The sequence below is a fragment of the Dermacentor andersoni genome, chromosome 3 (genome assembly GCF_023375885.2).
Source record: "Dermacentor andersoni chromosome 3, qqDerAnde1_hic_scaffold, whole genome shotgun sequence".
Taxonomy (NCBI): Eukaryota; Metazoa; Arthropoda; class Arachnida; order Ixodida; family Ixodidae; genus Dermacentor; species Dermacentor andersoni.
Window position 1 is genome coordinate 134,750,960 of NC_092816.1, and position 121,896 is coordinate 134,872,855.

The 121,896-nt window shown below is 46.2% G+C and overlaps 1 protein-coding gene across 2 annotated transcripts; it reads right to left on the reverse strand.

Moving 5' to 3' along the window:
* Nucleotides 1-56,021: 56,021 nt before the first annotated feature.
* On the reverse strand, nucleotides 56,022-120,227 carry LOC126525200 (uncharacterized). Of its 2 annotated transcripts, XR_011893083.1 has the most exons (7): nucleotides 106,695-106,905; nucleotides 106,402-106,517; nucleotides 93,853-93,945; nucleotides 91,479-91,661; nucleotides 84,288-84,382; nucleotides 72,713-72,769; nucleotides 56,022-56,362 (listed from the first exon to the last, which is right to left on the reverse strand). XR_011893083.1 is itself a non-coding variant. In XM_072286770.1 (6 exons), exons 1-6 carry the CDS (start codon nucleotides 120,219-120,221, stop codon nucleotides 56,255-56,257), a joined length of 600 nt encoding a protein of 199 aa, XP_072142871.1. In that variant the 5' UTR covers nucleotides 120,222-120,227; the 3' UTR covers nucleotides 56,022-56,254. The 2 variants fall into 2 exon arrangements, 1 of the variants encoding a protein (XP_072142871.1); XM_072286770.1 differs by lacking the exons at nucleotides 106,402-106,517; nucleotides 106,695-106,905 and adding an exon at nucleotides 120,158-120,227.
* Between the last annotated feature and the right edge of the window lie 1,669 nt (nucleotides 120,228-121,896).

Consider the following 121,896-nt stretch of genomic DNA (forward strand, 5'->3'; position numbering starts at 1 on the left):
TACACGCACAGGAAAATCGAAATACCTAAGAAATTACTTTTCAAAAGGTCAATAATTAAGTTCCTAATTGATTACTTTGGGGTATATATTGTAATTTACGAATTGCAGCGATTTAGTTTCCAAGGCGTACCCACTTGAAGTGCTTTCGCATAATGAAACTATGAAGACATGCGACATGAGGCTGGCCGCAAAAATGCACTATTTCCACGTACTTAGCAAAAGGGTCTTGCATGCTTTGAAGCACAAAAGTAACTTGTACGCCGGTGCATTTCGACCCACATTATGGCAAATAATATGTGGAAATCGGTATCGTTCTGGATATTTGTTTCAACTGGATACTTCTTCCAATGTCACCTGCTACAATTCATAAATTGCAATATGTGCAGTAAATTAATTAATTATGAAGTTAGGGACTATTGGCTAATCAGTTGAATATGTGTTTCGATTTCTCGTTCTAGTAATGTGCAGCTTTTCGAGTAATTCAGCTCAAAGACAAGAATAATGCAGTCTGTCAGAGCCTATGTTTAAAAATTTGGAAATATTTAAACATGATCACCCCATGTAGTTGTTAGCATCACGATAATTTTCCTTGGGAGCTTCGGGCGTAATTTTAGTGCTTTAGCATTCTTAGGATACTTCGCGCACATTGTGGGAGCGAATAGCTAAGTTTCTATTTATGTGTGTTTCTATCTACTTGTGTTTTCATCAGACCGTTTTCCCGCCTACCTGAGTTACTTGGACGGACAGGTAGTCAGATTGCGAAAATTGGCGGAAGTACATTAAGAACGATTGTCGCAATTGAAGGCGATATGACTGAGGCTACACAAATGGAAGACTTACTTCTCCACTTAGGAAGATTCATCACAATGTACAGAAATGATCTTGCTATCATTTTGAGTTCCTGTTATGGCTACAGAACGGCAAAATGAAATTATGCAAGTTGGCCAAGTTTCTCAACAGCCCATCATAATTCGTGTCTTAGAGACTGCGTTAAAGGTGAGCATAATGAATTTTCTCGTAGATATATCAGATGTTTGCCCAGTGGGGATATTTTAGGCACCACACGCAACTCAAAAAAGGAAGTTGAAAATTGATGAAAATTGTTCACATTTTCCCACAGTATTTCTTGACTTTAATTATGACTACTGTTGGAAACACTTTCTGTACATATATTGGTTGAAATTCACCCAGAGCAAGGTTTTAATAATATTGGAACTTCCTGCAGGCGCTTACTTGAGAGAACTCTCAGCAAAAATCACTTGTGTAAAATATACTGAAAAAGTACAGTGCCACGAAACGCAATTGTGAGATCACTTTGAATGGTTTCTTCCTTTGGTGTTCACTTACTAAGGCTAAACATGTGGGAAAAAATTCCCGCTTAAGTTCCGACAATGAAACGATTTGAGAGAGTTAGCGGTAATGGATGACCAACCAGCCGCAGGAAAGAACCCGTACTTACATGTGATAATCCGAGGAATTAAATGACAATTGCCATCGCCTCTTACAACCAATACCGTCACGTTTCTGCTGCACATGCACTAGCGTTTGTTGTAGACAGGTTCGCGTTTTTTTATATAATCAAGTCGCTTCAGAATAAATTTTACTTTAAAGTCAGCGCTTCTGTTGTAATACTTCCCGTCATCCTCCTCTTGCTAGCGCTGCTGCTTGTCAAATACGAACTTCCATCAATTATTCAAGTCATCCTACTATTACAAATACCGGAACTGTGGCTAGCACATCTGGACACATAAAAGGGCCTTCCGTAAAGGTTCCACAGCCGTACGTAAGTGCAAAGGAGAAACGGCATTGGTGCATAGGTTAGGCCAGGAACTGCACATTCGTGTATTAAAACGCATAGACCACGTTATTATCATCAGAAGAAAATACTTACTCTTAACTTTGGCTTGATGGAGAATATTCGAACCAAGAAAGCGACGTACTTATCTATCCTCTGCGGCTCCGAGAGAATATTGTACATTATTTGTGGCGCTGCATTGGATCCTCGTTGAGCACCATTAGTCAGCTGCTTGTATAATTAATTGTATGCTTGCATGACTTCTGCAAAGAAGATTTCTGCAAACTAAATACATCAAACTTATTTCTTGCCTCTCGCAGCTCCATCAACTTTATGTCATGTATTAATATAATAATTGGAACGAAAATTATTATAATTACATTGCTGTCATTTCTTAAAGGTGCTAGAACTTTCCTTGAGATGACGTATCGATATCGTCACTAGAATATGAAAGACATCATCGGGCTTGAAAGTTTTTGCTGGGTAGGGAACTACCTGAAACATTCAAGATGTCAACTTCGTCTTGCATCAAGGGGTATGAGGTCGCAATTTCTCGCCTAGTTTCTGGTAAACTGTGCAAAACGTAATAAATAGACAGGAATAAATCCACCTTAAATCAAGCGTCTTGCGCCATAAGCCTATTGTCCTGCATTTGAGGCTCACCGTCACATCACGTTATTACCTGATCGACATCAATTAGACGTACTCAGCAATGAGTGGATATTAAGAGTCAATATTAAAAACGGATATTAACTGATATATCGAGGAGGACGACTTATCTAAATGCAGCTATTCTTATGATGGATATGCTGGTTTACGGAAGGCCGTTCAAGTGCCTTGGTGCTCCAAAAAGAATGTATCCTGCCAACTGTTAGTTCCTCCTGCTAGGATAGATTTGCGCACGGTTTGCCCTACGAGCGACGGTCAGAAAAGGGTACAAAATTCATCCACTTCGCCATGCACAAATGACGCTAAGGCAACCTTTGTTCCCTCTTCAAGACGGCGCATAGAAAGCTCCTGAGGTACATAGTAAAAAAACGCGACTAGATTATCCTAGATTACAAGACAGCACCATAGTCACGTATTGGGCGCAACAGTGCCCCCCGCTAAGCCGATGGGGTGGGGATCCACCGTACACGAAAAGTAAGTTGCGGAGAGAATGTGTCAGGCAAAAAACACGTAACTGGTCTTTGGAGCACCAGCTGCCGTGAGTAATAACTTAGTGGTCAAGAGCTTGGGGGGAGAGGGCGTCCCGGGGCCATCGCGGTTAAGCGAATCTCAGCGCGTGCTGGTGACGTATGTTTGCACATGTGACTCGACCCCGAGTTGGAGAAGAATTGTTCGCGCTTGAAAGTAGCCCCAGCATACAAACCATGTCCCACATGTTGCTGCTAGAGTGACAGGTTCCGGCGATCAAGCCCAGCAAGTGACTGCGTTCACACGGGAGCTACAGAAGGTGGTGCGGGAAGGCGCCACGATCCCTACAGCGCACGTTAGCATGCAAATTGTACTTTATCACCAGTGACCTGAAATATGTGTTCGGTGGGCGTCACGTAAATTACATTGTCATATTCAACGATTTAAAGCAGCACAATGCATGAGCTACGTTCGAGGCCGCAGTGGAGGGCTTTAGAATAAGTTTTAGAGCGCAGCTATTTGGCGCCCGTTCCTGCGGCGAGCGTTGGCGTAACCGACCGAGCGAGCACAGCGAAAGATGAGAGCGAACACGGCGCGTAGCGGGAGGTGAAAGAAGCATCGAAAGTGAACAGGCGCGAGGAGAAAAGCGGAGACGATTGTGCAGCGGACCCATGAGGCGGAAAGCGCAGGATGGTATGGTGAGAGGGTGAGGAGGAAAGCGGAGTGCCATCGGGGAGCAGGCATGCGGCCAGCGCGGGAGCAAAGCGCTGGAGTAGGCGTCGGACCCTACTGCGCACGCAGTACTTCGCCTGCGACGCAGCCGCCGATGGAGAATGCGCTCCGCGCTCACCACGCGTTCCGGTGTTCACGCTTTCCGAACAATGAGCGACGCCTGCAGCTGCTGCCAACCGGCTGCCCGGCTCAGCGCCGCCGCCGAGAGCCCCTGTGATTCAGAATAAAATTATTTGCCACAATATATCGCGAATTGAATGCTACTCAACAACAGCACTCAAAATTCGCGTCAGGGAGTATCGTAATCGTCGGGGATTTTTTTTTTTCTCCGGCGGTTCCTGAACGGGCGCCGAGAAGACGGTACGCAGGTGTTCTGGTAATATGCGCGTATCCGAACACACCAAAAATGATTAGAATATGCAATAAAGAAATAAGTTGACATCTTCCCTCCTCCCCGCTCCCTCTGCGTTGAATGGGAGGTAGATCGAACCCAAGCTCAAAAAATGTGCGAACAAGCTAAGCCTTCATGTTAAAATTAAGGGGCTTCAGTTCGCTAGCATTGCCCATGGTAGCAAACAAACATCAATAGAATGTACCACGGTCTGAGGTGGTGTTTATTTTCTCCGAAATATTTTGCAACGCTAATCAGAGAAGCGTTGTAGTGAAAAAACCGCCCCATACTCCAAGCGCGAGTACGTGGTTGGCTAGGTTAAACTGTATGTGGGTGTGGGCTGAGCAAGTATGTTGAGACGCGATGCTCTTTAGGCGGAAAAATAGTTCAGCTTGAACAAGCCAGGAAATGGTGTAGGGAGATCAGAAAACTGGAAGAGGCACGATGGGAATGCAGACGGAGTAGATGCGGTAGATGCGGGCGTTTCATCGGATGACTTTACCTTTTGTACCTTCGACGGGCAAAGCTTCGTCTTGTTTGGTAAACTTAACGAACACGCCATGGACGCAGATGTTGATTGCATTTGCTATTTCTTCTTTGTCGATGATTGTATTATCGCCACATAGAATAATAATGTAAGCAGAATATGAACCGATATTAGCTTACAGTGCCGCTTGTTTGTTGAGGACATTGCGTACACCACTGAAAAGAAGTAACACATCGTTTGCGTAAGGGGAAGATAGCTACGCTGACGATTTGCAATTAATGCTGCAATAGCGTTGTGATTCCCGTTTAGGTGCACCTCACGAGGGGTATCAACTTCAGGAACAGTATCGGTGGATGCGCAGTATGTATAGCAATTCTGCTGACAATAGTTTTGTTAAATTACAGTGAAAAGGTTGTGCCGCCAGATTTACCGCGTTCAATTAACTTCTTTCTGGACGTGCTTGTGAACCTACAGAAATCGTCGCCCACAGTCATGCACGTAGTCTTTAGCTTACCTTTCCTAGAGAGGATTATTTCTGTGGTTCTAAAGCTGAAGGCATAACGATAATAGGGAGTGTATATTTTTGTACAAACGAACCCAGCCTATGCACTCTGTCAATGATATTGTCAGTAATATTCATATTTAGATAATGCTACTTAAGTTCTTTACCAAATCTTTACAACGTGCAGCACTGTCAGCTATGCCACAAATAATAAATTGTCCCCTAGATATCGATCTTGTAACTTATCAAGCCTTCATCATAGTGCGTCGCATTGGCATTGAACATATTCATCACCAAGGCGGCTAAGTTCAGCTGCGGCCGATGAATTTTCTACGAATTCGGTATAGTATTTCAAGGATACCAATGTCTGTGTGATATCCATGACTTCAGCCTGAGCACCTGTTAGTTTCCCTTTAACTGTCCAAAAGACTGCATTACTTCCTTGTGATGCTTGTCAAATTTTCGACGTGCGTTGTGTGGAACGCTGCTTTTCTGTCTCTGCTAATTTCAAGCTACTTTGTGGGAGACGCCGCTCCCTTCACTACGGCGATGGATGTGGAGTCACCTGGAGGAGTGCCGGGTCGTTCCACGTCAACAGCGGCCCCTCCGAGAAAGCGGTCTAGTCGCCCGAGTGACACCGACAGCGAGGACACTGTGATCTACTCAACGACCAGAGATGAAACCTCGGATGACAGTGACTTCGTGCCCGTAGCAAAGCGCAAAGCAAAGAGAAGACTCGTCGGGACATCTCCTTCCACAAGTAAGACAACTGTGGTCCCGAGGCGAAAGTCATCGGACCACAGAATTTTATTCGTGCCTGTGGCTCCTAGCGACAATCTAAAGCGGCTCAACCGCCAAGCTACATCTCCATCGCTCGAGGCACTTGTTCCGGGTCAGATCAAAGATATAAGGATCAACGCCCGAAAGAACATTCTCGCTATATATGTCACAAACCGCAGCGCACTAGACGTTCTGAGTAACATTAAGGTGCTGGATAGGATCAACGTACGCTGCTACAAACAAGACGATCGTGATTCTACGGCCGGTGTGGTGTATGACGTCGACAATTCCATTAGCGATGCTGACCTGCATATACTAATTAAGCCAGCGACAGAGGGAATTGCCATATTGCAAGCCCGTCGCCTGGGGAGTTCGCACTGTGTGAAGCTAACATTTAAAGGAGACAGCCTACCGTCACATGTCAAGGTCGGGCACTTCAGACACGTAGTACGGCCTTTTGTTCCAAGGCCGCTTCAGTGCCGGAAGTGTCAAAAGATAGGGCACGTTAGTGCTGTTTGCACAAATGGTGCCGTGTGCTCACGATGCTCTGGGTCGCACAGCTCTGATGCATGTCGTGCAGAAGACCAAAAGTGCGCCAATTGTCAAGGCTCTCATGATGCATCTTCAAAGATTTGCCCACGTGTGAAAAATGAGCTTAAAGTCTTGAGGCAAATGGTCAGAGATGGTTCGTCACACAGGGAGGCTGCCGCTAAAGTGCGACGTCGGCGTTCACATCGCCAGAGGTCTAGGAAACCCACTGCTATTGCTAAGGATGCACCGCGTCCACTGACAGTCCACAAACTTCCACAGAAAACTAGCAATACTAGCAACGAGGTTCCTAAACAGAAAGTCCCGAATAACATTGCCTCATACGAGGAGTGGCCGCCGTTGCCAAGGCTAGACGAACCAGCGGAGCAGCAAGATGTAGCGCGCTCGCCGAATTATCCTTCAGCTTCTGGCAGCAGCGCAGAAGACGACAAACAAGTCGTCACCATGATACGGGTCCTCGTGAACACGCTACGAGTACTACTGACTGCCATACACAGTCCGGCGGCTCGAGGTGCACTTGAAATACTGAATGCTCTGAATCCGGTACTGTCCGGTCTTGAGAAGCACCATGGCTGCTCCTCAGCACTACTTCCTTAAAGAAGTCAAGGAAGCGTTCCTCTTCGAGTGGAATGCCAGAGGCCTTAAATCCCGTATTTCGGACTTTCGTCCGTTTGTTTTCAAGCACAAATTTCCAATCATTGTAATTTGTGAGCCAAACATTGAGAGCGCCTTCCGCCTATCAGGATATGAAGCTTTCATGTCTGCCACCTGTACCGACCGCAGCAAAGTCATCGTCTACGTCAGATGCGATTTCACTTATCTTTTACACCCAGTGGCACCTGATGACGACAATCAGTACGTATGTTTGACTATAAAATGCAAGAACGTTTCACTCACGCTGGTAGGTGCCTACATTTCACCTTCGAGTCGATTTGACAACGCAAGACTAAGTACAATTATAGCAGCGACACCTGGACCATGGATTCTTACCGGCGATTTCAATGCGCATCACCCGCTATGGGGAAGCTTGAAGATGGATTGTCGAGGAAGACGTGTACTATCCTTCGCGTCGGACCATGAACTCTGCTGCCTAAATGATGGCAGTCCCACTTTTCTGCGGGGATTGACATACAGTAGCTGCCTGGACTTGACTTTTCTTTCAAGATGCCTCAGTGCCAGTGTGAAATGGTTTCCGAACAACGAAACACATGGTAGTGACCACGTTCCAACGCACGTTAAAATCGATGGCATACGCAAGTCACACTCTACCACATTTTTTCAACGCATCGACTGGCCTAAATACAAGTTACTCATGGAGAACAATTGCCAAAATATCCAACAATGTCCGCCTGGCAACATCGAGGAGCTCATTAACGACGCTGCTCGAGAAGCCACAAGAGTTTTTAGGCCTAATCCTAAATTTTCTGAATTCGAAGCAGAATTGGAGCGGCTTCGAGCAATTCGCCGTCGCGCGGAACGGAGGGACCGGCGCACCAAGTCCATCTACGACCTAAGAAAGGCGAGACGCATACAGAAGAAGATTCAACGTCGGATCAACTCCCTGCAGTCTTTAAGATGGAAGACTTTTTGTGATTGCCTTGATCCACATAAACCCCTATCACATATATGGAGAACGATGCGTGGTCTTCGAACATCACCACAACAACGCCACCCTTTCAAATGCCTGGCTCTCAGTCAAGGTCGCCGAGAGATCGACGTAGCGGAGGATTTCTGTTTAAGGGTGGCGGGTCTATCATCCTCGTTTCCCGTACATGACCCACTTGACGTTCCGATCTCGCGGGATTCTCGTATGGACAATCTATTTTCCATCGAAGAGTTACAAGCGGCGTTGGCAGCGTGTAGACGTTCCTCATCACCTGGGCCTGACGGGGTGACCTACGCAGCCCTTGGCAACCTCGGTCAAACAGCCCGGCATGCTCTTCTAGAGGTGTACAACAATTCATGGCGGGAAGGAGTGGTTCCAGCTGCATGGAAGTCCAGCCGCCTCGTGCCTCTGCTCAAACCAGGTAAATCACTCCTAGATGTGGCGTCTTACCGTCCCATTGCTCTGGCCAGTTGTCTAGGAAAAGTGATGGAGAGGATGGTGCTGACACGACTAGAGTGGTATCTAGAACACTACAAGATATACCCTGACGCTATGGCAGGCTTCCGACGCGGACGCTCTTCAGTAGACAACGTCATAGATCTTGTCTCGTCTGTTCAACACGAAAAAAGCCTAAGGAGACTGTCAGCGGCGATGTTCCTGGACGTTAAAGGCGCTTATGACAACGTAACACATCGAGCCATCCTGGACGCCTTGGGCGATGTCGGCCTAGGGGGACTTGTGTTTCGATGGATATTCAGCTACTTGACAGACAGGTCATTCTTTGTGCAAACAAAGGATGGTGCATCATCACAACACAACACCTACCGCGGAGTACCACAAGGCGGAGTCTTGAGTCCCACTCTATTTAACCTCGTGCTCATCGACCTGGTTCACACCGTTCCACAATCCGTCCATGTGTCGATCTATGCAGACGATATATGCATTTGGTCATCAGGAGTGACGCGTCCGCAGGTGCGCGCCAGACTGCAAAAAGCGGCCACACTAACATCCAGCTATCTTCGAGCACGAGGTTTGGAGGTGTCCTCCCAGAAGTGCTCTATGGTCGCTTTCACGCGCAAAGCAATGAGACAATACGTTGTTAGAATTAATGGACAGCCAATTGCCTACGAGAAGACGCACCGTTTTCTAGGAGTAATAATAGATCGAAACCTCTCCTGGAGTCCTCACGTCTCTTACCTAAAAAGGAAACTAGTGATGATAACAGGCGTGCTCAGATTTCTTGCAGGAAAGTCATGGGGTGCGTCTGTGAGTGCAATGCTCCAACTCTATAATGCACTGTTCTTGGGTCTCCTACGCTACAGCTTACCTGTACTAGGTGGGACCGGTAAGACCAACCTCCGAGCCCTCCAATCTGTACAAGCTCAAGCTCTGAGAATTTGTCTTGGCCTTCCGAGGTGTGCATCAACGGCAGCAACAATAGCCATCGCGCATGACCACCCTATCAATACGTATATTCATGTCGACTCCTTACGGGTGCACATCAGGCACTTTGCCCGACTTCCATCGCATCATCTCGCCTCCCTTCCTGCCGCTCGACCTCGTTCAGCGTTTAGCAGAATTATTGCCGCCAACCACGGAAGTTTACCGTCAAACTTCACACATGCAGCACGGCCATCTCTACCGCTGTGGTGCCTGCATCCACTCCAGGCCCTTCTTGTTATTCCCGGCATCGAAAAGAAAACGGAAATGTCATCTATCGCCCTCAAACAAACCGTGCTTTCATTCTTACATGAAAAACAACGAACGCACTCACGTTTACACGGACGGTTCTGTCTCCTTTAATAGTTCAGCTGGAGCAGTGGTACTTCCCGCTCAATCTGTCACTATCAAATTCAAGACGTCTCACGTTACATCATCGACGGCTGCAGAACTCGCAGCTATCCGTGCTGCTCTGGAGTTTATAGGTCCCAATTCACCACATTCATGGTCCATCTTTTGTGATTCAAAGGCAGCTCTCCAGTGTCTGCTGTCCCCTTTCAACCACGGACCAAATGTACAATTAGTCGCAGACATCCCACTACTCCACCATTACGCAATCGACAAGGGACACAACATCATCTACCAGTGGATACCGGGTCACTGCGGAATTGCGGGGAATGACAGTGCGGATGACGCTGCCCGGTCGGCCCATGATGGTGCCCAGATTGTACCCATAACCGCTGTCAAGAACAGATGCAGCCAGAAGTCTTCGCTCCCTCGCACGCGAGCTTACGCTAACTCTGTGGAACACCAGCGAATTCACGAACACACGTCTTCACAGATTGGATCCAAGTTTGCAACTCCGTCTTCCACCAGGGTTGCCACGAGCGGAAGCAACACTTCTGTGCCGCCTATGGCTCGGCGTGGCATTCACGAACTCATATTCCTTCCGTATTCGAATGGCCGACAGCCCTGCTTGCGACACCTGCGGCTGCGAAGAGACGATCGCGCACCTCCTCTGTGACTGTCCACGTTACAATGTGCAAAGAAAAGTGCTCGTGACCGTGCTCGAAAAACTGGACAATCGCCCCTTCACAGAAGAGAAAGTTCTAGGACACTGGTCCAGACGGGTTTCGGCACTCAAGGCCTTAAGGGCCTTGCTCAAGTTCTTAAGGACATGTGAATTGTGCGAACGACTTTGACTATTGTTGCGCGTAACATCGCGTTACTGTGTGCATTTATCTTGTTTTTTTTTCTTCTCTCTTCCTTCTCCTTTTATTCCCTTTACCCCTTTCCCCAGCACAGGGTAGCCAGCCGGTATTTACACTGGCTAACCTCCCTGTCTTTCCTTCCCTTTTGTCTCTCTCTTGTCAAATTTTCCTTAAAAGCCTGTTCTGGCCTCAAGCAGTTTCTTATGCGATTTGCTAGCGCCAGGGTAAGGCGGACTTCTATATGAACGCTTAGGAGGAGGAGTTTAACAACAAATATGCCTCCGCTAGGGCGTCTGCGTGGGCAGGCGTTTGGGGTGTTGTGACACCCCATACCCGAGCACACGAGGGTTGGACCCTCCCCTGTGTAGCCGTGCGATCTCAGCCGTTTCAGAGAAAAGGGGGAGTCGGGGAGTTGAGCCGATGCCGCGGGACCTTTAAGCCCACCCCCACTCCTCCGGCGGAGGCAACATAGGTCTTTGGCCTCTGTTTCACATAGCCGGTACCTCCTGAGTGACACATCTGGAGGAATTCTGCAGTCGCCTTTTGCTGTTCTCCTCTCAGATCTTCATCTTTATCTCTAGCCTTTTGATCTTACCTGCCTTCTATTCACTCCGTCCCACTTCGGTATTCTGGGCAGGAAGGGTTAACGTGGTGTAATTATACAACCTAGCGTATTTTATATTGGACTATAGCGGCGATGCATGGCTTGCGTATGCAGGTATTCTCCCGACATTTAGCGTCTCCTTGTTGCTCTCAGTAGTGGGTGGCCACCATCACCGCCGAATTTTCCAACTTAGTACGGCAAATGGTTTTCCCAACTAGCTGATCGCTTCCTGAAGAGGGACACACCGATGAACCGTTCAATTTTTTATGCAACCGAAAGAGTCCTTTCCCAAGTACTACGTTGTTCACAGCCAGCACGAAACTGAGACAGTCCGAATGATCTCACCCTTTCTTGTAGCCAAATCTCTCACTGAAGAAATAGGCCCTGGTTATAAAATAACGAAGTGGGGAAGCGGCGATCTCCTTCTCGGATTTCACGACAAGCCACGATGTTACAAGCTCTCGAAACTTGTAGCGTTTGGGGACATTCCCGTTTCAGTAGATCTTCACAGGTCGATTAACACAGTGCGTGGTGTGATCTCGGCAGGTGAACTTCTTGAACTTAGCAAAAGTGAACTACTAGAAGGATGGCAAGAACATAACGTTGTCAAGGTGCAAAAGCTCAAAATAAGGCAAGATGACAAAGAAATACCAACTACGTATAAAATAATTACTTTTTGAACAAGCATTCTTCCTGAATCAATCAAAACGGGCTATAGTAAGCTTTGTGTTAGACCGTACAACCAAAACCTGCGTCAATGTTTCAAGTGTCAGAGTTTTGGGCATGGGTCGTAAACCTGCAGAGGGCGTGTTACTTGTGCTAAGTGTAGCTAGATTGAACAGTGTTCTGACGTTTGCACTTCGGCAACCCACCTTGCAAACCGTGAAGGCTACGACCCTGCCATCCAAGTGCCAAGTGCCATCCGCCAATCCTTGCACCACGCTGCTATATTTGATAATGCGTCATTAGGTTGATATATTTTTCATTATTTTCATCGCGTTAGCATTTTAAGGATATATTTTCAAAAGTTTGCAATGGCAGAACACACTTTACCAGCGATAAATTTTCAGCATGAACGAATACTAAGTTCCCTCCAGTTCACCATCCTGATTAGCCTAATTCTTAAGTTACCTCGCGCACTTTCCATGGGCTATCTATCTATCTATCTATCTATCTATCTATCTATCTATCTATCTATCTATCTATCTATCTATCTATCTATCTATCTATCTATCTATCTATCTATCTATCTATCTATCTATCTATCTATCTATCTATCTGTCTATCTGTCTATCTATCTATCTATCTATCTATCCATCTATCTATCTATCTATCTATGCCTACTTCGGTCACGCCATGGTTGTCATCTCGGAGGCTAGGCGTCGATTTCTCAGCTATGCCATTAGCTGGAGGAGCGCATTCATAAGCAAGTGCGAGACAGGTACCCGTTTCCCGCATGGAGCGTTTCTTAGCGTTTCTTAGCGTGCATGCTTTGGATGCTTTATTGCGCACACACAGGTGCGTATTAACGCATCCAAAGCGTGGCCATAATGACGAATTAAAAGACATGAATATTTCAAAAAAGCTCTATTTTTTTCATAAAAACTGGGCCAATTCAAGCGGCACATAGCCAGCTCTGAAATCTCAAAGAGAGGCAAGGTTGTCTGCTGAAACATCGGAGAAGAGGGAGGCCACATTAGCACGGTATAGAGCAAAACTTACCAAGCGCAGAAGCATGCCAAGATCGAAGCTACTGCAACCGCCGCCGTCGTGCAGCAACACGAACAACAACAAGGAGAAGGAGACGAAGCGGTGGATACAAGCAACGACACCCGCAACGAAAGTTTGACGAACCGCACTTTTCGGCTGGCGGCAAGCTCCACTACAACGCCTAGATTTCACCGCGACTTCCCGAACAACCCGTTCGGCAGTGTGTGTGACGTGTGTGAAAGACTGCAGCCTAACTTTAATGAAACACTGTGTCCAAAGTCTTTGCGATGCTAATCCAAACCGACCTTTCGTTCGTGACAGCTAGGTTTTGAAGAGCTAAAGCTAAGCCATTTTTGTCATTCTGCAGCGGTACAATCACAATTTCACATATCTAACCAAAGTTGGCGTCATACATGTTCATTCCAGAGCGGCGCAGGCCTACTGGTGCATGCCCAGTGATATAGAGTGGCATCGAAGATTTTCATTGGAGACCTGGCACAGACCTGGCACAGACCTGGCGCAGACCTGGCCCAGACCTGGCACAGTCCTGACACAGACCGAGTGACACACTCGATACTCCAAATCGGCGTCAAAAAGTTTCTTCGAACAGCGGCACGTGCCCCGTCCCCAATTTACAGTGACCCGTGTCGGTTTAAAAGTTCGTTGAAGAGCGGCATATTTGTGCACATTGCCATCTGTGCGATGACCAAAGTTGGTCCGAGGGTTGGTTTGAAACCCTGTTCTATTAGCACACCAGGTCCCTGCTTTATCAACTCGACCATGGGCTACCCAGTTTCTAGGTAGGCGGGAAAATGGTTAGGTACAAACAGACAGGCACAGCCCTTTAATTGTGCACGAATTACCGAAACAATGATAACGCATCGAAAGGCCAAATAATTTTTTGACCAAAAAAGAAATCAGAGGTATTGGAAAAAAGCAAAGACAAAGGTGCTGAACAACCTCTGTGCCCTATACAGACGTAACAGGGCGGTTGTAAAAAGAAAGTCACTAGTTTTAGCGTGCGCAAAAGACAAAATTAGTACTTTACTAGACAGCAAAGAACATAATGTTACATATTACAAGCAAAAATCTTTTGTCAAGTACGCTTTCAACACAAAACAGAAAACCAAGTGTGATAGCATTGAGTTCTGGATCACTCCAGGAAGAGATAGTGGCAGTATACGCAGTAAAAACACACGGTAGAATTGTATTAGACACACTTAACATATAGAAACAACACACATATGCGATTGTTCCTAAATAGATCGCAGAGGACATGTGGATATGTATGAACTAGTCAAAGGCAAGCACTGAGCAACGCCTGCTTCTGCAGTTCATGCAGAAGTAAGTGGGCCCGTGTCGGTGACATCGCGGAACTGGTGCCGGATAGCAGGGTGATACGGCAGGCGTTGTCGTGTGGCCGCGTAGAGCTCAGGTGGCCCTGCACCATGGTCGAGGAACGGGAGTTTGTGCGCACAGTTTTCTGACGGCGGAGTTATACTCGCAAGCACACAGCAGCGCCCAATCTTGTCACGTCCACAGGCAGCGAGCTCACCCTGATCCCGCTCTCCCGAACGCTCATACAGCAAGGCTCGCGAACACCAGCCCTCATGGGACAGATGTTCAGTGGGTTAACCAGCCGAGGTGTTGTGTCAGCTGGTGAGAACGTCAGTTCGGGTACAGGCATAGCGACGTGGGCGGCGATCGCTCCTATGAGCCCGGCACCCAGTGAGGAAGCTCTGCCTTCGATCGCCGAATGTCGCGTACTGCTCGGGTCACACTCCCTCGAGCCACGCTTCCCGAGGAACCACTGCCGTCGCTCACAACTCGGTTTTCTCTTCGCCAACGCACGGCGCACTCTGATCATCTGTTTTTTTCCGCTGCCGCGTGCCACATATATTTACATTAACGCCGCCCCCCGCCCCCCTTCTGGGAAAGGTTATTCAACAACTTGCCTAGCGCAAGGACACGTGATGAAAGAAAAATAGAATGTAATTTACGTTTGTCAAATTGTGCATACCAGCACAAGAGAAAATATGTTCACAGGGCGCTGCACACAGTTAAAGCAAGAACTATAACACACAAGGTAAGTTTCATTACGACACCGGGGAGGACACATGATTTGCACTGCACACACGTATGTCATTGGTTAGACTCTGGAACGATGTTGCTTCGGTGTCAGTTGCAGATAGAAGACGTGGGACTTGAGTTCACGCGAAGCCTTGCACTCTGACACGTGGCTTTCACCAGGTAGGTGAGAGCCACACTCGGACCTGCACCCGCCCACGTTGTTAACCCCGACGATCCCCCCTAGCTTACTTGGAGGAGCACGCTGCTGTTGGAGACCTGGGTAGCCTTGCACCTAGGCTTTTGGCTGCCCCCGGGCAGGTGAACACTCGTTTGTGTAGGCCGATTGTCGATTGTTTCCAATGAAATACAAAAGTGTATGTCGTTCGCGTTTCGCCAGCGATTCGCTAGTTCGTCCACCGTTCCTTTAATACCGTCAACGGTCCTCGAACGCGCCGATCGTAAATGAGTTGAAAGGGAGAGTACCCGAGGCTTGCCCGGGGAGCTTCTGTATATGCAAAAAGCAGCGGGGCAAGGTATCAGTCCCTGGACCGCACTCTCTCTGGGCACATACTATGTAACATCGTTTTCACAGTTCCGGTAAACTTCTCTATTAGACCGAAATGGTAGGGCATCGTTTTGAGTAACTTTACCGAGCAAAGCCGACTAACCTTTTTCATGAATTTTGAGCTAATGCTTTCTCCTTTGTCAGTGACAGTTTCATTTGGCGAACCGACGCGCGTAAAAATATCGATCAGCGCTTCTGCAATATGAACTACGTTGATTCGGGGAAGACTACAGCCTCTGGATTCCCAGTGGCAAAGTCGATCAACGTGAGTACATATCTGTTCCCACGGTCTGAAGGGTCCGATGAAATCCGCAGCTCCCCTTTCAAAAAGTGTCCGAATCAGAGGCATGTTGCCGAGTTGAGTGACTCCTACTTTCCCTTTAGGAGTTCTTCTTTGGCACTTGTCGCAGGACGTGATGAAGCATTTTATATCGCTGTTTACATCTGGCCAATAAAATACGTATTGGTCACGATCGGTTCTAATGCGTTGCCTTGTTCTTGCTCTCGAAGTTTGGCTTTAGCTACGCTCGAAACATGCTGATGCTTTATAGATGCCTTGGTGAGGTTGGTTTTGATGGGCGAAGACTCCTCCTCCTTGATAACAAGGGCATGTTTGAAGTCAGAATCCGGGTCGTGCGGTCCTGTTAAGCCTGGAATATTTCCCAGAACAAGATCGTTGAGGGACTTGTCCATACATGCCACAGTTACTGTGCCTACAAAGTACAGCGTGTTTATTTGTATGACAGCTTCAGGCATGTAGCTTGTTGAGCCTTCGAGAAGATCATTGGAACGGGTTCCCGGCTTACGATTGCAGCATTACAACCGGTATCTCGTTGTACTCTAACTTTTCTGCCTAGCAATCGTCCTTCAGGTACTGGCATCCCGTCGACGAGGAATGGTACAGCATTCCGAGGGTTCTCGTCGTCGCTGTCACTTTAGTGGGCAGTGTTATTGGACGCTTTGATGGTTTGGCTGGACGAGTCCGAACCAGTTGAGATTCGGTGAGTACACGGTAAGAACTCGGTTTGATGTCCCCGTGCTGATTTCGGTGATTTTAACCTGTATGTCCCATTTTGTGACACAGCTTATACATTAGCGCGTGCGCAGCTGGGTTGCGCCAGTAAGGAGCCAAATGTTTAAAACGATGGCAGTGTAGCAGCGCCAGCGATTACACTCACACGCTTACGCTGCATTGTCGATTACGCATCAGCGATTACGCTAAAACCCCCGACGGGTCCGCTATATAATCCGTCATGCTTGACCAGCAGATCAAATTTTCCACGATGGCCGATTGGGCTTGTTGCTATGGTTGTGCTTTCAGTGTCACGTGTTTTTGTGGGTACAAGTTCGCCCAATAAAAAGTTACTTTCACGATTCACAGCTGTGATACTGTGTTCTTCAGCGCCACTGCACTGTGAGAGTCTAAAAGGAAAATATAAGAGTTTGCGATGAATAGTTACTATTGATCAGTTGTTCACGAACGCATGGTTTCCATTTTAAGAAGAAATTGGAAAGGTGATACCCTTGCCTGAATACCCGGTGGGCGGTGGTGTATTAGATTATATTAGTGTATGGCTTTACTTCAGATAAGCAAATAATATTATTTACGAGATAATCTTATTGCATCAAAAATAACTTTAGTTGGACTAGGTACGGCCTACACAAATATATAGCTTGTAATGGGGGACAAGGGAGAGGGAAACAGAGGGGCAGGCATGGATGGTTTTAAAATTCCAGTCGCGCATGGGTATGACAATAAAAACTAACAAAAACATAATAATCAGTCAAATATGTATATGTGTTCCTTCTCGGTGAGAATGTTTGAAGGGCATCTGACGCAAATCGGGCCTTTGGGCCTCATCGTGAAGGTCTCAAGCATTTCACGGGCTTGATTGTTTCGGTATCGGCGCAGAACATGTGTGTCTTGAAATATTGGCTTGCACCCGCACTCGGCACAAAGGATGGCCAGATGGCTCCCATTCTTGTTTTTAACGCAGTACGCATGTTCTCGCTACCAGCCGTTTAGACATCGTCTGGCCTGCCCGATATACATTTTGCCACATGAGGTGGCATGTGGTGGCATTCTCAGATCATGAACAGCAGGTTGCCATTATCCCTCAAGAGAAAAGTTTATAACAGCTGTGTCTTACCAGTACTCACGTACGGGGCAGAAACCTGCAGGCTTACGAAAAGGGTTCTACTTAAATTGAGGACGACGCAACGAGCTATGGAAAGACTGATAGGTGCAACGTTAAGGGATAAGAAAAGAGCAGATTGGGTGAGGGAACAAACACGAGTTAATGATATCTTAGTTGAAATCAAGAAAAAGAAATGGGCATGGGCAGGACACGTAATGAGGAGGGAAGATAACCGATGGTCATTAAGGGTTACGGACTGGATTCCAAGGGAAGGGAAGCGTAGTAGGGGGCGGCAGAAAGTTAGGTGGGCGGATGACATTAAGACGTTTGCAGGGACAACATGGCCACAATTAGTACATGACCGAGGTAGTTGGAGAAGTATGGGAGAGGCCTTTTCCATGCAGTGGGCATAACCAGGCTGATGATGATGACATGTGGTGGGAATCTCGTAGACGATTTTCTTGCTGCACTGCACAGAGCGCGAGGAGTGATTCTTGCTGCAGGCACCAATGTGGCGTTGACGGGCATTCACTTTTCTGCACAAGCAGCCGAGTTTGTTGGGGGCCGAGAAGATGACAGCACGCCGAGAAACAGCGCGCCGAGAAACACACGCAGTGCCCGTTCCGTGTGTCTTTCGTCTAACCTTGTTCCAGCACTGTATTTCTGCCATGAACAATGCCTTCTCCGGTCTCAATTGATACTTTATTGAGATTCCTCCCGTATCATTCGGATGTCAAATGCCTATTCGTTGCTGCTGACGCAGCGTTTTTCTAATCAGAAATTAAATTAGCTTCGCTTATCAAAAATTAGAAACAAATATTTGTTCTAAGGAGGTGGCTTAACGCCATGCAGCTATTTCTTGACGTCAACAAATGCACTGTGCTCGCGTTTCTCTTAGAGACTCATCAACCCCTTCTGATATTTTTACACGTTTTGTGGAGCAACGGGTACGCCGCAAATTTGGAAAACAATCTCGTCATCATCTAAGGGCTTTTACACTCCATTCTTCGCACGTCGTGACTTAGCAGGGCACTGCGCGTCACGTCATAAAGGTAGAGACTGTTGTTTTGATACAGACGAAAGGCTATACCCGCAATGTGGCAAGAAGTGATTGTATCCACTGAGAACGGTGGTGGGCGCTCCCCCACGACACTACACACCTTTGGTTCGTCAATGTAACCCGCCAAATCCGAGAAGCCCAATTCCAGAGGCGCTCTAAATGGGAGTACGAAATACCTTGCACCTTGAGTACAGCGCGCTACCCTTCGGAGCAGCGAGAAGGAAGAAAGTGAAAGCTGAGCGGAACTTCTGTAACGCGAACTGCAGCACGGACGCAAATTATCTTCGCCGAGATCCAAACGATAGTCTCTCTTTGCCAGCGTAACCACGCGAAAGGGTGGGGTCAAGTGATTGTACCTGATTTCTTGGCTACTCCTACACCTATGCTGGGAGCGCCTTTCCGTCTCTGGTCGCTCCCACTGATACGAGAAAGCTTTACCCCAAAATTTGAATAAGGAGCAGAAGCCACGTGACATATGTGACGTAAGTTCTCAGAAAATATTTGCCGATTAGGTAGATGTAGTGAGACAGTTATATGTGCAGCAAGTCGTTGTACAAGTTTTCAAATCAAGTTTTCCGTTTTATAATGTTTGCTCCCTGCCTTTTGTTATTATGAGCAGCTGGCGGGTGGTAGTGCATTTTGAATGACGGTCAAAAGCTGCAAACGCCGAACTTGCGTAGAGTTCGTTTCTACCGCGGCTGTGGCCGCACTATAATCTTTCACACTGCGTGAACACCGGTGACAAAGCCGAAACAGTTCACGTTAAACTACGATAGTCAGCCTGCTTATGGTCCCACACAAGCGTATTTCCCACCGTGTGAGCAGCAGCAGAGACGAAAACTCAGGTGGCAGCTGCAGCGGTGCCTCTGCCGTCAGATGGGTGTTAGTGAACACTATGACAACATAACATGCACTATGTTGCCTCGATGCGCTCTCTGGGTAGGACGCGCATTAAGGTACCCTATGTGCCGCACTGGAATAAGTTGCCTGAGAGTGAAGCCGTGCCGATGCCTTCCTGTAAGGGGTACCGCAACCCGAAAGCTACTCGCAAGAGACGTAACCTTTATGCTTTCAGCAGTTATTATTACGTTGGATACTTACATGGGTCATGGTTCAAAATATTGACCGTCTGGCGCTATGGCACCAAACTCAAGCCCGTGCGCCAGTTTTTTTTTATGAATAAAACAGCTCGATTATCTCTGTTGGCATTGTACGGACACATTTCTAAATAATCAGTGTGGCCACAAAACTGTCTGCGTGTAGTTTTCCTGCTTTTGTTCCTTATCGAAAAATTTACACGTATCTTATGACGTTTTAAGGCGTACAAGTACGCCTACATGAATTAGAAATAAATGTGTTGTTGAAAGTCAGCACTGTGTGTTTATCGAACCTGCGTTTCCGTCTCGCTGTCATTCTACCTGCGCTACAAGAAAGTAGAAGACACCATATATGCAAGCCCATGTAGCTACCTTCATTGATTAAAGGGCTGAAATACTTAAAGAAAATATTCAATCAGTCAACTAGCGTGGGTTTCTTAATGGTCTTCATTGACCTGCCACGACCGTTTTAACACGCCATTAACCAAGCAGAACAAATGGTGATGTCTAGGTGACCAAAAAAGAGAAAAAGAAGTGAAAAGCAAAAGGAAGCAGCAACGCGCTCGAATGAGAATTTCAAACTAATTTAATTTATGTCTCGTGAGCGCGCAGGCTTTCGCCTTCATGCACTTTAGCGTATGCTAAAGTGACTGTCAACTTTCTCGGAGGCTGATATAATCAATTTTGCGTACCATAGAAACTTGTATTCCAAAATTTCACATCAGTGCGAATCTTACCTATGAGCGCCAAGCGCGCGCGCAAACAGGGCATTTTATCTGCAAAACTGGTATTTTATATCTTACTTAGCCCATATTAGAATATTCCAGGCGAAAAACCTCGCACGCGAGCAACTTTCTTTTCATTGGCCGAGTCTTCAGCACCTGTCCTGGCAGGCTGCTGCAGGAACTGCCACCTAGAAGTTCTTAAAAACCTACTTACGCATCATACCTTCACTTCACGAGCCTATTTATGATGCGGCGCAACTTAGTTTCCTCAACCTCACAATATCCCAACCTTTGTGCCAGCACTGCGCCATCTAGGGTCGTCTCGCAAATACTAAATTTTGTCATCGCGCCGGCCTTAAGCAGGAGAAGTAAATATTGAGCGTAGTCCAACTTTGCTATGCTTTACAGATCTGTGATGATATATAATGAACATCTCATTGCGCTCCATCTTTAGCATTGCTATGGAACCTTGCTATTTTTCAGTAGCGCGTCTAATCATCGAAAACGTTCTAGCATTGTTCATCACTCATGGTCGACATGCGTCATATCTCCCTGGCGAAGCTGCAACGAAGACGTCACAGAAGATAGGTCAGCACTTCGAGATGTCATCCTCCACCACGTCTAGGCGCATTTTGAGCTTCGCTGTCATTATTGGTCGCGACAGCAGAGCACAAGTTATAGATATGCACCTTTTAGTGCCGCACAGTAGGAAATCGATCATCAAGAAATGACAAGGCAATTAGAGGCACCATCAAGGAAATAATTTCCGGTCGCGTGTATTGACCGGCGACCGCGCGTTCTGGTGAGGAATAATCTAGCAGAAAAATTTGTGCACATATGCAAAGGGCGGAGGGCACGCGACTCATATTACGGCTTTTCCACAGAAGAATATGGTAGGAACAGTCGCGCACCGCTCAACCGAACGTTTTATTCATTTTCATGGGAAAGTAGCTCATTTGCTGTAATGGTTTTATGTTCCTCAATTTTTTCATGAGCGTTGATACGGCGAAATGGGCTAAATTACGTTATTTTTAAGGTTCTTCGGACAACATCTTAAGGCAGTGCAACACCTTCACAAACTATATAAAAATTCTGAAGCAGCCCAAATTTTCGTCTTCTATTAAGAAAGGTATGCTTGCAAAATTTGAGAACTCTACTCCAAGGCGTTGATTCCCAGCTTCATGAAGGAAAATGCGCTGTGGCTACGATAGACGACACCAAGGCGGTGACAGTGCAAAAATCGCAAGCAACTCTTCTGAGGTGCAAGGAAGCGCACAGTTGCGTTGTGAAATAAGGACTTCGTTTCCCTCGAGAAGGTTGGCCGAGATGGTTCACAGAAATATGAAACAATGACAGAAAAAACTCTAACTCACTTAAGTATCCTGACGTGATTCGAATACGAAAGCATTCAAACCTACCTTAATTCACCTGAATCCACTTCATTCCACCTTAATTCTCTTTTATTCAACTTCATTCATTTTACTTCACCTAAAGTTACTTCACTTCACCTTAGGTAACCTCACTCTAAGATCACAAATCTACCGTAATCCGCCTTAATGCACTTTACCCTAGTTTGTGCCAAATTTAGTTCTCGTTCCCTATTGAAAAATTTGTATACGAATTCTATGAGAAATGAACGAGATGTCTGCACATCGCACATATTTGAATGAGAAGTGAACTATATGGTATGCATATCGAACGAGATCTCGTACAAAATGTGCGAGATCTTTATGATGTGCTAAGCAGACTTTTACGAAGTGCACGAGATATATGCCATGTGCTATGAGAATTCGTAGAGCCTGTATGGGATATCTGCGATATGCTGCATAGACCTAAATAGATTATGTACGAGGTGAGTGAGGTGGCGTGTGATGTGTATGCACTGTAGTTGTATGAAGAACGTCACCTTTGAGGAACACTATGAACTACACAGAAAGTATGTGCACTTAAGTCGTAGTGCTTACAAAAGCTCATTAACGACAGTGAGATTTATGATGAGTTGTTTCTAGTATATTCAAGGGCATGCCTAATGTGCTGCCTGATGACTTTGAACCATTGTGACACATATACCAGCATAATGTACTGAGCGAATAAAAGGTCCAGAGTTCAACCTCTGCAATTTCATGAATTTAACACATACATCCCCATCAAAGCTGGTGTCAGTACTATTGATGCAACAATTTTAACTTGGGGACGTATTCTCGGTTGAGCACTTACGGCGATACTACTGCCTCTGCATGACGCATTCCTCGACCAGCCAATAAATACTGGATAGTACAATGATATCGTCGAAAGCTACGGTCACAGAATACATCCCTTGTTCAGGGTAGATCAGCCTAAGATTATGACGCAATATAGGAGTTGGGTACTTTCACAGTTTCATGATAAAATGCTATACGTTTTTTATGCATACAATAAAAGAATCTGGCAATATGATTATAGCGCATTGGAAACACATGCAACAAGGGCGAGTTGGCAAGAGAGTTTATTCCATGCAGTTTGATGAGTGACAGGAAGTGCATGCACTTTGTCACATGCTAATAATATTGACACGTGTTCTTGTTTGTCTTTATTGGGCGACACGTTTCACCTCCTAACAAATGTTATCGCACAGCGCAGGACGCACCTGCATGTATCCATTATCGTCGTAGGTGCCACTGGTACTGTATAAATCTCTATGAATTCCTGAGTATTTTAAGTTATTTTGGCTGCTGTGGCTCAGTATATTTTCTCAAAAATTGCTAAGTACAGTATTTGGCTCTGTTAAAAGGCTATATAGTCAATATTTGCCAAAAACAAATTAATTGGGCCTTAGCAGATGGTGAGCAAGTACGTCAACATTATGGTGGTTTAGCCACCTCTATTTCGTTGTTGTCTCTTTCCTGGCTTACCAAGCCTCCTGTTTTGGTAACTGCAGTCTAGTTCTGGTGTTGTGGAAGAGTAATGTAATAATACAGCTCAGATAATTATTTTTCTCTGTAGTGTCTCCTTAAAGATTTGTCGGAATGATGTGGCCTCAGGCAATGCTGCCTGAAAATTATTTTGCACGTCAGCGGTTTGTGTTTTCATGTAATCACCAGTACTGTCTTTGAGGTGCTAAGATATGTAATTGCACTTGCTCCTCATTTCCGAACTCACCAAGAAGCCATGAAGAGCATCTATTTGAAATTTCCAACTGTAAACTATATCATACTGTGTTTGCTGGAGCTCTGGTAGATGATTGCAGTAGAAAAGCAACGTTTTCTTGAAAGCATTTGAAGTGTGACAGGAATGTGTTGGCGATTCTTTTTACCTCAGCAATCATGAAAAGAGTGATTTACCGTCTTGACTGTGGCACATTTATTTCAATCCTCGTCTCTGTAGCTGACTGTATGCTTATTTATTGGTCCAAAATTAAGCAAATTTTCGATGATGCCACGTTTACACAATACTGCAGAACCACCAGTTTATCAGAAAAAATAGAATAAACGTAACTATATTTCCTCTAAAAGTGAAAAGCTGTCTTGCACGGGAACTTGAGTAAGCTTTTTTCAGCGCAATAGCAGGCTTAGCATGTTAGTTAAAAATTAGGTTGCTTCAAAGTGTGCCGCATTGGAGGGCATGATTCCTGCTCTCTGCATCCATTGTAGCATTATATGCTCTCAGTGTTCATTTCCATGCTATTCACAGCGCACAGATACCAAAGAGATTATGGACAGGCAGATTATGGAATGTGCAGCGTGCGAAATCCAATAAGGGACACGCAGTGTGCTAATGAGGACAGCGCTTTATCACTCTCTGTTTCTTATTTCTTGGTGTGTTATGAAGACCATGATAATGAGCTGTTGCCAACTTGCCCAAACTTGGGCTTTTGCGATTTGTGTTATTGTCTACAAAATACCGGTAGTAGTAGTAGTGCTGGTGATATTTGCATGTATCAAAAAGAGAGGGTTACTTGACTGCAGAACAATTTGATTTGTTGCACACATGGTACTGAACTTTTTTTTTTATTCAGCATTGATTTCGGCATTGGGTAGGCAGCTATTGTGGTATCTTTTATGATACCCTGGTTCATTCAGCTTGTGCAGATTCTTCAAGCTTGTCAAAAATTGGGCTGAAGCTATACGAGGAGAGTTGTAAAAGTGTAAGGAAAGTCGCCTGATAGATATGCTACGTTGTACTGCTGTGGACACTTATTGGTTAGCCCTACTAGGTATTCCTGTTAGAGTTATGGGTGTTTTGACATTGTAGGGCTTAGAGGATGCCTAGCATTACAAAACGACTGTAAGCATTACAAAATGGCTATTAAAACGACTGTAAGGATGCATGTCGTGCTATGGTATCATAATTGGCCCACGAAGTGACCACCTTTCTTTTCACGATGTGGCAGTCTGGTACAGTTTACTTAACTTCACTGCCATCTATGCACGAGGAGGAGGAGGGAGTCGAAAAAAAGGGACCTTAAATTAATGTTTTTTCACAGATGGCTCATACATTGCATTTTTCTTATCTTGCCGGTTTTGTACTCAAATCTTTCTATGTGCGAATGTCAGCATTTCATTCCTATATATACCTAATAAGAATTACTTTGTTCAGTGCCACTTTCTATTTTATACTCTCGTGACACTAAGCTCAATTGTTTTAACGCAGGTGTGGCTGGGCCTGCAGAAAAACTGTACGCAGACTGCAGTGTTGTTGATCAATGCTGATCTCCACATCTCAGTTGGTCCCGCAACATCCAGGCACCACTGTGCTTTGCTTCATTGACGAGGTAATATGATATGGACACTTTGCAGCTGAGAATTAGTTTTGAGTTTGAGTTTTGAGAAATATGTCAAGACGGAAGGGTTGGCCTTGGTGATAAATACAGTCATGTTCTTTTTTTAAAGTGCTTCTTTTGCAGTGTTCCTCATGGGCATGTTTTAAGAGGATGCTTATACTACTTAACTGCAAATTGCCATGGAGCTTGTTTGTGTCTTAAAGCAGCCCTCTTTCACCAAAAAAGCCTTATTTTACGCGCAATTCATAAGAAAGATAAGGAGGTGACAGGACATAACGCAGTCTAACAATCATCCAATTTTACTGCTTGCACAGAAATACAAAGCCAGAGACGAAAGTGCGAGCACAGATAAATCGGAAATGCATGTTGCTCGCACAACTGCGAAAAGGACACAAGGCATGGACACTGTGATACTCGTTTTACAATAAATAAGCAGTCTTGCTATCTTGATAACCCTCTGGAGGGGGAGCCAACTCGCACATTCCCTGTCGCACGTTTAAGGAAAGCCTCACAAATCTCGCCAGCCATATGGTCCTTATGCATTGCCACAGTTGCACAGTTTTCAAACAAAATAATGCAAGTTAGCTGTGCGCTACCAAGTGACCACCAAATAAGCTGAGCATAAAGTTAACGTGGTGGCAAATCCAGTCTTTCATAAGTTGGCCTGTTTTACCAATGTAGTATCTACTGCAAGATAGTGGTTAATATACATCAACACCTCTGTGTTCTACGAACTCTTTTTTGCATGCTTTCTTTCACAGGTAGTGATGCATGCCTCTTCATTATTTGCGTGCCTACACAGCAAAGCAAGCTTCTGCCATGCCGAGAAAGAACTGTAGGAAAAGCTGACGTGAGGCTATCTTTCTCGGCACTGAAGAAGCTAAGTTGGTTTGTTTGGGATTGTGTTCATTGGTTCGATGTTCTTTTTTGCCCCATACGGGTTCTTTGCTCACACTAAAGCACACAAGCTTGTGGGATGTGCTTCTGCAATTTGTACAGCGCACTAAACGTGCAGGTGTGTGCCTCATCTTCGGAAGGAAGTGTACTAAAGGCACCATTCACGCCACATATGACTCTCATGGAGTCGGGCAATTAGGGCGCCAGTGTTGATCTTTGTTCCGTTGCCCAAAACGGCAGGCTTAGGTTCAGTGTAGTTGTAGGAAGTCATGTTAAACATAATTTCTATCCTTTGAGTGGGCGCATTTGTCATACGACATAAAGCTTTTTTTCTTGCAACTGCCTCCACTAGTGGTTCCTTAGCAGCGGCATGAAGTTGTGAATCCGGAAATTCGTGAAAAATGACCCTTTATTTGGCACATTGCGAAGAAGGGATGAGCTTTGATGCCCTTCATTTTCTGTTGGCATACTTGTGCTCTCAGTAATTTCTTCTCAGCTTGCTGTATTTTCTTGAGGCCCCAAGTTGACGCTACTTATGTCTTCAAATGCGGACTTTTCAGGATAAGGCGTCTGGCTTTGCAAGTATGGTTGAGCAAAAGGCGTCGCTCACAGGTGGCTATTCTAGATGAGAAGATGTGAGTGAAGCGAACTGGCGAATCTTGGTTACGTTTTGTGTTTAGTTGTGTAGGAGGTGAAGAAAAGGTTTGATGAAAATTCACCTTGTCTCTAACGCGATGATAATTACTTGGTCAGTGATCGTAACTTCACAAATCATGCTACCTGGCTAAATGAATTTTCGTCCAACTCTTGACAACACCTTCTACCGAACTTATTGACAGAACACTGTAACCAAGACTTACTTGTTCGTCTCGCTCGCATCCAGAATAGAAATCTTAAGTGCCACCTTTCCTTCAAACAGATTTGCAAAACAAAGAATCCTAATCCAAAAGTCTCCATCTGAAGCCATCGGTAGTGTCAGCATGATGCCTCAAGATGATTCAGTTAGCTGGGAAGAAATTACTGCCAGCAAGAGCTCAGTGCGGACAGAAAATCAAGGGATTGGATATTCAAGCGTTCTTTGCAAGGAGCGAACTATAGCAGATCATTGTTTGTGTCTTCTGGGACATACAGCGAAATGTCAACTTCACGGCGACACTAAAGGACCACCTGTGTAGAAAGTCTAAAGAAAAACTTGCTGTATTAAAACCAAAGTTATGTTATGTTATGTTGAGGTTGTGTTCCTACAAACCCTCTAAACCTGCAAGTGCCATTCTGCACAAAGGAATCAACACTGTGGCAATTCACTCAACCCTGAAGAGAGTGACCTGCACCATGGAACATGCCAACAGTAAGCTCTTTCTAAGGCACGACTACGAATTTAACGTGCCATACAAGAAGCTCTGTTGGTTTGACTATGGTCGGTGACCCTAAATTCAACATTATGAATCAGGATGCATTAACAATTGCAAACTCAGGCTAATGTCTTCATCGGCATGATTTCGTGGACAACAAAAGATGAAAGGGGGCCCAGTGTGACTCGTGATCCTGCCCAAGTGTGAGTGAGGTTAAGAAGTGTGAAAATCATTTGCAGAGGTTTACCATCGTAAAGAAAACTCGTGCTGTCGCTTGAAACAATACAATGCACTTTAGGGAGTGGTGCCAATCTTTTTAGGTGTAGTGATCACCTGCACTGCACGTATAATTTAGTTAAAAAAAGTAAGGCATAATGGGCCATATAAAACTAATGGCAATAATTTTGGCATAAATAGATATTTGCTCCAATGATCTGACAATTTCTTATTTAGAAAGTACAAAATTTTGTTAAACGTTGCTGCTGTCGGATGATTCTATATAAGCATTTGTCATTATGCATATACTATTTGCTTTAAGTAACTTAAATTGTGGAGTTTTATCTGCCAAATGCACAGTATGATTATGAGCGACGCTTGAGGGGGGGCTCCGGGTTAATTTTGGACACTCGGGGTTCTTTAATGTGCGGCCAATGCACTTAGGTTCTTGCGTTTTGCCGTCATCTAAATGAGGGCGTTATGGCGGGGATTTTATCCTGCGCCATTTGGCATAGCAGCGCTATGTAGTAGCCACTATGGCACCACGGTTTTTACGTTGCTGGCGGAGGGGTACTTTCCTAGTAATTTAGTTTGCTCGACCTGTTTGTGCTGCTTTTTTAAATTATATTTCATTCTTGTTATTTCTGGTGCTTCAATACTAAAGATTATTTTGATCAAACAGTGTGTTTGTCTCTCGTTTTTCTTACTGTGATACAGCTTGTTTCAGTAGGCTGCTAATGGGACAGGTTATTGTACCACACTAATGCATGTTTCTTTAGGAGCCATAAAGATTGCAGGAAACCACTTATTTTTCATAAACTTTGTTCAATATCCTATATGTTCTGAACGCTGGAGCACTCTTACCTGTGTGAATGTAGGCAAAAGTGCTTTTGCCTATGCGTTATCTTACTGCATAAGTTAAACGAAATCGTTTGCTTTTTTTGCTTCTTCAGGTGCCCTGCATGCTCTCACTCAAGCAACACATTCCAATGGTGATCTGTCAGCAGGCTGGGTGCATCAAAGTACCATAGGAAGGTCCAATAAACAACACTTGTGAGATGTATCACATGCTCTTGCGTAAATTCAGAGGACGTCACTATCAATGAAAACTTGAATGGCGGCGCCAAAGAACCTGCGTAAAGTATACTTTTATTTACAAATACAAGCCATTACTTCATCTGAAATTTTCACCTCAACATTTTCCTTGACCTTAGAATTGTGAACAAACCATTACAGCAAGACAACACTGCCGTAAGGTCAGCACAAGTGATCATGCAAGTACAAGAATTGCAAGTACAAGTACAAGTACAATGCAAGTAGAAGAATGCAAGTACTTACAAGAATTTTACTTGCATTACTATAGTAAATAGGAAAAAAAAGTGGCAATGTTTTTTAGGGTCCATACCCTCGCAGGTCGTACAAGCTCGTTAGTGATGTACGACAACATTGTTCATTTGCAAGAACGCAATCTGATACACATGTGTAGTGCCAGAAAGCGTTTAGTGTAAGACAGATCGTTTAGTCGACGACAACTCGTTCAGTCTATGAGAAATCGCACAGTTGACGAGAAATCATACAGTTTATGGAGCAATAATAGTGTACAACATTTCTCGTACATTCTCGTTCACATTTTTTCAATATGGTTAATCCACCTTATTCCACTTTCATCGACTTTAATCCACTTTATTGACCTTCGTTTACTTCAAATAATTTCGGTCCGTTTGAAGTAACCTTACTCTTATTCTAACTTTATTCATTATAGTTCTCTGAAACTCACCTTTTTGCACGTTTATTTAGATCAGTCATCCCATAATTTTGGTAATTAACATTGTTATACCATTGACTACCATGTAAATCACAACTGAGGTCATACAAGATGCTGATGACGTCACCTCCTCCCCATTGGGTGCGCCGTATAAAAGACGCCGGCAGTAGGCCCACATGTACTCAGCCAGACGATTTCGACGTGACGTGTACAATGACGCAAGCAGCAGGCACACTTCCCCCAAACCGTGGATTTGCCGTGTCCTCGTGGTTGCGTGCTCTTCTCGCACCCCGGAGGCCCGGGTTCGATTCCCACCGAGTAGGAAATTTACCGCATTTTAATTTCAGAGTCTATAATTTGATTTGTTTACAGGAACATCTCTGAAAATTGTAACGCCAATCTGAGCTTTCATTTACGTGTTTTACTCTTCGCGCCGTCGGCCTTTTTTGGTACCACCGCTTGATAACGCCAGATTTTCTGTCTCATGGGACATATAATGTTCTGACATTAATAAAAATCAAACGGAACCAAAGTAGCATCTAGTCACGAAGCTTCTGTGAAACGCTGAAATGCAGGAATAATGACAAAAAGGAGGAGACCCAGATTGGCCACAACCATGTTAAGATGCGTAATAATGGACAGCTTCAGAAAAGGCATGCGGCAACGCGTTCGGCAGATTCCCATCATGATTTTACCTGGTGTAAGTGATCACTGACATGTGTATTGAGACATGAATCTACAGTACAAGTCACTTAGAAATTTAATTCTGTTGTTTTACGCGCCAAAGGTGTAGTCTCGTTGTGAGGCACGACGTGGGGGACGGCTCAAGAATAATTTAGACCACACGGGGATCTTTAACATACTTCCAAAGCACGGTACACGGGCGTTTTTGCATTTCACCCCACCTGAGTACGGTTGCTGCGGCCCAGATTAGATCACGTGACTTCTTGCTTATCCGCGCAACACCGTATCCACTAAGCCACCACTGCGTGTGAACGCGAGAGCTACCAGCAGTGCTAAAAGGCACGTGTATAGCTATTAGAAAGCACGCATAGCAGAAATAATGCCTGCACTCAACTCAAATTATGATACTTGCGAACTTTAACAAAATAAACTAATGTGGAAAAGTGGTGGAACACGTTTAAGTGCATTTTTTGGGGGTTGCGTGAACAACGTTTGCCTTCATGTAAATGACCTGGCGTGGAAATAAAAGCAGTCAGGCAAGACCTCCGCAATATAGTAAAACGTAGACAACGAACTTATGCAGGCTTTAGGGAAGCCCCTCACTACAAAGAAAAGCAGAATTGAAACACGTTACCACCCGCCGTGGTTGCTCAGTGGCTATGGTGCTGGGATGCTGAGCACGAGGTCGCGGGATCGAATCCCGGCCCCGGTGGCCGCATTTCGATGGGGGCGAAATGCGAGAACACCCGTGTACTTAGATTTAGGTGCACGTTAAAGAACTCCAGGTGGTCAAAACTCGCGGAGTCCTGCACTACGGCGTGCCTCATGATCAGAAAGTGGTTTTGGCACGTAAAACCCCATAATTTGAAACACGTTACCAAAGAAATGCAGAACACTCTAATACAAGCAGAAGATACGCGCATTATTCTATACATTCCTCCTGTGCATAAAAGAAAATCCAAAAGCATTGTGGATTTTCATGAAAAGCAACGGTAGACAGCAGTCAACCATTGCGCCTTCTTGATGATGAGGTAGTAATATTAGGTCACTTGCCCTAATTTCTTTTTTAGCTTAATGTGGAAAACATGCGCGAAGCCTTATAATCTTGGTCTTTCCTATCATAAACAGATAAATAAACCTATGGGATATGTGCTGTATGATCAGCGTGGCCAGAAAAAGTACATAGCAAACTTCCGGCATTGACAGCTTCAGACCTTGATGATATGCCAAACAGCTTGCTTTTTAACGCTATAGCGTCAAGTGCCCCCTGTCGCAGAAAATCCGGTGTCAGAGTCTCGCGTTCGCCATCTAGCATCGACCATCTTGTGAGCGAAAAATCATTCCGACCCACGCACACCCAATCACGCAGGCCCACCGTGTAGCGCAAACACGTTACTAAACTAAGTGAACTTCTCAAGTAAGATGCTTCAGAAAAATCGTAAAGTACTACTTACACATAACCTATTGACACGATAGCGTAGAATTATAATTTGAACATACGACAAAACATACTTCTGTTAGGCGGAAGCTCCAACGCAAACCCATCTTCCAGCGTTTCTACCATTCAAAGAGCGACGGGCCCGGTTCCTTGCAACCCCATCCAGATGGCGCTCGCCTCTGCGCATTCGCGGTCCGAGCAAGGGACCGCGTTCCTCCAAGAAAGCTCGTCTTCATGGATAACGTTGACTGCCAACGTGTTCCGGTAAACATTACGCATACATGAGTTGCAGTTGCCCGGAAGCGTAAGAAGCAGCCAGGGATCTTTGAATGCCACTGCGTTCCACCCTTAACGGCGAAGCTTATGCATCATCATAGTTTTCTTATGCACACGCTCACTGTGAAAATATTTCTACATTCTTTTTGCAAAGTCGTTAGAGGAAATAGCCCTGCCCAAATTGTACAACACGTATCGGGGTTCCGTTTCATTGTTACAACTTACCACCCGGTTTCATTAAGAAGTATGCGCTTTCTAAAGCATGTAGTGTTTGGGATTTCTTAGTCGAAATTGTAAACGCTTCGCACAAGAGACCGAAGAACTTTTGTATATGACTTATGTTGGTACTACTTAAATACGCACGTACGCTGTGGGATCCGTCGACTAATTTATATATAGGCAAAATAGAAAGAGCGCAAAGTTTGGTACTCGGACTTGTCTTTAACAACTACTGTCTTTAAGACAGCATAACAAAAACAGAATAAACATTAAAATAAAGAACGTTTATGGAACGTAGAAAAATAGCAACTAACTTTTTAATTAAATTTTTCACACGTTTTTAAGCAGATTCCATATTTTGTAACAACCAGTTTGTATGCGACATCGTACAGACCATGTAAAGAAAGTTAACGAAGTTAGATGTAGCTTAGAATTATTTGGATTGTACTTCTTCCTATACGTACAATGTCGGAGTATAACAAGCAGGCCATTGATGTTACAACTATTGCGTCAAACCAGTTCTTTACTAATCCTTGTGGATAGCGTTTATGATGTAAATTCCTTCAATTCAAAGTAACCCTATTTCACAGGTAGTGATGCATGCCTCTTCATTATTTGCGTGCCTACACAGCAAAGCAAGCTTCTGCCATGCCCAGAAAGAACTGTAGGAAAAGCTGACGTGAGGCTACCTTTCTCGGCACTGAAGAAGCTAAGTTGGTTTGTTTGGGATTGTGTTCATTGGTTCGATGTTCTTTTTTGCCCCATACGGATTCTTTGCTCACACTAAAGCACACAAGCTTGTGGGATGTGCTTCTGCAATTTGTACAGCGCACTAAACGTGCAGGTGTGTGCCTCATCTTCGGAAGGAAGTGTACTAAAGGCACCATTCACGCCACAGATGACTCTCATGGAGTCGGGCAATTAGGGCGCCAGTGTTGATCTTTGTTCCGTTGCCCAAAACGGCAGGCTTAGGTTCAGTGTAGTTGTAGGAAGTCATGTTAAACATAATTTCTATCCTTTGAGTGGGCGCATTTGTCATACGACATAAAGCTTTTTTTCTTGCAACTGCCTCCACTAGTGGTTCCTTAGCAGCGGCATGAAGTTGTGAATCCGGAAATTCGTGAAAAATGACCCTTTATTTGGCACATTGCGAAGAAGGGATGAGCTTTGATGCCCTTCATTTTCTGTTGGCATACTTGTGCTCTCAGTAATTTCTTCTCAGCTTGCTGTATTTTCTTGAGGCCCCAAGTTGACGCTACTGATGTCTTCAAATGCGGACTTTTCAGGATAAGGCGTCTGGCTTTTCAAGTATGGTTGAGCAAAAGGCGTCGCTCACAGGTGGCTATTCTAGATGAGAAGATGTGAGTGAAGCGAACTGGCGAATCTTGGTTACGTTTTGTGTTTAGTTGTGTAGGAGGTGAAGAAAAGGTTTGATGAAAATTCACCTTGTCTCTAACGCGATGATAATTACTTGGTCAGAGATCGTAACTTCACAAATCATGCTACCTGGCTAAATGCATTTTCGTCCAACTCTTGACAACACCTTCTACCGAACTTATTGACAGAACACTGTAACCAAGACTTACTAGTTCGTCTCGCTCGCATCCAAAATAGAAATCTTAAGTGCCACCTTTCCTTCAAACAGATTTGCAAAACAAAGAATCCTAATCCAAAAGTCTCCATCTGAAGCCATCGGTAGTGTCAGCATGATGCCTCAAGATAATTCAGTTAGCTGGGAAGAAATTACTGCCAGCAAGAGCTCAGTGCGGACAGAAAATCAAGGGCTTGGATATTCAAGCGTTCTTTGCAAGGAGCGAACTATAGCAGCTCATTATTTGTGTCTTCTGGGACATAGAGCGAAATGTCAACTTCACGGCGACACTAAAGGACCACCTGAGTAGAAAGTCTAAAGAAAAACTTGATGTATTAAAACCAAAAGAGCCCATTGCAACGTCAAAGTTATGTTGAGGTTGTGTTCCTACAAACCCTCTAAACCTGCAACTGCCATTCTGCACAATGGAATCAGCACTGTGGCACTTCACTCAACCTTGAAGAAAGTGACCTGCACCATGGAACATGCCTACAGTAAGCTCTTTCTAAGGCACGACTACGAATTTCACCTGCCATACGAGAAGCTCTGTTGGTTTGACTATGGTCGGTGACCCTAAATTCAACATTATGAATCAGGATGCATTAACAATTGCAAACTCAGGCTAATGTCTTCATCGGCGTAATTTCGTGGACAACAAAAGATGAAAGGGGGCCCAGTGTTACTAGTGATCCTGCGCAAGTGTGAGTGAGGTTAAGAAGTGTGAAAATCATTTGCATAGGTTTACCATCGTAAAGAAAACTCGTGCTGTCGCTTGAAACAATACAATGCACTTTAGGGAGTGGTGCCAATCTTATTAGGTGTAGTAATCACCTGCACTGCACGTATAATTTAGTTAAAAAATGTAAGGCATAATGGGCCATATAAAACTAATGGCAATAATATTGGCATAAATAGATATTTGCTCAAATGATCTGACAATTTCTTATTTAGAAAGTACAAAATTTTGTTAAACGTTGCTGCTGTCGGATGATTCTATATGAGCATTTGTCATTATGCATATACTATTTGCTCTAAGTAACTTAAATTAAGGAGTTTTATCTGCCAAATCCACAATATGATTATGAGGGACGCTTGAGGGGGGGGGGGGGGGGCTCCGGGTTAATTTTGGACACTCGGGGTTCTTTAATGTGCGGCCAATGCACTTAAGTTCTTGCGTTTTGCCGTCATGTAAATGAGGGCGTTATGGCGGGGATTTTATCCTGCGCCATTTGGCATAGCAGTGCTATGTGATAGCCACTATGCCACCACGGTTTTTACGTTGCTGGCGGAGGGGTACTTTCCTAGTAATTTAGTTTGCTCGACCTGTTTGTGCTGCTTTTTAAAATTATATTTTATTCTTGTTATTTCTGGTGCTTCAATACTAAAGATTATTTTGATCAAACAGTGTGTTTGTCTCTCGTTTTTTTTACTGTGATACAGCTTGTTTCAGTAGGCTGCTAATGTGACAGGTTATTGTACCACACTAATGCATATTTCTGTAGGAGCCATAAGGATCGCAGGAAACCACTTATTTTTCATAAACTTTGTTCAATATCCTATATGTTGTGAACGCTGGAGCACTCTTACCTGTGTGAATGTAGGCAAAAGTGCTTTTGCCTATGCGTTATCTTACTGCATAAGTTAAACGAAATCGTTTGCTTTTTTTACTTCTTCAGGTGCCCTGCATGCTCTCACTCAAGCAACACATTCCAATGGTCATCTGTCAGCAGGCTGGGTGCATCAAAGTACCATAGGAAGGTCCAATAAACAACACTTGTGAGATGTATCACATGCTCTTGCGTAAATTCAGAGGACGTCACTATTAATGAAAACTTGAATGGCGGCGCAAAAGAACGTGCGTAAAGTATACTTTTATTTACAAATACAAGCCATTACTTCATCTGAAACTTTCACCTCAAAATTTTTCTTGACCTTAGAATTGTGAACAGACCATTACAGCAAGACAACACTGCCGTAAGGTCAGCACAAGTGATCATGCAAGTAGTATCACTTACAAGAATTGTACTTGCATTATTATAGTAAATAGGAAAAAAAAAGTGGCAATATTTTTTAGGGTCCATACCCTCGCAGGTCGTACAAGCTCGTTAGTGATCTACGACAACATTGTTCATTTGCAAGAACGCAATCTGATACACATGTGTAGTGCGAGAAAGCGTTTAGTGTTAGATCGTTTAGTTGACGACAACTCGTTCAGTCTATGAGAAATCGCACAGTTGACGAGAAATCATACAGTTTATGGAGCAATATTAGTGTACAACATTTCTCGTACATTCTCGTTCACATTTTTTCAATATGGTTAATCCACCTTATTCCACTTTCATCGACTTTAATCCACTTTATTGACCTTCGTTTACTTCAAATAATTTCAGTCCATTTGAAGTAACCTTACTCTAACTTATTCTAACTTTATTAATTATAGTTCTCTGAAACTCACCTTTTTGCACGTTTATTTAGATCAGTCATCCCATAATTTTGGTAATTAACGTTGTTATACCATTGACTACCATGTAAATCACAACTGAGGTCATACAAGATGCTGATGACGTCACCTCCTCCCCATTGGGTGCGCCGTATAAAAGACGCCGGCACTAGGCCCACGTGTACTCAGCCAGGCGATTTCGACGTGACGTGTACAATGACGCAAGCAGCAGGCACACCTCCCCCCAAACCGTGGATTTGCCGTGTCCTCGTGGTTGCGTGCTCTTCTCGCACCCCGGAGGCCCGGGTTCGATTCCCACCGAGTAGGAAATTTACCGCATTTTAATTTCAGAGTCTATAATTTGATTTGTTTACAGGAACATCTCTGAAAATTGTAACGCCAATCTGAGCTTTCATTTACGTGTTCTACTCTTCGCGCCGTCGGCCTTTTTTGGTACCACCGCTTGATAACGCCAGATTTTCTGTCTCATGGGACATATAATGTTCTGACATTAATAAAAATCAAACGGAACCAAAGTAGCATCTAGTCATGAAGCTCTTGTGAAACGCTGAAATGCAGGAATAATGACACAAAGGAGGAGACCCAGATTGGCCACAACCATGTTAAGATGCGTAATAATGGACAGCTTCAGAAAAGGCATGCGGCAACGCGTTCGGCAGATTCCCATCATGATTTTACTAGGTGTAAGTGATCACTGACATGTGTATTGAGACATGAATCTACAGTACAAGTCACTTAGAAATTTAATTCTGTTGTTTTACGCGCCAAAGGTGTAGTCTCGTTGTGAGGCACGACGTAGGGGACGGCTCAAGAATAATTTAGACCACACGGGGATCTTTAACATACTTCCAAAGCACGGTACACGGGCGTTTTGGCATTTCACCCCACCTGAGTACGGTTGCTGCGGCCCAGATTAGATCACGTGACTTCTTGCTTATCCGCGCAACACCTTATCCACTAAGCCACCACTGCGTGTGAACGCGAGAGCTACCAGCAGTGCTAAAAGGCACGTGTATAGCTATTAGAAAGCACGCATAGCAGAAATAATGCTTGCACTCAACTCAAATTATGATAATTTCAAACTTTAACAAAATAAACTAATGTGGAAAAGTGGTGGAACACGTTTAAGTGCATTTTTTGGGGGTTGCGTGAACAACGTGTGCCTTCATGTAAATGACCTGGCGTGGAAATAAAAGCAGTCGCGCAAGACGTCCGCCATATAGTAAACCGTAGACAACGAACTTATGCAGGCTTTAGGGAAACCCCTCGATGCAAAGAAAAGCAGAATTGAAACGCGTTACCACCCGCCGTGGTTGCTCAGTGGCTATGGTGCTGGGATGCTGAGCACGAGGTTGCGGGATCGAATCCCGGCCACGGTGGCCGCATTTCGATGGGGACGGAATGCGAAAACGCCCGTGTACTTAGATTTAGGTGCACGTTAAAGAACCCCAGGTGGTCAAAAGTCCCGGAGTCCTTCACTACGGCCTGCCTCATAATCAGAAAGTGGTTTTGGCACGTAAAACCCTATAATTTAAAACACGTTACCAAAGAAATGCAGGGCACTCTAATAAAAGCAGAAGATACGCGCATTATTCTATACATTCCTCCTGTGCATAAAAGAAAATCCAAAAGCATTGTGGATGTTCATGAAAAGCAACGGTAGACAGCAGTCATCCATTTCGCCTTTCTGATGATGAGGTCGTAATATTAGGTCTTTTGCTCTAATTTATTTTTTATCTTAATGTGGAAAACATGCGCAAAGCCCTATAATCTTGGTCTTTCCTATCATAAACAGATAAATAAACCCATGGGATATGTGCTGTATGATCAGCGTGGCCAGAAAAATGTACATAGCAACCTTCCGGCATTGACAGCTTCAGACCTTGATGATATGCCAAACAGCTTGCTTTTTAACGCTATAGCGTCAAGTGCCTCCTGTCGCAGAAAATCCGGTGTCAGCGTCCCGCGTTCGCCATCCAGCATCGACCATCTTGTGAGCGAAAAATCATTCCGACCCACGCATACCCAATCACGCAGGCCCACCGTGTAGCGCAAACACGTTACTAAACTAAATGAACTTCTCAAGTAAAATGCTTCAGAAAAATCGTAAAGTACCACTTGCACATAACCTATTGACATGATAGCGTAGAATTATAATTTGAACATACGGAAAAACATACTTCTGTTACGCGGAAGCTCCAACGCAAACCCATCTTCCAGCGTTTCTACCATTCATAGAGCGACGGGCCCGGTTCCTTGCAACACCATCCAGATAGCGCTCGCCTCTGCGCATTGGCGGTCCGAGCAAGAGACCGCGTTCCTCCAAAAAAGCTCGTCTTCATGGATAACGCTGACTGCCAACGTGTTCCGGTAAACATTACGCATTCATAATCTGCAGTTGCCCGGAAGCGTAAGAATCAGCCAGGGATCTTTGAATGCCACTGCGTTCCACCCTTAACGGCGAAGCTTATGCATCATCATAGTTTTCTTATGCACACGCTCACTGTGAAAATATTTCTACATTCTTTTTGCAAAGTCGTTAGAGGAAATAGCCCTGCCCAAATTGTACAACACGTATCGGGGTTCCGTTTCATTGTTACAACTTACCACCCGGTTTCATTAAGAAGTATGCGCTTTCTAAAGCATGTAGTGTTTGGGATTTCTTAGTCGAAATTGTAAACGCTTCGCACAAGAGACCGAAGAACTTTTGTATATGACTTATGTGTTGGTACTACTTAAATACGCACGTACGCTGTGGGATCCGTCGACTAATTTATATATAGGCAAAATAGAAAGAGCGCAAAGTTTGGTACTCGGACTTGTCTTTAACAACTACTGTCTTTAAGACAGCATAACAAAAACAGAATAAACATTAAAATAAAGAACGTTTATGGAACGTAGAAAAATAGCAACTAATGTTTTAATTAAATTTTTCACACGTTTTTAAGCAGATTTCATTTTTTGTAACACCCAGTTTGTGTGCGACATCGTACAGACCATGTAAAGAAAGTTAAGGAAGTTAGATGTAGATTAGAATTATTTGGATTGTACTTCTTCCTATACGTACAATGTCGGAGTATAACAAGCAGGCCATTGATGTTACAACTATTGCGTCAAACCAGTTCTTTACTAATCCTTGTGGATAGCATTTATGATGTAAGTTCCTTCAATTCAAAGTAACCCTATTTTGTCAACATAATGCTCATTTGTATTCTCGACGTTTATATTCTATCAATTTATACATAGTTATCCTCTATATGTATTCGGTTTCTTTACTTGTATTGTTTACTCCCCAACTGTGGTGGATTGGCGCTGTGCCTATAATAAATGAACAAACAACTAAATACTGCATGTTTTCCATGCAAACTCCTTTCTTCGTGATTTCATGAACGTGATTTCTTCGCGTCGCTCTTCGGTCACATTCTTAAAAAAAATGTTCTAATGGAGAAAGTGTTCAACACTTTGCCCCGCGATATACTGGCGATACTCTTTGCGACTCCTTCTGCATACTAAATGCTTGTAATGTGACCCAACTTCCAATAATAAATTATAATTCTGATTCTGACAAGCTGGTTCTTTGGCTTCTTTGGCTAACACTAACAAGCAATGAACAGAAAGCGTGGTTCAAGCGAGCCGCAATGGTCGCGTTGTGCGGGACACCCTTTAGTTGCGTCTCCCTCCCGGCTTCATCGATATCGCGCATACAGCCGCACTTCAGTCGATAGAGTCCATGCGTACCACTACTTCGGAGACGGCGCGTGCCTGGCCAGAAAAGTGGCCCAAAATATCACGAGGAAGGCTAAAATGTCGGCTTAATGCATAGCCCAGTGCGGAGATTTGGCGGCGAGGAGACGCAAAACGAGGTATACCATGCTACCCTCTTAGCTTTAGCAAGTGGTTGGCGTCTCCAGAACGCTAAGTAACGCATGATAACGTGTGTAATCAACCTAAATATTAAACATGGAAGCTTGTGGCACATGGCACTAGTATTCAGTTCAACAGTTTTCTATACGTTGGAGCTGCCATTCAGTCTCGCAGCCCTTCGGGTAGCAGGGATTTCTCAATAATCCTCGGGTTGCAACGCAGATAGAGTGCGACCGCGAAGACAAACCAAAGTCTAATAACAAATTGAGTGCGCAAGAAGGTTACAAGAGATATATACTGTGCATCATTTTATAGTGGCTGAATAAATGACATGCTAGATTTCCCTCTTGTAATCTCTTGTGAGGCGAACACTGTCGGCGATCGTCGAAAATCTGATCTGCTGGTCAAGTGCGTCGGTTTTTATACACGAGCCATCGAACGTCCCAGAGTCATCGTTGGTGGCCGCGTGTATTCCAGAAAGTTCTACACCATTTGCGACGCAAATTGTGTAGAACATGCATGTAATCAGATTACACAACTTCCGGTGACAACCGATAGCGAATAGAACCATAGATAGGATTTCAGAAATTTCCGCTACATGCAAGCGCGCCCCGCGCTGAGCGATAAGATTTGGTAGCCGGTGCAAAGCGCTCACCCGAAAAAGATAAAGAAGTCCACGTGTCAATATATATATATATATATATATATATATATATATATATATATATATATATAGATATATATATATTGCTCAGGGCATACGCAGAGTCAAACTCAATAAAAGGCTGCTCAGCCGGGCTCACTCGTACAAGTTCTGGGCCACCATATTCACTTGAACTCACACACACCACATTTCTACGCAGCCGGGCTAACTCCAACTCACGCAATAGGTCAGTTTCACCAACAGACACTCAAAACTCAGTTTTTATCTTGAATCAGACAGATCAATAAATAAAGACCGTTATACGAAACTAGTGCATGCCGCATGCAGCGATATTACACATTAAACATTTACAATAAAAAGTATGCGGAAGGTCTTGAAAGATAAAAGAAAGCTCCCTATTTCTTGTTCACCACAATGTCTTGTAAGAAATAAATAGGTATGACGCGTGATCTCAGTAGTAGTAGAAGTATTTTATCTAAGGATAAAATGTGCTAGAGGAATCGGCTTATAGTACGAAAATTGTTATTTCTGCATGCATTCTTGCTTGCGGCCAGCGCACTCGTTAAATTAAATTATAGGCTTTTACGTGCCAAAACCACTTTCTGATTATGAGGAAGGCCGTAGTGGAGGACTGCGGAAATTTTGACCACCTGGGGTTCTTTCACGTGCACCTAAATCTAAGTACACGGATGTTTCCGCCTCCATCAAAACGCGGCCGCCGTGGCCGCGATTCAATCCCGCGACCTGAGAAGCCCAACTCCATAGCCACTGAGCAACCACGGCGGGTCAACGCACTCGTACGCGTTTGGCAGCACAGTATAAAACTCTGTCCTTTATTTCTGCCACACTGCGGTGTAAAGGCCTGCTTCATCAGCAAACGTGGACGCGCCTAAATTTCGGGGCAAACAAAACTTGCCGTTTTACGTATCGCAACTTTTAAACTATCATTCAGGATAACATCGCAGAAAGACCGGCTCACTGTTTTGCTCACCCTAGGCGATGGTAATTTGATAGGTCCTAGTCAGATCACAAAATTCACAGTAGTTTCGCCTTTGACACCATGTGCCATAATGCAGACGCACAGTTCCAACAGTGGAATTTTTGACATTGATATTAGCTGTCAACAGCGCGGAACTCGACAACCAAACACGGAGGAGAAAAAAATGATTAGCAGGGAGTGCCACGTGAATATCTTGAATCCTGGTCACCAAAACGTAAAGGAAAGGCTCGTAGTAAATAATCACTCACCAAGTGATTTGCAAACGGTTTTTATATTTGCTGAGCGCGCCGGGTGTATACGCGAGAGAATGGATCTAAGAGTGTCTGACAAGGCACGACAAGGGTGCTTCTAAGGGGCGCCGCTTAGGAGTACTGAATGCCGGGGGTGTTGGTATTCCATACTGACAAAAAATAGCGCGATAAACAAGGAACGAGAAAGAAACACGGTACGAGCGCTGGTGCCGTGTCTCTCGCTCGCCCGTTGTTACCACGCGCCAAAGGTGTTTTGGAAGGACCCGGCAGCCATGCAGGGTCTGCTTCTTAATCTAATCACGCAGACACACCTTGGAGAGAAAAGGGTCGGGCGCCGTCACAGGAGGCTGGCTTGCAATAGCTGATTGGCGCCATACTACCTCTTAACTTTTTTTCCCGTCGTCCAAAGCACCAGCGCATTGGAGCAAAAGCTACATCGCCTACGTTCAGTCAACAACGATTCACGAGAACAGTGCTGAAAGTGCAGCACACCTCGTTCTTCTTGAAGGCTGCGCTGGAAACGGATCATCTAGAAAGTCCGGTAGCTCTGCAGAGGCAACATTACCCGTTAAATAAATCCACACGAGCGTAAATGCGCCACACAGCCTACAAATGAGCAGTCCCATGGTGTCATTCGCGCTGAACCCCAGTGATCGTCAACTCCCCACAAAAGCAAGAGCGCCGCCGCTCAGTACAGTTAAAGTATGAGAGGAGTCGAGCAAGCACTGAAAGGGAACATCAACTGAGCTTATCTAACCTACGAAGCTCGAGAAACTCGGAATCAGAGAGGCAGTGCGTCGGCTAGTTAGAGGTGTCGCTTTAAATTACTGTTGCAAGCGCTCTCGATTCTTATAAGTGTATCTACCGAATGTAAAAAAAATAGCTCCTATTTTGACATTAGCATGACTGCTATGCAGATGAAATTTGTCAACAATTTTCGTTAAGTTATGGCTCATGTGCCTGTGAAAATTCATTTGTGTGGATAAATTAGCGCTGTCGTTAAACATTATTTAAGCAAACGTTTGAAAGCATTATGCCGCTGTTTTCCGCAATGTTCCCACTCGTCGAGAGACATGTGTATGACACCCTGATGTTAGATATTATGGCATTGAGGGACATGTTAGAGAATGTGCGGCAAAGGCTTTCCTATATTAGCTTAATGAAAACTCTGGAAATGATTACGTGAGGCTTGCTTTCTCCTTCTCTTATTGCGTTATACAAGGCGCGTCTCCCTGCGGTTGGTAAGTAAACGAGTCCCATTGCTTATATTTGATATAAACAGGGGCCAGTTATGAATTATGTGTCAGACTTGTACGCATATAATTGCATGTAATTATTTACTCGTAACCAATTACGTTTTGTGCTTTTTTTGGAAATATAACGAATAGTTTGCTGGGTTGGTAACACTCACTGTGACTCAATTGCTTTATTCCCTTACATTTTTCACGGGACAGGTTATAACATGGAACGCGATTTTGGCCACTTAACTTTGACGGGAACTGCAGTGTAAAAAGGGATGAAAACTTGTACATGTGTTGCCTCCTTCCCAGACTCAGCGTCCTGCAATTACGCCTCGTTCACCTGAACATGGCAGGCTTGCAGTTTGGCACACCGCTCTTGGAACTGCGGCTTTTGAACTTTTCCTTCATAATTGTCTCCGTCCTGGAATCACTTTTCGGGGCCCTTCACAGTCGGAAAGATCTGCCGATCGAGTCTTCGCTTAGTGCTGCGTATGACCTTTCTGATATATGCAGAATTCGTGGGCGGTTTATCTGTTCTGTATCTGTTTGATAAATACGTGACCCACGTGCGCCTATTTCTCTGATTGAAACACATGAACAGTATTTTAGGGCGGAATAACGTGTGGCTTAAATATCAATCACAATACAAATTTGGTTACATTTTCAAGGAAGGTGAACATTCTCCGATGTAGGTTGCAATTAGTCGTTTAATTCTAAATAACTAAACAGTGAATGGCACAAGGGAGGAGGACCACCAAATATTTTCAAAGCAGTTTCTATAAATCCACAGTGATGGCCGCTTCAGACGTTGGTGCCAGGCAATGATCTATGGATGATTCTTCAGTTCTTCACGGGCGCTATCCGGAGTGCCTTCTCCTAGCCCGAGCAGCAATGAAGTGCTATGTGTCATAGAGTACCAACACCCAAGCATCGCGGCGTTATCAGTAACCACACTCTTCGTGGCAAAGTGTTCGTGCATTACAACGCAGTTCTTCACTCTAGCGCGCTCACTGAGGGAGTTTTCTGCCTTGCTGCAGACGTCTTCACAAGAAAACGAGAGACCATTACCGAAGAAGCTTTGGAAAAGCAATTATTAGTGACTATGAACAGCGTCTCAAAGGCTGCAGAGGGAACACTCAAAGCGCCAGGCTCTCGTTCAATCTACTATATTTGTGCAATGTTCATAAAATAGAGAAAAGAGCAACGTTAAGGTAATCGGTTACTTTCTAGTAATCACTCACACATTTATGGGGCAGGAGTTGGTAATTTGAAATCAACTGACCTTTCGAAGAAAGTATTTGTTATTGTAACCAGTCTCTTGTTTTGCAACGTGTACTTGTCCGTGATCTGTACGCATATTAATGTTTGGCCACCGGGTGGCTCACCTATAGTAAATATCTTGCTTTTTTCCAGAAGAGCTTCTGCGCGCTTCGAGGGGCCGATGGGATGGAAGGCTATGGAAATGACTGTCGAGGAGGGTAATGGTCTTCTAAGATCAAGGCATTTGAATTTTTTCGTCGCTTCTGTTAATAACGGTGGCAGAAAGGACACATGCGCAAGTTCGACATCTGCACTCAATGAGCGAATTGTTTTGTTTGTGCTGTTCTACGCATTTTCTTATTGTATTTGGTGTGAATCGCTATGCTCACTGTGATAAATTGTTGTAGGTGTTGACTGATACGTAGATGCTCATAATTCGCCTGTGCAGAAAATTTAGGCTGCCTAAGCAGCCGAAGGCACAGGCAATTGTGACATTCGCAGTGGGTGATACAGTGGCAAGACCCCACTATGTCACTCACTCACGTATTTCTGTTGCAATAATATATCGTCTTCTGCTTCTTTTACTTCGCTAGCAGTTGTGGGGACGCTGAAAAGACTATTTTATTCCATAGCAATTAAATGGACACTGCAGGCGCATTTCCGCCGGCTGAGTTGCCGTGATGTTCCTTATAAAAACAATGCGAGATCGAGCCGAAGATGGTATCTCAATCTCGTGCGTGGAAGGGAGGAAGGCGGTGAGGAAGCGCGCCGTCTTCCAACGCGTGCACGGCGCTGGCGGGGGGGGGGGGGGGGGGGTATGTGTACTCCGGAGGCGGCTGCGTTTGTCACGGCTCAGCGCTGCCGCGCCAGCGCTAGCTTGACAATGATATGTGATGGGCACAGATCTTCTACAGTATAGGCGCGCCGAGGGCTTCTTGTGCGCTGTGTTCTGCTTAGTGCGCGTTAAACTGAGAGGCATCACGGAGGTGGATACGCTCGGTGCTGCTGCCGCACTTCACGCCAGCATTCTGACAGCGGGCGCCCGCGGTCATCGATTGCGATGTGTTTGTGTTTGCCTGTGAGCGCATCATACGATGCTCGCACCGCCCACTCATTCGATCGGCATGCTCTTGAGTCGGCCCAATGCGCTCAAACGAGACGAAGGGGAGAGGCGGGCGTGTGGCGCGCCATCTGTCGGGGCAGCGCCGTACATTGCGAGGAGGTGGTCTTCTGTGTTTACGACAAGATGGCTCTGCGTGTGCGCCAAGCGCATAAGAAATGTAGCGGAAACGTACTTCGCTACTCGCTTAACTGTGACTTCTGTAATTTACATTCTCATAATTACCAATATACACCGCAGTATAACTTTCTACGGTACGTTTCTAAGGCAACACCGCATTCCCAGTTTCTGCTGGCAGGCACTGATTACGAAAAAAAAAATATTAGACACCTGTAGTAAGTAAAGTTACTCATTTTATAAGGTGCATAATCTGCTGTAAGCATTCTCTTTCTAAATTAACAAGGACGTTGTCACCCGCGCATAGGCAACACGAGCACATCTCACTCGATCACCGCGAACACTCTTTGTGGGAACGCTGACATAACGAACAGTGGAATCAACGGCGACTGAATTCTCCTTCATTATGCCGCTTGGTTCAACGCAATGCGAACTAGTCACGAAAAAACACAACTCACACGACGCCAACAGTTATCTTTAGTCAGCTGGCTTTCGAATCCAGCGCGGATTGCCTGCAAGAAAGGACGGGCTCAGCCGGCGCAGCTGGAGTAAAAGAGGAGATGCGCACTAACCTGCCCCATTACCCCACTTCTGGCACAGGCACATCTCCACCCCACCGTTACGCATATGAGAAATCGACGCGCACTCTCCTCGCCTTCCTCCTTTGCGAGCGCGAGAAGACGCCATCTCACGAAGCCACCATTCCTCTGGGCTCACCCTCACAAACCTTCGCTAGCACTTATCTGGGGCCAGCTCCACGACTGGAAAAGCTGGCGCTGCCGTCGGCGTGAGGTGGTATGAGGGATCTCGTAGAGACAGCGGCCGCGTCGGCTGCTTCAGAAGCGCCGACGCAAACTGAAAAGCAAACTGTAAGCCTCTGAAGGCTTCTAGCATGGTAAGCTACTGCACTGTTGACCTGTACACTATCCGGCTAATGTCGTGACGCTTTGATCTATGAACTTGTTGATGCTAGACACTGGGGATGCTCATGTTTGTGTTAGCACCAAACAATGAATGCATACTGCATTAAGAAAAAGAAGCAAAGAGAAATTGCTCGCTGAGAAGACTGATAAGGACACAGTGCGATGCAACTTCATCAATAGCGATATTGAAACGTCCAAGAACGGCACACCACCTCTCGCCGTAGGTGTCAAGTCCCTAGATATAACGAAAATATTTTTGAACAGCCCTGATAGCGTCCACGCAACATACGTTGCTTTTGCGCTGTAAAATGCTCATATACTTCGGCCTAAAACTCATGGCGCGGTGCTAGTTAATTCGGGTTTAATGGCGCAAAAGCGACTGAGGCCATGCTGCGCCAGTCACAGGACATTATAAGATCCCTTGTTACTGCAGCATTAGCTGTGTTATCTTAAAGTCGATGTAGATAACCGGTTTCATCTAAAAACTCGAACAAGTTAGTGAATGGCACTAGATCGTCCCCCAATATTAAGGCAGGGTGCAAAGGTATATGTAAGTGATACACATTTTTGAAATGTCTGCGCCTCTGCGTTTCAGTGTGTGGACATGATATAATGATGTGGGTTACTGTAAGCGGTTCATGACATTTCTCGCATGTTGGTGTGTTTTCGTTTCGAAGTAAAAAATTGTGCGTTAGATGAGTGTGTCCAATTCGAAGTCAACATAACATTACCTCATAGAACCGTTCTTGGTGAATGCATGATTTCCACTCGCGAAGCAGGGGTTTAGTGATATGTAACTTGTTATTTACGTACGAGTTCCATTTTTGTTGCCATTTTGATGCTAGGGCCTTAGGAAACGCTCGGATACTGTCTTTGTATGGAAGTGTTATATGTGTTATGCTTTTGTGCGCTGCCATGGACGCGCTTCTATCTGCTGCTTCATTCCCTGGTATCCCAACATGGCTTGGAACGCAGCAGAATCGCATGGTTCCTTCGTATTTCTTGTTAAGTACTATGTTTAAGGTATCACCAAGCAGGGGTTCAGACGCGGCGTTTAAGTTTAGGGCTCTTAGAGCACTTAATGAGTCGGTATAAATAATAGCATTCTTGTGCCTGTCGGAAGTAATTTTCTTGACTGCCATCCATGTAGCATAAGCTTCGGCGGTAAACACTGAAGAAAAATTACTTATCCGAATGCTATTTTCCCAATTTTTCGTCACGATCCCAACACCTACGTGTTCTTGTGTTTTGGAGCCGTCAGTGTAAAATTCAGTGTTGTTTTCGTATTTTTCTTGGATAGCTCGGAACTCTTGTATTATGTGTTCTTGTGGAATGTCTTTTTTCTTCACATGTGTTAACGTCCAGTCACATAGTTGTGTAAAATTGTGTAAATCTTGGTGGCCTTTCGGCAACCTGCAGGGCTTCAGGAGGGATATCATAAGTCTGACAGTATCGTTCGTGTCTTAAGATGAGTGGCCGAATCATGTTTGGTTTATTTGTGTAGTGTATTCGTGATTGGCACTGTGTTACGATGTTGTAGCATATATGTTGTGGTGATGACCGAATTCTTAATACATAGCAAAGTGTAAGTTGTGCTCTGCGGTGGTGTAATGAAGGCTCATTAGAGTCAACGTATAAGCTTTGTATAGGCGATGTCCTGTAGGCACCACTTGCCAGTCGTAGGCCGAGATTATGAACTGGATCAAGTCGCTTAATGTAGGACTGCCTAGCTGCACCATAAACTACACTGCCGTAGTCGAGGATGCTACGTACAAGGGACGGGTATATACGTAGTAGACATGTTCGGTCAGATCCCCAGTGCTTATGTGATAAAACCTTGAGGATATTTAGCGCTTTGTTTGCTTTAATTTTGGTTGCGTTAATGTGGGCCAGGAAGATCAGTTTAGTGTCAAACGTTACGCCTAGAAATTTATAGTGTTCTTTGACCGGTAGCGTTGTACCATGCAATGTGAGACTTGGAGTACAGTGTGTCCCTCGCTTCTGTGAAAAGAGAACTGTAACAGTTTTGTGTGTTGAGAACCGGAAACCATTTTTATTAGCCCATTGTGTAAGATTATTCATCGTTATTTGTAGTTGTCGTTCACAGGTGGATAAGCTTGAGGCGCGGCAAGCCATTTGCAAATCGTCGACATATATTGAGTGCATAACAGATGATGGGATGATCTTATTTACAGATTTCATTTTGACTATGAAGAGCATCGTGCTCAGAATGCCACATTGTGGAACGCCATTTTCTTGTGTGAATGTGCGCGAGAGTATTGTGCCGAGACGTACTTGAAATGTTCGGTTTGACATGAAATCGCATAGACAATTTAGCATTCTTCCGCGAATTCCCATGTCAGCAAGGTCTCTCAAAATTCCGTATCGCCATGTGGTATCATATGCATTTTCAAAATCAAAGAAAACCGCGAGGCAGTATTGCTTGTGAAGAAATGCATCACGTATTTCATGCTCTAGACGCACGAGATGGTCTGCGGTGGAACAGCTCTTTTTGTATCCGCACTGGTGTTTGTCTATTAGGTTTCTTGTTTCTAGGATGAATGTGAGTCTTATGTTTATAATGCTCTCAGAGGATATGGCTAGACGACTTGTTAGTGCAATGGGTCTATAGTTGCTTGGGGATGTTGCGGGTTTACCAGGTTGTAGGAAAGGCACTACTACCGCTTTTTTCCAATCTGTGGGCATTACCCCAGACTCCCATATCTTATTGAAAAACTTAAGAAGTGCCCCTACCGACGCTTGGGATAGATGTGCCAGCATTGTGTAGTGCACACGGTCAAGACCTGTTGCCGTTTTTTTACCAGCAGAGAGAACTCAGTTCAATTCATGTATTGTGAGGGGGTTATTGTACATTTCAGCTGAAGCCCCAGTGGTAGGCAGCCTCTCTTTCTCAGCCGATTCTTTATATTTTAAAAATGTATTTGAATAGTTTGCTGAGCTGGATGTGTTATGAAAGTGTTCACCTAATAAGTTGGCCTGGTCCTGTAGTGTTGTTTGTGTGCCTGGACATGTAAGTAGTGGTATAGTGTATGATGAGTACTCTCCTCTAAATTTCCTCACCTGGTCCCACATTCGTTTTGACGTGACTGTACTATTGATTGAAGATATGTATTTTTGCCATGATAATTTCTCTGCATTTCTTCGAATATATCGTGCTTTGGCTTTGGCCTGTTTGAAATTTAGAAGATTGTTATAAGTGGGGTACCTCCGTAGGATTCCCCAGACCTTATTTTGTTCTTTTTTGGCTTTAGTACATTCGTTTGTCCACCAAGGATTTAGCTTTTTGCGCACAATACCGGATGACTGCGGTATCGCCTTTTCTGCCGCTGTGATCATGACTTCAGTGATTTCTTTATTAAGTTCATCAATACTGAGCTCTGGCGAAAAGACATTTTCCAGTTTCGCGTTCTGCATAAAAACCTGCCAGTCAGCGAGCTGTAATTTCCATCGGCGTGGTCTGGTTACCAAAGTTTGTAGTGATGGTAGGAGTTTGATGAGTGCGGGTAAGTGGTCGCTACCATATGACGTGTGGAGAGCTTCCCATTTAATGTCAGCAAAAAGAGAGGGCGAACAAAAAGCTATATCTAAACAACTAAATCTGCGGGAAATCGGTGAGAAATAAGTTGGCGCACCTGAGTTTAAAAGACAGATATTGTTTGACAGAATAAAGTCTTCAGCGAGTTACCCTCTTTGGTCAGTTTTGACACTGCCCCAAAGAGTGCAGTGAGCGTTAAAATCTCCTACTAAGACAAATGGCTCTGGTAACTGATCTGTTAGAGTTTCTAAGTCTTTGATAGTAAAATGTGTTTGGGGTGGAATATATAGTGAGCAAATGGTGATTGTTTTGTAGGATAGAATGGTGGCAGCTACGGCCTCTAAAGATGTATTTAATGGGACATTTCGGGTAGGAGTGCCGCCCTGCACGACTAGAGCCACTCCACCTGGCAACCGGTTGGAACATTCGCGGTCCTTTCGGACAACGGTGAAACCTCTAAGGAATTGACTATGTTTAGGGCCTAAGTTTGTTTCCTGTAGGCAAAATGCGATTGGCGAAAAGTTATTTGTTATGTCCTTAATGTCACCTAAATTGCGAATCAGTCCTCTACGATTCCAATGCAGGATAAAAGCCATAGTAGTAGAATTGAGAACGTTAATTTACATATAAGCATTAAGTAATTGTAGGGGACATTTGCTAGTGGGAATTTACTATTGGAAGAACGGTAACCGTTCAGGTTACCCGTCCCTTTGTTCGCGTAGTTATTGTGAGCTTGTCTTTCTTAGTGTGCTCCAGAGAGCGCTGATGTTTTGGCGTCAATGACGCCGGAGTTTTGGAGTCGACATCCATAGCCTTCTCTGAGGCGCTGGACGATCGAGAACCAGGCGCTGAGACACGCGTCTCAGGCCTGGGATCGATTTAGCCTGGGGCCCTGTGGAACTGGGGTCTGCAGGCCCGTCTGTGATGATGATGTTGGAGCAGCACTGGCTGCTGCCACCAAGGGGACGGATGGAGTTACTACTGGGCCACTGACTGCGGTCCCTGTAGACTGCTGAGACCACTGCGGTGCTGTCCCCTGCCGGACCGCACTGGCATAGGTTGTTTGAGCTAAGTGTGCTAGTTTCTTTCTTGCTTCATAAAAGGAAATCTTCTCTTTCACTGTAAGTGCAATTATCTCTTTCTCTTTCTTCCAGCAGGGGCAAGATCGTGAATATGCTGGATGATCTCCTTTGCAGTTTGTACAGTGTGGAGCAGCATTGCAGTTCTCCGACTGATGGTCATTGGCACTACACTTTGCACATGTCGATTTACCTCTGCATGATTGCGATGCATGTCCGAATCTCTGGCACTTGAAACACCGCCTTGGGTTTGGGATATACGGTCTTACGTTGATCTTAAGATCTTAAGCCTGTATCAAGTGTAGTAGGTACAATACTGATACCAAAGGTAAGTATAACGTGTTTGGTCGGGATTTGTTGGTCATTTCTTTGGAGAGTTATTCTTTGAACCTTGATTACATATTGTTCTTGGAAACCTTCCAAGAGTTCTTCCTCGCTCAGGTTTAAGAAATCTTCTTCTGATATTACGCTTCTGCTTGTGTTAAGCGAACGGTGTGCTGAGATTGTGACTTTGATGTCACCGACACTGGCGAGATCAGCGAGCTTTTCTACTTGATCTTTGGTTTTGAGTTCAAGGAGGAGGTCCCCGCTTGACATCTTTGAAGCTTTGTATTGTTTTCCGATTTTTTCTATTAGGCATTTCGCTATTAGGAATGGGGATAGTTTTCTCATTGGCAGAGATCCTTCACTGTGGATCACATAGTAGCGTGGGAACGTTTCTGCGTTGGTTTTCAAAGTGAAATCGAAAATTGCTTCGGTGCGCCCTCTTTTGTAAGGACGATCTGCAAGGTGGGGGAATGCATTTGCCATGTATTCTTAGAATATTCAGCGACGATGGTAGCCACCCACCACCGAGCCCAACAAGAGGACGCTACGAGGTTAGGAACATACCTGTAGACGTCAGCTATACAACGCCGCTATAACCTAATATATGTACCCAAGGCTGGGTAGATACACACGGTTAACCCTTGCTGCCTGGAAAATGAGAAGTAAACTGAAGTGAGTAGAAGACAGGAAAGATTCAAAGTGAGAGAAAAAGACGAAGAGTGGAGAGGGGGACAGGAAAAGGCAACTACCGGTTTCCCCCGGGTGGGTCAGTCTGGGGGTGCCGTCAATGTGAAGCAGAGGCCAAAGAGGTGTGTTGCCTCCGCCGGGGGGCCTTAAAGGTACAAACACCCGGCATTAGCTCAACCTCCAGGATCCCCCTTTCCCAAGACACGACTAAGCCGCGCACGGCTACACGCGGGAGGGTCCGACCCTCGTGTGCTCGGGTCCGTGGTGCCGCAACACACCGTGGTGTCCGTGGTGTCGCAACACACCAAACCCCTGCTGACGCAGACGCCCCTGCGGGGACGGCGCAGGGGCGTCTCGCCATCGTCGCCATCGTCGCCATACAGGTTTCGTGATGCAGTTATCTTCACGCCAATGTCATCACGCAGTCGTCGTCATTCCATTCCCCTCATGCCGTTGTAATTCCGTCATCACGCCATCATCGTCATTCATTCGCTGCCACACTGTTGTCGTTCCACCATCACCATGAGTTCAGTAATGTGATTACATTGTCATCATGCCACCGTCGGCGTACATGCTTCGGCAATCCATCGACCTCAATCTTTGTTCGTCATTCCATCTTAATCCTGATGTCGTCATTGAGCCGTGATTATGCTGCGGTTTTCATGTCATAGACGTCATTACGTCACTGCGAAACAGGCGCTATCATGCATCCGTTGTCTTACCATAGTCATCATGCTGTCTTGGGTGTGCCATCTTCATTATTCCCACTTCTTCGCTCAGTTGACGTCATACCGTTGTCTGATGTCATCGTTGTCATACAGTCGTCGTTTCATTGTCCTCATGTTGTCGTCGTAGTCATCAGGTTGACGTATACCATAGTAATAATTTAAGAATCAAACCTCATTGTAGTAAGGTTTCTAACAGCGCAATTCAAGGCAGGGACAAAAGGAACGTAAGAACTGCCGTATTGTTGTTTTTACCTTCCTTTTATCCGTGTCTTGCGTTGCGCTGTTACGAACCCTACAATGAATCCCGACCGAGTGGCCCAACTTGCCGTCTTGATGTACGTCATGATAGTCATGTCATTGTTGCATACCTTTGTCTTCCCATCGACATCATTCGTTCTTCGTCATTCCATCGTCAGTGGTTGGCGTGGTACAGTCGTCGTCCTGCCTCTGTGCTCACGAGTAGGGATGGCACTATAGCAAAACGTGACGATATCGGTGTATGCGGCATATAGCCAAAGCGGCAAAAGTCTGAGAATTACCACTACACGTGTTCAATAAAGGTAACTTTAGAAGTATAGCCGGTCGCTATATTGCTCGATTACTTTTCGCATTGCCGTCCACAGTCATCGTGAGATGAGATGTGCTGCAATTTTTCTCGTACTGCGCAAAAAAAAAAGAACATGATGAATGGTCGAAGAATCCAAGACAAAACTGCTCTCCTAAGTTTCTTGGCCTCAGTGCTGCCAATTATGTAGTACATCATAAATTTTATCCTGATAATAATTTTCAAGTATTTGAGTCGTTTAGCACCACATAAGTTCTCATTACTTGCTAAGCTGAGCCTTCGATTCATTCAGAACAGAATGTACACCTTTAATGAAAACAAAACACTTAACTATAGGTCTATGCGAATTGTGTTGAAATTCACTTGCCGACTTTTGATCATCCACTACGGAGAACTTAATGACAGCATCTACTTAATGGATTTCGTTTTTGAGTATTTCCCACTTTATCTTTTCTTTTTTCTCTTTTCACCTTTTTTACAACGTCTTCCAAAGCAAATATTGACAGCCCGACATAAGGTTTAGTAAATTTAATTATTTGTCAGAAGTAACACATTCACAATCTTGCTCTAGAAGTGCGTCAGTTCGAATTATTGTGCAGCCAGATAGCATAAGGTCTTGCGTCTATATTGACAACGACCGCGAAGAAGGAGCTTCTGTTCCTGCTTTCGTTGCTAAAATGAGACAGAAATCCAAACCAATCTTTTCCTTTGCAGAAAACAGCTACAGATGGAAAAATTTCCAGAAGGAAAACACAAAGCGGAGCGTGGTGTCCTTGCTTCGACGTCAAGAAATCCGCACTGAAGATTGCGGCACAGCACTACCGAAATATCGGCATATATGCATTTCACACTAACTTAAGGAGTACTGATATAAAACATTTTAGGCACCTTTTGCTTTCATAATTACTGTACGAAGCATGGTTCATTGAAGAGCGCCACAAATAAGTAATTAAGGTACCTTTTATGTGAGCCATTCCGAGCGCGCACCAAGTGCCGCTTTTCTTCGGGCGCGCAAATGGAGACAGTTTTCTTCACAGAAAGTGGAGCTGGCGGACACGTTGTATCGCATGACCTTGTCGCATGAAACTGCCATATTTCCTATTCCAACGATATGCTCCTCATGGAAACGCAGGGAAGCATGCTCTCCGCTATTGTCCCATTGAGTGCTGAACGGACTAGGCTTTCGGCAGCAAGGTCATACTGTGCGTGTGTGAAGGCGTGAGTGGTGTTTGGTACTGTGAATCCACCCAATGAAGTTTCGGTGGCATTGATCGCCATTTATTTTTCTAGTCAGAAGCCGCGCTTCTCTAGGCGTGCGTTTTGAAAAGCAATTGAAGCACCATAGCGTAATTGCTCGGTTGGCAGCTACACAACAAAGAATTGAAGCAAAGCCTTCTGCAAGTATCCCACCAAAAAACTCAGTGCCCTTGGAGTCTGTGAAGAAGGATGACCAGCGAAGCTGCATGTGGGCCCCTTAATGGCGAAATGCATCTCCGCCGCCGGTCGGCCCGGCATATGTTGCACTATCTTCGGTATCGGCCCACATATGGCGAGTGCATAACGCCTGCGTCACCTCCGCAGAGGGTGGCCAGGCATTGCACTATCTTGGGGATCAGCCGACGTATGGGGAATTGTGTTTTTACACACGGACACGATCCTGCGGGAACTAGCCCGTAACACCTTCGCTGTAAAAACAACGGTCGCTATTGTTCTGCGTACCTACCCAGATGTCAGGGACCGACAAGGAAAGATATCTAGGAAGCTTCCATAGCTAGGTCTGAAACATTGTGAATGAGCACGTTATGAGCATTGTCTTCGCTGTGGTTTATATCCCTAAAAGGTCAGATCCTCTATCCAACGATTAGGTACGCATGTAGAGGTTGTCGCTCTGAGCAAGGGGTGAATGAAAACGCAATACACTACCACTACTAGGATCTTACACAAACTAGATCAGATAATATATCTCCTGAATGTTTGTATTCACTACGTGGAGACAAGCTTTTGCATAACTTGCATCAATGCACTGTTTTATTGAGATAATATTGACCCTTTCTTTTTTTTACGCTTTTTGTTCCCTTAGAAAGAACGAGAAAAAACTGTTCGTTCAGAAAATTATTTTTTTTTTGTTCTAAAGCCTCACATCCCTGTTTCCGGTCTTTATTATTCGAAGTTAGCGTTTGCGATGTAACTACGTTATTCGTACTTCCTATTTCGGTGCGTAAAGAGTTCTACCCTTTCTTTAAAGGGTAGAACTCTTTTTCGCTTTGTTCCTATGAAATAAAAGTCCTACTATGCATCAACTGATTCAGGAAGGCCTCTAATACATACTAATATATGAGTCATTGTTACTGTTATTGATCTGCTCTCCTAGCTGCTTATGCAATGACAGCCCCTGGTAATGCCAAACAACTCTTTTCTTTATATTTTATTCATACTTTACAGCACATGCATATTTTCGCTGTTGAGAAATATTCACTGAATCAGTATAAACTGCGGTTCAGTACTAGTCTTTATAACAGTTGAAATTGTGCGTGTGCGCACTTTCTACCGCTGCTTATTTCTCGCAATGCGTTCCGGAAGGTAAACATTGGCTGCGAGAAAGGCCTTGGTGGCTCTCAGTACGTTGAGCACTTCCTCTCCACAGCTTCCGTACACTTCCCTTTAGAGCACTTGCCTACGTAACACTTCGTTGGGCCTGTAATTTTATGACGGTCCGGTTTCATCTGAAACGAAAAGTGCATGAGAAATACATAGCTATCGACTTTACAAATACACACGCAGCTAGGCATACACAAACGCAAACGCCCGCACACACACACGTATGCGTGCAAAAAACACAAACATAAACACACACACATACACACGCATATATCAGACCTCGTATATCTGTAACTTCGATGCGGCGAATCAGCGACAATGGGAAATGGTGCTACTGCGTCACTCTCTCGCTGTCTCCGCTAGAAAGGACTCGGTTGACATCTTGCAAGAGGCTGTTCTGCTGTATGGCAAGGCACATGTTGTGTGCATACTTTTGGTGAAACGCGTTCTTATTTTTTGTCAGAAAATTGACAACCTGACAAAACCAAGTATCATGATAGACGTTTTTGCAAAATTAGGCAAAACGGTGCATATATTATTGGTGTTCGAAAACGCTTTAAGGTGCTCTGAACGCACGAACTGCATTGAAGTGAGTTCAGCGTTTTCGAGTAGGCTGCGAAAATTCCGTAGGCTATACATGATCAGGACGCCCTTCCACTTTGTGCGAAGACGAAAACGTCAATCACGTGCGTTTTCTTGTGCTCAGCGAACGCCGAAAGACAGTTAGACGATAGCAGAATTACTTGGCCTCTGTAGTAGCTCGTTCACTTGCTTTAACTAAAATTTTGGAAATGAGAACTTTGCGCTAAAATGGTGCTCAAACGGATGACTCGTGACCAAGCGATACAACTGAAGGAATGTTGCATTGAATGGAAAGTCGCAGAAAACAGCGATGAATTCATAAAAAGATCATCAGCGGTGACATGGCTTTCGTTTACAAATTGGACATTGAGCTGAAGTTGTTTGCCTAGGATGGGAAAAAGAAGGGTGAGCAACGGCCCCACAATTATGCCGTAAGAGAAAGTGTCGATTGTATTTTTTAGAGCGCATGATATTGTGCACTACAAATTCCTAGATGAACGTCAGACTGCGAAAGCAGGTTTGTACGTGGAAGTTCCGAAGCCTCTGAAGCTTCAGGGCCTCAGCTTCAAGACCCTGTCGCCGTCTTACAATATTACGAAAATCAAAGCACCAAAGTTGTCTGTAAGTGATGAACCGAATGGTTAAGTAACTTAGCAGGCTAGGGTGCTCTTCACGGAGCATAATTTCTTGTGGGCGACCAGGCCTATCCACACAAGATACCATGAAACTGATTAAGCATCAAATCATAGACAACGACTCTAGCGACACTCGAGCCATTTTGGGACTTGATCTTGAGAAGGCCTTCGACAGCGTTCTACATTCGCATATCCTAGCCTCGATATCTCGGCTCAGTCTGGGTGCGAGATTTTATAACTACGTTAGATCGTTCCTCTCGGATAGGAAGGCTACCCTCCGGGTCGCCGATCTCGAATCACAACTGCTGGAACTTGGCAAGAGGGGCACCCCACAGGGGTCCGTCATTTCCCCCTGTTTATTCAATATAGCCATGGTCGACCTAAGCAGAAAGCTTCTCGATATCGAAGGCATCAAACACACTATGTATGCTGACGATATAAACATATGGTGCACAGGAGGCAATGACGGTCAGGTTGAGGGAGCCTTACAGGAGCCCATAGACACTGTCCAAACCTATCTCGAACCCACCGGTCTCAGATGCTCCCCTTGAAACCGGAAATCTTACTGTATAGTCCCAAGAAACGCGGTCCAAGGCCCAAGGGGTGGTCATCGTTAGAAGACAGACATTCACCTATATACAATAAATGGTTGCCGTATACCCAGAGTCGATTCAATCAAGGTCTTGGGCATGATTGCTGAGTCAGGAGGTACAAATGGCAAGACTATACACAAGCTAATTGCTAAAACTGAAAGTGCTGTTCGTTTAGTTCGGAGGCATAAATCGGCATCTTGGGCTCAAGGAGGATAACTTCATTAGACTAATGCATGCCTTCGTTCTGTGCCACTCTAGATACGTCACAGCCATGCATCGATGGAAACTGGCAGAGCGGCATAAATTCAATGCACAGCTTAGGAAGATTACCAAGCGCTTTCTCGGGTTACTCGTATACACTTGTACAGAGCGCTTAATGCAGCTTGGCATTCATAACACTCTTGAAGAGATTGCAGAGGCCCAGGAGCGCGCACAGCTAACTCGCCTCACAACAAAGAAGGCAGGGAGATCCATCTTGCAGGAACTTGGATATCACCCCGATAGAGTACCGAAAGAGTTCTCTGACGTTCCTCTGTCTATTCGTGAGAACATTATGGTCACGCCAGTACCTAGGAACATGAACCCCGATCATAATCGCGGTAGAAGCAGGGCAAGAGTGGCCAACCTCCTTAGGCAAATACACAGTGATCAGCGACAGGTCAGCTTTGTGGATGCCGCTTCTTGTAAGGGACGTCGCGCGTGCACCATCGTAACTGTTGATGGTCGGCAAGGAATCACAAATGCTGCCTCGGTTCGGACGAGGGACTCCGAAATAGCTGAACAAATGGCTATTGCACTAGCCCTGCTGGATAGCTCACGGGATGTCATCTATTGTGATTCAAGATCTGCAGTCAGAGCATTTGAAAAAGGCACCGTTTCCAAACAGGCCCTCAGACTTATTGGGAACAAGGCAATCACGCACCACTTCATTTATTGGTTTCCGGCACATCAGGGTCAGATAAAGGGTGCTCCTCCCAACCTCAACGAGTCGGCTCATGGGGCTGCGCGTGAACTTGCCCATCGCGCTACCCTCGACCAATCGGAAGCCGACTCCCCAGAGAACAGGGACACGCCCTCCACCTACAACGAGATTACTAAACACTAATATCTCAGCCGTAGAACCTACTTTGTTCCTCATCCGCGCCTCAATAGAGCTCAAGCATTTACGCTCCGTCTACTGCAAACGAATACCTATCCGAATCCGTCACTCTTACATAAAATATATCCGGATACTTACACCAGCGCTACCTGCGACGATTGTGGAGAAATAGCCACGTTTGACCATATGCTCTGGCGGTGTGCCCGGTCACACTCTATCATCGCTAACAGCTCGGCCAGATGGGAGGCGGTTCTCCGCAGCCCTCTTCTGGCTGACCAACTCTGGGTTGTCCAGCAGGCCCACGATGCGGCCGAGAGGCTCGGCCTTCCGGTTCCCACGTGGGAGCGGCCCGCTTCATGAAGACTCACGACCTGCAGGACTTCTTTAAAGTTTCACCATACCATACCATACCATACCATGAAGGAAGAAAACGTCATTCGACTGATCCACTCATTCGTAGTCAGCCACATCGCCTACGTAGCCGCCTACCACAACTGGTACGTCGTGGAAAAGAACAAGATCAACACGCTCCTAAGGAAAACGTACAAGATAGCCATGGGCCCCCCGGAATCGACGAGCACCGAGCTCCTGTCTCAGCTGGGCATATACAACACCCTAGAAGAAATAGCCGAACCACAACGCATCTCGCAGCTCGAACGCCTGTCGACCACCCCGACGGGAAGGTACATTATGAACACGCTCGGTATAAGGTACCACAACCAGCACGGCCAGAAAATGCAAATCCCCAACAAAATCAGAGACACCATTGCGGTGTCAAACATCCCAATAAACGTGCACCCCGATTACAACCAAGGTAGAAGGAAGGCAAGAGCCGACGATCTGCTCCGTTCATTCGGCAGGGAGAGAAACGCGCGCTTTGTCGACGCAGCCGAATATCCGAACGGCCAAAAATATACTGCCGTAGTCATAGCCGAGTCAAAAATCAGAACCACATGCAGAGTATACACCAAACACCCGGAAATAGCGGAGGAAGTAGCGATTGCGCTGGCCCTCACAGAACAGGAATGCGAAGTCGTACTAAGTGACTCTCAAACGGCAGTAAAGAATTACGCCAAAGGTCGAATTTCCAAGGAAGCCCTCTCCATTCTGGCCAAAGCGCGCAGATCCTAAACCGCGAGCGCGAGGAACATATGGTTCCCCGCGCAGGTCACCACGGAAGGCGACGCGCTCCCGAACCTAAACGAGACGGCGCACCGGACGGCGCGAGACATGACCCGCCGCGCCGAACAGGGCAACGCCTCTCGCACGATAGCGAACGCTTCCCGAGCCGAATGGGATAGGCTCACCAGATACAACGACATAACCAGTGAATATTTGAACTCCAGATGGATATACCCACCGCAGAGTCCCAAACTGAACAGGAGGCAGGCCGTCGCTTGGAGGCAACTCCAGACGAACACCTTCCCTAATCCACTCCGTCTGAAACGTATCTTCCCGGATAAGCATTAGTACGACACGTGCAAATTGTGCAAGGAAGGACCAGTAACACTCAAACACATGCTGTGGGAGTGCAATTTAGTTATAGGTGGGATGGCAGTTACTCCGGAGACCCTGTCGTCGAGGTGGGCCACCGCTCTGCGCAGCTCAGACCCCGGAATTCAGTCGTGGGCACTCGAGCAAGCTCGTGAGGCGGCGTTGAGGCAGGGCCTTGACGTTCCCCCGTGGGAGACATGAGCCCGGGTCGCGTTAAAACTTGTCGGACGTACAAGACAGTCAGTCAGTCAGTCAGTCCGTCCGTCCGTCCGTCCGTCCGTCCGTCCGTCCGTCCGTCCGTCCGTCCGTCCATCCGTCCATCCATCCATCCATCCATCCATCCATCCATCCATCCATCCATCCATCCATCCATCCATCCATCCGTCCGTCCGTCCGTCCATCCATCCATCCATCCATCCATCCATCCGTCCATCCATCCGTCCATCCGTCCGTCCGTCCGTCCGTCCGTCCATCCATTTTCGGAAAGCGTATATATTGTCAGGGGGATAAAACTATTTACACGATGTATTTACACGATGCGTATATATACAGCAGCTCAGAATCCCTAGAGGCTGTTGCCACTTCGCCGTCTTCACTGTCGACAACTTTGTCCTCTTTTTCCACCGTAACGTGACTCCCGGCAGAAAAAGCCCCGCCCCGGTGCTTCATACGGGGCCGTCGGTAAGGGCGTAGTGAGGCTTAAGCCGAGATACGTGTACGACGTCAGCTGACGTGGAACCGGCTGGCATGACGGAGGTCACGGGGATTATCTCGTAAGTGACATTGGCCAATTGATGTAGAACACGGTAAGGGCCTTTGTAGCACGGAAGGAGTTTTTTGGAGAGCCCCACTCGGTGTCAAGGGGACCAAAGTAGCGCGAGAGAGCCTGGTGAAAAATATGTGTCACGATGGCGGCAACGTTAAGCGTGCCGTTGAGATTCCTGCGATGCCAACAGACGAGCACGGGCAAGCAGGGGCGCATGGTCAGCGTGGGCGATGGCGTCGCGAGCATACTCGGTCCTCAACTCCTGTACTAAGGGAAGTGAAGTGTCCAATGGTAATACAGGGTCACGACCGAAGAGTAAGTAATAGGGGGAATACCCCGCAGTATCATGGCGTGATGAATTATAGGCGAACGTGACATAAGGGAGAGCCACATTCCAGACCTTGGGGTCGGGTGAAAGGTATTTCGATAGCATGTCAGTTATAGTCCAATTAAGTCACTCAGTAAGGCCTTGGTCTGGGGATGATAGGAGGTAGCCAGTTTGTGCTTGGTAGAATATGAGCGTAGGATATCGGCAATGACTTGGGAGAGGAGAGTGTGGTCGCGGTCAGTAAGGAGCTGTCGCGAGGCGCCATGTACTAACATGATATCCCGGAGTAGGAAATTGGCGACGTCGGTTGCGCAGCTCGTGGAAAGTGCCCGAGGGATGGCATAGCGCGTCGCGTAATCCGTAGCGACAGCGATCCACCTGTTGCCGGAGCTGGACTCAAGGAAAGGGCCAAGGAGATTCACACCCACGCGAAAAAATGGCTCAGGTGGAATGTCGATCGGCTGTAAGTACCCGGCAGGAAGTGTTGCTGGCTTTTTGCGATGTTGACAGGGCTTGCAAGCAGCCACATAGCGCCATACGGAGCGTGCGAAGCCGGGCCAGTAGAAGTGGTGGCGCACGCGTGGTCGTAAATGCGAACAAACCCAAGGCGTCCGGCAGTTGGGGCGTCATGAAGCTCCTGAAGCACGGTTGAGCGTAGGTTTTGAGGTACGACAAGGAAGACGGGAGTGCCGTCAAGATGAAAACTGCATCGGTACAATATCCCGTTGTTCAGGACGAACCACCGTAACGATGGATCAGTAGGAGTAGCTTCCATTCGGCCAATGAGGGTCCTCAAACTAGCGTCATGGCATTGCTCGTTGGCCATGTCCAAAAGCTGGGAAATGAAAAGAACACTTGAGGAAGCGTAAATGTCGCCGTTGGCGGGCGTGTGTACAGGGTAACGGGACAAACAGTCGGCGTCCTTGTGTAGCCGACCATGCCTATACACCACCGAATAGGAATACTCTTGCAGCCGCAAAGCCCTTCGCCCAAGCCTCCCTGTGGGATCCTTTAAAGACGAAAGCCAACAGAGGGCGTGGCGGTCCGTTAGAATAGAAAAGGGCCTGCCGTATAAATAGGGGGGGGGGGGGGGGGGAATTTGCCACTGCCCACACAACGGCCAAACATTCGCGCTCGGTAATAGAGTAGTTCCGCTACGCAGGTGACAAAAGACGGCTAGCGTACGCGTTGACACGCTCATGGCCGTGTTGAACTGGTGCCAAGACGGCACTGATACCGTGGCCGCTGGCATCGGTGCGCACTTCATTAGGGGGGCTGAAGCAGTGAAGTGTGCAAGAATCGGTGGGGTGGTGAGAATGGTGGTAAGGCGAGAAAAGGCAGTGACCTGAGTGGATCCCCATGAAAACGACATACTTTTGTTCAAGTGATCTGTGTGAGGGCGTGCTATTGTGGCAAAAGCTTTATGAAAGCGGCGGAAGTAAGAGCAAAGGGCCACGAAACTTTGGGCATCTTTTCCGGACCGTGGAACAGGGAACTCTTTCCCGGCGCAAATTTTCTCTGGGTCCGGTCGTATGCCAGTCGCATTGACGACATCTCCAAGAACAGTAATCTCACGGTGGCGGAAGTTATATTTCTTGGAGTTGAGCTGCAGACCGGCCTTGCGAAAAACAGCAATTACAGCTGAAAGGCGCTCAATGTGTGTGCTGAACGAGGGCGAGAACACAATAACATCATCTAGGTAGTAGAGACAAGCCGACCACTTGAATCCTTGGAGTAAGGAGTCCATCATACGCTCAAAGGTAGCCGGAGTGTTGCATAGCCCAAAAGGCATAACTTTGAATTGGTAAAGATCATCGGGCGTTATAAAGGCGGTAATTTCACGATTTAGATCACCGACAGCGTTTTGCCAATATCTGCACCGCAGGTCGATGGACGAAAAATACTGTGCCGCGTATAGGCAATCGAAGGCGTCATCGATACAGGGTAATGGGTAGACGTCCTTCTTCGTTATGCGGTTGAGGTGGCAGTAATTGACGCAGAATCTCCATGAACCGTCCTTTTTTTTTTGACCAGCACGACAAAGGACGCCCAGGCACTTGACGATGGCTCAATGATGTCTTTCGCTAGCATCTTGTCTACTTCCGATTTGATGGCGTGACACTCTGAAGCTCACGCTCGGTAGGGTCGCCGATGGATGGGTGGATTATCGCCTGTATTTATACGGTGTTTCACAAGTGACCTCTGGTAAGAGTTGTTGGGGAAAGTAAAATGCTCATGAGGAGTTTATCAAGCCTTCTTAATTGTAGATGTTTGAAAAGATCTAAACGCTGGTGGCTTTCTCTGGGGGGCTCGCTATGAGATGGCTACACCTTAGACCAATTCAGGAAATAAATTGCAATAGGAGGTAAAAGTCTCAAGACATAATCACATTGTGCTCGCTCGTTCTGTGGTTATGGCCTCAGCACCGTTCATGACCGAGTGCTCGCCGAGGAAGAATGAAGCAAGGTTACGAAAACAGATTTCAAGTCCAGTTCCAACAGACCTGGACACAGCACAGAAGCCCCAAGGATAAGAGGCCTATAAGCTGGATGACTTCACCTTGATGGTCCCAGGAATCGACAGGCCACGGAACAAGGGTCTGTCAAGGGAGAAAGAGTATGAAATCTTAAATGCGAATTCCTTTGAGCTGTAGCGACTGGACATTCCACCTCGGGATGTTGCTCCCCAGTCGATGGTGCTGTTAGGGCTCGCCACCACAACAAAATTCGAATGTAGTGGGTGCCTCGCGTCTCGCATGTCTCAGCGTAGCATGGTGCGACGTCAATTGCCAAACCCAATGTGGCTGTCGATTCGGCTACCGGCGGCCAAGAAAAAAACAGACTTCCGGCTGTAGACTAGGGGATTATCTGCAACGGTTAAGAACCATGCATTGGTGTGATGCTGTGCCTGCTACGGTCAAGTGCCACGCCCAGATTTGGTTTTCCCGTACTTCAAAAAATTCATCTCTCAGTTGTAGGCAAGGAAACCGTCTCGCGACCCGAAAGTGACGGATTACCTTCTGATGTAAGAGGAAGACACAACCGAACGAAACAGTAGACAGAGAGTGCGCTGTGCGGAAGCCTTTAGTGGCATGATGCAATATAAACGGTGTTATCGTACCCGTATTTTCTGTTGTCCTCGTGCAAAGTTATGCTGGTCGAATCCATCTATATAAGTGGACCTACCCGCCGCGGTTGCTAAGTGGCTATGGTGTTGGGCTGCTACGCACGAGGTCGCGGGATCGAATCCGGGCCACGGCGGCCGCATTTCGATGGGGGCGAAATGCGAAAACACCCGTGTACTTAGATTTAGGCACACGTTAAAGAACCCCAGGTCGTCAAAATTTTCGGAGTCCTCCACTATGGCGTCCCTCATAATCAGAAAGTTGTTTTGGCACGTAAAACCCCACAATTCTTTAAAGAAGACCTGGCGTGTCCATCTAAGTTCAATTTGGCTCACCCTCAAATATAGGTTGGCCCTCCCCGAAATGTAAGTTGGCCCGCCCCCGGCCCCAAATTTTAAGTCGACCCTCCCACTAATTTAAGTTGGCCAACGCCTAAATTATAGTTAGCCCATCCCCAGACTTCAACTTGGCCCATCCCCAAATTTAAGTTGACCCGCACCGAAAATTTCTATTTGCCCACCTATAAATTTAAGTAAACCAAGTCCGAAATTTCAACTCGACCCACCCCAAAATTTTCGTTCGCTCACTCTACTATAAGCTTCTGCTTCCCCATGAATATTCGTAGGAATACTATGTATTTCTAAGGGTATTCTATGTATTTTTTTTCTTTATGTAAATTGTTTCGTATCGATTAAAACCTTCCCATCATATACATTTACACCATCATAACGGTTCAGTGTCTTAACTTTGCAATTTGGGCATCTTTCTGCAGATACAAGGAATAACACTTTTCGCGTGACTGGGCTGGGCAGCTCGCCAAAGAATGCGTACGTACTCGCCAAAGAATGCGTACGTACGTACCCATAGCAGCACATTAACACTCCTGAATCAGACATCGTTACTGTATCTAAGTTGTGCAAAATATTGCTAATATAACTAAATGAACAAACAAATGGAAGGTTAAGTTTGGCGCCTAAAACACTAACATTTAATACATTTATCTCTTGGACAGCGTTCTTTTGGTACACGTCATTTCTTGTAAGTTTTTAGGAAATCATATGTAATGTATTTATGCTTGACGACCACCGAATTAAAACCATATTTAGAATGCTAACCGCATGCTGGGTTACATAATTCATAATTTTCCACCGCTTCGTCCTCAACTAAGTTACTATGTGACCACACCCTAATATCACTAATTACATGGTCTCTTAAGATTTCTTCTAATAGGTGAACGGCGACAGCCTACTCATCTTACTCTTATCATGCACCTCTTTCTGTTTGTCTCTTCTCTTTCTCTTCTTTCTTTTAGTCATTACTGCTCACCACTAAGCATATTTAGTGATTTGTAGTCAATTGTGGTCGTTACAAGTTGTCGTAAGAAATATTGGTCATTACTAGTCATTACAACTCATTTCAGTCATTAAAGTACCCATAGCGGCACATTAACACTCCTGAATCAGACATTGTTACTGTATCTAAGTTGTGCAAAATATTGCTAATGTAACTGAATGAACAAAAAAATGCAAGGTTATGTTTGATGCCTAAAACACTAACATTTAATATATTTTTCTCTTGGACAGCGTTCTTCTGGTGCCCGTCATTTATTGCAAGTTTTTAGGAATTCATATGTAATGTAATTTATGCCAATACTGCTCAGTAGGAAGTATTATTAGTCATTTCTAATGAATTGTGGTCATTACAAGCCGTTGTTAGACATATCGGTAAATACAAGTCATTAGTACACATTATTAGTCATTACTAATCATTGTTGACCTCTGCCAATCCCCATTATAACGTTATCATTCACTAACTGTCACTATCAAGCATTTTTCATTCTTTAATCTGTCTTCAGTCTGTCTTCATATGGCATGATGACGCTTCGGCGGGCACTCTGGCGGTCAGGTCTGCTGACACAAACTTCACCATGAGCCTAGAAAGGCTTTCGCCTTAAAACATTTTTCATTTCTTTCTACTAAGATCAGCAATTGACTGGAACCGCCCTCCAGCTGACATAGCATCTTTGGTGATAATCAACATTTTTGCGATGTACTAACCAGCATTGCATTTTAATCAGGGAAAGCATTGGGCAGGGAGATGAAAATTCAAGACGATCAGCAAAAGGAGATTACCTTCCACGAAAAAAGGAACCTACAGTGAGATGTCAATCGGCTGACATAGAAGACTACCTCACATTCCTGCGCCGACGTTGAATAGTAGACTGCTCTTTTTAATTCCACACCCACGCCGCTAATACACTCTCGTTCGTTGCCTCGCCCAACCGCATTACCGCCGCTACCCTTTAGAACAAACCTGCCTATATGTAATATGCCGAGGAAAGCCCATGTCGCCTTGAAAAAAACTAGTCCACTCGTCGAAACGGTGGCTACGGCTCTCACTTTGTTCTCGGCTTGCTCATCGCTTGGAATTTCCATCTTCCACGTTCCCCGTGTTTTTCCTGGATTTCTACCTAAGCAAGACGAAGGAACAAGGTGAGCGCCCTCTGGCTTTTATTGGCACACGTAGCAGTCATTGGCGACAGTCACTACAAGTAGATTTATGAACACTTCCTGCCAGGCCAACATTCACCACGCATTGCCTTTAGGAGTGGCGCCACGAAACACCATCCGAGACCTAACTGCAGCAGCACCAGAGCACATCCCGTATTTCACCATTCACTGCAGGACTAATGGCCGGAACTACGACCCCGGTGACAACACAATTGAGGCCATGAACGTGCTCATAAATGATTTGCACACCAACAGACCAAGCGCAGAAACCACCATGACGACATCATTTAGTCCAGGATCGCAAACAAACACAGGCCACTTGTGCAACAATCAAAGACATTCCTAGCTCACGTACTCGACACACGTAAGCTCAGTGATTATTTTCTGGAGATTGGACACCAACACGAAAAGGTCGATGTCATATCCTGCGGCCAAATACACCAGGACCCACACATTTCTACTCGGCCAGTACGGACTACACCCCAATCTTTATGGCATCAAGGTAAAGGTATTTGCTAACAACATCAAGTGCAGTGGAAACACGGACACAGAGCAACAAAGACAGGGCCACGAGAGAGCGACACGCACACAGTGTGGTGTCCTTTTTTTCCAAAGAATCACCAACAATTAAGCAACGCTTCCACGCTTCCATCGCTTAGTTACATCAAGTAAAGGCTCAGAAACTCATTGAAACCGACGCAACCAACAACACCAGTAAATCCTCCATCCAAGCTTGCTACAACACAGAAACTCACGCCTGAAAACGTCAACACCAGCCCACACGCACGTTCCGCCGAAGCTAGACCCCACGAAGCATACACACAGACGGTAGACACGGAAGCAACACCACCTGAACAACAGGCGTTCATACGCAAGCCCACAACCACCCGCGAAGCCTTCGCGCAAAGAGCTTCATACACTAATAATCAGAGAGATGCATAAACGGACGTCGGTGCAGAGCTCAACAAACAAACAAAGCGTAAAAGTACGTCACCTAATGATCTTCCACCCCGGGAAGTCTGCCCAAAGAAAATAAAAATGACTGTCACGCACTAAGCACATGCAACAAAATATCTTGCCGTTGTCTTCAATCTCGCAATGTCGCCGCCAAACAAACAAATTACGTATTTCACCTAAAAAATTACACAAATTGCATTAAACACAGAAAACACCAAAAGGCCTTAGAGTTAACGTTCGCCGTGCCATCGGCTCTTCACCCTACAGAATATTATCGAATGGTAATGCTGTGATTGAAAATGCATCGCTCACTTTAAATTATATTCTCGAAGAACACTACCGGGAACAACCTAAAATAGTTACGATTCAGCTCGACAGCATAATGTTATATCAACCGGAAAAAGAAAACGAGCAATTCATCGAAACTAGGGAGGGAAACCTACTAGCTAAATACCAGAGCAAAGGTATTCGAGCTAAAGATCCACCCAAGTAAACTGCTATGAACCCTACAGCACATAGCTCGCCCGATAGTGCTATGAGCGAGGATCCAGAACACTGCAGCAAACGTAGTGGATATGTCACAGAGCTTAAATACCTATGAAGTTGACAACCTCAAATGTGGTGCAATGTTTTCTCCTATGAGCAACGCAGTCGAGGAATACTAACTCTACAAATACATAACACAAGATAGCAAACTTTTCGGCCCACTTGTTGGTTTGACATAACATAGCTTTCAATACGCATGCGCATCAAGGAATTCTTTTCTATAGGCTAGGCATATCAAAACGGGATAGATATTCTCTTAGACCAGCGGGCAAGTGGACATCGGAAACCGAAGAGACGTTGGTTTGTACATAAAGCTTATCCCAAAGGAAATTGTAGAGTCAACATGGCTTTGCCGCAAGCGCAAACATTTTCCCCGTGCTCGGCCCCAAATTCTTCAAAAACACGCGGAAATCAAGGACATTGTAATAAAACCAGCAGAGAAAGGCTGCAGTATTGTACTTTGGCCCATAGAAAAGTATCAAAATGAGGCCTCCAAACAACTAAGCAACTCCACCGATTACAAAAAACTCGACTCGATTTTATCTTCTCCCTGAAACAAATAAGATTCCTGTAGAAGAAATCTCAGGGCGGCATGTAGTGTCTAATAACAACACATCTACCGAGTCCCTATCTGAATGCTTACACCACCACTTGTCAAACATCCCGACCAGCCTCCCATCTTTTGTTCAAGGCATGTACCACTTCCTTCGAATTATGCACTGCTCTCACACCAAACAAATCCTTTCCGACAGCGCTGGTCTAGTAACTTTAGATGTTTCTGCCCTTTACACGAATATACCAATGAGGGAAGGAATTGAAACCATATCGAAGTCCCTCTCAGTCAATCCTCAAGCGCACGCTCCTGAAGTTTAAATCTCGCTCCTTAACTTAGTCCTCGCGCTCAACTATTTCGAATTCGATTGTACGCACTACCTGAAAACATTCGGCACAAGCATGGGAACACCATTCGCTCTCAAGTATGCCAACCTTTTCATGGGACAGCTCGAAGCAAACCTGATAAAATCATACCCTTTTAAGACCCCACAGGTATCTGCGTTACATTGACGACATATCTATGTCATGGAAATATGGCACAAGCGCGCTAAATGGCCTAATTAGTCATTTCAACCGCTTTCACCCTGGTATTATGAAATTTACTGCTCACTATTTTCTTAGTCAAATCAACTTCCTCGGCACGACAGTCTACATAGTAAATGGAAAACTGAGAACGACCTTTACCGCAACATACGCATAACCAGCTATATTTAGACTTCACCAGTCATCACTCGTGACACTCTAAAGGAGGAATTTTTGTCGACAAGCGAAACGAATAAGAAGGTCTTATCTGTAGCCGAGACAACGATTATATCTACCACTTAAATGACCTTAAAGCAACGTTAGTAGTAATACACTATTCATAAGTTTCACTCGACCAGGTTTATGACGTCAATATTTGTGAAGCAGTCCTAATTAGCCAAGAAACAACCTACAGAAGAATCAGAGAAAGTACCAGCCGTTATACCACAAATAACATCCTTCAAAAATACCACCCAATATTATCAAGTAACGAGTGTCTCAGATAAGCGTTCTCGGTGCCACCAAGGGTGATTTATCACGGCAAGAGAAACTTTACAGAGACGTTAGTGCACGCATAAATCAGCCAGCATCGTTCCCTAGTAATGAAAGCATGTTCTCGCCCCAGGTGTAAAACCTTCAGGCACCTTCAAATTGACCTTACAATTAATAGCACTGCAAATAGCTATTCACATGAAGTGAAAAGTAAATTCACTTGCAATAATTCCAAAGTAATTTATATGCTCGAATGTTCCTTCTGTAACAAACAATATATATGCGAAACGAGGCAATCAGTGAACATCAGTTAAACGGACATCGCAAGGACACATCTAAAGAGCTTCCCAAGCCGTCTTCGAGCATTTCAACCAACCAGGTCATAAATTTGATGCCCTTAAGCTCTACGTCATGCAATCAAACTTCCGTTGTATGGGAGACGGAAAATAGCACGGAGGAAGGAAACTAAGGAGAGGCCCTGACGTCACTCTTTGTGAAGCAAAAGTGAAGCCGGAATTTGGCGTTGCTCATGGCGATGCTCCGCCTTTTGGGCCACCCTCCTCTCTTGTTTACATCTTTCACGAAACCACGCCGCGCTGCGCGTGGTGTCGCGCGCGGAGCGCGCTCGCTCGCGCAACATGTGACAGAGCACGGTGCAGGTAACACAGCGCAACAAGACACGGTGACTAACGCAAACCCGCCCACTCAGCGCCTTTGCCACGGCCCGAAACCTACCGGAGCAACACGTGTGAGCGCTCAAAACCATAACAACGCCGCCATTGTGGCCCAAAAGGCGTGGCCATACAACAAAAAATAAAATAAAAAAGCAGCAAAAAAATGAGAACCGACTACGTCATTTCCGCCACACTTTTCTCCTAGCGCGCGGAGGGGGTAGGGCCTCTCCTTAGTTTCCTTCCTCCGTGGAAAATAGAGAGAATCATGCCTCATCCATAAATTAAGGTCATTGCAACCAATAGGCATAAAAGTTTTAAAGAAAGCTTTGAAATATATTTTCTATGCTAAATTTCATAGTATAGACAACAGCACCTACTTATTTTTATTTCTAATCGGCTTGCTTAGTTTTTTTTTCTCTTCTTTTTCTTTCGTTCTATTATTTAAAGTTACACATTTTTTTTCCACGAGCACCAATTTCTACCGTTACTTTTATTCGCTCCTTCAGAGAGACGATAGTTCACTGACCTTCAACAGAACAGCTAATGCCTTCCCTCGCCCGTCGTCCAGGCCCCTTCCACGAAAAAAAGGAACCTACAGAGACACCTAAACCGGCTGACATACCACGCTAACTCGCATTCCTCCATCGACATTGAATAGCGCACCTCTCGTTTCAATTCTACATCCCCGCGGCTAACGCAGCCTCGCTTGTTGCCTAGCCCGCCCGCACTACACATTGTCCCCTTTAAAAGAACCGTACCTATAATACTGTGCCGAGGAAAGCATATGTGGCCTTGATAAAGTCAACTCCACACGTCGGAACGCTGGCTCCGGCTTTCACCTTGTTCTCGTTTTGCTCATCGCATTGCATGTTAATGCAGTATTTTGTTTTTAATTGAACATCCTGCAACCTTTACGGCCTTTGCAGGAGTGGTTACAAAGGTAAAACAACCGCAATCATGAATAGCAATGAATGGTTTTAATTTTGGTTACAAAATATTCCACAGTATTTCAACACACAGCATTGTTAGCTAAGTCGTTCCAGTAAGAGATAGCGGAGGGAAACATTGAATATTTACGTATATTAACGCCGCTTGGAGGTTGGCGAACTACTTTACTGTGGTTAGTTCTTGATGAGTGTAAAACGGGATCAAGTAAGTAACGTGACCGTGGAATCTTGAAGTGTCCATGGTACAAAAGGTAAATAATTTAAGCTTTAAGATTATTCTTCGTTGTGCCCGTGGTTCTAAATGTGCTGTCGATAATTTTCTTTTTAGTAATACAACATTATATGTTGTTTGCTATGTCTATTTTTTGTTACAAAATTAACTGCTATGGCTATGTCCTCCCGGATGAAATACATATAAATAAACGAAATATAGAACTCACTTCGTGGTAAACTTCCCTCTCTCTGTAAGCACCGATCGTGGTTATTTTCAACGTCAAATAATCCATTTTTATGTAGTAACTAATCAAGGTGGAGAACTGTGCAGAAATTCGCTATATATTTTGTTATTGTTTTGGTTTGCTGAAGTCTAGCGCCATGACGCAGAATGTGTTGTTTAGTTGGAAGAAGAAAAAAATTCATACTGAGACATACCAAACACGAGCCTCCTTCTCGCCCTCGTTTTTTGCAGTCGACAGACGGAAAGCTCATCTGTACGGGAAGATGAGAAAGAGAAGAGTAAAAGTTAGAGAGAAAAATCAGAGTTTGCTTACTCTGCTGGTTTTGACTTGGGGAACACGAGTAAAAGAGGGAAAACAGCAGTGTGGTGCAGCAGGAGCCCTTGATAAGGCGGAGCTCTTCTACGGTACAGCACTCGATTTTTGCATTCAAGTGCTGCAGAAGCATGTATGCAGCTTTTGGGGTAAAACCAGCCTTCCAGAACTCAAGCTTCGGCTAAAGAACGATCGACTACTCAGCCAAAGGCACGTCAGGAAGCTTGGCGCTGTTCCCCGCAACGGTAACAGTGGATATCGTCTTGTTTTCTCAAATCTCCACTGAACACGCGTATGTGAGTCAGGTATACGTGTGCGATAACGTTAGAAATTGGTGAACGCCATTCCAGCCTAGAGCCCATAAATATACGTTGCGTCTCAGTGTGAGGGTTTCGTGTTCACTTCAATTGTAATGACGGGTCCAGAATGTGTAACGTCTAAGTTCTGCCGAATATTCCGCCGAGCCAACGTGGTATACGCGCCAGATTGCCAATAATTTGTTTAGGACCGGCACTTGACAGGGGGCATGTTAAGGATTGTGAGGGTTTCGGCTTGGGTACACGAGGTAGCTGCATTTAAAGTATGAGTGCCAACGATGCAACAACGAGCTGCTGCCAGCAAAAAAATTTCATCGTGCCTCTATCAGCAGCTGTGTTATGGCTTCAATGAGAGATATATGCTCTTCAGCTTACATTTGTTCAGCTCCGCTCGCTTCCAAGAGCTCATTTAAACTTTTGAAACATTGCCCATCATCAAGGTGACTCTTCTCTACAGTATGACAAAGCGGCGGGTTCTCATATTATGGATGAAATAATATGTGAATTTTTTAATCTGTGAATGTGCGGCGGGCACGTCCTGTGCTACCAGGGCTTAGCGGAGGGGCGAGAACTAGGAATCAGATTCCTGATTAATAAGAATATAGCTGGTAACGTACAGGCATTCTATAGCATTAACGAGAGGGTGGCAGGTCTTGTTGTGAACCTTAATAAGAGGTACAAATTGAAGGTCGTACAGGTGTACGCCCCTACATCCAGTCATGATGACCAGGAAGTCGAAAGCTTCTATGAAGACGTGGAATCGGCGATGGGTGAGGTCAAAACATAATACACTGTACTGATGGGTGACTTCAATGCCAAGGTAGGCAAAAAGCAGGTTGGAGGCAAGGCAGTGGGGGAATATGGCATAGGCACTAGGAATAGCAGGGGAGAGTTATTAGTACACTTTGCAGAACAGAATGTTATGCGGATAATGAATACCTTCTTCCGCAAGCGGGATAGCCGAAAGTGGACGTGGAGGAACCCGAATGACAAGACTAGAAATGAAATAGACTTTATACTCTGCGCTAACCCTGGCATTATACAAGATGTGGACGTGCTAGGCATGGTGCGCTGCAGTGAGCATAGAATGGTAAGAATTCGAATTAGCCTAGACTTGAGGAGGGAACGGAAGAAACTGGTACATAAGAAGCCAATCAATGAGTTAGTCGTGAGAGGGAAAATAGAGGAATTCCAGATCAAGCTACAGAACAGGTATTCGGCTTTAACTCGGGAAGAGGACCTTAGTGTTGAAGCAATGAACGACAATCCTGTGGGCATCATTAAGGAGTGTATAATGGAAGTCGGTGGTAGCTCCGTTAGGCAGGATACCAGTAAACTATCGCAGGAGACGAAAGATCTGATCAAGAAATGCCAATGTATGAAAGCCTCTAACCCTACAACTAGAATAGAACTGGCAGAACTTTCGAAATTAATCAACAAGCGTAAGACAGCTGACATAAGGAAGTATAATATGGATAGAATTGAACATGCTCACAGGAATGGAGGAAGCCTAAAAGCAGTGGAAAAGAAGCGAGGAATAGGCAAGAATCAGATGTATGCGTTAAGAGACAAAACCGGCAATATCATTACTAATATGGATGAGATCGTTCAAGTGGCTGAGGAGTTCTATTAGCCCCGAGAACGAACTACAGGGGCGCTGCGAGCGCCGCTCGCGTGACGTCAGGGCAAGGACTCGCGCCTGTCATCTGCTACAGTTCGGGCGTTGTCCGGGCGCTTTCTGCGGTGTTTTCATTTGTTCGCCCTCGTTCTCTCGGCTTGTATACTCATGGTAATTGTCTAAAATTTATTTTTACGACGTTTTCCTTTGCGAACATTTATTCAAAGAGCTCATTTCTTATACAACAAATCACCTCTCAAAGGCAACGCTACAGTGCACGCCGAAGGAGCGCAAAATAACCCATTGCGGGTTTTTCATGCGCGGATGGACAATCGCAAAAACATAGCGTACAGGAATCCAGTTATGATACCATACCTGCCGCGGTGCAACAAGTATGTCACAAACGCTGGCTATATATGACTTCTACAACAGTTACGTTGAGTTTAATCCGCTAAAACAGGTTTGCTTACGACGAGTAGTTCATAGTATAATATCAAATTTTTGCATTTCTTCACAGAAACGCTCGGCAGTAACACGGGTACTTAACTAATACTGAAGTTTAGATTCTACATGCACCACTTGCTTCTTTAACTGCTTGTCAACATTAGGCGGTGGAAATTATTTTAAGCGGTGGAAATTTGAAGTGATTTTAATGAAGGCTTACAGCTATTTACAGAATACTAATAGGAATGTACCAATATATATGTCCTTTTCCGTGATACACCTTCAACTCACTTGAGAAATTTACTGGTGCTTGTTGCTTGAGGAATATACATGACGAATCTGTTTGGCGAACTGACACAGGCTGCTCGGCCCAATTTTTTTGTGAAATATGCCTGTTGGACCGCATGGCTGCAGCCAAAAAGAAGTCGAAGCGTCAATCATTAGTAGTATGGGACATATTGAAGATATCGAAATTCCCCGGTGGAGGGTCAGAAGTCAAGTGAAAGTATACGCAAGGCTTGTGGTGCTTTCTTTATGAATGTTTGCGATTGGATTGGAGCAAACTTTATTTAGCCTGCAGTTGGGCAAGTTTCTCTTTTATGTACCGACGAAACGAATAGTTATCCGTATGTATAATTAAAGAACGCTGGATCGAGACATTTTCCTTTTCTAGGCAATCGAAGCTGCGCTGTAGTAGCTCCAGCCTACTTTAGCCATTCCAGTTGGCGCTGTAAAAAATGCTTTGTGGTTTAAATCCGAAGTTGTAGTGAACTGATGGGTTTCGCGAACATAGCGTGCCTCGCCATACCGACAGTCGATTGCTACCGTTACGTGACCAGGGGTGTGCCATATTGTCGATAAAGGCTACTGAGGGGCACTATGAAACATTTCATCACCTTCAATTGATTCGCTCTCGATCTTAACAACGAAACTTTTCTCTCAGGTGATTGCTGCTATGGTGTTTGTGAATTAACTATGTAAATACTCTACATGACGCGCCGTCGTGTTAGCAGCCATGAGCAATTCGTTTTTTGGAGGCCTGTTTCAGAGGAGGATGAATGCCCATATTTGAATAGAACAACACACCAGAGTGACAAGAATCATGATGACAGCTTCGCTGGGCAGTGTCATTTTAACATCGGATAACACGCTGACGCCAATTACCAAGATTTTTCTTCCATGTAAAATGCAATGTCTTTCATAGCTAAATACTAAGGCAACGTTAAGTGTTTAGCGATGCATCATACACAACTTCGCGAGTTGAATTTGCAGACATTCTTCTTACGCAAAATTTACCGATAGACACGGCGCATATATGCATTGCAAGACCAGTAGACCCTTCAACGCTACATAGCTTGCGATATACAAACCGCAAAGTTTCTCGAATCACGCGCTTTTGAAGAAGAAACTGTGGTTAAGGCATGGCAGCTGAAAGAAGCCGACGTATCCTTCAATACGTACGGTTCGAGCCACCCATACCCCAAGCATACACGAAGGAAACGAGCGCGCGCGGCAGCCGAGCGAGCCGGAGCGAGCGGCGTCCTGGCCGTGACGTCACTCGCGAGAGGGCGCCACTCCTAATTCTCGCCGCTAATAGAGATTTATACAGTACCAGTGACACTCACGACGATAATGGAAGAGAGAATAATCTAGAGGAAATTCAAATCCCACAAGTAACGCCGGAAGAATTAAAGAAAGCCTTGGGAGCTATGCAAAGGGGGAAGTTTGGGAGGATCAGGTAACAGCAGATTTGTTGAAGGATGGTGGGCAGATTGTTCTAGAAAAACTGGCCACCCTGTATACGCAATGCCTCATGACTTCGAGCATACCGGAATCTTGGAAAAACGCTAACATAATCCTAATCCATAAGAAAGGGGCGCCAAAGACTTGAAAAATTATAGACCGATCAACTTACTGTCCGTTCCCTACAAAATATTTACAAGGGTAATTGCAAATAGAATCAGGAACACCTTAGACTTCCGTCAACCAAAGGACCAGTAGGATTCCGTAAAGGCTAGTCAACAATAGACCATATTCACACTATCAATCAGTTGATAGAAAAATGTGCGGAATATAACCCACGCTTATATATAGCTTTCATTGATTACGAGAAAGCGTTTGATTCAGTCGAAACCTCAGCAGTCATGGAGGCATTGCGGTATGAGGGTGTAGACGAGCCGTATGTAAAAATACTGAAAGATATCTATAGCGGCTCCACAGCCACTGTAGTCCTCCATAAAGAAAGCAACAAAATCCCAATAAAGAAAGGCGTCAGGCAGGGAGATACGATCTCTCCAATGCTATTCACAGCGTGACTACTGGAGGTATTCAGAGACCTGGATTGGGAAGAATTGGGGATAAGAGTTAGTGGAGAATACCTTAGTAACTTGCGATTCGCTGATGATATTGCCTTGCTTAGTAACTCAGGGGACCAACTGCAATGCATGCTCACTGACCAGGAGAGGCAAAGCCAAAGGGTGGGTCTAAAAATTAATCTGCAGAAAACTAATGTTTAACAGTCTCGGAAGAGAACAGCAGTTTACGATAGGTAGCGAGGCACTGGAAGCGGTAAGGGAATAGATCGACTTAGGACAGGTAGTGACTGCGGATCCGGATCATGAGACTGAAATAATCAGAAGAATAAGAATGGGCTGGGGTGCGTTTGGCAGGCATTTTCAGACCATGAACAGCAGGTTGCCATTATCCCTCAAGAGAAAGGTATAAAACAGCTGTGTCTTACCAGTACTCACGCACGGGGCTGAATCTGGAGGCTTACGAAAAGGGTTCTACTGAAATTGAGAACGACGCAACGACCTATGGAAAGAAGAATGATGGGTGTAACGTTAAGGGACAAGAAAAGGGCAGATTGGGTGAAGGAACAAACGCGAGTTAATGATATCTTAGTTGAAATAAAGAAAAAGAAATAGGCATGGGCAGGACCTGTAATAAGGAGGGAAGATAACCGATGGTCATTAAGGGTTACGGACTGGATTCCAAGGGAAGGGAAGCGTAGCAGAGGGCAGCAGAAAGTTAGGTGGGCGGATGAGATTAAGAGGTTTGCAGGGACAACATGGCCACGATTAGTACATGACCGGGGCAGTTGGAGAAGTATGGGAGAGGCCTTTGCCCTGCATTCGGCGTAACCAGGCTGATGATGATGATGATGAATGTGTGAAGTGTTGAAGTGCATGACGATTACCCTAGCTGGGACAACAGTGCTTGCATAGTTTCCCCAAATTGAAGCGTGTGTGTAAACTTGCATTCAGTTCACATATAAAGCGTGTAAGGGGGCCAATGTACTCTGCGCGAAAGCCAATGCAGACAGAATAGCCTTATTCGCAGTTCGTTGAATTTCCAGGTACAAAGGCGGTATTCTGGTGCACCACAATGGAGATATCATTCTTGTCGCTATCGATGATATCAATGTCTTGTTTGGAGCACTGACTCTAAGAATGGGGCCCCTGGTCCCGCCTCTTCCAAGAAAGAAACGCGGCTGGCAGAAACCTAGCATTCCTTTCGAATATACGGCTGAAGGTCATTAGCAACTTCTCATGGAGCAGTAATTGGATGGTTTATTGTGGATGCACATACTGTTTACCTCAAAGAACATTCAGGCAGGGCTACTGCCGAGATTTAGGCATCTAAGGGCGTCTAGCGCTCACGGTTGACAGGCAGTTGGATACCCTTGAGGGCACCTGCCAAGGTGTGAGGGACATGAGAACGCTGTACCAAGTATCTAGTTCATCTACTGCTACATGCGTCATTGGTGAGCAGTCGACATATTGGAAGGCCTACCTACCGGTAGAAAATGCACTAATAGCTCCTCAATTCTCCAGGTGGCACACACAGCAGGCCACGTCGCATAGAGGAGGTTTATGGTGAAACCATGGCTATGCGGTGGCCATAATTTCTCGAAAGCAGCCCCTCGTTTTATTAGACAATTGCCGATCTAGCGTTTTATTGAAATCCATTGGGCTCGCAAAAGAGTGTAAAACTGGGCGAGCTGGTCGATCTTCATAGCAAAAAGCGGCGCTAAGAATAACAGTAACGCACGACAGAGAAATGCGCTGGACAGGTACTGATTCAGGATAGGTCAGCGCCTCTCCTGTTTACTTCTCTGTTTTGTGTTGCCGCTATTATTACTTACCGGGTTCACTGCCAGGCTAGGACATCCTTAGTGCGGAAACTACTAGCATGGTCATGGCGCAAAGTTTGGTAGAATTTCAGCAAAGACGTTGCCATCGTGCTTTGGCTGTCACTGCAGAGCATTTCGGCGGGAACGAAATTTTATCGTCTGAAAGACGCCACACTTAGCGACACTACATGCAACATTTGAATGTCGTAATCCCAAAGAACACACGTGCCTTTTTGATGACGTAGGAATCATATGTTTTGGTGCATTAAGGTTTTATACGTTTCTTACATAATGAAAATTCAATTATTGCTATGATAACCCAGCTGGCAAAGGCATTTGAAGCCTTAGATTGCTTGCATACGCAATTTTATTATGTCTTAAGCGGCAAATACGCCCACTTTTCCATACAGTTATACTTTAATTTTTACGTGCGCATAGCTCGAGTGCAAAAAAGTTTTTCACTAACATTGAAATGAAATGCATATAAAAGTCCTCACCAAGGTACTCCACCAAAGTGCAAAGGTGTCGTTTAGGCGTCTGACCATCCAGCTTATGTCTGGTCAATAAACTAATTCAATGATTGATTGCATATGAAAAGGAGAATCAATAGCAATGGCCGACTTATTGGTTTCTACGCAGAGGGTCTTAAACAACACATCAAAAAAGAAATTCTGGAGCTTTGCGTGCAAAAATCATCGTATGATTATGAGCGACGCCGTAGTAGGGGACTCCGGGTTAATTTTGACCACCTGGAGTTCTTTAACGTGCACTCAATGCACAATAGACGGCTGTTTTTGCATTTTGCCCCCCCCCCCCTCCCCCCCCCCCCCCCCCGATATGAGGCCGGCGCGGCCGTGATTCGATCCCAAAACCTTGGGCTGAGCAGCGCAACACAAAAAACACTACGCCACCATGGAGGGTTAAACTATATCTTGCTCCTACAATTCGTTTCAATTCATGTTGACAAAAATAAATGCTACGTACAAGAGAGAGATAGAGAAGAGGAAAGGCAGGGGAGTTTAACCAGATATTAGTCTCTCGTTTGCTACGCTACACTGGGATCGGGACGTAGTGGTTAGAAGGAGGAGAGAAAGGAAATGGTGAAAGGAGACAAAAAATTCACACGCATGTACGCACATACACACACAGACAGACAGACACACACACACACACACACACACGCGCACGCACGCACGCACACACGCACGCACACACACACGCACACACACACACACACGCACACACACACGCACGCACACACGCACGCATGCACGCACACGCATGCACGCACACACACACACACACACACACACACACACACACACACACACACACACACACACACACACACACACACACACACACACACACACACACACACACACACACACACACACACACACACACACACACACACACACACACACACACACACACACACACACACACACACACACACACACACACACACACACACACACACACACACACACACACACACACACACACACACACACACACACACACACACACACACACACACACACACACACACACACACACACACACACACACAGGGCGTTCCAGTTAGACGTTCACAAAGGCCTGTAGATCGCAAGAAAGGCAGCAGCGCTTGCACGGCCTTCTTCTGTGACACTAGGTCCTGTAGATGGCGTAGAATTCTTTCTTCGGATAGTGGTCACTCGTCCAGCCGGTTGAGTTCATGGCCAAGGGTTTCCCGCTGTGGACTGTACTGCGGACAGTCGCACAAAATAAGGCCAATCGATTCTTCATGGCCGCAGTAGTCATAGGTTGCCGTGTCGGCCATCCCTATGCGGAACGCATAGGCTTTGGTAAAAGCAACACGCAGCCACAGTCGATACAAAAGCGCGGCGTCAGCACGGCGAAGCTTTGATGCTACTCGAAGGCTTCATGTGGGATCAAGGGAGTATAGTCAGGAATTCCTGAAATGTGGCGTATGCCATTGTGACGTGGTGCACTGGCCAGCAAGCAGGCGGAGCTTGCGTGTTGCGTCAGTTCCAAAAAGGGGTATTGGTACGGGCTGATCCTCAGTATGCGCTGAACGGGCAGCTTGATCAGCTGGTTCATTGCCGATGATCACTCAAGCACTTGGAAGCCATTGGAAAGTTATATCATGGCCTTTATTACTTATATGGTGCATCGTTTCTGCAATCTGAATTATTAGCTGTTCGTACGGTCCGCGTCCTAAATTTGGCATTAGAGACGGCAGTGCAGCCTTTGAACCGCAGAAGATCGTCTACTTGTGTGGCGGTTAATCCCCGATGTAATGAACGGCGGTAAAAAGCGCAGCGAGCTCTGCTGCCGTCGATGTTGTCACGTGAGTCGTCTTAAATGTTATGGTTGTAATTTTCGCTAGTACCGCGATTGCCGCAGCGGAGCTCTTTGGCAGGTAGATACATCAGTATAGATATGCACAGAGTGACGGTAGTTCTCGCACAAAAGTAGTAACGTGAGCTGTTTAAGGACTGGTGATCATAAACCTACTTTTTTCATGGTGCCAGGTATTATTAGGTTGAAGTTTGGCCGAGTGAGGCACCATGGAGGAATCGAAGGGCGCGCAGCCGAAGGGAAACAAGCTGACAATGATTCACCATGTGTGGTTATCATTCAGCTTAAAGAGGTGCATGGTCTGTCCGCTGGTAGAGAGGCTAGATGGTGGCGAGGAGCCCTGGAAAAATGCCTTATATGGGTCCTCAGAGCTTCGATTTCAATATGGGTCATCGTAAGGTGGTCTCTAGCGATTGCTACAGTCGCCACTGTTGATGCACTCTGAGGCGGGACTAGACACATCGAGAGTGTTTGAGACTGAACACTTTGTATTGTGCATAGATTTGTTTTGCCTGTGTTGTCTGTTGCTGGCAAGCTGTCCTGCAGAAAGCCGAGAAAAAGCACGCTGTATAGTTGTAGCATAGCACTTGTCGCCATTCCCCAAGTCTTGCCAGTGAAAAACATAACAGGTGGCAGATGCCTATGAAACGTTTTTTCACGTAAGATGCGTGAGGGCTGCATGACAAGTTCCTGTCGATTATGACACTTAGAAACTTGTAACATCGAACATATGGTATTATTTGGCCATTTATCCTTACGCTGTAGTTTGTCATAGGTTTGCTCGTAAATGGCACTAGTGTGCATTTCTCGGAGGTAATTTCCAGGCCCCCCTTACGCAGCTAGATAGCAGTTTGGGTGGAAGCTCTCGGAATTCTCGCTCGCAACTGTAGGCGTGTTACTGCAGACGTCCATATGCATATATCATCTGCGTATGTTGGTAGCCTGACCGTGCTTGGCACGTGCTCAAGGAGAGCAGTTAGGGTTAGATTGAATAACACAGGGCTAAGCACACCACACTGGGAGACGTCACGTTAACTATAATGCAGAGGAGTATGGCATCCCTCGGTGCTTACAAAAAAGGATCCTATGAAGATATAGCTGAGTATCCATGGAAACATCCGACCACCCACTCCCACCTCTTCGAGAGAAGAGAGGGTGGCTTCATGCGTAACGTTGTCATACGCCCCTTTGACAGCTACGTAGAAGAGTGATGAGAGTGGCGTGAGTGTAGAAAGCACTACATCAAGAAAGGTGACTAACATTTCTACGATAACAAAAGATAGGTGATTTTGGTCTTTGGAGAAAAAAGGAACAAGAGCTAAAATCTACTGTAATTTTATTTTATACCGAGTGCGTTTTTGTTTAGAATAATTTCTCTACTAATATGTAAGGGTATGGCTCTTCGAGATTAATAGAGAAATACTTTCTAACGGCGTTATAAAAACTGCACATACAACATTTCAGCAATATTTTGCGATCATTCCTTGTTCTTATAGGAGGACGTTATCAAGCATCATGGTGACTGCATATAAATGTTGGTTCCTTTATTTTCGTGACAAAGAAAAGGTTAAGCCCTTGCGATTGTACGTAGATCGAACCAAGAGGTTCCGAATCAAGTGACCGCGCCGCATATTTTTGCTTAGAGGTTATAACTTTACATATGATAATATCTGGTAGCACGGATAACAACAAAGCTATTGAGGTCACTGGTTATAAGAGTCACAAAGTTTTCTCTTCGGCTACCTCCGTGTATCGGTACAGAAAGCGCTAGGCAAATTGCACTTTCTAAAGATATTGCTATATCTACTTGTACGCTAGAACTTCCTCATTAAAGCGTAAGACCACGAAAAATAAAGTCCGCTTCATGGTGACGATATTGTGCACTGCCCTTCGATTCGGGGGTTTATTTCAGCCTGTTTTTTTTTCAGTATATCCTTTCACAAGTTTTGTCCGAAAGACGACTACAAAATTCCTATGAATACTGATTTTTCCAAAAAGGTTGAGAACAGGCGAGCATGAACATTAGGTACTCGAAAATATCTAAAAAAATAGGGCATCAAAATAGGGCCGCAGCAGGGGTGGTTTCAAAGCGCTCTTATAATGTTCGGAGCCGAATTCGAACTTCTCTCATTAAATAGTCATGCGTATGTTGTACATTACATTGAAAATCACTTATGCTTTGATGCTTCGTCAATTAACAAAGAATAGTAATTTGCCGGAGCCTTTAACTTTGCAGTAGTAACAACTCGATACGCGCGAGTTGGTTCAGCTTGAGTGCAACTTAAAGCAACGGAAAGAAGAGGAGAACAGGAATTGAAAACAAACACAATAGGACCAGCGCACCTGTTCCGTTTGTTTTCCATTTCCGTCCTCGTCTTTTTTGCGCTGCCCTTCAAGTTATACTTTCAGTTTCATATTTCATAAAAAACTATAGCATCAGAGCAAGTCCGCTGGTCTATATTCTTGTGTACCTTATTAAGAAACGTGCTTTAATAGCGTTTTCTGAAGTATACCTTGTTTGAAAGCACAAGGAAATTAATGTTCTCTTGAAAAGCAACTCAGCCTTACGTACATCAGGAGATACATATGGGACAAACTGTGAACTTTCTTTTAGTCCGATGCCATCCATGCCTTTACTGCCGACGTTCCTTTGGCCAGGTGGCTGCGCTGTAGAGGTACGGGAGAGTGAGGGTAAATAAAAAAAAAAGAAATTGTGTGAATTAACGATAGCGAATGCCAATTAAAGACTGCGCAGGACGCTGGTACAAAAAATGCAGAACATAATATTAATTTTCATGACGTAGAACGCGCAATACAACACCCCCCCCAAACATATATATATATATATATATATATATATATATATATATATATATATATATATATATATATATATATATATATATATATATATATATATAACTCTCTCTCTCTCTCTCTCTCTCTATATATATATATATATATATATATATATATATATATATATATATATATATATATAGATATATATATATATATATATAACGAAGAGTTCTGTAAGTCCGGTGCATCGGTAGTTGAAGAAACGAAGGCGCACATTAACTAAAATTGCACTTTTATTTTTTTAACGTTTCGGCACAACATTCTGAAGCAGACCGTGCCACGGCCTAAACGTTACAACAATCGAAATATAATTTTCGCAAGTGTGCGCCCTCATTTCCTCAACTATATATATATATATATATATATATATTCTCGTGGAGCACTTTGGGCAGCAGGCGTTCGCGACTAGAGAGTTGATACAGCCGATCGCCGAGAGTTAATACAGCCGATCGAGCACCGAAACAAGATTTGTCTCTCTCGTCGTCGTTCTCTCTCTCAAAGCCATAGTCCCACTGCTCCTTAGTTTACAGTACAGTTATCTCCCTCGCGGAAAAAGAAGCCGTCCCGGCAACCTACGGGTAGGACAGCACAGGCGGGTCATAGTACGGCTTTAGACGCTGGACATGCAGAATTTCACGCCCTCGATGGCGACGATCCAAAGGTAGCTCGAGGGGTTCCACGATATAGTTGACTGGACAAGTTTGGTTGATCACGCGGTATAGGCCCTGGTACTACTTCGACGCGAGTTTCGGTGACAGTCCATTTGTCTGCGGATGATATGCAGTAGTGGTGCGATGAATGATGCGGCATTCATTGAGGAGAGCATCGATGATGTCGGAGAGGAAAGCGTGGCCTCTGTCACTTAGTGATTCCCTGGGGGCTCCGTGGCGAACAATGACGTGGCGCAGGAGAAACCAGGCGACGTCACGTGCAGAAGCACTGGACAAAGGGGAAGTTTCCGCATAGCGCGTAAGATGGGCGATGGCTACGATTACCCAGTGATTGCCATCTGAGGTGGTTGGCAGAGGTCCATAAATGTCGATGCCTACTAGGTCAAAAGCACGTGCTGGGCAAGGCAACGGCCGCAATGGGGCGGTTGCACGACGAGGTGGATCTTTGCGGCATTGGCAAACGAGGCAGGAGCGGACATAATGACAGATGAACCGATACATGCCCCGCCAGTAGTAACGAAGGCGTAGACGCGCGTATGTCTTTAGTACACCTGCATGCGCGCACTGGGGGTCGTCGTGGAACGCTGCACAAATATCCGAACGCAGATGCCGAGGCATGACAAGCAACCACTTGCGGCCCTCCGGGAGGTAGTTACGACAGTATAAGTGCCCGTCGCGAATGGAAAAGTGATGTGCTTGGCGACGCAATGTGCGATTGGTAGCGGTTGTCGATGGGGTGGACAAGAAACTCGCGTGGACACGATCCATGGGTCTTTCTTCTGCTCCGGAAGAATGTCCGTGGAAGCGAGGAAAGACTCGGACAATGAGGCCTTCGGGGAGCTAACCTCATCTGTTAGTGGCGAACGAGACAAGGCATCTGCATCAGAGTTTTTTCGGCCAGAACGGTACAGCACTCGGATGTCGTACTCCTGCAGTCGAAGGGCCCATCGAGCAAGACGACCGGATGGTTCTTTTAAGGAAGAAAGCCAGCACAGCGAATGGTGATCAGTTATCACGTCAAATGGGCGTCCATAGAGATATGGACGGAATTTGGTTACGGCCGAAATTATAGCCAGGCGTTCCTTTTCTGTTGCCGAATAGTTTTATTTGGGTTTAGTGAGTGCACGACTGGCGAAGGCGACGAAGTACTCAGCGAAGCCAGCCTTTCTCTGAGCGAGAATGGAACCAAGGCCGACGCCACTGGCATCCGTGCGTATTTCAGTTGGAGGGCTTGGGTCGAAATGGCGCAGGATTGGTGGTGACGTCAAGTGACGACGCAGCTTTGTGAATGCGGCATCGCAGTCCCGTGACCAAGTCGAAAGGTTGTGGCCACCACGAAGAAGCTGCGTTAAACGTGCTACTATGGTGGAGAAATTGCGGATGAAACAGCGTAAGTATTACGCTAACATAATGAAGCTGCGCAGTTCTGTCAAGGTCGTTGGTCGCGGAAACTGGGCAACAGCTTGTAGTTTCACCGGACCAGGGAGTACACCTTCTTTCCACACGACATGGCCGAGGATGACCAGCTGCCGGGCAGCGAAGCGACACTTCTTCAAGTTAAGCTGGAGGCCAGCATCGGCGATGCACTTGAGGACGCGTTCAAGCCGAAGTAAGTGGGAAGGAAAGTCCGGTGAAAAGATGGCGATGTCGTCCAGATAACACATGCATATCTGCCATTTGAGGCCGCGCAATATGTTGTCCATCATTCTTTCAAATGTGGCAGGCGCATTACACAGGCCAAATGGCATCACGGTGAATTCAAATAAACCGTCAGGTGTGATGGAGGCAGTTTTTGGACGGTCTGACTGGGCCACTGGCACTTGCCAGTACCCCAAGCGCAAGTCTAAAGATGAGAAGAATTCGGTGCCTTGGAGGCAGTCTAGCACATTGTCAATAAGGAGTAGTGCATAAACGTCCTTGCGAGCGATCTTATTGAGTCGCCGGTAGTTCACGCAAAATCGAATTGTGCCATCATTCTTTTTGAGCAGCACTACAGGAGAAGGCCAGGGACTGTGCGAAGGCTGTATGACGCCGGGTTGTTGCATGTCTCCAACTTGCTCAGCGATGACGCTACGCTCCTTGGCGGATACACGATACGGCCTGTGGCATAAAGGCGCATGGTTGCCGGTGTCGATGTGATGGACAACAGTGGAAGTATGGCCTAAGCGAGATTGTTGTAGGTCGAATGATGTGTGAAAGCGGTCAAGGAGATCGACGATCTGGGCGTGTTGACTTGAAGTGAGGTTGGGATAAATACACCGGGAAAATGTTGGGTCACACGGCGGCGTGGGAGGAGAAACTTGAAGGGCGAGAATGCCAACCGGAGGAGAAGCCGGGTCGTCAGGCACATATTAAAGGAAGCTTGGTTCGATTTCGTCAGCACAACCAAGACACTCATTGTGGAGCAGGCTAGCAGGGCAAGGAAACAGGTTCGATACATAAAGTGCGCTGGAACCTTGACGAATCGCAAGAAGGGCGAAAGCAGGAAGGGATGATGGCGAGCAACAACCTTAGACGGCGTGAAATGAACTGTGCAGTCGGAAAACCCATCGCAGGTAAAGGGTACAAGTGCGACAGAGTATGGAGGAATCTCGGTGTCAGAGGTGACGAACACACGACCGGAAGCGTCATCATTATCTTCATAAACGGTGTGGCCGAATGGCGACAGCACGAGTTCAGCGCGGGCACAATCTATAACGGCATGATGAGAGGACAGAAAGTCCGATCCTAAAATCATAGCATGGGGAGCAGCGAGGCAGAACAACGAACTCAACATGGTATAAAGTGCCGCTTATAACAACAAGCATGGTACACTTCCCTAAGGATTCAATCGGCGCAGCGCTTGCTGTACGTAAGGAAATGGCAGAATATGTCGTCGCGACTTTTCTAAGGTTAAGACGAAGCTGGTCCGAAATCACTGATATTGCTGCTCCCGTGTCTACAAGCGCATGAACGGCAATATCTTCTGCATAAACTTCCAGGACGTTCGCAGGAAATGAGGTCTTGAGGAGTTCGTTGAGATCGCAGTTCTTGTCTCCGGAACTGCGGTCCTTAGTTTTCCTCTCGGATAGCTTCAGGCCAACGGGTAAGCGGCGACAGAGAACGCCGACGGGGAGACAGAGACCGACGGGTATTGAAGGCTCGGGAAGGAGGAGGCGAGGTTTCGAAGGGCTGAGCGGCAGAAGTGGAACGCGTTGGATAGTCGAAACCGTTGCCCTGTGCCGTCGGAGAATCTGAAGGATACCATCCGCGCCGGCGGCAAAGCCGTGCTACATGCTCAGGTAGGCCGCACGAATAACAGATAGGCCGGTTGTCATGGGTGCGCCATGGATTGAGAACAGCGGGCGGAGACTGATGGAAATATTGGCGAGGTGGGCGCACGGGCTGCTGTGAAGGCCAGTAGCCAGTAGTACGTGCATATGTTGCAGCCGCTTGCGGAGGTGAGGGACAGGTTCTGGTAAGTCTGGGTTGAATAACTGCAGACGGATGCCTTGGATTAGCGACAACGGCAGCGTACGTAAGTGGAACAGGCGTAGGAGGTGGTTGATGAGCAAGTGGTACGGCTTTAGTGATTTGTTCTTGTACACCTGATGGAGATCGGGAGACAAGGGCGACTCTGACGCTGGACTGAGTGGCAGAAGAGAGAGTTGGCGTGCCACTTCTTCTCGTAGAAATTGCTTGATTTGGTCGAACATTGCTGGACTGCAAGGAGTAGCACTGACGTCATCACTCAGAGCTGAAAGCACGACGTCCGGAGCGAGAGCGCGGCGCGTAGAAAGCCGTTTGCGCAGCTGCTCATAGCTCTGCAAAGCGTTATGAGGTCGTTAGCCGTCTGAGGATGCTTTGCCAAGAGCATTTGGAAGATGTTCTTAACCTTGTCATCTTCGGTCATATCTGGGTTTATACGCCGGCAAATGTCAACTACATCTTCAATGTAGCTCATAAATGTTTAGCCCTTTTGTTGGGCACGACAGCGAAGCTGTTGTTCAGCCCGAAGTTTGCGCACAGCAGGGCGACCGAAGACTTCTTGAAGTGTCGTTCGGAATGCTGTCTAGGTGGAAAAGTCAGCCTCATGGTTGCGAAACCAAAGATGGGCGACCCCGGAAAAGTAGAATGGTACGTAACCAAGCTTGTCAGCTTCAGTCCGTTTGTTTTGGGCACTCACGCGGTTGTACGATGACAGCCAGTCCTCTGCGTCATGATCGTCAGTGCCATTGAACATGGGAGGATCCCGTTGGCGTGGCGCGCCAGGACAGACTACCAGAGGCGGTGCCTAGGGTGTATCGGTAGGGCTAGTTTCCTCAGGCATGGGAGATGTGACAGGGATCGTCCGGCGTCGGAGTTCCAGGTTTACAAAAGGTCGAGCACCTTTTTCCAAATATATATATATATATATATATATATCGCAACTAAAGTGCACCCCGAATTTCGCTAAATATGGGTCACTTCGCACTCGAAACTCTGTTAGCATTGATCACACTAGCTGAGCAGCTATAACTAATCTTTTGTAGGCGAAATTCAATTAGTTAAGTATAATACTCTAGCTGACTGGTTATTTACGATCATAATTGGCAATGCGTCCAATAAGTTTTAGAGAATTACCAAAATCATCAAACTGAGTCATTTTAATACATTAGCTTGGATAACGTTTCGAGCTGAAAAAGAGTGCACGGAACGTGAAAAATATTGCCTGATATAGCCCCCATTTGGACCACAATGTAGTGCCCGGAACATGATAATTAGATACCAGAGCTATTACGACAAATTATAAGTGCAAACCAAAGTGACGCGGTTTCTTGGACGTGGTGCACCATATAATGCTGTAATTTATCAGTTGTCTTTTTTTTTTTTTGTTGTCGTAAGGTTCCTTAGTAAACCTGCTTGAAGGCGCTGCTTTCTGCAGCTCGTAGGTACGTAAGAACGTAGTATTTTAATTTTATTTATGCGTAAGAATTAGGTGTGGTAATTAGGCACACTAATTGCATTGCCTTTCCAGTGATGAAATACAACAAATGATTGAGAATCTTAACCCAGAGTGTGTGAGAGTGGGCTCTAAAGTTAATACGAAAAAGACAAAGCTAACGTTGGGTAGCCTAGCAAGGCAACAAGAATTCGTGATTGCCAGTCAGCCTCTCGAGTCTGTGTAGGGCGAGGTTTATCTAGAAGTCAATTACTCACAAGAGACGCTGATTATGCGAAGGACATTTACAGAAGAATGACAATGAGTCAGAGTGCATACGGCAGGCATCACCAAATCCTAAATGGAAGCTAACCGCTGTCGTTGGATATAAAAGTACCGTCAGTACGTTCAACCTGTGCTAACCTATGGGGCACAACCTTAGAGGTTAACAAACAACTTCGAAAACAATTAAAAGACCGCGCAACGAACTATGGAAAGAGAAATGTTAAGCGTAAAGTTAAGAGACGGGAACAGAGCAGTTTGGATCCGAGCAAAGGGGTATAGCTGATATTCTAGTTGACATTAAGAGAAAAAAAATGGAGCAGTGCAGGACATGTAATGCGTAGGGAAGGCATTCGGTGGACCACTATAGTTCCGTAATGGATATTGGGGGAAGAGATGCGCATGTGATGACGGCAGAAAATTAGCGCAGGTGTTCAAATTTTGAAATTTACAGGCTCATGTTGTAATCAGCTAGGGCAAGAGAGGGTTAGTTGGAGATCGCAGGGAGAAGCCTTCGACCTGTAGTGGACGGAAAAATAGGCTGTTGATGATGATGATCAATTGTATTTCGGCGAAAAACTTTTATTTCAATAATCCGCATGTATCCGAGACCAACATTGCCAGGGTTTCGATTTGAATGACGTTTGAATGAGTTTCAAGATTTGAATGACGCGATCTCCTTCAGCGGGATGACACATCGCTCAAGAAAACGGAGCGTCAGGATGCATGGAAGCCCGCGCTCTCTTCAATAACCCCGCGACCACCGCTGGCAACGCGGTTTTCAACACACGTCATTTCGCAGCCGAGGTGGACACTCAAGCATGAGGCCGCGCTTCTAGAGGCCGCGATCGGTCTTCGACTTCTTAAATGGCACCATGCCGATCTTATTAGCAAATAACGAGCTAGGCAATATGCTGAAACTACTTATAAAATGGCACTGACAAAAAATTGCTGGTGGTTAGGCCATATAGAATACGCTGATAAGGATGATATGCTTTCGCTTATATGTAAGACAGAATTTAACACTTGATATATAGTTGCAACTTACCGGCATTCGGTGGTTGAGGCGGTGGTTGATTCGGTAACTCTTCCGTTAGTGTTGCAGTAACTTCTATAGTTTTAGGATCTTCTGGCAGTAGCTCAGGATCTATGCCTCCACGACATATCCATTCATTTTTGCCCGAGCGCTTTACTGATGGGCACCACAAAATTGGGCAGGAATGTTGGTCAGCTGCGTGACAGTGCTACATATCAATGAATCCGTGTTATCAGTTCAGGACTTTTTATAAATCAGTTTCGGCTGCTAAAAAGCAAGAACGCGTAGATCGCAAAAGGAATGTGAACGACAGCAGATACAAAAAGCAGGTGCCTCTGCTGTCCTTGGGCTGTTATTCAAATTTTAAAGCTGTTATCTCTGCATAGCAGCCCGATGCGCTAGCTGTTCTACCACGCCTTACTAAAATGGCCATCCTGGTGGAAATTCCGTTGACGTCTTGTTGCTCAATGAACAAAACTTTAGTTGAAATATGAAATATGTAATGACCTACTGTGAAACATCCACCTGACATTCGAGCAATTGTTGCGCAGCGAGAAGCGAAATTTTGTTTAACGTTCATATAATCACATCATTCACATTCCTGACTTTCGCTTATGACTTCTAACAAAATTCTACACTCGCAGGGTACGATATATTCACAGCTAGGTTGAATCAGCCTCTCATGAAGTCTGGTGCACTGAAAGCACAAAAGAAGGAATTCGTTGTGATGCAGCATTAACTGAACTCACTCAGACTAGTACAAGCTCCAGCTCACTGGAACACGCGGATGCAGAGCACCAAAGCATTTCAGTTCGCTCCGCTCAGACTCCTCTCCACTCATGCCTGTTCTGGATTCATCTAGACTAATATAAATTCATGTCTTTAGAGTCATCTGTTAATTGGGACTCACACACACTCAAGTTTTAGGGTTCATTCTCACTAAGACTCACGGTCGGTGCTTGTCATTCTGTTCTGAATGCTAGAACATTACTATGCCTAATCCTGCCCAATTTGGCCTGGCAGTTTATCTTGCTTCAATAGGATATAGCTGGCCACGTCATACAAAAAAGGAAACGAATTTATGAAGAAGGGTTCAGTTCACTAAGAGACATGGAAACCGACTCCACAGTACGGTGAGCCAGTATCGTTCTTCGGTACCGTGCAAACTATTCGGGAATAAGCACGAATACATGAGACTAAAGCACAGACGTACCTAACGGAATCGGAAGTGTTTCTCATCGTAAAGAAAAGAAAAAAAAGAAGTGTAAGAGGAGGAAGCGCTGGTCTGAAGCTAGTGGCTTCGGCTCCTTAAATATAAAGACGTTCGCCCTTTTAAAACTACAAGCAGGCACTACGCATCACACCATTGACAATGGTTCCTAGGAAGGCAACTTGGCTGAAAGAGAGGTTGAGGATTGGAAGCGACAGCGTGCTGGAACAGGAGAGCATTTCAAGTTAGAATTCTTCTAAATACTTATTATGATCAGCAAATTAAGCAATATCATAATTGGTTATTCATACCTGTAATAGTAGAGACTTTAAATCCCATTTGGAAGATTCTTTCTTTTTACGCTAATTTAGTTTAAAAAAGTGCGAACATTTCCTACACCACCAGATTGATGGCCAATCCGCCAGAGGGGGTTGTGCCATTGCACTAGGGAACGAGAACAAGAACAAGAGAAACCGTAAGAATAAACAGAATGTCTTGGCTATGCAACAAGTCTGGGGCAATCAGGGAACGCCGGCTTCAACAACACCTAACAGCACAAGAGCTACGACGTGAGCGAGAAATACCTCAGAGCGGGAGTGCATGTTAGAGCAAATGCAAGTAGTACGTCGCTAAGAAGCCGCATGGCAAACAGCTGAAAAACGTGACTACAGGTTACAGCAGAAACGAGACGGAGAATGCCAACGAGTCCTGCCCAAAAACAAGTTCGTCAGTCGTCTTAGGGTGCCAATGAGTACTTTCGCAAACATTTTATCACTGACCTGCATGATTGTCCTCTTGGGCACGACAAACTATAGACTTGAATTTGAATAAATATGCGTATGTGTGGACTTCAACAGTGTGTGTTTAAGAATGCTCTCACATTAATTAGACAATTATCGTTAAATGGGATCAATCGCAATTTTTTTAGAAGGCTGAGTGAATCGACCTATGACACAAACTATGGTCTAGCTCATTATTATTTACTTCATGTTCTCTTGTTTTGTTTTTTCGTGGCCCGATAAATAAATAGACCTGTACAGTAAGGGCCAAAAATGAGCAATGACAAGCTTCTGGTGGTTTCGCACTCAATTTTAGCACTACACGTCACTCAGATTACCACCAATAACTCTGATTTTGTGCATATCGATATCGCGACGTCTTATCCAGACGGCTCACCTTCCGGGTCAATTGCTTCTGGTGATAACGAATAATTAGAAAGCATATCTTCAGTACTTGGACACCATTCTACAAGACATGACCCTGTGCATGCTGGAAGAAAGTAGGAATTTTCGAGTAAACAAATATTCCTGTGTTCCGACAAATCACAAAGATGCTTTGGCTATTTTTACATATATTGGGCCCTAGAATTAAAATTTTCCAAAATTATAAATGCGTCTGAGATAAACCCTGTTCATTTTTTTTCTGGTCGGTATCTGTGGTAGTGCTTGAATTTATTTGCAGGCATGTTATTAGTAATGCTTAAAGATCAAATTATAAGCCGTTGTATTTTAGAAATAATTTAGCAGTTTAGCAGCACTTTATTGAAGTCTACTTATCTCTCCTCTAATTAGTTCTAACACATAACTACTTCGAATTTGAGGAGAGCTACAAGGTACACATAAATACATGGGACAAGTATGGGTACACCTCTTGCATAAAACTACGCGAAGATATTTATGGGTACTCTAGAAACAGATTTCCTACGGCGCTACACAGACAAGCCCCACACATACCTACGACACATAGACGACATGTTCATAATATGGGCACATATTCAAGACAGTCTAAATAAATGTGTAGCACCTCTAAATTTTTTTCACCCAACAAAGAAATTCACATCATAATCTTCAACGGAGGGCATAAATTTTCTGGACACAGCAATATACATTGACAATGGGACGCTAAAGACAACGCTGTAGAGGGAACTTTTCGATAAACAACAGTACCTAAACGATACGAGCCACCATCCCAGAGATTGCAAACAAGGTATCTTTAAAGGTCAAGCCACGCGACTACGTGGTGATTGCGTTGCAAACGAAGATCACATCGATATTCTCGATCACTTTAAAGAAACGCTATCAAATAGGAACCACCAAAACAGTGCCTTTGAAAAGGCTACACCGGTGCAATCAAACTCGAGTGAGCCGATGTCCTCAAGCCCCTCCCTATAGGAGCACAACTACTCCTCTTTATACTACTAAATTCTCAAACGCACCCCCAAACATGAACAACATTCTCAGTAAATAATCCCTAATTCTGACCAGCAACTAGAAACTTAAGATTTTTCCCGACCCGCCCAGAGTAGCCTACAGACGGAACAATAATTTTAAGGATATTCTTGTACGTACCAAACTAAGGACAAAGGCGAACTTAGCATCCAGTCCCTGTGGTCGCCCCAGGCGCTCTACATCCAAACATATCTAATCTATTACTGCAGTAAAAAGTACAGCGTTGAATTACACCCATACAAGGTAGCTTCGAGTTTCACCTACACATCAAGAAACGTAGTCTACTGTCCAGAATGTGCCGCTTGCAGGAAACAATACATAGGTGATACTGGACAACAAATTCATACAAGACTCAGCGGTCGTCGCGCAGATACAAAACACAATTGACCTAAAGCAGTAGCCAACCGCTTCAATGAACATGGTCATATATTCTACAAAGCAAGGCTCTATATAGTGCAAACAAATTTCCGTTCCCCTCGAGAGAGAAAGTATGCGGAATCATACCTCATAGACATGTTTAAATGCCTACACCCGACGGGAATTAATTTGACAAGTGGTAACTTAGAATCGCTAAAAGCTGTAACTTAAGCCTGAAAATTTCACATGATCAACCAATGCACAAAACGCATTATGCTGCCAGCGAGCCTGAATTCTTAACTTCACATATTCTTCCATTTGCATTTTTTTCCTGCTTGCTACTCAATGTATTATACTCTTCCACATTTTTACACATATACAAGCTGCACGATCGCTTTCCCCATATACACCTGCCTCTCCACGTTTTTGTAAGGTCACCTTCCTATTTCTTTTTCCGGTTTCAATGTTCTCCACCTATTTTTTGTCCTTTTTTTTGAAACACCAAAAGTCCTAGAGGCCAGGATGCCTTTTTCGGCGCCTCAGCCAAACAGACAGGGTGTCGCCACTTCTGTATACCGCCGTAAGAACGCCTACGTTGAGCTACTGAAGATAACGTCCCTTGAAAGACCCAGCCGCTGCCTTACAGAGACCCCATTTTTTGCACCCCAGACTCCTTGTTGCCATCCTTATTCCTCCAAATTTACCCGACGCATTGCTGCCACGCTACTGAAGTCATTTTTTTAAATGATTTCTTTTTTATCTTCTTTGTTACTCGCGCACTGACCGGCTGACAAGCTATTCTACAGCCACAAAAGCATGCCGCCAACGATACCTCTCAATGCTTCCTAGCCTCTCGCTCCCTTAAGACCCTCCTATGCCCTCGTTTTTCTTTTCTTGTTTTTTCGATTTTGGTCTTTCTTTCTTTTTTTTCTCCCCGCCTTTCCACTGTCCCGCTCTTCTCCCTCGTCTTAGGAACCACGCTTACAGACGTCAGGCGAGAGCGCTCATTCTCTTAGAAGTCTCCTTCTTTACAACCCGCCCCCACCGACAACAACCGCACATGATGTCACTGTAATAAACCATTAAATTAACATGTGAAGAATGACTAGGCACCTTTGTCGAAGATAGGTCCTGCTACTGGAATGTTGACCAGCCTTTCTGAGGCACCTTATCCCTGTTTATCGCCTTTATACGACAGTATCCTTAGTATATAGTTCATTTTTATAATATCTTTGGCGGAAATGTGGGCTAAGCTCGCTACAACACCGGGAAAGAAATCTTCGCTGCGGACGGCACATTGCTGTCACCACGACGACTGGCCAAGCGACCCAGTGTGAACAAGGCCTGTCACAGGACATTCTCTTGTACCCTCGTGATACCAGTATGCTCAACAACGCAACCGCTGTAAACGTCGATGAGTGGCTGGCTAAGTATAACGGTAATACTTGCGCATGTCATGTTCCATTTGCGAGACACTGCGCGACTCTGGTTCGAGACGCATGAGGAAAATTTGACATGTTGGGACGAATGCAAGCAGAAATGACGCGAAGCATTTGGGAAGCCTATAGGGAGACAATTAGCGGCCAAGAAAGAACTCGCAATTAGCGCCCAGAAGTCCACAGAGCCCGACGTATTCACGACGTATTGACTGTGTGCCTCAAGGTCGACAAGGACATGCCTGAAGTGGAGAAAGTTGCGCACGCACAGAAAGGCATAGCCGATGACCTCTTCAGTGTGCTACAGTGTAAGAATTACTCTACTCTGTAGTCCGTTATCACACAATGTCGTCGTTTTTAGCAGGCTGTTTTTCGCAAGTCAGCGTATCACTCACGGCTTCGACAGGCTTCCCAATATGGCAGACACGTCCTCATACAAAGTTTCACCCATGCTACCTCAATCACGAGCTCCGAAAAAAATGTCCCCAGGATCGTCTAACGAGAAGTCGAGGCCTTGGCACACTTTAATGCTCATGACGGTATGCAAGAGGACAACCTGGCTGCTATTTCACTAAATTAGCCCGTGGTTCACTAAGATGTCACGAATCTTGGCATTTTACCCGACTTTCGTAAAGGCTATGCTTCTGCCAACTCGGTTTCCCCAGCCATAGCTGCTGATACACTGAAAACGAGCTTGGCGCCACTTTCTCAACATCCAGGCGAACGGCTCAGGCCTGATGACCATCCCATTTGCTTCACATGCTCTACGATTGGACACATTGCCCGCCATTCTCTAACCGCTGGCCCGCGTCATACCAATCAAAGCTGTACAATCGCTGGCGCCCGGAACGTGCAGCGTAAGCTCTGTCGTTGCCTCGTGATGCCTCAAGTGGTGAACGCCTTCCTAGGTAAAAACGGACGAGCCGCTCGCTATCGCCTCAACACAGTCAATCCCGTTCTTCCCAAACTTGCCGCTCTCCGTCTCCCTTTGACCGCGCCCCGGAAAATTAGCCAATGCAGCCCCCCCCCCCCCCTGGTGACGCTATATTTACCACCTCGCCTGAAATTCCTCTGTTTTTCCCTTACACACGATGCAAACTTCTTGAAGTTCCGGTTGATAGCGTGGCGTTTGCTGCTCTTCTTGGGATCGGAGCACAAATCTGTTTAATGAGCTCGCACCTCTGCCTCCGCGCCGACGAAGTCGTGGTTGTCCCGGCTTCAACCACCATCCTAGTAGGTGGTTGGACTACAACTGCCCTGCTTGGAACGTGTACTGCACGTATCACCATTTCTGGTAATCGTATATCTGTTCTTTGTGCTGTCCTGGAACAGGGTCCCCATGACTCAATCCTTTGAATTGACTTTCTGTCCATAAACGCTGCCCTTATCGATTGCTCCGCGGGACTTCTCGGGCTAGAATTCATTTCGTGCTCCCACAACGTCGCTACCGATCCACGACGCCTACGCTCAATCGAGTTTGTTCGACTGCCCCCGCATGCCGCAACCTACATCCAGCTTTCACCCCTTTTACCCGATCACAACAACGTCGCCTTCCCGATTCCTGGGATGGCCATGACACACAACTTCGCGCTCAACAACACGGTGGTGACTCTTACAAATAACGAAACTTCTTTTACCATCGTCAGTTTTGACTTCACGAACAAAGTTGCTGCTCGCGGCATATCACTCGCGCATCTAACCCAATTGGCCGACCCCACAGTTTCTACATGACTGCAGAACCTCCTCCGCATTTTTCACCGCCGTCATCGCCGTCAGGCTCTCCCTATGACCACTTCATATGCATGATGCCACGATACCTAGTTCCGGCACAGGCCACTGCTCTTTTCCGCGTACTTGTTACATACCATGTTATCTTCGACTTCGGTGAACGTCCTCTGGGACAGACATCCGTCATCAGCCATCGCATTGATATTGGGGATGGGAGACCCATTCACCGACGCGCTTACCGTGTGTTAGCTCCGGAGCGTGCTGTTATACAGCAGAAGGAGTGTAACATCCTTATCAATGGCATTATTGAGCCCTCGTGGGTCCTTGCGCCTTGCCCAACGTACTTATTAAAAAGAGGGACAATAGTGTAAGATTCTGTGCACCGCTATCTCAACCAGGTTTAGTAAAAAGTATATGTATCCGCACCCCCGTATTGATGGCGTGCTTGACTGCTTGCATGGCGCCAGATATTTCTCTTCAATGTACCTGCGCTCAGGATACTGGCAAATTGCTGTAGACGACCAAGGCCGAGATCTAGCTACAAAGGCAATGAAGTTCACTTTGGTGGTACCGAGTGATGTGCGCTTAAAATATATGTTTCATCATCATCATCATCATCATCATCATCATCATCAGTCTGGTTATGCCCACTGCAGGGCAAAGGCCTCTCCCATTCTTCTCCAACTACCCCGGTCATGCATTAATTGTGGCCATGTTGTCCTTGCAAACTTCTTAATCTCATCCGCCCACCTAACTTTCTGCCGCCCTATGCTACACTTTCCTTCCCTTGGAATCCATTCCGTAACTCTTAATGACCATCGGTTATCTTCCCTCCTCATTACGTGTCCTGCCCATGCCGATTTCTTTTTCTTGATTTCAACTAAGATATCATTAACTCGCGTTTGTTCCCTCACCCAATCTGCTCTTTTCTTATCCCTTAACGTTATACCAATCATTCTTCTTTCCACAGCTTGTTGCGTCGTCCTCAATTTAAGTAGAACCCTTTTCGTAAGCCCCCAGGTTTCTGCCCCGTACGTGAGTACTGGTAAGACACAGCTGTTATAAACTTTTCTCTTGAGGGATAATGGCAACCTGCTGTTCATGATCTGAGAATGCCTGCCAAACGCACCCCAGCCCATTTTATTCTTCTGATTATTTGTCTCATGATCCGGATCCGCAGTCACTACCTGTCTTAAGTAGATGTATTCCCTTACCCCTTCCAGTGCCTCACTACCTATTGTAAACTGCTGTTCCCTTCCGAGACTGTTAAACATTACTTTAGTTTTCTGCAGATTAATTTTTAGACCCACTCCTCTGCTTTGCCTCTCCAGGCCAGTGCATTGCAATTGGTGCCCTGAGTTACTAAGCAAGGCAATATCATCAGCCAATCGCAAGTTACTAAGGTGTTCTCCATTAACTCTTATCCCGAATTTTTCCCAATCCAGGTCTCTGAATACCTCCTGTAAACACGCTGTGAATAGCATCGGAGAGACCGTATCTCCCTGCCTGACACCTTTCTTTATTGGGATTTTGTTGCTTTCTTTATGGAGGACTACGGTGGCTGTGGAGCCGCTATAGATATCTTTCAGTATTTTTATATACGACTCGTCTACACACTGTTTGCGCAATACCTCCATGACTGCTCAGGTTTCGATTGAATCAAACGCTTTCTCGTAATCAATGAAAGCTATATATAAAGGTTGGTTATATTCCGCACATTTTTCTATCACCTGACTGATAGTGTGAATATGGTCTATTGTTGAGTAGCCTTTACGGAATCCTGCCTGGTCCTTTGGTTGACGGAAGTCTAAGGTGTTCCTTATTCTATTTGCAATTACCTTAGTAAATTCGTTGTAGGTAACGGACAGTAAACTGACCGGTCTATAACTTTTCAAGTCTTTGGCGTCCCCTTTCTTATGGATTAGGATTATGTTAGCGTTTTCCCGAGATTCCGGTACGCTCGAAGTCATGAGGCATTGCGTATACAGGGTGGCCAGTTTCTCTAGAACAATCTGCCCACCATCCTTCAACAAGTTTGCTGTTACCTGATTCTCCCCAGCTGCCTTCCCCCTTTGTATAGCTCCTCCTAAGGCTTTCTTTACTTCTTCCGGTGTTACCTGTGAGATTTCGAATTCTTCTATTCTATTCTCTTCCATTATCGTCGCGGGTGCCACTGGTACTGTATAAGTATCTATAGAACTCCTCAGCCACTTGAACTATCTCATCCATATTAGTAATGATAATGCCGGCTTTGTCTCTTAACGCATACATCTGATTCTTCTCAATTCCTAGTTTCTTCTTCACTGCTTTTAGGCTTCCTCCGTTCCTGAGAGCATGTTCAATTCTACCCATATTACACTTCCTTATGTTAGCTGTCTTACGCTTGTTGATTAACTTCGAAAGTTCTGCCAGTTCTATTATAGCTGTAGGGTTAAAGGCTTTCATACATTGGCGTTTCTTGATCAGATCTTTCGTCTCCTGCGATAGCTTACTGGTATCCTGTCTAACGGAGTTACCACCGACTTCTATTGCACACTCCTTAATGATGCCCACAAGATTACCGTTCATTGGTTCAACACTAAGGTCCTCTTCCTGAGTTAAAGCCGAATAGCTGTTCTGTAGCTTGACCTAGAATTCCTCTATTTTCCCTCTTACCGCTAACTCATTGATCGGCTTCTTATGTACCAGTTACTTCCGTTCCCTCCTCCAGTCTAGGCTAATTTGGGTTCTCACCATCCTATGGTAACTACAACGCACCTTGCCGAGCACGTCCACATCTTGTATGATGCCAGGGTCAGCCGAGAGTACAAAGTCTATTTCATTTCTAGTCTCGCCACTCGGGCTCCTCCACGTCCACTTTCGGCTATCCCGCTTGCGGAAGAAGGGTTTCATTATCAGCATATTATTCTGTTTTGCAAACTCTACTAATCACTCTCCCCTGCTATTCCTAGAGCCTATGCCATATTCCCTCACTGACTTGTCTCCAGCCTGCTACTTGCCTACCCTGGCATTGCGTCGCCCATCAGTATAGTGCATTTTGTTTTAACTTTACCCATCAACGATTCCACGTCTTCATAAAAGCTTTCGACTTCCTGGTCATCATGACTGGATAATAATAATAATAATAATACTTTATTGACACAGAATTCCGCTAACACTAATACATAATAGGCCTGCCAAAGCCGCATTGGGCTTGAAGGGCAGAGCCGACAGACAGCGTTTAACACGATGTAATATCGCGGATAACGCAAGATATGCAGAAGCATTGTTAACAGGCACGGACACAAGGGATATACACAAACAGCAATGAGGAGGCAAAAAATTGCACACAAACCACGTATCCTGCGATGAAAAGTAACATAACCCACAATACTTAAACAGAGCAAGAAAACATACATCAGGCATTTGTATGTCACTTAAAATCCGTCAATTATCCTATTGACAACAGCCAAAAAAGACAAAATGAAAATAGGAACCAAAAAGAGACAGGAATATACATATGAGGTCAGCAGGGAGCAGGGCATTGAAACAAAACGAAAGTATTCTTTCCAGGCTCTATTCACACACATCAGTAGGCGTAAAATGAAACAAATAAATTGACCCTAAATTTATGTAGGGTTTTAATACAAATGAAAGAAACCAACCGCATAATGGATTAGAGGTTAATGCGACGAAGAATTTGTTTTAATTTATACTTTGATTTCGCGCGAAAGGCGCTTGCTGGTAGTTTATTGAGAGAGGAAGGGATGAAGTAATGACGAGTGCGCTGACCGTACTTGGTAGAACAGCGAGGCACCCGAAAACGGTCTTTCGGCCGGAGACAACGAGCAGGAACATATTCAACCTTGTATTTGTGCGACCAGAAATGCCTCAGGATGGCCGTTTCCGCTAGAAGGGCGTTAAAATCTGGCAACCTTAAGGCTTTGAAAAGGTCGATGCCGGTGGTTAAACCTAAATCATAACCAATAATTTTCAGAATTGATCGAAGGATAGAGTTGACTCTATTTTTCCATCGAATCGCGCAGTGACCGTACACCGTAATCCCATAGCGAAGCATGCCGTAACCCAAAGCTTGCAAAACCATTTTACGAACTGAGAGTGGCATGTAATATCTGATATGGTATAATGTACCTGAAACTGCACGTAATCTTGAGCATATATGGGCCAGATGCGTATTCCATGTGAAGTCACTGTCGAGGAAAACGCCGAGGTATTTCACTGTTGAAACATATGGAACGGGTGAGCAGGTGCAGGGGGAGCAAGATGAAGAGTGTGCCAGTAATGGAAAGTTTAAACTGACCTTCTTCAAAGGATTATGAAAACATATAAGCTGTGTTTTCGAGACGTTTACTTTAATGACATTGTTATTAAACCAGTTCATAACGCTGATCGTTGCATCTTGTAAAAGGGAGATTGCATCTGAAAAACGGGGAGCTTGAGACAAGATAACTGTGTCGTCTGCGTACTGAAATGTAGGGGCGTAGCCCTGTACGACTTTCAATTTGTACCTCTTATTAGGTTTCACAACAAGACCTGCCACCCTCTCGGTAATGCTATAGAATTCCTGTATGTTACCAGCTATATCTTTATTAATCATGAATCCGATTCCTAGTTCTCGTCTCTCCGCTAAGCCCCGGTAGCACAGGACGTGCCCGCTTTTTAGCACTGTATATGCTTCTTTTGTCCTCCTATCCTCACTGAGCCCTATTATATCCCATTTACTACCCTCTAATTCCTCAAATAACACCGCTAGACTCGCCTCACTAGATAATGTTCTTGCGTTAAACGTTGCCATGTTCACATTCGAATGGCGGCCTGTCCGAAACGCGCAAGCAATAGGGTCCAATTGAACGCTGCCTGGCGTTCCACCAAATTTTTGGTTGTGAGCAATGCACCACAGCGATACGTGCGGCTTCAGCCAGTAAGGAGTAATAGCCTACGGTGCCAACGCCGTGTGCCACCGATGTCCTGCGCGACGAAAGACCGAGAGAAGCAAGCAGCAAGGGCCACCAAGGCTGCCAGGTGCGCGCAGCAGCTAAGCCAAGTTAGGGTGAGATAGACCTACGGACAGCACGCACGCTTCCGAGAGCGAGACGTCGGCACCCGCACGCCACGTGACTGCTTCTCCGTCTCCTTCGTTTCGACGAAAATATTTTCGAGTAATCCGTACCGAGGCCCTCCATGTGACGCAAGGAATTTAGTCAAATAATTGAATTCCTCAACCTAAAATACATGGAAATATAGTGAACTATGACCAATATACAACCTACCGACACGATGCAGTTCGGATTGTAAGTTCGCTGTACGAGAAAACCTAATTCTGTTACGGGAGAACTCAAAAAAACCTCTATTCATGCGTTCATACACAAGCCAGCCGCGGCGTCCGCCATCAGCGTGCGCCAACGCCCGGATGTTTCGGAGGCGACGGAGCGGTCCCACGCAAGAGGCCGCGTTTCTACCAGAAATCCCGCATTCGTGCATAGCGTTCACGGCCAGCGTTTCGCGGTAAACATTGCAGTTGCATACGCTCCACTTGCCGGGAAGCGTGAGAAGCTGTGAGAGACCTTTGAATGCTATCGCGTTCCATTCTTAAAGGCGAAACTTAAGCGTCCTCCAAATTGTTAGAATAGCGTTTGCAACCAAGGATAAGTACATTACGTGCATTACGTACCTAACAAAATGGTGCGGTCACCACCGCGCATGCTGCGGACGTCATTGGGCTCCTGTGGTTGACGTGCGCTGCGATAACGTGCATTATTTGGTGAATTTAACGTTCGCAATGTTTACGGACGCTAAGAAATAGCGTTGTCGAGCATGGCGGCCCCCATGACTGCCGCTTCAGCGTGAATACTCGTGATGGCTGCGCATTCATGTTGATCGCCAGTGACTGAAATGAGCTTTCGCTTTCTCCAAACTAAGCTGAAGCGTTCGTTATGAGCGCATAGCACGCACAGTCTTTGAGATCGTTCGGCGATTCCGGCGCCGGCAGGCCTAAGGAGGCTCGTCGGCATAGCAGCAGCAGGATGGTTGCGAATGGATTGTCTTGACTTGGATACGTTTGGCACGAGGCACCAGAAGGCACCCTGCTTTATAACGTCTTCCTTACGTTTGCGCTTGCGTAACTGGAAAGGACACGCACTATATTAGAGAGTTTTAGTATAGCGTAAAATCCTTGCGTTAGCGTTAACGTGCGACGCAACGCTAACGCAAAGAAAGACTGCACTGCGCGGCACAAGGTAGTGTTTAAAAAATAGCGGAACGGAGAAAAGCGTTAACGTCAACGCAAACAAATACAGCGCCATCTAGATGTAAAAACACAAAGTACTGGAAAGCCAAATCCACACGAAATGTCGAGCTTATCCAATGCCGAATCCGCAAGTGTGTCCCTAAGTCAAGCTTATCGAAAGCCACAGTCGCTGCGTTAATTACGCATGTAGGTGTTTAGTTTGAGCGTTGTTTCGTCGAGAGTCGCGAAACACACCGATTAGTCTTGGCATACCGCGATCGAGTGTTCTGTGGGACCCATATTACGTGTCCTTTTTAAGTTGGGATGACATAGACGCCCTCATGCTTCGGGAATGAGAGCGACCGCGCAGGTTATACGTGTCCTCATGATCCACTCAACGTTGAAGCTATACCGGAGGGGACGTTTCGCCGGCAATTTCGCTTCCAGAAAGCGGATTTCCCACTTCTTTCCAATTTTTTGCAACGGACGCCCACCTTGACGTCCATCCGAATGGGTTCAAGGCGAAAACCTCCTTCACGAGGTTCATATTGTCGTCGTTGCTAAAACGCACACGCATTGTGACCACAGCACCGACCACACTACTGTGTTTTGCCGCGGAAAACATGACATGCATCGGCTTCACATGCGGCTTTACACCAAGCGAACGAGCGAAATACACTTGGGCGCCATCTCGAGGCGGATGCAGTAAACATGAGCAAACATTAGCAAACCCTCTAGTTAAGCCTACTGCCCGGCTAATCGAGGACGTATATCGCAAACAACGCCCATTTGTCACCTGTGCGCCACTGCCGAAGCATCATCACACAAATCTAAGGCGAACACGTGCATTAGTGGGGAAGGATAGAGCCCAGCAGTGCAGGAAGACGACTCGATAGATCCGAAGCGGGCTGCTCTCACTTCGACTGGCGCCGCCATCTTGCCGTACGTAAGGCTCCCCTTGCGTGCGCTAGCGTTCAACGCTAAATCCTGAAAATAGCGTACGTACGTAAGAGCTCCAGCAGCGTTTACGTATAGCGCATGCGCAGTGTGGTGCACGCAACGCTAACGCTAACGCTAACTCTTTGCGTTTGCTGCTTTACGCTATACTAAAACTCTCTATAGTCCCGCAAAGGTGATTGCGTTTAAAGTACGTAAGGCGACAAACGCTATTGGCGTTTGATCGCCGTATCTGCTGCGTCGATACGCGCTGGTGGCGTGGCGTCACGGCGATGCCCTCTCCCCTCATGCAACACCGTTTTACCCGCTCCGCCCTGTCGAGGCGCGCCGGTGACATGACGTCGTAGCCAATGAAAATTTAAGTGCTGTTTCGCTGCCACAGATGCCGGGTTTTTCGATAAAAGGGCCACTTGTGAGTTTCGCATAAATAAGGATTTTGCTAAACTATTGAACCTAAAGACTGGACTATAAGAATTACAAACCCTGTTACATATAAAACAAATTTAGGCATAGTAAATAAAATAACAACAAACACCAAAAACCTGATGGCACGCGCTTTTTTGCGGTATCTCTATGCAAGGGGTGGTACGCAACTCTCTCTTTTTTTAACAACACCTGCGGAATGGCAAAGAATGCAGAAGGTGGCATCGTCGATGCATTAAACTGCATTTGATGAATTTAGTACGCCTAAATGCTACCTAAGTGACAAGAATACTTAAGAGCATAAAAAATGGGATGTACTTATAAGCAGAGCAGAGATTATTATACTACGAAAAGAAGTAGATCAGCTTACCTTCGCTGTAGACGCAAGGTAACCATGTTGCCCAAATAAATAGAGGCTTCCAGAAGTGCATTTCTCGTTCGGATCCCACAAGCACTGTGTTTTACGCATTCAGCAAACTCTAAGGCCTGCCCGCCAAGAACAAAAAGAAACAGAATGAAAGTGACTCATTGTAGATTAAGTAGTTTGGTTGAAGAAATTGTCACTACAACTCGCTCCAAAAAGAGGACCAGGTTAGTGAATCATCCTTTCCTTTCATATTCGTTCCCAACTACACATAGAGAGATATAGGGAAGTTGTACTACCTTGGAGCACCGGGAACTACTAAAGACACCGGCAGCCAGTCGTTATCGACGTCCTAGCGTTTACTTTAGTTCTAATCTACTCTCGTCTGCTTTATAAAATGTTGTAGGAACGAGATTGGCCAGCATTGCGATATACTACAGAGGGTCGCGATTTCGTAAACTAGCTGGTATGTTGAGTGTAAAAAAAAGAACAGAATTTCAAATTTAATAGCGCTCAGCAAACATAGCTAGCCACGCGGTTGTTGCAATACACTTTTTTACCTATTTATTTAGACTATAGGCCAAACTCATTACAGTGGAGATTCGGAAAAAAATACACACATAAAGACAATACCATGATACAGTGCGTAACGATAACAATTTCAAACAAGCGTGTGCTTAGACAATGGCAGTTAGTGCCTCGCGAAAACGTTCACCAATTATCACCAATTATTGATACAATGTCAGCAGGCAGCGGGCACCACTCGATTAGTGTGCGTGAAAAAAAAGATCCGTAATATGTTTTCGTTTTACCAAATGGAATACTTACCTTGTGGCGATGATCAAAACGATGGGACATATATTGCCGTGATTGACTAAACCTCCTATAAGATTTTTCTAAATGATACCGCATTAGCCAATTAAGTTTACAGAAGCATTTAGTATGTGCGAGATACTTCTGGTATGCAAAGCGAGAGACGTCTCTCGAGTTACAAATGGAAGAGCTGCAGCAACATCAGTTAATGTTCAAATGTCACTCTGACCGCTGAGCAGCACATATGAATAGCGTGAAACGCCGTCTGTAGAATGCCAGGCTTATTAGGCGAAACTCAAGAAATGACGCCTTCATTGTACAATTGTTTGTTTGAAACGTTTCGATCAATCTTTCAAGATTCCCCTTAGGCTGATTCCTAAAGGCTGTCTGCGGCTTCGTAATTTTTATTGCAAAAGTCATCCGTTTTTCTTTTTCTAGCGCTGTATACTGTTTATTCTTTCGCATGAGAAGCGGAAGCCCCCATGAACCCTCACGGTTGCGCGGCAGAACGCGTGGAAAGAAATGCCGAAACGAGTTACGTATGAGGCGTGTAATGCCGCGCGAATATTCACACGACGCGGTTCTCTTTTACAAAGTGATGGAGACGGCGAAATTTTATTATTTGTAACTAACTCTGTGCTTAAATGATAGCGAGATGCCATTTAGACAATAGGTAATACAAAAAAAAAAAAACACTTAACAGTACAGAGAAACACGTTTTCTCAAAGTAAGCATGTTACAAACGTTATATCAAGATGAAAGATGCCCTCATACGTATGTTCTTGGCGTGTTGCCTTTGAGGGAAAGGCGTAAACCGAAGGCGAAGGTAGAACTGTGTAAACACTTAGCACGCTGCTAACCTATCACCTTGATCGTTTTCGTCATAATCTTCATCACGGGGGCCGCGAGGCAAGTTTGGCCACGGGCCGCATAATGCTCTTATGCTGTACGAACAAGAAAGCGTCTGTCGCCACCTAAGGTTCCTGTTGCGACTTCATAATTATCGCAACAGAAAGTTTCTGTGGCGACTTCAAAACTGTTGTCACTACAGAAGGAATTCGAATTGCGACTTCGGGATTCTTCGTCGTGACGACAGAATGTTTTTGCTGCGGAGCCAGAACTTCTGTCGTAACATCAGAAATGACGGTAGCAACTACAAATGCTGATGTCACACGACAGGAACTTGTGTCGTACGACAGCAATTTTTGTTGTCGCGAGAGTTATTTCTGATGTCACATTCATTCCTTTTATATCCGACGTATATGTATTCATGTTAGCGAAACTTCCATGAAAGCCAATACGTCCTGTGACGGTGACTTCAGGAAGATTGCCACTTATCGCAGGCGAACTTCTCGACGGTAAAAATCAACGTCTACTATTCTTGGCTCGTTAAGGCACAACACCAGTGAGACGCGCTTCACATCGGCTCCGCAGTGTTTGGATGATTGTGCCGGATTATCCCCTTGTGCACAAAACCTTCTTGCACCAAGTGTTCCGTGTAGTTATCAGGACCACGATGATACCTGCGGTAGAGGTGGGGGACCATTCCGCCGAATGCTTGGCCTAGCCGCCGCTGCTCCCGCCTCCATCGACGACTTGACGCTGCTGGAGCGCACACTATTCCGCATTCCACCTACATCATGCGCACTCCCATGAGTGTTGAGATAGAGGGGGAGGATATTCCCCCCGATGAAGTCACCAGGACGCTGGGCTGGCGCATCGCCGGTGAACGCAAGTCCCGGCCACCCAACGCACTTCAATGAAAACCCTCCTGTGCCGGTCATGGACCCGGAAACGGGAAAGATACGTTAATCAAGGGAGCGCGCGTGCCTACATTGCCCCGAGGCGATAAAAAGATCGTGGTGAGACTACGCAGGGGTCTGAATATCAGTAAGGTTGGCCATATGGAAGTTGGCTGGGCCATTTATGCTGCGGCAGGAGTCACCAAAGAAGAATGGATCCAGGGCGTGATATGCCCAAATTACCAGCAAAACATCGTTGTCATCAGTACTTAGAAGGGAGAAAAAGCTAACCGGTACATGGGAGTCACCCAGATTATTGTCCAAGGCAATGAGCACGAGGTCAGCGCCTACGAATCGGCCCCCCAAGGCATGACAAAGGGCCTACGAGGCGTCCCCCTCATAGACACGGTTAAAGAAATCAACGACAACATCGTCAACGAATATAATCCCACTGCTGTAGAGGCTAACCGCATCGCCAACACGACGTTTGTGGTGATCGTCTTCAATGAACCCAAAGGGACGAACTATGTTTGTTATGGTGGCCTGCTCGCCAAATGCTCGTTATACAGAAAACAGACAGATATCTGCTATCAGTGTGGTCGCCTGGGTCATCGCATGGATGTTTGCCCGAATCCAGCAGACCGGATCTGCCGAGGATGCGGTGCTCGTAATCCCGATGAACAGCACAACTGTACCCCCACGTGTGACCTCTGTGGAGGCGAACATTTGACCGCAGAGAAGGTGTGCAACGCTCGCTTCAAGATCGCGTCCGGTGTACGGAAACGCCGGTGGGAGCGGAGAGATGCCAACGACTCGTCCGCAGAAGCATCCATAGTGCCACGTCGGGATGGAGCAGCTACGTCAGGGAAAATGAAGCGGACCCTTTCTCGTGACGACGGAAAGGCAGCAGCTGCGGCTCAAGGCCAGCCTCGAGAACGTCGTCACCGGGTGACGTGGCCGGGAGCAGCTGCAACGCGCGCCGCCGCGAGTCGCCCTCAAGGTCGAAGACCCAGAGCCAGACGCCGACGAGGAACGCCGCTAAACACGTGGGCTGGGTAGATAGATCTCCTCTCGCTCTTAGCAACAAAGATTTCCCTCCCCTTCACAAAGTTTCGAAGAAAGATTGCGAGTAATACATGCAACTCAAAGCGCTTGTAATAAGACGAAATGAGCAAATCACTGCGCTTCTAGCGCGTATGGAGGCATTGCAAAAATTGAAAAGCAGCGAGGATGACACAAAACGCAAAATTGTCAAGAGGGACGCGTAGCCACAGCGCCCAGTAACAGCTATGGAGACAGAGAAAATTGAATCGAGTCCGTCTGAGGAACCGGTGTGGGCCAAGCCCATCCAAGCCCTCACCGAGATGGTCACACAGCTTGCCCGCCATATCGGCTTGGTACCATCCAAGATGGCAAAGTTCGACGCGCTAGAAGCTAATGTCAACCAGCTCGTACTGAACAATCAGAAAGATAAGGGAGCCCCTTATGGGAAACCGTGTATGGGAAGTAGTCTCACGAATACCAACCTGAGCCAAGATGGCGGACAGGCGTAAAATCAGGAAGGAAGATACAACGACCTAGCCCAATGAAACTGTCGAGGAATCAAGGCAAAATAGGGGAATTACAGCAATACATAAACAATGCGGAACGCAAACCCGATATCCTTGCAATACAAGAAACCAACGTGACCCAAACTCCCGGGCTACATCGCTATACACCGATCCCAATGAGAAAAGCACAGCGATCCTGGTCCTACGTAACATAGCTACCACGCAGTACATGGCGAGCCCGAGAGGGTGTGAACACGTTCTCTTAGAAATTCACAGCAGAGGCTTCGGAAGTAAATACAACATCTTTATGCTCAACGGATGCTGTTCCCCTCCAAGAAGGACCTGGAAATAGAGGGCACGTTACTCGGCAGCAAGGGAGAGGCGGGAAGGCGACCCCTATTAATATTAGGAGATTGTAGTGCGCCTCACTCAAAATGGGGCTACTAATTTTTCTCCAAGAGAGGCAGGGTGCTGGCGAACCTTATGGATCAGCAAAACCTAGGCCTACTCAAAGAACCAGACACTCCCACCCCCACGGGCACAAGTACGACCCGGGACGCCATTCCAGACCTTACCCTGTTGAGTGGAACCTTGGATGTGTCGTGGCAGAAGGCGGGGGTGGACTTGGGGTCGGACCACGATATACGCATGATTACGATCAAGGGGCCCACGTTCAAGGCCCGAATAGGAACAACAAAGATAACAGACTGGAACAAGCTTCGAAAAAGGCAAGCAGCCGACGAAGACGAGGACACGAACAGCACTAAAACGTATTCGGAGTGGTCCAAGGAACGACTCGAGCTGGTAGAGAAGTACACCTAGAAAATTGCTACTACACTGTAGACACCCTGTGCGGACGCAAAGCTTGCCCACCTTTGGGAAGCACGACACAGCCTCACAACCACACAACCACAAACACACAACCAATTAACCACACAACAAGAAACTTCGCAAACGCATCCATGATCGCAACAAGCAAGCCGCTGAATACGCATCCAAGCTGTGCAGAAGAGGGCGTGTGACAAACTGCAAGGCAGCGTGTCTACGAGGAAGATGTGGTGCCTCCGTCGTCACCTGATCGATCCTGTCGGCAGCAAGGGCGCCACAAATCAAATCTTCACGCGCACCCTCATCAACTATACTGGGGGTGCCGACAAACTCATCAACGACCTGAAGGCCAAGTAGCTGAAAACAGAGAAGGGCGATATTGCACCTCCCGACTATGCAGGACCTAGCAATGAAGCAATAGACAAGCCATTCACCGACACCGAATCGGTCTCGGCGATCTCCTAAGCAACAGGGGCAGCGCGCCGTGACACAATACCATTACCTACAAGTTACTCAACAACCTCGAGCACAAGGTTCGCAGAGAGCTACTCGAGTAGATGAACCGTGTCTAGGAGTCTGGCAAACTTCCCCAGGAATGGAAAGAGGCAGAAGTCTTCTTCATACCCAAGCCTGGGAAGACACCTCACATCGACAACATGCGGCCGATATCCCTGACGTCCTGCAGTCATGGAACGTGTGGTACTCAAAAAGTTGCAGCGACATCTGGATGCCACCGATCAGATGCTGGAGACAATGTATGGCTTTAGGCACCACCTGGGCACCCAGGATGTTATCGTACAACTTAACGAGCTGGTAATTAAGCGAGCAACGAAGCATGTGCCGCGAGCGCCATTAGCTCTAGACCACACAGGTGCCTCTCATAACGCCACGCATGAAAGTGTCCTCTCAGACCTACGCAACACGGGTTGTGGAGTGAAAACGTACAGCTACATCCGAGACTTTCTTCGCAACCCAACAGCCAGTATCATAATGAAAAGGAGACATCCCAACCAATCGCCCTGGCAGATAGAGGAAAGCCGCAAGGCTCAGTCCTTTACCCCTTGCTATTCAACATGACTCTGCTGCCGTTGCCCAAGCTTCTCGAATCAATAGACGGCCGGGGCCATGCATTATATGCCGACGACATCACCCTCTGGACTGCGAGGGCTGGGTCGGATGGCTGGACGGAAAACACGCTGCAAAAAGCGGCTGACATGGTCAACAGCTATGCGAAGACCAGTGGCCTTTGCTGTTCGCCTCAAAAGTTGGAGCGGCCCGTTGTCAGACCACGTACACCAGGGAAACAAGCAGAAAACAAGAAATCCTTTTGGAAGGGATCCGGATCCTTTCGGTACCTCAACTCAGGGTCCTGGGCCTCCTGATTCAGGCAGACGGCACGGCAACAGCCATGGCCAGAAAAATAAAGCTCATGTCTGACCAGATCTTGAACATGATAAGGTGAGTGGCCGACAGGCGGAGGGGTCTGAAGGAATCAGACACTGTGCGCCTCGTTCAGGCCTTTGTTATCTCACTAATCGTCTACGCAGCGCCGTACCTGGAACTCGTCAAGAAGGACGTATTACAACTGGACGCCATAATCAGGAAAGCCACGAAACAGGTCCTGTGTATGGGCGTCTTGCGCTGGAGTTTGATGTATAATAGCGGCGCCTGGTGGCGGCGCGGGAAACGACATCTGGGTCGTACCACCTTGGGTCGTACTGAGCCCTGGCTGTGGCGAAGCACGTTTCTAGGCCGAGTTTTGCGTCGATTCGCACTTTTTTCTGCCCTGTTGCGAGTGCGAAAAGGCTCGTCACTTCTCACAGACCACGCCGACCACGCTGCGAGCTGGTCGCGGCCTATAGTTTAATGAAAACGGACTCTCCGTGTGCCGTGGGACGTAATGCTGGAAGCAGAAGGAATCGGCGACGCCGATCCGGAGGGACCTAGCTCAGCATCGAAAAAGCATCACCGTCGATACTGCTGCGTCGTGGGCTGCCACGAACAAGAAGACTTGAATCCCAACATCCGATTCTATCGTTTCCCTTCAAGGCCTCACGAAGCGGAGCGTCGGGCGCGCTGTATAACTGCAGTTCGTCGCGCTGGGTAAGCGAAACTTCGCGCCATGCTGACTGCTTCACCTGTCTTGAAGCTTGCTTGATTATCGATCTGCGTTCTAAAATTTGGTCTTTTGCACCTACAGTCCCGACGGCAGACCGACATAGCAGCAGGCATGGCTGGTGATTCACGATTCGAAACCCGGCCACAGCGACAATTAACAATTCGACCGGTGCGAAGTGGTGAAGTGCCCAGGTGTGTGCAAATGACCACAGATGGCCGGGCTGATTCGGTGACAATTCACTACCCCACTACGAGCAGCACAGGTTAGAGAGTTACATGTGCTCATACTTGACCTCAAGCCAGCATGTTGAGGCAGCGCAGCAAGATAGTATTGATTGCAGCAGATCGATTTTCGAGCGTTGTTATTAAAAGCTACATCAAGCGAGCAGCGCACGAGCTCGCGCTGCAGCGCGATTCGCACGTACGTGCGAGCTCATATGCATTGCATCACTTATTACCAGTTACTAAAAGGGACAGATGGCCGCTACTACAACGCAGGCATAACTACTTGTTTAGCGGCATGCAGTCAACAAAGATTGCAGGAGACCCAGCGCTTCGCGGCATGTCGAAAGACCGCTGCCGTAGCGGCGCGTACGATCGTGCGCTCGAGCAGTTCGTATATCGCGGCATGCTGAAAGACCGCTGCCGTCGCGGCGCGTACCGTCGTGTGCTCAAGCAGTTCCGTATACATGATGTCTGCTTATCGCTGCTGTGGATTCATCTATAGGAAGCATTTCCTCGTGTTTGTGCGCCTGAATCTAGCAGCGTGCAAACCTTACCTGAAGTTCCACTTCGTACGCGACTCGCTTCACTTGCGATTGACACCGCGCTAAAACTTCGCCGCTTAATTCTTGAACGGCATACACGTATTCGGCACTGCATAATTTCTTGCCTTTACGCAGCGTGCCACTCCTGAAAAAATCTTCGGCGCCCGATATTCGCTGCAGGCCGTGATACAACACAACCGAAAGTGGCGGGTCTATATTGTAAACGTGCTTTCCGAAGCAGACGACCGAGCTTGGTACGACCCATTTTAGGACTGAGTGCGCTTTTTAGCACCTTTTTCGCAGCGCCCCCTGGGCAATGCAAGAGCCCCATTCCCATAAATTCATATGCTACAAGATTACTTAAAATGGCAGTCCACAACACAGAAGCCGAGCTTGCAGAAGCCCACATATCCAATCAAAAGGTACGCCTTAGCCAGACCAAGGGGGGCAGAAGCGTCTTCCGCAAAATCGGATGGCAAGAATCACACTACACCCGCCATGGCCAATTACCCGGAAAGTGGACTGAGAAGCTGTAATGCAACCTACTACCACGATACATGAACCCTACAATGCACGCCGGACGACGCGACGCCCGGGCAAGAGTCATCTCCAGAACCCTGGAGGAAGACGCCACTGTCCTATATACAGACGCCTCTCTACCCAAAACGCTCCACGAGGGCAACAGTCGTGGGCACCGGGCTAGAAAAGCTGGTCCACCTGTGCATCAGCCAACACTCCGTCTTCGGAGGAAGCAGAAGAAGCGGCGATAGCCCTCGCGCTCCTGCAAGCAAACGTCACCAAGATTGTCTCGGACTCACAAGCTGCATACAAGAACTACAGATCTGTGAGGGTGTCCCTTGTGGCACTAAAAATTCCCAGAAAAGCTACGCCTCTTAAACAAACAATCGAACTTGTTTGGGCACCAGCCCACTCCTCAGTTGAGGGCAATGAATATGCTCATCAAGAGGCCCGAGCGCTCAGCTCCCGGGCCACCGAGGAGGAGGCAAGCGGCGGCAACCCCTCACCAGTTACATAGATATTGTCAAATATTACATGGACGGTAGGAAGAAATTCCCGCACTCACAACACCCACGAACAAACAATATGCAGGCAAATCGAGGCAGGATCTTTTCCCCGTCCTTGCTTCCAGAACAAAATATACCCAGGAAGATACAAGAACACATGCCCTTACTGCAATGCAGTAGGCACCCTTCGGCACGTCATAGGAGAGTGGAACTTTTTCCAAAGACCACCCCCCACCGATACCCATAACTAACCCTCCTAGTATCCCCACCCTTTACGAGCGTTGGTGGGTCATGATATCCAGCCCCGCCCTGCAAGACCAGCTCCGACTGATCCCCCTGTGCCAGGCGGCCCTGGAAGCATATGGAGCCCGTGATGAAGGAGCCACGCCATCAGACGTTTAACGTACTCCATTTCATTATGGGCCAGTAAAGGTGTTTCTCTCTTTCTCTCTCTCGACAAGTCCGCTGCTGTGCCAGCTCATTTCATCACCAGCCCTACATAAACAGAACACAACAATAGAGACCAAGTGTAAGCAAGCCAGAATATTCGCTTTAGCATCGCACCACTGCCCGGTACGAGCACAGTTGCTGACCAATCTATATTTGTAGCCCTCATTTTATAACGGCAGACAATACATCGGTGAGCCTTGAGAGTTTGGTAATAATCCAGAGCAGTGCATTCACCCAGCATTTGAGCTAAGTACCACAGACACGTGTCCTTGCTACCAACGCACATCGGGTATTTCGGGGTTAAAATAGATGCCACGCTACATTGAAATAATTCACAAAAACCACACTTTGATTCACTACCACTGTCCACATGACAACATCGTTTTTCTCTGGTACTCAACACATGGCTAAAAATATTACTTCGAGAACGCGCCACTAAATATAACTCTACTCATCAGGTCGTGTAATATTCACAATATTGCGATTATTCTTACATTTAAGCGTAAGAGGTCTCTGGCGACGCTACTGTCTTAAAAACAGTATATAGTATAACACCGATGCATATGCCAGCACGCAACGCCACTAGCATGTTGCAGATAGCCTGCCCAGTTCCGCAGTGATAAATATTCGTGCATGGAAGCAAACAGCGCATTATGTTACGTGTGGAAAGACCGATACGAGAGAGGATAATTTTAGGCAATTTACAATGGAGCCAGACAGCCAGGCCGACTCTCGTTCGCGCCAAGGGCATAGCCCAACTTCATTGTCGTTCTCGCGGCGGCTCTTCTCTTGAGCATCTATCGATGATATCGTAATACTAACCCCCCGGCTGCAAAAGCGCCGTCACGGTGCTGTTAAATATCCAAGGCGTGTGGATAGTTATAGGGCTTGAGACGGGCGACGTGGACAATGTCACTGGTTGTCACAGCGGAGGACGTAGCGGGCGTGGATAGAACGATTTCATAGGTGACATCGGTCACATGGCAGAGCACGTGATATGGGCCTGTGCAACAGGAAAGCAGTTTTTCCCAAAGGCGAACTTTTCGCGATTGTGACCAAAGCAACGCGAAGGTGCCGGGCAAAAAACGGACACCACGGTGACGGAAGTCATACCGCTGTTTCTGTTTATCTTGAGACACTTGTAGACGAGCGCGCCCAAGTTGGCGAGCATTGTCAGCACGGGCGATTGCATCACAGGCATAATCGCTAGTTGAAGCTGTGCTGGGCGGAAGTACAATGCCTTGCGGTAGCATCGGTTCTCGGCCATACAAGAGGTAAAACAGGGAAACGCCAGCAATTTCGAGACAGGAAGAGTTGTACGCAAAGGTAATGTAAGGTAGAGCCAGGTCCCAGTCACGGTGGTCGGCTGAAACACATTTCGATAGCATGTCGGTAAGGTTGCGGTTCAAAGGCTCAGTTAGGCCGTTCGTTTGAGGGTGGTAAATTTACGCTGTATTGAGCAGGCACGTATGATGTCGTCTATGACTTTGGCCAAAACGTATGGCCACGGTCTGTTAGCAATTGACGCGGAGCACCATGCTTCAAAATGATATCATGTAGGAGGAAGTCCGGAACATCAGTTGCGCAACTGGTCGGAAGAGGTCGGGTTACGGCGTAGCGGGTAGCGTAGTGCGCCGCGGCTGCAAGCCACTTGTTTCCTTATGTAGATTCCGGAAATAGGCCGTGAAGGTCTAAGCCGACACGATGGAAGGGCTCAGCAGGGATATCGGGCGGCTGCAGGTAACCAGCGGGGAGCTGGGAAGGGTTCTTGCGTCATTGGCAAGGTTCACAAGCGGTGACGTGACGTCGTACGTAACGGGCAAGGCCCGGCCAGAAAAAACGGTGTCGTACACGGTCATAGGTTCTAGGTACGCCGTACTGTCCTGCCGTTGGTGCGACGTGAAGCTCTTCTAGAACGGTTAAGCGGAGGTGCTTAAGTATTACAAGTAGGAACTCAGAGCCGTGCGGATGAAGGTTATGACGGCATGGAATACCTTCGCGGAGGACGAAGAGGCGTAGAGTAGCATCGGCCGGAGAGTGTTCAAAACGGTCGATGAGTGCTCTGATGTAGGCGTCACGACGTTGCTCGTAGGCGAAATGAGGCACCTGTCATACAGAGATACGCAAGCAGCATTGGCAATATTGGAGGAGTCAGAGTCGTCAACAGGGTAATGCGACAAGGTGTCAGGGTCTTGGTGCAGGTGGCCAGACGTATACACGACGGAATATGAAAATTCTTGTAGCCTCAAAGCCCATCGACCAAGCCGGCCTGTAGGATCTTTTAGCGATGAGAGCAAGCAGAGAGCATGATGGTCAGTGACTACGGCAAAAAGGTGACCGTAAAGGTAAGGACGGAACTTCGAAACCGCCCAGACAACTGCAAGGCATTCTTGTTCCGTAATGGAGTAGTTGCGCTCCGATGGTGCCAGTAGGCGGCTCGCATAAGCAATAACGCGATCCTGGCCACACTGATGCTGGTCTAAGATGGCACCTACGCCATGACAGCTGGCATCTGTACGCAATTCTGTAGGGGCATCAGGGTCGAAGTGAGCGAGAATGGGTGGAGAGGTGAGAAGAGTGACGACACGATAGAAGGCGGCGGCTATTGATGTACCCCACGAGAATTCTACACCTTTCTTCAAATGATGAGTGAGGGTCTAGCAATCGCCCCACTATCTTGAACAAAACCACGAAAGTACGAGCATAGCCCTACAAGACTTCGAACGTCTTCAGCTGTCTTCGGAACCGGGAAGTCTCTGACAGCGCGAGCTTTGTCGGGATGAGGCTGTACTCCGCAAGCGTCAACGAGGTGGTCCAGAACAGTAATTGGGCGGCAGCCAAAATCACATTTGGATGAGTCAAGTTGCAGCTTCGCCTTTCGAAATACATCAAGTATAGTTGTTAGACGCTCAAGGTGAGTGTCGAACGTTGGCGAGAAGACGATGATGTCGTCGAGGTAGCAGAGACATGTGGACAACTTGAAGCTTTGGAGCAAGGAGTCCATCGTAAGCTCAAAGGTGGCAGGGGAGTTGCATAATCCGAACGGCAATATTTAAATTGGTATAGGCCACAAGCTTTGATGAACGCGGATTTTTCTCTGTCCATATCGTCAACAGCACTCTGTATGTATCCAGAACGATGATCAACAGAAGAAAAATAGCTGGAACCGTGGAGACAGTCAAGGGCGTCATCTGTACGTGAGAGAGGGCAGACGTCCTTTTCACTAATGTTGTTCAGATGACGGTAGTCTACACAGAAGCGCCACGTGCCGTCCTTCTTTTTAACCAACACCACAGCTGACGCCCAGGGCCTCGAAGGCGGCTCAATGCTGTTTTTATCTAGCATTTTGCTCACCTCACTTTGAATTACTCAGCGATATGACGCAGAAACTCGATACGGTCGTGGGTGAATAAGCGTAGCATCGCCAGTAAGAATGCAATGCTTGACCGAGAACGTCTGGCTTAAGGGCGATCGCCGAAGTCATAGACACCTCGGTTGGATTTTAATAGTTGGCAATGGTCTTCGGCCTGCGCAGAAGACAGGTCCGTCGCAACCATTTTCTTTATGTTGGGATCGGCGCCCGAGGCCGGCGGGAGGGGCCTATTCAGCTCGCAAGAACCATGGGTTGATAAAGCTGCTACGTGATGGCCGTCGAGATAATCAACGTTGGCAAGGCAAATACCTTGCCGCAGAATTAGAGTTAAAGATGGTTAAAAGTTAAAGATAGGCATGCGAGTCCGGTTCGCTGTAATAGTAAGTATACTGTGAAGCACGGTAACGGCATACTCTAGTGGAATATCGGGTAGAGGAGTGACGAGGTATTTGCCATCAGGAAGTGGTTGGGAAGACAACAGTTCAATATAGGCTATTGACTTTGGCGGCAGGCGAAGAAAGCCGGTGGTGCGTAAGCGACACTGGGGTTCGTCAGAAGGTTCTGCGCGAATAGCCAACTCAAGGCGAACTGTACTGTCAGAGCAGTCAATAAGAGCAGAATGCGCGGAAAGAAAATCGAGGGAGAGAATTAGGTCGTTGGGTAAATGAGCAATCACGGTGAAGAGGACAGGAGTGTGGTGGCCGGTGATGCTGACACGTGCTGTACACATGCCGACGACAGGCATACGGAACGCGGACGACGCGCGCCGACGCTGGGGTGAGGAGCTTATTCAGTCGTCGTCGGAAGGCAGCACTCATTGTAGAAAGATGTGAGGGTGAGGATAGGGAACGAAAGGTCCAAAGGTCAATGTCCTGTCCCTCCAGATCAGAGAACATATCGGGGTCGCGATGTTGGGCAACGGTGACTTTTGGAGCAGTCGGACGAGCCGAAGCCGTTGCAGAGGCCGCCTCGTAACCGGGAGGCATGGTGACAAGCTCGATGTACCGACCACTTCAGAGTTCCGCGGCGAGGACGGCGATCGCTATCCTCCACCAGAATATCACGTGTGGAAAGACAGACGAAAGAGGCTACTTACAGGCTATTGAGACTGGAGCCAGATCACCAGGCCGACCCTCGCTCACACCAAGGACCAACTTCATCGTCGTTCTCGCGGCGGCTCGTCTCTTGGGCATCACTCGATGGTGTCGTAATAATATTAACACGTTTACTTATCTTTATCGGGCGGCCACGTTTCGCCGCCTAACAAATGTTATCGCACAGCGCGGGACGCGCCTGCATATATCCGAAGTTTCTGGAAAGTTATCGATGCTTCTATCCGACTGTCTGTTGTCGCCGGACCTTATGTTATCTGATTTCATCGCCTAACGCGAATGATGTAGAACTTTGTGGAAGGCACGAGGGTCCCAACGATTAGTCTGGAACATTCGACGACTGCTGTATAAAAGCCGACTCGCTTGACCCGCTGATCAGATTTTTGACGATCGTCGACCGTGTTCGCCGCTATCGCTGTGCTATAAGTGTAGCCTGTTTTTGTGGGCACAGGTTCGCCCGATAAAAGTTAGTATTGTCCTTCACAGTATTGCTACTGTGTTCTTCAACGTGACCACCACGTGACATCTGGTGGAGGTGCCAGTCCGTTCATGTACCGAACGCCCCCGCAAAGCCGCGATCCAAGCCCAAAGACTGAGGACAAAACCAACATCGCCCAAGACCAGCGTGCTAGCCGCAGACTGCAAGGACTGCCCCCAGAGCACGGACTTCTACCTGAGACGACAAAGAAAATCGTGGTCAAGACAACCCCAATGGCTGCCCCAGCGTCCCCCGTTATCCTACAACAACCTCGGGACCCACCGACCTTCCGCAGCAACTGAAGACCCGGAATCCTGGCTGGAGAATTACGAACGAATTGCGGCATTCATCAACTGGGACGCCGACGACAAGCTGCGGCATGTCTACTTCGCCTTAGAAGATGCCACGAGAACGTGGTTTGAAAACAGGGAGTTGACCTTGACAACGTGGGACCTGTTCCGTAGCGGCTTCCTGCGCACCTTTACAAGCGTCGTGCGCAAGGAAAAGGCCGAAGCTTAGCTGGACGCCCGAGTGCAGCTACCAAGCGAGAACGTTGCCATCTTTACGGAAGAAATGAGCCGTCTATTTGGCCACGCCGACCCTGAAATGCCTGAGGAGAAGAAACTCAGCCTACTCATGCGTGGTGTGAAGAAGGAACTTTTTGCCGGAATGGTACGAAGCCCACCAAATACCGTCGACGAGTTTCTTCGCGAGGCCACCAGCATCGAGAAGACACTCGAGATGCCAAACCGGGAATTCGACCGCCGCCCGAACTCCACAAGCTACGCGGGAGTTTAGTCACTGGCCACCGACGACCTGCGCGAGACTATCCGAGCGGTCTTGCGGGAAGAGCTACAGAAGCTGTTCCCGTCATCACAGCCTCAAGTGACTTCGATTGCCGACGCCGTGCGTCAGGAGCTCCAACAATTCGGAGTAGCCCCTGAATCGCCGCAGCCTCAGCCGAAAGCGATGACATACGCCGCTGTAGCCCGCCGTCACCTTCCCCCTCCACGCCCACGGCCGGGCCCAGTGACGACTCCACCACCACCCCCGCCGCCAGCACGCCAACCCGTCAAACCACGCGGCTTTCCAGGAAGACTGACGTTTGGCGCGCCCCCGACCACCGCCCGCTCTGCTACCACTGCGGAGAAGCCGGCCATGTGTACCGCCGATGCCCATACCAGTAGATGGGACGGCGAGGATTCGCCGTTAACGCGCCGCGGCCACAGATTGGCGAACTACCTC

What these genes read in the sequence shown, in the direction of transcription:
- LOC126525200 (XM_072286770.1), bottom strand. Translation starts at nt 120,221, where the DNA reads ATGAAGTTGGTCCTTGGTGTGAGCGAGGGTCGGCCTGGTGATCTGGCT. An exon ending in GCCTCAACCACCGAATGCCG is followed by an intron (nt 84,383 to 91,478) that starts GTAAGTTGCAAC and finishes GTACCTCTACAG; the next exon opens with CGCAGCCACCTGGCCAAAGG. An exon ending in TCCCATATGTATCTCCTGAT is followed by an intron (nt 72,770 to 84,287) that starts GTACGTAAGGCT and finishes CTTCCCGTACAG; the next exon opens with ATGAGCTTTCCGTCTGTCGA.